Source organism: Equus quagga, chromosome 15 (genome assembly GCF_021613505.1).
Source record: "Equus quagga isolate Etosha38 chromosome 15, UCLA_HA_Equagga_1.0, whole genome shotgun sequence".
NCBI classification, from domain to species: domain Eukaryota; kingdom Metazoa; phylum Chordata; class Mammalia; order Perissodactyla; family Equidae; genus Equus; species Equus quagga.
Genome location: NC_060281.1, coordinates 74,201,895 through 74,340,291, shown reverse-complemented (window position 1 = coordinate 74,340,291; position 138,397 = coordinate 74,201,895). Strand labels below are relative to the sequence as shown.

At 55.4% G+C, this 138,397-nt stretch overlaps 5 protein-coding genes across 12 annotated transcripts in view; 3 read left to right on the top strand and 2 right to left on the bottom strand.

Moving 5' to 3' along the window:
* The first annotated feature begins 20,434 nt into the window (after window positions 1-20,434).
* On the top strand, window positions 20,435-28,929 carry LHX5 (LIM homeobox 5). The gene is made up of 5 exons (XM_046638991.1): window positions 20,435-20,607; window positions 22,625-22,848; window positions 23,518-23,795; window positions 24,499-24,664; window positions 28,562-28,929. The coding sequence occupies exons 1-5, from the start codon at window positions 20,435-20,437 to the stop codon at window positions 28,927-28,929; spliced, it is 1,209 nt and encodes a 402-aa protein (XP_046494947.1).
* Window positions 28,930-46,027: 17,098 nt separating this feature from the next.
* Window positions 46,028-62,413, bottom strand: SDSL (serine dehydratase like). Of its 2 annotated transcripts, XM_046639374.1 has the most exons (9): window positions 59,644-62,413; window positions 58,968-59,080; window positions 54,152-54,344; window positions 53,870-53,909; window positions 53,030-53,169; window positions 50,037-50,125; window positions 49,075-49,302; window positions 47,396-47,520; window positions 46,028-46,407 (listed from the first exon to the last, which is right to left on the bottom strand). In XM_046639374.1, the coding sequence occupies exons 3-9, from the start codon at window positions 54,323-54,325 to the stop codon at window positions 46,214-46,216; spliced, it is 990 nt and encodes a 329-aa protein (XP_046495330.1). In that variant the 5' UTR covers window positions 54,326-54,344; window positions 58,968-59,080; window positions 59,644-62,413; the 3' UTR covers window positions 46,028-46,213. The 2 variants fall into 2 exon arrangements, with proteins under 2 accessions (XP_046495330.1, XP_046495331.1); XM_046639375.1 differs by lacking the exons at window positions 58,968-59,080; window positions 59,644-62,413 and adding an exon at window positions 58,689-58,839.
* Window positions 62,414-68,110: 5,697 nt separating this feature from the next.
* On the top strand, window positions 68,111-84,066 carry SDS (serine dehydratase). Of its 4 annotated transcripts, none has more exons than XM_046639372.1 (8): window positions 68,111-68,340; window positions 71,182-71,336; window positions 71,739-71,778; window positions 72,027-72,166; window positions 72,265-72,356; window positions 73,107-73,334; window positions 75,449-75,573; window positions 82,720-84,066. In XM_046639372.1, exons 1-8 carry the CDS (start codon window positions 68,244-68,246, stop codon window positions 82,902-82,904), a joined length of 1,062 nt encoding a protein of 353 aa, XP_046495328.1. In that variant the 5' UTR covers window positions 68,111-68,243; the 3' UTR covers window positions 82,905-84,066. The 4 variants fall into 4 exon arrangements, with proteins under 4 accessions (XP_046495328.1, XP_046495329.1, XP_046495327.1 ...); XM_046639373.1 differs by lacking the exon at window positions 82,720-84,066 and adding an exon at window positions 77,751-78,217; XM_046639371.1 differs by lacking the exon at window positions 82,720-84,066 and adding an exon at window positions 76,322-77,017.
* On the bottom strand, window positions 78,546-101,479 carry PLBD2 (phospholipase B domain containing 2). 2 transcript variants are annotated; one of them, XM_046639368.1, is made up of 12 exons: window positions 101,151-101,478; window positions 93,948-94,041; window positions 90,838-90,996; window positions 89,421-89,521; window positions 89,004-89,218; window positions 84,513-84,610; window positions 82,234-82,394; window positions 81,526-81,621; window positions 81,226-81,297; window positions 80,413-80,565; window positions 79,665-79,827; window positions 78,546-79,463 (listed from the first exon to the last, which is right to left on the bottom strand). In XM_046639368.1, exons 1-12 carry the CDS (start codon window positions 101,438-101,440, stop codon window positions 79,296-79,298), a joined length of 1,770 nt encoding a protein of 589 aa, XP_046495324.1. In that variant the 5' UTR covers window positions 101,441-101,478; the 3' UTR covers window positions 78,546-79,295. The 2 variants fall into 2 exon arrangements, with proteins under 2 accessions (XP_046495324.1, XP_046495325.1); XM_046639369.1 differs by lacking the exon at window positions 81,526-81,621 and having other exon boundaries at window positions 101,151-101,479.
* A 12,213-nt stretch (window positions 101,480-113,692) lies between these two features.
* Window positions 113,693-138,397, top strand: part of SLC8B1 (solute carrier family 8 member B1) — a 25,107-nt gene continuing 402 nt past the window's right edge. Inside the window, exons 1-19 of one of the 3 annotated variants that reach the window (XM_046639243.1) lie at window positions 113,693-113,709; window positions 114,658-114,798; window positions 115,390-115,472; window positions 116,208-116,576; window positions 117,687-117,935; window positions 122,745-122,897; window positions 122,982-123,034; window positions 123,184-123,241; window positions 123,389-123,494; window positions 123,571-123,738; window positions 124,661-124,768; window positions 126,793-126,852; window positions 127,097-127,227; window positions 129,139-129,280; window positions 131,879-132,000; window positions 133,442-133,595; window positions 134,363-134,443; window positions 135,830-135,894; window positions 137,992-138,397. The exon at window positions 137,992-138,397 is cut by the window's right edge and continues 402 nt beyond it. In XM_046639243.1, the coding sequence (XP_046495199.1) occupies window positions 117,780-117,935; window positions 122,745-122,897; window positions 122,982-123,034; window positions 123,184-123,241; window positions 123,389-123,494; window positions 123,571-123,738; window positions 124,661-124,768; window positions 126,793-126,852; window positions 127,097-127,227; window positions 129,139-129,280; window positions 131,879-132,000; window positions 133,442-133,595; window positions 134,363-134,443; window positions 135,830-135,894; window positions 137,992-138,189 (1,755 nt within the window). In that variant the 5' untranslated portion in view covers window positions 113,693-113,709; window positions 114,658-114,798; window positions 115,390-115,472; window positions 116,208-116,576; window positions 117,687-117,779 and the 3' untranslated portion in view covers window positions 138,190-138,397. Of the gene's footprint in view, window positions 113,710-114,657; window positions 114,799-115,098; window positions 115,473-116,050; window positions 116,577-117,686; window positions 117,936-122,744; window positions 122,898-122,981; window positions 123,035-123,183; window positions 123,242-123,388; window positions 123,495-123,570; window positions 123,739-124,660; window positions 124,769-126,792; window positions 126,853-127,096; window positions 127,228-129,138; window positions 129,281-131,878; window positions 132,001-133,441; window positions 133,596-134,362; window positions 134,444-135,829; window positions 135,895-137,991 lie in introns of those variants that run through there. The other 2 variants (XM_046639242.1, XM_046639244.1) reach the window with 2 other exon arrangements.

Genomic DNA, 138,397 nt, shown 5'->3' with positions numbered 1-138,397 from the left:
ACCCTCGCCCGCAAAGAGCACCACCCGCCCATTTCTGGATTGTGGGAAAGTATTTCCAAAACTCCCGGCCAGAAGGAGCCAGACCCAGGGCGTCTCCACAGGCCTGTCAGTTTCTAATTTCATGACCAGTCTCCTCTTTTCAAAGTCTTCCCCAGAAGAAGAGCAAAGGCAGGAGGGAGGGCGAGAAGACAGCCAGGAAAACCTTCGGATCCCCTCCAGCTCGTCGCAGAGCCTGCGGGCGGCCCTGGGGACAGTGGGGAGAGAGGAAGAGGAGACAACTGGGGAGGGGGCGTCCTCCAAGGTCCTCTTGTCTGGAGAGTCTAAACCGGCTGCATATCAGAATCGCCAGGAAACGCATGGAAAAGCGGATTCTCTGGTTCCAGCACCTCCCGGGGATTCTGATGACTCCACAGCAGGCAGAGAAAATCCAGACCCCCCTCCAGCCCTGCGTCTGTCCGGCCCGTCTTTCCGACCTTGCGTCCTCCCACACCCTCCCCTGCCGTCAACCGCCTGCCTTAGCACTGTGCTCTTCCAGGCTCTTCTATCAGGAACCCTCTCCCTGGATCTTCCGAGGGCTGGCTCCCTGGTCTCAGCCCAAATGCCACCTCCTGAGGCCTAAATCTAAAGCAGGTCCCCGGCCCCCGTCATCGCTGTCCGTCCGTCAGCTGAGTTAGTTAACTTTGGAGCACGGATCACGACGCAAAGGTACCTTATTTGTGTCTTGCTGGCTGTCTCTCGACCAGAATGTGAGCCACGTGGGAGCCAGGACCTCGTCTGTCCCGCCACTACGGAGGCCTCACTGCCTAGCCGGGAGCCTGGTACAGAGTAGGTGCTCAGTAAACGCCAGTCGCATCGTGAATAAGTGAATCTGGGTTTTCAGCAAGTGCCTCGGTGATTTGTGGTGTCCAGGAGCCAGTGGTCTGGTCGGGTCACTGGTGGAATGCCCTCTATATCTTGTCAACCTTTTCTTGCACACCCGCAGAGATGGGGAGGCTCATCCCCTTTACCGGCAACCCTAACCGTTGGCAAGATTACGGTCTATGGGCGCTAAATCGACTTCCCCATACCTTCCACCCACGGGCCCTAATTCCACCCGCACGGCCCCTCTGAACAGAACAGATTCCTCTGTCAAACAGCAGCCTCTCAAAACCTGCAGGTCTTCAAGCCACACCTCCCAGGCCCCTCTACAAGTCCCATTTCTGAGCATCCCTTCTCCTAAGGGAGGGCCGGGTTTAACGGAAGTCAGCCTCTGCTGGATCAGACGCCTCCCATTCATTATCTCTGACGTTCGGCTTCGTTTCCAAAATGTCCCACCTTGAACTTGGATTCCTTCCATAATCGGGGAGAAAAGTACTTCAGAAGCAGCGCTACTCATAGAGAAGGCCATTTCCAGGAGCTCTCCCTCCTCCCCGACAACACCACCCAAAATAAAAGCAAGTTTCATATGGTCCAGAAAGTGATGAAGTCATGAGCAGTGAAAGTCACAGAAAATGCAGAGACGAGGGGACCTTTCTCCAAGATGCTTACAGTCTGGTTCCAAAGAAGAAAAGCAAATATGGTCCTGGATCGTGAGGTGCGCGTGGGGAGGGTCACAGGCCCCGTGGGATCATCTTTGTGACAAACTCAGACTAACCCGACCAAACGCCTAGTTCTATAAATGACAGAGGGACTGCTGCTTTCAGTTCAGGGTTTTTCAGCATATTGATCAAAACAGGATTGAGTATAAGTCCGAGGCGGGGCCAGGGGCTCAGTTCTCGGAAACCTGGAAGACCCCGTTCCTCTGTGGGAGTAGGTTGGGTTAGGAGGTTACAGAAAGGTCCTCCTGGGAGGTCATGAGTATCTAGCGTCATCCAAGGGGGCTCCCAGGATGCTCCCACCCTCAGTGCCCCTACCAAGCGTTCAAGAGGCGAGCATCAGCGTTGGTCAATATGCCCGGAGAAGCCACTGGAATGGTGGCTTGTCAGGCAGTAGAGAGGGTCACTCGCAGGATCTGTGGCTCCAGGGAGGGGGCCAGAGGAACAGCTGCTCGACCTTCCTCCGACCTCCCACCGGGGATCCTCGCTGGCCAAACCCGAGCAGAAGTCGGAGGGAAGAGAGCCCACAGATGCTGTCCATATAAGCCAGCCTTCGGGAACACAGAGTGGGTGGAGAAGGGTGGAGCGTGAACCTGGAGGAGCAAGAAGAGCCCAAGACACATTCTAGCCCCATCCCCAGCACTGCGCCTAGCACATAGTTGAAACTCAACAAATATTTGATGCAGGAACGAGCGAGTGACCTTGATCCAGCCCGGGCCCGTTGCTTTGCATTTTTCTGCCTTGGAACTTTTGTTCTCAGTAGTCTCTTCTCCTTAGAATGCCCTCTGCTTCCTCCCTAAGTCGTACTCCCATTTTTCACAGCACAGCTCAAAACCAATTCCCCTCTAGGAAGAATGAAAGAATCCAGACACAAAAGAATACGTACTGTATGATTCCATTTATATAAAATTTTAGAAAACGCAGACTCATCCGTAGTGACCAAAAGCAGACCAGTGGTTGCCTAAGGAGGGAAGAAGGGATGACAAAGAGACACAAGCTGACTTTTAAGGGTGTTGAGTACGTTCACTCTCTTGATTGTGGTGATGGTTTCACGGGTGTTTGCATAGTCAAAACTCATCAAATTGTCTGCTTCAAATACGTGCCATTTATTACAGGTCAATTGCATTTAAATAAAGCTCGACCAGAAAAAAAAACAATCCCCCACAAAATCTTCAGATTCCCCACATCCTAAAAATGCCTGATCACTGGTTGTGGGCACTCTGGTGTTGTTCATTCAGTAACTATTTGCTGAGCATCTACTGTGAGCCACAGACCGGGCCGGACGCTGCGGACAAGCCCCGGCCCACAACGAGCTCAGAGCCTCGTGGGGAATGAGACAAGGGGTTGTAGCAGCGTGAAGGTTTCCTGAAGGACACGTGTCTCGGGGGAGAGCCGAGAGGCAAGACAGGCAGATGGACGGGGGTGGGGGAGAATAGTCAGAAGAAGAGAGAGAGGAGAGGGCGTGTTGGCAAATCCAGTTGAAGCCCAGGAGAGTCGGACTGTGGGGAGGGAGGAGGCAAGAGATGAAGTAAGAGACGGGGGCAGAGGCCTGCAGAGCAATCAGGGATCAGAGTTTGTCCCGGCGGCGATGGGGGAAGCCCTGGGAGGCCTTAAGCCTGGGAGTGACCTGGGCAGTTTTGTTCTAGAACAAAATCGTCCTGGGTGGGACATGGAGAATGAGTTGGAGTAGGGATGGGAGCAGAGTGTCCCGGAAAGGGATGGCTCCGGCCTGAACTAAGGCTTGGCCGCGGGTGGGTGAGGGGTGGGAAAGAGAGAAAATCGACAGGACTGGGGAGGGATTAGAGGTAGCGCGAGAGAGAAGGAGCCAGCATGGTTTCTGGCTCGGGCAGCTGGGTGGATGGCGGTACCCCGAGAGGCAGCAGGTCAGGGAGGGAGAAAGGTGAGAATTTCATATTGACTTGTGGGCATCCCCCGCCACGGGGAATCTGTTCAGTAGGTAGCCGGGTAGATGGAGCTGACACTCAGGAGCCAGGTCTTGGAGTCCTCTCGTTAACCTACGAGATCCTTGAAGATCTTTGCATCCACAGCAAACTGCACTCAAGGCCTGACACATAGTTTTCTCCTAAGAGATGTTTGTTGATTGACTCACTGCTGAGTCCTCTCTCCAGACTTGTACACATAAGACCAGGCTCAGGGGACATCTGTTTATTTGTTGGTCAGGTTTCCACCTCTCCTGGGGCCAAGCTTCAGGTGAGGACGGTGTTAAAGAAAACCCTAGATTCCCATGAGCCAACTCCACCAAGCCCTCTGCATGAGCCCCTCCTTGGCCCCCATTCCCAGAGAAGAGTGGGTCTCTGGTTGGCTCCCCTCTGCACGATCAATTTGCCTTCAGAAGGAAACAGAACTCTGGGTCTGCCAGACATTAATCATTACACCTTGGATAGTCCAACACAGCTCTCCAGGAAGCTCTGGCCAATGGAAATTAGGCCGGGGACACACAATTCCCAATGCAAAGATCGAGGGGTGCAACAGAGAGGTTCAGTAACTTTCCCAAGGCCACACAGCAAATCTAAAGGCAGAACCAGGCTTCCTGATGCTGAATGTGGCTTGTCCCCAACACCGGCCAATCTTCCCTCCACCTACACTCTCCAAAGTTTGCCTCTGAGGACACTGAGGGTCTCAGACTAGAAAAGCCATGAAGAATATAGAAGGGAGAGTGACTTGCCCACAGCCTCACAGCGAGGAGGAGGCAGGGCGCCTTTTCACTGGAGCAGAAGCTGGACTTCCCATTCACCCCTGCTTCTCAGCTTCTCCAGGGCACACGTCCGATCAGCAGTCACTCTGTTTATCGGCGCTGATGAGGCTGGTGGCCGAAACTCTTCCTTCCCGGGGCATCTCGTGTCTCCTCCTGGTTTCCTACTTAATCTTCTGCACTGAACTCCCGGGGCAAGAGCGGGTCTGGCTCCTCTTGCTGCTCCCCAGCCCTCACAGTGCCTGGACCAGAAGGAAGCACCATGCATGTCTGCGGATGCATCTTGATCCTTCGATAAGGCGGAAAGGAGCTTCCCTGGAGGAGGAGAGAGATGAGCCACGGACTGAATAACGCCCACCGCCCTGGGTCGCCCTTTGGGAACCCACGCTGCTCTCTCTGCGCCCTCTGCCACCACGTGGGACACACCCAGGCAACCATCTGCCAGGCCTCAGATGAACACAAAGTGGGAGTAACGATTGAAGAAAGGGCTTGAGATCTAGGCAGTCAAAATTCATGTGAAAAGAATGCCTCCTCTCATCAACTAAAGGGGGGGACACTCTGTTGCTTTCTCCTCTCTTCTCTCCCAACATTGTTGACATCAGAGCTCGGAAGGGACCACCAGCATCTACAGTGGAGAATGATCAGTTCAAATCAACACACCCAGTCGATCCACGCAGGGTCAGGGTGGCTGATCCATCAGCTCCACTTCACAGACTCATGCCCATAGAGGCAGAGCGATTCCCCCAAGCTCACACAGCAACAGTGGCAGAGTTAGGCAACTTGAGGCTAATCAAATGAAAACACGGCTGTGGGAAGAGTGCATTGGTGAGTTGGCACAGACAGCTCTGCGTTCAGTCTCGGCTTTGCAAGTTTCAGGTTGTAAAGTCCTGGAGAAGTCGCTGAACCTCTCTGTATCTCAGTTCCCTCACCTGTAAAATGGGTGGAATAATAGCCCCTACCCCAAAGATGCACGGGAAGTGCTTTGCACCATTCCCAGCACATGCAATCTCCAGATGTCTTGTTTGTTGTTGCTGCTGTTTATTGGTCAAAGGCCCCTGAGAGGAGGCGCTGATGGTAGAAATGCCTTGCACTGAAACAGACTGAGCAGGAGATCTTTAAGACCGCAGGCCTGCTGGTGCCCCTCAGAGCTCACAAGCTCCCGGTCCCAGACCACCCGCTCACCTCTGCCCTGACCCCTCTCGCAGATTCCACGAGGACATTACTGGCTGAGAGCTGTGTGCCATAGCTGGATCCACTCTCTCCAGAGAGGGACCCCACAGCACATTTTAAAACAAAGTCTTCTCTGGTCTGGTTTCATGAGACTTGAAGGCACTGAAGCTTCCCGGAGAGAGAAGGAGAGAGGCGAAGAGGCTCCGAGAGGTTGTCACAAACACTTGCACACCAGGAGAAGCCCATGTGGCTAGTGGTTCCTGGGCTCTGACCAGCTGGGGTTCAGGAGGCAGCGGGTAGGGCATGGCTGGGTGTGAACAGCAGGACCTTGACCCTGGGCAGTGGGATGGGGGCTTTCTGCCAGCCACGGGATGTAAGGCAAGGTTTCCCCACCTCCCACTCTTGAGATTTTGAGCTGAATAATCCTGGGGTTGGAGGAAACGGTCCTGTGCATTGTAGGACGCTTAACAGCATCCCAGGTCTCTACCCGCTGGATGCCCATAGCATACTCCACCCAGTGTGTCAGCCAAACATGTGTCCAGACACTGGAAATGCCCCTGGGGAGACAGAACCAGCCCCGATTGAGAACCACTGATAGAAGGGGAGCTTCCCAGAGGAGGAAGGAGAAACAGACACCCCAGTTAACAGTGGTGGGTGGAAGGGGCAAGAAAAGGGAGGAAGGGCAGAGATAGCTGCTGGCTTTAGAGGGAAACAAAGGACTCGACCCCAAGCAGATCACATCAGTAGCCCTGGGGGTCCGGCCCAGGTAAGAGAGCTTCCCCTCCTCCGTTCCGAGGGATCGCTCCTTCCTCTTCTTCACGATAAGGGTGTGATTCTGTTCTGTAAATATTTGCTGAGTACTTTTTGTAGACAAGCACTTTCATGCATTCATTCCAAACAATTGCTTGACAAATCTGTACAGTTCTTGTCATCGCTTAGTATCTCATCACTAATAATTTAATTGCAGCCATCACTAACTGGGCACTTACTTGTGCCGGGCACCATGCTAAGCACTTGAGACTTATCCTCTCATTTCATCCTCACACCAACTCCATGTGCTTGTTAGTTTCTTTTGTCATTGTTGCTGTTACTGGTTTGCAAATGAGGAAAGTGAGCCTCAGACAGATTAAGTAACTAAGCCAAAAGCACCTAGCTTGACACACTTTGGGGAGAATGAATGAATGAAGGAATGAATGAATGAAGAGCCCAGCAGGCTCTTCCTCCTCTGATCTTCATAGGAGCTTGTGGATGTTGATGGAAATTTGGGTTGATGGAAATTTGGGAATGTCGTGGGTCTGCCCTGCAGGGCTGGGGGCAGCATGGGGGCAGGGCAAGGGCGCTCCTCCAGGCTGGGAGCTGCAGCGTCTGGCACAGTGCTGGCACACAGTAGGTGGTCCAACACGTGTTTACTGATTGAGCAAGTGAAAGAGGGCACTTTGCGTGTATCTGATTTACCTTTACAGACACCACCCCTGGGACCCAGCACAGGCTCTGTCCCAGAGTAGGGGCTCAGTATGATTGCATTTGTGCCAGGAATAAATGGTAGGTTCTGGAATCCTGGGGGTTCCCCAGGCTTGAGTCAGTCTGGCAGATCTGGCTTGAGATCAGTGGTTCTCAAGTGGGGGTGATTTTGCACCCCAAGGACATTTGGCAACATCTAGAGACCTTCTGGGTTGTCACAATGGGGGGTGGTCCTGGCATCTGGTGGGTGGAGTCTGGGGAAGCTCTAAGCACCCTCCTGTGCACAGGACAGCCCCAACCACAAATAATTATCCAGCCCCAAATGTCAATGTGCCACAGTGGAGAAACCCTGCTGTAGATGGACATATCAGCAGATAAATTACAATCAGGGGACGTTACAGATGGCTGGGGACAAAATGCTAGGGGGTCACCTCACTGTTCATTCACTCATTCAAAACACCTGTATCAAAACCTTCTGATATGAGAAAACTATGAGAAGCAGCGGGTAAGGGAGAGACAGAGATGAATACAGCTCAGCCTCCCACCCCAGCCAAGCTTACCAGCTCTGGGGTTTCCCGTGAGGATGGGCAACGTCAGAGAGCAGGGTGGGACATGGGTGGTGCATGCAGTCAACCAAAGAGAGGAGAAGCCAAGAAGAGGGAGGAGGAAAATCACCTGGAGAGACGGAGACAGTGTCCCACTTCAGCTTCATCGCTCTGTGATCTTCCCAACTACCTGTCAGTGACACCCACCAACATGGGGAACCGTATCAGGAGAAACATGGCTTTCAAGGGCTGGGCTCTGTTTTAAGTATGTCTGCTCTATTCACAACTAACATTTGTGCATCACTTTACAGAAGGCCTTCCTAGACAGCCCATATTATATTGCAAACATCTCTGTCCAAAATCACGAAAGAAAAAAAAAAAGCTGAAATACGTTAGCATCGTGGTCAGGAATTCAGACTAAGTCATCAGATCCAGCTACAAATCTGGATGGGCTCAGATCTGTCCCCGCTGTGTGACCTCCCCTCTCTTAGTTTCTCCATCTGTGAAATGGGTCTGACGACAGTCCCTGCCTCACAGCGCTGTTCTGAGCAGGCAACAAGACCATGCATTTTGCATGAATCATGTCAGGCATCTAAGAAGATGCAATGGCTTTTTTAATGCATGCAGATGAGGGCGTGGTCATTAACTTCACAAAAGGATGCACCAGGAGAATTATCTTCACATCACATTCCACTAATGCGTTCAACACCTGGTGACACTGACCGTCGTGGGGTGGAGACACATCTTGCAGAACACTTCTATTCTGTAAAGGACGGTTCCCCTGAAGAGTGACCGTGTCCTCAGTGACCCAGTTCACACCTCTGGGCACCAGCTCTGCCTGAAGCGGGGCTTGCCCCAGCTCTGGGATCAGATATTAGAAGGCCCTTTAATGACTGCGAGCACGTAGTTGTGACCCCTTTCTCCAGGAAAATAACTTCACCTTCCTACTCTAGCCCAGGGCCTGACAAAGTGGATTCACTCGCCTTCACCAGCTCAAGGAGACACATCTCCTGGGAAAGAGTAAAGAAAGTAGCGCCCCCCCCCCCAGTAAGCCCCAATAAGTAACAGCAGCTGACTATGAAGGCAGGGTGCTTCCAGTTACCCACACATCATCTCCCCAAATGCTTCAGGCCATCCTGTGAGGCAGGCACAATTACTGCCCCGTTCTCCAGATGAAGAGACTGAGGTTCAGAAAGGCTGAGCTGGTGAGAATTGGCACTCTAAGCCAGGCCCTCTGACTTCAGAGCCCTGGTCTACACTGACAGATAGGAGAAGACAGACAGAGAAAATGAGGTCTTAAAAGGTGAGTCCCATCTGTCTCCCTTTGTGTCTAGTCTCCTTGCTCCTTCCCCTCCTCCCCCCACATCCCCGAACAGCCTCTGTCCCCTTTTCCTCTTTCGTACCCAGCTCTGACACCAATGAAACAGACTAAAACAATCCCTCCTGGCCACTCTATGAGGAAGGTATACTGCTTTTATCTCTATTCCACAGATGAGGAAACTGCGGAACAGAGAGGCTAGGTGGCTCGCCCTGTATCACACAGCTGGTAAGTGATGGAGTCAGATTCCCACCCGAGGGAATTGGGCTCCAGAGTCTGAACTGTCAACACTACACTGTATTACTTTCTCCACCAGTGGGACTGGCTAGATTTTTTTTTAAGATTTTGTAATTTGGATGTCTTCATGATTTGCTGTGATTTTCCATTATCACCTTTTTGTTTGCAACCACGTGAAGGTTTCAGACGCAACAAGAACAAATGAAAATCGCTCTCCAAGGCATAGACCCGTTTCTTCACCCCAGTTTGATCCTGGATCTGGTCTTCAGAATCCACCTAAAAACTGCATCCTCTTGGAGTTCCGGGGCAAACTTTTCTTTCTTCCTTTTTCCAAAGTGGGAATCGCCCCCCCCCCCCCCCCCACCGCCAGCTGCTCCATTTGCAGAGCCTGGAAGATGGGCAAATAAAGTTCAGCCCCTTCGCAGCTTCACGCATCCATCTCCATTCACTTCTGCAGCGCTCTCGTCGTCTATGTATTCATTTATTATTCATTCAGTCAACACATACGTATTGAACGGCTATGTCCCAGGAAGTGAGGCAGGCACTGGGGATTCAACAGTGAACAAGACAAACAGTCTCGCCCCTCGTGGATCTGATATTTTATTAAGGAAGACAGACAAGATGCACCTAAACATATAAATAGGATAGTTCTAGATATTGATAAGGGCCACCAAGAAAATAGAGAGGGACGGGGGACAGGGTGCTTAGAGAAGGTGGTCAGAAAGACTTCTTTGAGGAGTTGACATTTAAGCTGAGACCTAAGTGACAAGAGGGAGCCAATCTTGTAAGGATCTGAGGGCAAAGGGGCCAGCTGAGTGCAAAGGTCTTGAGGTGAGAAAAACTAGGTGTGTGTGAGGCACAGCGTGGGGGGCACTGGAGGGGAGTGTGTTATGAGAGGTGGACAAGAGCCAGTCACCGAGGGCCCAGCAGAGGAGGGTGAGGAGTTGAGATTTCATTCTAAGTGCACTGGGGAGTCGTTGGAGGATAAAAAGCAAGAGAATGGCAAGATCTGATTTATGATTTTAAAATATAACTTTAGTTACAGTGTAGAGAATGGATTGCAGAAGAGGGCAAGGATGGAAGAAACAGGGACGCCAGTCAGGAAGCTACTGCTATAAAACAGATGAGCTGATGGTGGCTTAGACTGGGGTAATAATGGAGAAGAAGATGAGAAGTAGATGGGTTGGAATATATTTTGGAGGCAGAGCTGACCGAACTTACTGATGGATTGGATACGAGGCAGGAGAGAAAGGGGAATCAAGGATGACTCCTAGGTGTGGATCCAGGAGACAGTCCAGGGCCCTTTTCACAGTAAACTGGTCCCATGCTGTGAAACAGCCCCCCAACACACATGAAGGGAGAGTCCTCTGTCCTCTCCATTCTTAATTCTTGCTGTCAGATTTAGGACTTAACCAACATCCAAATCCATACCGAAGGCCACGGTGGCTTTGGAATCCAGAGGGATTGTGCGAAAGAAATGAGCAATGCAACCACTGGTGTAACTGTCAGTGTGGCCCCCAGAAAAGCATGGGGTTGTAGAACAAGCCCAGGCTCTATAACCAAAGAGATCTGGGTTAGAATCACTGTATAACCATAAGCAACTTGATGAACATCTCTGAGCCTCAATTTCCTCTTCTGTAAAATGGAGCCACGATAAATATCTACTGCTTTTCAGAGCCGCAGTGAAGATCAAGGAATCAGATGCACAAAATGGTCACTCAATAAGTGGCTTTTTTTTTTTTTTCATTTCTCCTTCACTCACCCCAGGTCAGGGTTTCTCTCCTGCCACAATAAGTTTCTGCATTCTGAGAGGTTGAAAGGTACATGATCCAAAGGCATGACCATTTTGGCCTTAATGAAAGATCTCAGGGTATTTGGTGAGAAAATAACAGTCAGGGTCTGTAGGAAGTAGGATGCGGTCACGCCAACCCAAAGACGCAACCCCTTATTACAAGTCACTCTGGTTTGAGCGTTCTAGTTCTTCTGCCTTTATAGCCAAATTAGCTCTAGTATGTCCAGGCAGGGAACCAGAGTGAGTCTATTCCATTGAATTCACAGGGACCCCTCTCCACATGTATTGGTAATGCTAACAACTGGGCTTTGCTGACACCTCTGTGATGGGGAGGCCTGGAGGGTGCTAAAGACCAAATGAAGAGGTGGCCTGAGGGTGTCTGGGCTTTCTAGAAGGTAGTATGTCTGTGAAGTGGCAGAGGAAACGTGTACAGATCTGTGTGCATGGAAATGGGTGCACTCCTCTCCATGGGAGGGAGGATGTGATTTTTTTTTCCTCCCCTGCACAAACTTCTTTAGACAAGGCTGCACACAGATTTGAGCAGGGGAATCAATGCTGGCTTATACACCGTGCCAGGCGTCTAGATAACACTGTGCACATTTAGAAAATGAAGGCCCAGATTAACCCTTTCATACCCAAACTTTGTGAAGGAATCGTTTCCCTCTTAATAATCCTGAAGATTGTTATCCTTGCAAATCTCATCTCTGCCTCAAAGGGTTAAATCAACTTCATGTCCATCGTTTTCACCCTCACAAGCCATCTATCCACTCATAGGCAAGTGCCTTAGTCTGTTCACCTTCATATTTGACCACCGATTCTCCCCAGCTCTTACATTTTTCCACCCTAGAAGTTAAGATGCCAAGGAGATGATCTTTCTGAAGCCAAAATGTCTAAGCCCCTGGCCTCTTCTTCAGAATAAATGAAAAGGCAGATTCAGGACATTCGTTATTGCTTAGTTTTATTTTTTTCAGTATGAATTTCCACTTCTTTGGGGGTAAGGGTAGCTATCCGTATCTGTTTTAGAGTTCATTTAAGATCAACCTTTCTTGCATCATTTGGGAAGAAAGGAGAAGACACCATTTTTAATCAATCGTTTTGTTCTCTGATATATATACCTGTGTACAGGAGGTGGGTTCTAAGGAAAAAACAAAAGGAGGAAATAAACGCAGGAGAGGGCAAGAAGCACAGCGTGAAGAAGAAGTAGAAGGAGCGGGTGCAGGCGGAGAGGGCAGGTTGCAGGAGCCCATTTGCCCCGCGGCGGCGCGCAGGTTCAGCACCGCGGACAGCTCCCGTCTTTGTCTTGGTCCAAACTCGGGCGCCGGCGCAGAGCCAGGCAGCCACCGCCGGCGCGCCCGCCTCCTTCTCCGCCGGACCTGCTTCGGGAAGAAAGAGAGAGCAGAGCGGGGAGGTAGAGGTTTTCCATCCTCTCCCCGCGTCGTCCGAACTCGGCCCTCATCCCATCCCACTGCGTCCCGGCGGCCGATTTTAGCCTGGTTTCAGGCGGAACCTCGCTTCTGTCTACAAGGTTTTGAGGGCAGGAGAATCGCCGTGGTGAGTTCAGAATAGATTTGGAATTCGTTTCGCTGTCACTGCCCCAGGCCCCAGACGCCCACGATCGGTCCCCAGATAACACCTAGCATTCGACCAAAAAAAATCAAAAAACAAAAAACCCGGCGATGTCGAACGTTTCGCAGGTGCGTACCTGGGGCTGTGGATACTGAAGGACCCCCAGACAAGCTGAGCTTCGCCCCAAGACCCGCAGCATCAAATCCAGGGGAGGAAAACCCGAAGTTCAGAGAGGGAGTCAGAAAGAAGAGAAAGCGTTTCTTCCGATGCAACGGAGGCCCGGCAAAAAGCACTGAATTATGTTACGATCGGAGACCATACATCCTGCCGCACGAATTCCACAGCGGTTTTTTCTCTCTTTCGCCAGGAAAAGCGTCTGGCTCCGAGTTCAACAAGCGTCACCCACAAAGGCTGCTCAAAATATATATTCTTTTCTGGGCCCTTTCGTAGGATCCAGGATGAAAAGAATTTCTTCTCACATTCTCCTCTGCCTGAAACCTTGCTTCCCCGAGGGAGCGGGAAACGCCGCTCGGGGGAAGTTCATTTTCCAAATCCTACACACACACACACACACACCAGGGTCAATAAAGTTATGCGCTTCCGCCAAGCTTCCGAGAAGTCGGCCAGCCAAGCTACGATTTGTTCTCACGGAATTCGTTCCCAAAGTGGAGCTAGGTGGGGACAGACGGAGAAAGTAAGTTTAAGAAGGAGTCTCCCGCGCAAGGAAGGCTGTTCCTCTGGCCGTCTGCGAACACGTCGCAGGAAAGAAAGCGGACTCTCGCAGACCTCCGAAAGCTCAGAGCCCTCACACCCGCGTCCGGGGCGCAGGAATACCGCCACAAACCCTCCAGCCAAAAGACCCGGAGCCCAGCGCAGCCGCTGCGAATTGACCGGTTTTTGCCTGCAAAATAAGACACCTCACCACCCCCCTCAAAAAAAAAAAAAAATCCCTGGAATATTGTTTTCGAAACAGCCTTCTGCCCTTCCCCTCTTCCTCCCCCAAGAAACCTGGAGGAGAAAGGCCACCGCGCACTGTTGGGCAGCTCAAAGGAGTTTTAGAGAAAGCGCGATCCCCGCTGTGGTCCCCGCGGAGCAGGAGGGCGCGCAGCGGGGTAAACATACTCGCCTTGGGAGGAAGGAGCTGGGGGTCGCCTTCCCTGGGCCCCTCCCCCCTCCCGGGGTCCGCGGCGGGGGGCGCCTGGGGCGGTGGGCGGGGCCCCCCTGCCCGCTCCAGCGCGTGGTTCTGCCCGGCTGCGGTATAAACCGCCGCTTTCCGATGCAGAGTTCCCTTTTAACACCTTCTAAACAAAGGCTAATGAGGCCACTGCTTTACTCTATCAACACACAATCATTAGCAGCCTGAGAAATACACACACGCGCGCGCGGGCGCGCACAGACACACTCACACACACACACACACACACACACAGCGCGTGCGGGCTGCCAAAGTCGGGCGAATTCTAAAGGAACCCATATTAGGCTAACAAAAAGGAGGTGGGATATGGAGGGGCGGGGAGAGGAGGTGGGAAAGAACGGGGACAGGAGAGAGAAAAAGAGAGAGAGGGATGCTATCCAGACGGTGGAAACACCAAGAGAAAAGAAAGAGGAAGCAAGACGCAGACTAGCTGGTCGTCGTAGGCAGGGTAATTAGAAGGTCTAGGGAGCCGTAATGTGGAGGCTGGGGTCCCTGGAAAGGTCTCCCCATTTGGGCTCCAGAGTTGGAGCGAGGTTGCAGGCATCTTCTTAGAAACAGCTCCTGGGGTCCTGACGATGGCCTCCGCCATCAAACAGGCTCAGTGGGGCCAGAAGGGTGGTGGGCCCCAGCGCTGCCTGCTTTCCAACTCCAAAAGGCTGGGGCCGGCCTCCAGACCCAACCGCCAAGGTGAGGATGGGGAGGATCCTGTGGTTCTCAGCTCAGACCTTCTGCTTGTCTGGCCTGCTATGATCTGTGTTTCACCAGGCAGTTGGCGGGGCAGCTCAAGCTCAGCAAGAAGTATGGGGTTTTCTCTCCCTGAACAAAAGCGTCAGCATTTCCCTTACAAGTGGGGAGACTGGCTTGTCACCTTTCCCTCTGTCCTCCCCAGGACTCCCTCTGGCCCGCAGGGTTCAGCCCCAGCCTGCGCCCTACCAGCGACTGGAGCCTGAGATCCGTCCTGAGTTGGAGCACCCCACAGCGGAATGTAGCCTGCAGGAGCTGGCAGGACAGCCTGACGGGTGGGGTCTCTGGGAGGTGCATTCCAGGAGGGGGTCTTGCAGGAAGGAGAGAGGGGACCCCGGGTTCCTCCTCACCCTGGCCACGACTAGCCGGGTCTCTAAACAGGCAAGTGCCCACAAGCCCACCCGCTCACCTCCGGGCTGGATCTCCTGGAATCACAAAGCAGAGCTGCTGACCTCCCCACCTGCTTCCTCCCAGAGATGCCCGGCCTGCCCTGGTGGCTCTTAGGGCTACCCACAGATTTCCACCTGCCCACCTCAACACCTGGCCCCTGTGAAGCTGACCACAGCCTTCAGGCCCCTGCGCCTGTCCCCAAGCCACTCAACAGACAGTGCTGCCCAGCTCCTGTCCGCTCGTGCCCTGCAGGCCTCTTAAAGTCCCAACCCAGATATCCAACTGGAGTTGAGTCCAGGCTCAGAGCCCCGCTTCCCAAGGCTGGGAGGGGTACTCAGGGAGGAGGGGAGCCTGGGGAAGGGTGCCATTGTTGAATGGGTGAATAAGGAGAGGAAGGAAGAACGGAAGGAAGGAAGGTAGTAAGGAAGGAAACACAGGACTTCTGCCTTTTTGATTAAATATTCCAGGTCGACGGGCCCAGTGAACGAGACCGTTAATTAAGCCGTGCTCAATTCAACTGACAGGAAGGCCCCGCGCCCGCAGAGATGTTCTGGAAACCAAGCAGTCCCTGGCAGAGGGCGAGGGGGCACACCAGCCTCATCGCCCCTGCCTTCCAGGGTTCCACCTATACCTCGGCCCTCTTGGGGATGCCCAGGCCCAAACACTCTCCCTGCCCGGACTGGGGGCTGCCCCACGGGGATCTTGGAGCCCCCATCCACCCCCAGCCCACCCACATTCCACCCGCCATCCCATCTGCATCCCTGCGCGGGTGCCTGGGCCTGGACCCTCGCCCTGACCCACTCATCGCACACCGCGTCGTCCACCCGGGCCAGCCTGGGCGCACTCCATCCGGAGGTCCTCGGGCAAACCCGAACTCCCGAGGGCGGGGGCTGGGGACCAGGCCTGCCGGCTCGGCTCTCTGGGTCTCGCTGGAGCGCCAAACCAGCCGCTCTTCTCCGGCCTCCGGGCGGCGAGGCGCAGCCCCCCGCGCTGGCTCCTACTCGGGGGCCGATTCCTCGCGGCGGCGGGCAGTGCGCGGCGGCGCGGCGGGACGCTGAGTGTGTGTGCGCGGCGCGGCCTATATTTACACCCCAAACAAAATAATTACACTTTTGTCGGAAGGAGAAAGCCAGTGATTAGGCGCGGGCTCTTTGCGGCAAAACAGTTTCTCAGTGGTACACCAGTATAATTTTTCACGGCTGGCTGAAATCAAAGAGGGGAGGTAATGAATCCGGCGAGCAATTTAAATTTACAATTTGTAACGCCGCCGCCGCCGCCGCGCAGACCCGGCCGAGAGCGCAGCTCCGAGGCGCTCGCTGCGTTTGTTTAATGTTAAAGCCGAGCTGGCTCTTGGGGTGGGGACGGGGAGGATGCTGGGGGTGGGGGGCGGTAATGATGGAAGTCAGGAGAGGACCCGCTGTGCCGCCCAAGACACCACCAGAAGAAGAGGACGAGGGGCGCGCCTCCCGGGTCCCCCCAGCGCGCGCGTTCCCCGTGAAAGCAGGCCACTCTTGGCCACGCTTGGGGGAAGGGGGGTTTGGAAGAGCTAAGGGAGATACTCGGGCCGCCGTGAAAGCCCCCGCCCCGTTTCCACTTGGCTACAGAATCGCCCCAGGCAGGAGAGCTTCCGAGGAGCCTGGGGAGGTGCAACTGAAACGTTCTTTCATCCTCCCGGAAGGTCAGCTCCTAACGTCCGGAGGAGCCCCCATTCCGGCCGCTGCCCGGGGAATCCCCGGCTGGAGAAGTCGAGAGAAAGGCACCCCCCAAGCCTCAGCTCAGCGCACCTCGAAACTCCCACCTCGGGCGGGCGTGTGCCTCCTCGCCGGTAATTAATTACCGAACTCAAGAGGGAATATGCAAACCGCATATTACTAACTCTATGGGGCTTAAGTGATTGGAAACAGATTATTATCCTGTTTGTCTTTTGTCTGTTTTACTTATCCCGCCGCCGTCTGTCGAGTTGTAATGTTGATGGTCTTTACTCTAGGAGGAAGATTTTTATATAGTAAATTCCATCAACATCTTGTATAAGTGACATTGCGTCTCCATGCATTACCCTGTGAAGACACAAGCGGGTTATTAGTTACATATAGGAGGGGATTTCGCTGCCTGGTCGCCATCTGTTAACGCTGTTAGGGCAGGATAATTCCTCTAATAGTTGGGCGGCTGGTGTTTTTAGGATGCTGTGCGTCCTGGAAGGTGGAGAGCCGGCGAAGGCCAAGCCAGCTTGGGCTGAGGCTAAGGGGTTCTGGACTGAAGCTGGGCCGTGCGAAGGCCCCGTGGGTGACTCCAGAGGGGCTGTGACCTGGACAGGATGGCTGAACTCAGCTGCAGGAGGCAGAAGGCCAGGCCAGGGCTTCTGGAAGTGGCGCCCTCATCTCCCGCAAAAGGGCATTCGGTTCCGGGTGACACACCACATCCAGGCTCCGAGAGACCCAGAGCTGCTCTCTGAGACTGCCCCCTACTCCTGTTCCCTCCCTGGTCTGGCACCACAGTGGCTAGGGCCTGGCAGTGCATTGGCATTTAAGCACATTCAGGAAGTAAGGGTGGGTGGATTTATTGGAAATGGACCCCAGCAGCCAACAGGGTGGGCAAAGCCAGGGCTGGGAATACACAGTGGCTGGGCTCTTGAAGTACCCAGTAGGGGGTTGAGGGAGAGTGGGCTCAGTGCACCTAGTCCAGAGCAGGGGAGAAGGCTTTCAGATGGGGGCTTTTAGTGACTGTCTGTGCGTCTTCCCCGGGCACTCCGAAATCAGCGCGGTGCGAGATGAGAATTGCTAATTGCAGTGTTGAGCCGGATGCCGGATTTGGACACCCAGCAGCGAGGCAGAGGGAGGAAAATTAAAATAGAGGGAGAAATCGAGAAAGAAAGCGATGGAGACACAGAGGGAAAGGGAAACAGAAAGAGACAGAGGCTGAACATAAGAAAGAATACGAGACTGAAAGGAAAACAGATGTAGAGAGAAGCCAGTGAAACAAAAGACGGAGGAGGCAGCGCAAATCTCCGTCGCTTCGAGCCCGGACGCCTCTCTCCTCGGGCTTCTTGTATCTCTTGGTCAGTCCCTGCCCTGCCTGCGCTCAAGGACTCTTCCTGCCCCACAAGGGCAGGGCCAGGTGCTGCCAGAAACTGTGGTTTCATTTGGGGCTCCCGATGGTCTCCCAGCTGGGCCTGGGAGACCAGGCGAGATTCATCCTGCTGGTCCTGGCCGAGCCCGGCTCTAACCAGCCGCACCCCCACACTGTGTGGACACTGTCCCTTGGCAAGCTGGAGGATTGAGTAAGAGCATCGTCAGGCAGAAGCTGCCTGATTTGGGGACTGCTCTTCAGAGGCCCAGCTTGTGGGTCAATACCCTCCCCGGAGACCACCATCTGTCAATAAATTCCGTGTCCCCAACCAGATCACCTCCCCTAGAGACTGTGGGGGACAGCACCAGGCCTGGAAAGGAACAAGACGGGGGTGCGAAGGGGGAGCAAATGTCTCTGTGTCCCACCAAATGCCCCGACACAGGCACCCACTAATCTCGCTCTTCAAATCCACACAGGTAAGTGCCACCAGGGGTATACACACAAACACACCCCCTAAAACCTACAGCAGTCGCAGAAGCAAAAATACCACACAATATCGCACAATGCACACACACGTGCAGACACACACATTGTGACTGACACCCAAACACTGATCCACAAAATTCTGCACTCACAAACACACCCAATCCAGCTCAGACACACACACAGGATCTCAAGCACGCACACGCTCATCTACACACAAACACACATTCAGATTTTTTCAAGTCCATTTTCACATCAATGTGATGTGCACACACATACACGAATGATCTTCCACAAACGCACACTCACACGCCTGAACACCCTCACATTCACATGGCTGTAAGTAAGCATGCACACATATACACAGACCAGTAAGAATACGTGTATCCAGACCGACACACAAACATAGCGGAAGTAGACACAGATACAAACACACAAATTGCACAAAATGTACACATACCAAACGGAACTCACATGGTTGATTACTACCTATAAACCGAGGGGAAAATACAATGCTCAAAGAGCAAGTGTACGCTAGCAAACTCAGTAACTGCACCCAAACACACATCCACAGCCAGGTCTTGCAGGAACACGGTCCTCCGGCTCCAGCCCTGGGGCCCGGGGCCTACCTACCCCGTCAGCGACTTTGGCGCAGCGCGGTGGAAAATCCCGCCGTGCCTTCCGGGCCTCCCTAACTTGGAGCCCCCGGGGGGCTGCGTTTACCCCTTGGGAAAGGAGGCCTGGCCCTCCCCTTTCTCCCCCTACACCCCCACCCGGCTCTCCACACACACCTGCCAGCACCTCCCCCGCCCCCACATTCCCCAGACCCTCGGCGCTCGGCCGAGCCGCTCCTCCTGCGCCCTAGGAGGGCACACCCAGCCCGCGCCCTGCGTGTGCAAGCAGCCAGCGGCCACGAAACCCGTGGCGCTCCCTGCCTCGGCAGTGCAACCCGCTCACCGCGGTGCCCCGACCGGCTGACCCGGGATCTGGAAGGTACAGCGAGGAAAAGAGAGACATGGTGAACCTCCCCTCTGAGCCGGCTTCGGGAAGACCCGTGCGCCCTGGACCTCCCCCTCCCCCACTGCTCCCCCAGAGGCCCATGGGCGGCGCGCTCAGGCCTGAAATTCCGGGGTCTCGGACAAGGCCAGATGACACGTCCCCGGCCCCCCAACCTGGGCCTAGGCCTGCGCGAGGAAGGATATCCAAGCCACAAGGCTTTCTCTCTCTCTCTCTCTCTGTCCCTCTCTTTCTTTCCATGAGAAAGGCCTGGCTGGGCCCCAGCCCCGTGTATGACAAAGGGAGCCGACTCTGGGAGTCCGGGGAGCTGCGCTGCTGCAGCTCCAGCGCGGACCCCAGGGACGCGGGCTGAAAGAGTCCAATCTGGACGGGCTGGGCTGGGGAAGAGGAGGCGGACATAGCGCAGCGGACCTCAGGCAACTTCTGCAAGTTCCCAGGATGGCAAAGGCGGCAGGGGTCCCTGCCCCCACTAGGCCCTGGAATCCTGGCCCCCAAATGTTTGTAAGGAGAGAGAGAGGAAGAGAGAAGTTTTCAGATCGCGCGACCCCATCCCCCAGCCCCAAACGGGAAGGTAAATACTTACTTAGCCTCGGAACCAGGTACAAGCTAATACTCAACAATACTGATGCCTTGTTTTTTTTGCTCTGTCCCGACCGCAACGCTGTAGCCAATTTAGATATGCTATAAATTTAAGAGGTTGCCATGGCCACCACGCGCCCATTGGCCGGCGGGCCCCCTACGTGCCGCGCCACGTCACCAAATCTGAATAAGGATGCGCGAATTAGGCGGCGGCCAGACAAAGATGAGGATCGGGACCGCTTGAAAGTGGGGGAAAGTGCCGGCGCCACCGCCACCGGGGAAAGCCGCTCGGCAGCGCCAAGGCTAGCAGCCACCCAAGACACCTGGGGGAGCCCGGAACAAGCACTGGGGAGCGCGGCCCGGGGCATGAGGCTGTGAACGCCACCACTCCCCACCCCACCCCCGGCAGCCCAGCGCCAGGCCAGCGATCACCCAAGGACTTGACCGGCTGAGTCTTGGTCTGGACCGGACTCGCGCAGCGGCAGCCGAGATAACAGGCGGAGCGCAGCGGCGGGGCCTGGGGGCCCGAGGGCCGGGGGCCCAAAGGGAGGGCAAGGCGGCCCGAGCCGCCGGGGCGCGGGGCTATGATGGTGCACTGTGCCGGTTGCGAGCGGCCCATCCTCGACCGCTTTCTGCTGAACGTGCTGGACCGCGCGTGGCACATCAAATGCGTTCAGTGCTGCGAGTGCAAGGCCAACCTCTCTGAGAAGTGCTTCTCACGCGAGGGCAAGCTCTACTGCAAAAATGACTTCTTCAGGTAAGAGGCCGCGCCGCGCTTCTGCCTGCGCGCCCGCCTGCGCGCGCTCCGCTGGGGCTCCGGGGAAGGGGAGACCGCGAAACGCATCCCAGCCTCCGGGGCTCAGAAGCTTAACTAGGGAGCGCGGCAGCCCACTGCTCTCCAGGAAAGGGCCTGAGCGCGGGCGGAGCAAGGACGCTGCTTCGCTACCTCTGGCTACGTCTTGTTCGCTCCTCCAGGCCAGCTTGGAGCGCTGGCAGGGGAGGAATTCCTGACAAACTTGCTCCCCACCTGTCTCTGCCCCTTCCTGGAGGCTGCGACCTGAGAGCGGAAGCTTCAAGCTTCCTCCGAGAGAGGAAGGGTTTTTGCCGAAGTTAGGGGCGGCTGGAGGGTTCTCCCACCAGGCAGAGTGGGCGAGCCCAGAGGCTGCCCTCCAGGCAGGCCAGCTCAGAGCCCTCCTGGACAAACGGAAACTTTCCAGCTCCGGAGGGGGCTGAGCCAGGAAGCTCTCCTCTGGTGATGGGGGAGGAACCCTTCTCCTCACCCGAAACTCCTTAAACATTTTCTCCCAGGTTGAAAAGTACAAACGAATTCAAAGCTGAGAATCAGGACCTCAGGGTCTAGCCTGGGCTGTGTCACCTCCTCTTGCTGCCTACGGGGGCCTTCAGGCGGGCCAGGGCAGATCACTTCTTTGGGCCTCAGTTTCCCCCGCTGGGAAATGCCAAAGGAGGCCTAGAAGGCTGTGGGGTTTTCGGCAGCTCAGCCCTGCCAGCTTCCGCCAAGCGCCCAGAGCCGGCTTTGTGAGCGCAAATTCCAGGGGCGCCGAGGGAAGGAGGGCGTGATTAACGCCTCGGAGAAAGGCAGCTCCGGGCCCAGCAGCTCTGCACTAGGGGATGTGAAAAGGAGAAAATGTCAGCCTCGCCTTTACACGTGTAAACGCCCAGCCCCCCGAGGCCTGAGGCCCCTAATGTGGCAGTGCTTGCAAAGCACCTAATGATTTTTGATAAGGTGCATATGGCCAATTACGCCACCGGATAAGGCCAGAAGTGACTTATGGCTTCTAATGCCCTTACTGCATCAACGTCACCCAAATTCGCCCTGTTTAGAGACATGGGTGTGAGTAGATATGGGGCCCCAAAGTCCCAGGCCCTCACCCTCCCCCCCAACTACACTTCACCCCTCCCAGGTCTGCAGCACCCATTTTGGGGGAGGCCGCCTTCTCCCACTGCTCAAGGAAGAAAGAAAAGGATTTAGACCAGGAACTTGGGAAAAGGGGATTTGAGAGACCCCGTGTTCTGGCCATGCAGGTTTAGGATTGCCTTCTGGTCACACTCTCCCACTGCCTGCCAGGGCCAGAGATTTTGGGGGCTAGAGACTCAGTCTCAGCTTTCCAGAGCCCAGCGTTCTGAGGTCCTGCTGTCCAGAGGCTCCTGGCCGGCTCCAGCGGGTCCTGGAGTGCAGACTAGAAAGCCTCCAGTGCTGATGGCGCTGGGAATCAGCAACGGTTCCCTCCTTCCTGCTCAGGTCCACCTCAGGAGAGGGGCTCCCCACCCCCTTGCTAGGAACCGCCAGCCAGGCCAAGTGCCCCCCTACCTGGGCCCCAGCACACTGGAAACGAGCCAGGGGGCCAAGCCAAGAAGTGGTCCAGATCTGGCCTGCCTGGCTTAAAATGCTCCGTGACCTCGAGAGCCGAGTTTGCCTCGAGCGGCCCAGGCGGACCTGGCAAGGACGTAGGGGGAACATCTTGGGGTGCTCTGGGCCTTCTGCTTGGCTGACGGCTGAGCCCATGGCTGGAAGCCCAGGAGACTGAACAAACCTGAGTGGACAAGACAGGCCCAGCCCCAAGAACAGCCCAGGACATTGGTCTCACCTCCTGCACTCTAGACCAAGAGCACAGGAGGAGGGTCTCATCAGACAGATGTGGCAATGGAGGCTTCTCAGAAGCTAAGGCGGGTGGGGAGAGGTCAGGGGCTCGAGAGGGTGGGACATCGGGCTGCTCCGAGGTGACAAGAGATGACAGGGCGTGTTGTGTCTGCAGGCGTTTTGGCACCAAGTGTGCAGGCTGCGCGCAGGGCATCTCGCCCAGCGACCTGGTGCGCAAGGCCCGCAGCAAAGTCTTCCATCTCAACTGCTTCACCTGCATGGTGTGCAACAAGCAGCTGTCCACGGGCGAGGAGCTCTATGTCATCGACGAGAACAAGTTCGTGTGCAAGGACGACTACCTGAGCTCCTCCAGCCTCAAGGAGGGTAGCCTCAACTCAGGTAGGAGGCCACCTGCCACGCCCAGCCTGGCACTCTCTACTTTGCCCCCTGTGTACATTCTGTCCCGGCTCAGAGCTCTCCACACCTGCTCACCTGCCAGGCAACTCTCAAGGCCAGTGGAGGGGCTGGGGAGGAGAGTCAGCATTTGGACCCCGTCCTCCAGGACACCGGAAAGCCAGCTCTTTCCCCCCAGTCCTCCAGTACAGGAGCTTTTTCCAACTTGCTGCCCTTCCCCAATTTGGAACCACGAAATTCCCCTTTCTGCCTCTTTTCAGCTCCTGGTAATTTCTAGCTGCACTGGGAGGACCTTAATTAGGATCTGGAGGAAGGAGAGAAGGGAGAGGAAGATCTGAGGCCCGCTGGGCATCTGTACCCTCCTCCCGTGCCCTCTTCAAGAAGGCCAGTCTCTCCAGAGGGCGTGCCTCCCCCTTACCCAGGCAATAGCGGAAAGTGCTGAGAGGGCTTGAGAAGGGTCCCTCCAGAGGCCCAGCCCCGCCTGCAGGGAGTGGGCGGGCGCCGGCCCCCTGAGGGAGGGGCTGTCGCGGGGTTTGGGAGGGACCCCGGCGCGGTTGCTGGTGGCCTGGGCCTGCAGGAGCCGACTACCCGATTGAAGAGGCCGCGGGCCGCCGCTGACGCTGCTGTTTCCCTTCCCGCTCCGTCCCCCCGCAGTGTCATCCTGTACGGACCGCAGTTTGTCCCCGGACCTGCAGGACCCACTCCAGGACGACCCCAAGGAGACGGATAACTCGACGTCGTCGGACAAGGAGACGGCCAACAACGAGAACGAGGAGCAGAACTCAGGCACGAAGCGGCGCGGCCCGCGCACCACGATCAAAGCTAAGCAGCTGGAGACGCTCAAGGCCGCCTTCGCCGCCACGCCCAAGCCCACGCGCCACATCCGCGAGCAGCTGGCACAGGAGACTGGCCTGAACATGCGGGTCATCCAGGTGCGGCCCGGCCCGGGTCAGCCCTCTGCAGCCCCGCTGCGTGCGGGAGCCTCCCACCCAGCCTCGATGGCTAAAAGGGCGCAGAGTTCGGGTCCGCCGAGGGGCAGACGGTGCTCCCGAGGTCAGGGTCAGCTGGTCAAACTCCTAGCCAAAAAATTCCGCTTTGCCCTGCCGTCCTTCTGGACGTGTGATCTTGGGCCGGTCACTTCGCCTCTCTGAATTCCTCCCCCGCCCCGTTCAAGGACAGTTTTAAGTCTCGCTGGGGTACCGGATCCCTCCCTTCTTTTCAGCTTCCGAGCAGAGAAAGAGGCGAGGGTCTTCACATTCTCCCCCCCCCCCCCCCCGCCCCCCTGCGCCCATGCGCGGGCAGACAGACAAACGGTCAGAGCCCGGCTGGGGAGCCGAGGGGTCGAGAAGAGAGCCATGCCTGGAGGAAAGCCTTTATAAAGCCGTCAGACCGCGGGCGGGCCGAGGACCAGGAAGCCCAAGTCTTTATGAGTCGCCCCACGGGTCCGCGAAATCCTTCATCCTTGGCTGGTTCGCCGAGGCCCCTCTCCACCCCTCCGGCCTAATCCGGCCCGGCCTCCGCCTCTGGGCAGCCTTGGCGCAGAGGAGGCGCTAGGACCCAGCGGGGGCTGCCCGGGCGGGGAGAGGAAGGGAGGGCACCCCCGAACCGAGCTCACAGCCCCCTCCTCTGTCCCAGGTGTGGTTCCAGAACCGACGGTCCAAAGAACGCCGGATGAAGCAGCTGAGCGCGCTGGGCGCCCGGAGACACGCCTTCTTCCGGAGTCCGCGGCGCATGCGTCCGCTGGGAGGCCGCTTGGACGAGTCTGAGATGTTGGGGTCCACTCCGTATACCTACTACGGAGGTAAGGGCCCCCCGCGGGACGCGCTGCCCGACACCTACGCCCGCCCCGTTCTGGGAGCTGAGGGCGCAGGGCTGATTCCGGACGCTCTGGGTCGCCCAAGGAACCTCCACCTCCGTTTCTACTCACGCAGGAGTTACACAACCAGGGACGCACCTTAACAGACACACATACACACTCACCCATAAATACCTCTTGGACACAAAAGCAGACACGTGAGTTCACTCACCCATACAGTGATACACACAGATAAACACACTCATCCACGCAGGACACGTAGGTGCACTCCTGCACGCTCGAGTTCAGAGACTTCACACACACAAATCTAGACACATGGTCACGCAACCACACACAGGTATACTCCACTGCCCACATACACTCACTGACCAACACACCCGGAGAGATCCACAGCCTCACACAGTCCCAAGCATCACACCAAGGCGGTCATTCACAAATCCGCATGCCCCTTGCCCCAGCCGGACACACAGCCTTCCTGCTGCCCTCGCCGGCGGCCTAGTGCACTTGCACCAGTGGGAACACTGGCCCTGGAGGGCCGCATAGGGATGGAGGGGTCAGGATTCACCCCGGGCTGCCTGCTCACTAGCTTCCGAGTCAGCAACTCCTGTTCCACAGCAACTGTGTGCACAGCGGCTGGCACCCGGCAGCTACTCTGCGCAGGACTTCCACCGACTTCCCAGCTCCAAGCGCGCCAGGATTCCTGCGAGCTGGGGCTCAAGGATTGGGCTAACCCAGTTACCTACTCGCGGTCTTTGATGCTGTAGGGGGCAGGGAGCACGAGTTTGCAAAAAACAATTCCGCCCTTGGGTACCAGGTTCAGGCCTGAGTGAACCCTCCTCTTGGTCACCCCTTCGCTTCTTCCTCTCCCTCTCTTCTCCTCCTTTCCTTCTCCACTGCCCCTCCGTTGCCTTCGCACACTTGCTTGCCAACTGATTCCAACTCCGCCGCTACCATCCCAGCTCCCCACCGCGGTTTTTGAGGTCCTCTGTGCTCTGGGGCACTGAAGCCCTCGCTCCCCATCCTGCACTTCCCAGACCCGTGCAGGCACAGGAAAGGCACCTCCCGCTTCTGTTGCTGAGCCTCTGAATTTAGGGAGCCCCCAGGAGTGCCCATGCCTGAGGGGAATCTTTGCTGTGAGTTGCTCAGTGTCCTGGCCTGGGGTGGGGGGGACTCGTTGCCCAGTTAGAGGAGAGGACACTTTTCTTAGAAAAGTGGGTTTGGCGGCAACGCCGAGGGCGAGGGCGAGGCGCCGGGCGCCCAGGCAAATCCGGGGAGAGAGCTACGGGCTTCTTCCGTACATCCGCAGGCCTGGGAGGTTGGATCTTCAGGTCCGGCGGGGGCCCGCAGAAATTGTGGACAAAATGCGCCGCTGTGCTTTTTGGAGAGAGGCTCTGCGGTGGTAGGGCCCTGGTTGGCGGGCTACAGACACTCGGGACAGCCCAGGTGGTGGCCACGTCTTGGGGTCCCGGCTCAGCGACTCTCTTCACCCATCTCTGCCTCCTTCCGCACAGAATCTCGGCCTGGCGCAGGGAGGCGGTGGGGCGGACCGGTCCGGAATTTCTCCCCGCCTGGGCAATTAAGCAAGGTTTCCCGAGGACAGTGAGCCCCCCAATCCCGCCGACCCTCTCCCCGCGCGTCTGCGGGGTGAGGTGGGGGTCTGCACACGCGGGCCCCTCTGTCAGTGAAATGGGGGAGGGCAGGACCCCCCCAGTCCCAGCGAGGCAGCCCCGCCTAATCCGCGCTGGGAGATCCCGGCGGCGGGGCCGGCAGCGGGCGAGAAAGGGGCCGGGCGGCGGGGCCGGCGGCCCCCGTGGGAGCGCGGACAAAGCCCCAGCTGCGGCTTTTGTGCCCTTTTCAGACGGCGTTTGTTCCAATTACCTCCGGCCCGGCCGCCATATGGGCGGAGGCGGCGCGCTCTGCGCGGGGGCCGCGGCCCTCGTCGGCTTGCCGGCTCACTGCTGGCCGCGGCCGTCCCCCATCCCCGTCCCTTAGGGGCCCCAAACTCGCGGCTTCCAACCTTTCCCTTCACTTTCGGGGAGAATGGAATGAGTGGGTTTTAAAAAGTAACTGGCGACCGCTTGAGCTGTTGTCTACGCCGTCTCCAAGCCGCGCCTCCTGACACCGTCCGTTTAGACAGATTTCTGGGTTTAGAGAGGGACGGGGTGTCCAGAACTCGCCCGGGGTCTGAGTCCCAAAGACGGAGCAGGGAGCTGGGTTTTCGGAGGAGACCTGGCTGCCTGGCGCGCTGGTTTTCCCGCCGTACAAAGCGGGTTGTGGTCACCGGTGCCAGCTGCAAGGTGCTCCTTTCGTGGGGTCCCACACCCCAGTCTTTCAGGGGCCGACCTGGGGGCGGGGAGCAGGCTGTCCAGAAGGGCCTGGCGGAGGGGGTTATGCGAGGAGGTCAGACGGTTGATGCACAATTTGTTGAGAATGGGGGGGGGGCGTGTAACCCAGAGTCCCTGCACCCCCTGATTTTGTGAGTTAAATGCACATCTGTGCATATCACTGGAGAGGGAGTCCATAGCTATTTATCAGATCCTTAAAAGGGCTCAGTGTCCCCAAATGCTTCACAGCCTGAGTGTCCTGGCAGACCCGCCCAGGGGGAGCCTGGAGGACCGAGCCGTTCCCCGAGGCACCCGTGAAACCCTGGGCATGACCGGGCGAGTGCTCACGTCCTCCTCCCCTGCTGTCAAGTTGCTGTGGCCCAGCGTTCTCCGTTCCAGACCAGGCGAGGCCGGGGCAAACGGTCGGACCGCCACGTTTACCGGGACCGACGCAGGGCTATACTTGGCGGGGCAAAGGGCAGCGCCAGGTCGGCGAGGTGCGGGGAGCGATGGAGAGAGCGGGAGGCCGCCTTGCGCGCCTGGCGCCCAGGTTTCCCGGGCCCCAGCCCACCTCGCCAGCCCCTCCGCACTGTGGCCGCTGCCGGGTGCCGGCTTCTCCCCCGCGGGGTCGCCGCTCCGCCTCAACCATTTCGCGCTCTGGTCTCCATCCGGCCCAGCATCCCCGCCTTGCTCCTCTCCCGGACTTGTCAGCCTCTGTGTCTCTAGCGCTCTCTCTAACTCATCTCGGCGGTCTCTGGGCGCGTCTGTCTCTCCTGACCTTCCGTCTCGTTCCTGGGTCTCTCGACGGGTTTTTCACGCGTGTCTCTAACCGCAGCCGTCTCATGTCTTTCTCTTTGCCACTCCTGGCCTATCTCTGTCTTACTCGACCGCGAATCTCTCCCGGTCTCCGTCTCTGCCGTGGGTTTGGCATCTCTGGGTCTCTTTTCTTGTCTTGCCTCGGGTCTCTCTGAGTCTAGGGGCGCCCCTTTCACCCTGTCCTCTGCCGCTCTCTCACTGTCCGTCTCTCACTGTCCCTCTCTGGCTCTTTCCACGTCTCTCGCTCTCTGCGTCTCTCTCTCCAGCTCTAAGACACTGGAATCATTCACCGTCTCTGTGTCTCCCCCACCGCTGTTTCTCTCCGTCTCTGTCAAGGAATCTCCGAGTTTGAAGCCGCGGCCTCTTTCTCTGTCTGAGTTCCTCGCTGCTTCTGAGTCTCTCCCGTCTCCTTTCTGAGTCTCTCACAATCCGAGTCTCTCCTCTTTCCCCGTCTCTCCTTGTCTCTTTCTCCAGCTTGACCCCTGGGCCTGCTCCTCCGCCGCCTCGGGCCTCCCTCTCCCTTGGTCTCTGCAGGCCTCTCTGCGGGTGGCCCTAATCTCGAGCCAGTGTCCGCTGTCCCCCATTCACGTGCCCTCCCGGCGGCCCGAGGCTCTGCGCCCCGACCACGTCCGCCCGTCTCCGGCCTTGGTCTCCCCGCTCCCCTCCCTCCAGGCTCGCGGGTCCCTCCCCGACCCGCCATCTCTCATCTCTGCTGTCTCCCTCCCCGTCCCCTCTCCCGCAGACTACCAAGGCGACTACTACGCGCCCGGAGGCAACTACGACTTCTTCGCGCACGGCCCGCCGTCCCAGGCGCAGTCCCCGGCCGACTCGAGCTTCCTGGCGGCCTCGGGGCCCGGCTCGACGCCGCTGGGCGCGCTGGAGCCGCCGCTCGCCGGCCCGCATGCCGCCGACAACCCCCGCTTCACCGACATGATCTCCCACCCGGACACGCCGAGCCCCGAGCCGGGCCTGCCGGGCGCGCTGCACCCCATGCCCGGCGAGGTGTTCAGCGGGGGGCCCAGCCCGCCCTTCCCCATGAGCGGCACCAGCGGCTACAGCGGACCCCTGTCGCACCCCAACCCCGAGCTCAACGAGGCCGCCGTGTGGTAAGGCCGCCGGGCCGCGCCAGTCCCCCGCGCTCCGCCCCGAGGTGCCCCCCGGCCGGCCCCCCGGACCCCGCCTCCCGAAACCAAAACGGCCGACGCGGACGCGGCCTGGGTCTCCCTCAGGGGTTCTCTCTCGGGTCCGCATTCAACCGGCAGCTGCTCCGCGGCTGGGCGCGGAGGAGGACCGACCCCCATCTCCATCCCGCGGGCTCTCCGGACCCCCCAGCCTGCTGCCAGCGCTCTCCCGGCAGCCACCAACAATTTCTTGGGACCAAAGTCAATCCTTCGGAAGATCAAGAGATTTCAAGCACGCTCTAGACTTGCCCCCGACCCCCCAGCCACCCGCCACCTCTTAGGACCAAGAGAGGGTTGAGGCTAAGGGGCGGAGGCGATGTCCCCCCCACCCCTCTACAATTCGAGTGGCATTTTGTAATCTTATTTCTCACTCTGCTTTCCCCGTCTTTAAAAAGAGGTGATAAGAAAAAGAGAGGGATTGAAAGGAGAGAGAGGCAAGGGAGCAAAATGAGGAGAAGAGAAGATGGAGAAAGCGCCAGCCAGAGGGGGAAGATGGAGAGCGAGCGAGAGAGCAACACGCTCCGACGGGGATGTCACTCGCTGGGCGGAAGACAAATCCGCCTGCGCGCTGGCGCCCCCTGGTGGCCAATCTTGGGGATCAAGGTCAGCTTTTCTAGGAAGGGGGCCGGCCTGGGCATCGCCAGCCCTTGGCCAGACTTCCTGGTAGCTCCCTTCCTTCGACATTTACTTTGAGGCCGGTGGTCCAGGCCAGACTCGAACACGCGCCCACTCTGTCCTCCCCCTGGGCGAGGCGCCAAGATTTCTGGGCTCCACCCCACAGACCACCCTCCCTCCCGGGGCCTGGAGGCTGAGCCGTCAGGATGTACAGCATTACACTTTTTTGGAAGTCGAACGCTTCTAGTTTCCTTATTTTGTATAAAGAAGAAACAAATAAAGTATGTTTTTGTGTTTACTGTTTATTTATTGTACTCTAGTTATCCGGGGTTGGACATTTTTATATTTTTAAGAGGAGGGTGGGCAGAGTGAGGGAGGGGAGGCAGAAAGAGGTTTACCTAAAAAAAACAAAAATCAAAAAATCAACTTTTTTAAAAAGCAGATTAATAAAAAAATTCTTTTTTCCCTCAGTGCTGTGTGGCTTGGTTTTTTTTTTTTTTTTTCGGTCCCTGTCGTCGTAGTCACTCAAAGTGAATGGAACTATTCTTTTCTCTAGTTCTCATCTTGGCCATAAAGTGGACTTGATGGGTGCAAAGACCTCTCCTCGTCTAAGGGGGAGTTCTTTTGGTAACTAGCAGGTAATGACAGTGGCTGCCACTGTTTGACAGCTACCATGGGCCAGGCACAGTATCTCCCCAGGCTTTATGTGATGCCACGATCTAACCCAAGCCTGCCTGGCACATAGTAGGTCTTCAAAATATTTGATGAATGAATGGATATGTGATTTGTTTGTCCCCAGTATGTCAGAAGAATTCTGGCTTCACTCCTAATTATGCCCCATGCATTCCAGGTGGCAAAAACAACGAGCAGGCTGGCGAGCTGGTGCTAGTTGTCTGCAAGGCTGTGCTAGGATAGAAGGGCCCCACAGAGAGGAGAGGAAGGCTGTGCGCGCTCTGTTGTCAGCAGGATGATGGAGAGAGTGGCCGATGAGATTTAGGAGGCCTGAGGCCACTGCCTAAAATGAGTCTCTCCCTCTCTTTGCGTCAGTCTCCCTGCTTACAAAAGGGGAGGTTGGAGGGAGTGCTTCCTATGTTCTCTCCCAACTCAGGCACTTTAGGATTAGAAAAGCAGATGAGGGGGAGAAAAATGGATGGAAGAATGTCCTGCGTTTGGATCCCTTTCACCCAAGCTTGGAGGGGCCAGAGCCTGCCCATTTGGGGGTCAGCAGGAAGAGGAGGGGGCCCAGGGAGATGGGGGTGTGAACCATCAGGGGCTGGGCACGTGCTAAGAGACCTCCTCCTCTGTCCTCATGTTATGTGGACTTCACAAGAATAATGCAAGGGGATTTGGCCTTTTCTTTTCTTTCCTTATAGCTCATGGAAAATTTAGAAATTTCAGGTAAACAGAAGGAAGACAATGTAATCACCCAGAGTCTCAAGCACCGTGGTGACGTAGCTGGTGTGTTTCCTTCCAGACTTTATTTTCGTTTTGAAACTAGAGCCCCTATTCCGCCCACACTGTGGCCCCTGCTCGGGTCCGTGCAGCAGTAGCTCTCAGACTCATAAGCTGATCACGGACAGAGCCACGCCATCCTCTGTACCCACTGCTTAAAGTTTCCTTGGAGTGGGTTTTTAACCAATTCTATTGGACATTTGCATTTGTTTCCAATTTTTTACCACTTTAAGCCAGGCTGGAGTAAATATCCTTGTGGCTAAATCTTGGAACATGTATGAGGGTAAGTTTTATTTGCCCCATTAGGGTGCTCACAGAGGTCAGGGGGCTTGTCCAAAGTCGCACAACTGGGGAGTGGCAGAGCTGGGATTCGAGCCCACGTGTGTATTGGGTTGTGTTTCTACTCCACTGCGTGCCCAGATTGTGATGGATTATAGAGGCCAGGAGAGAATGTATGAGATGGGCATCTCGGCCAGGCCCCCAAATATTTTCTGGGCACATGTGCGTTCTGCAGAAGGGCTCCCTTAGAGCTGCTGCCAGAGCGAGGCCTGGGAAAGTGAGGCTGGGAAGAGAGGGGACTCACCCTTCACTGCTCTGCAGACAGGCTTGTGACAGGGTCACAGAGGCAGGGGAGGGGGAGGAGAAGGGTGGGGAGGAGGGAATGGGGGGGAGAAGGAAAAGTGGAAGGGGGGGAAGGGGAGGGAACGGCAAGGAGAGCAGGAGCGGGAGAAGGGGAGATGAAAGAGATGGGAGGACCCCCCCCCCCCCCCCCACGGAGGCCTACCAGGTCACTACAGCTCTGACCTGCTCTGGCCCCCAGCTGCCCACCCAGGTGGGCAGCTTGAGCCCAGAGGTGTCAGGGAGCTCACCGTGGGGCAGCAGAGTGGGGCTGCAGGATGAGAACTCGCTACAGTGCCAGCCCTCCCAGCCCCTCCTCCCAGGCACAGACACCCACACACCCACACACCAAGCACGTGTGTGCTCACACACACACATTCACACATGCAAGCACATGTGCACAAAGAGAAGGGCCGGCAAGTGCAGGCACAGGGGCACAGGCACACGGACACACACCAGCCATATTTGCACACCTGCAGATGCACGTGCAGGCACATAGACGTACAGACAGGCACGAGGTAATAGACATAGTCTACACACGCGTGCACACATAGGTGGGTGCAAGCACATGCACATTACTATGCATGCAGTTGTGTACTGTGTGTCTTTGCACGGAGAAGCAAGTGCACACAAGCACACACGTGCGTGTCTACACATACATGCCTTGAACCCACATGTCTACCCCTATGGGCACACACACACCCAGACATCGTGGCCCTGGGCACATGCGTGCACATCCACATACACAGGGCATATACCTGCTCTTCACATGTCCACTTCCATCTGGGAGACTGGGAGAGGCTCACCCCTGTGTCAGGGGATACTAAATAACCCTGCGGCGGTCCCACCCAGATCTCCGAGGGGGCTGCAGAAGCCAGAATCCAGGGAGGATGCTGGTCTCTGGGGTCCTGAGCAGTACTGGGGTGACTCCCAGGGCCCTTCCTCTGAGGGCTCATGACTGAGCAGAGGTCACCTGGGAGTTGGATGGGGGCAGAACAGAGCAAGGGCCCTGAGGTCCAGGAGACTATCTGGCTGGTCACTGAGTCACCTTTTTGAGCTTTGGTTTGCTCCGCTGTGAAATGGGCTCCCAATGGCCCTTCATCCACGTTGGCGAGTTGTAACTTAGCCCGTGACCAAGGTTCATGAAACGTTGGCCCAGGTTCAGTCCTCACGTCCACCCTCCCCAGACACACACACGTGTACACACACGCACATGCACACGCCAGCTTCTTTGCAGAATGACAAGGGGAGAGAGGGGAACCCTTGTCAAAACCAGCTCAAACCCACCCCCACTCCTGCAGGCTCATGTCAACTCCCCAGGTGCCTACTGGAACCGGGGCTCTAGGAGAAGTCCGCCCCCACCTCCCCCTGGGCAATGGCCCTGTGGTGTCACAGTCGTGGTATGGGGTGTGCTTAGTGAGGGAGGCGGTTCCTAAGGAAGGCTGGGTGGAAATGGGGAGGATCGAGAAAGGACATTTGTCCCTGGGCACCCACAACTGTTTTCTCAAAGTGTGATCAGAAGGCAGCACTTGCTAAAAATACTTATCCCCAGGCCCCACGGCCCGTGGCTGGAATTGCTCTCTGGCATGGCACCCAAAAGGCTTCACGTTTGTCAAGCTCCCCAACTGATTCCGATGCCCCTGAACTTACAGGACTGCTGCCAGACAAAGTCGTGTCCAGAGCCTAATTCGGTCCTCCCAATGCCCCTTCCGAGTGAGCGGTGTTAGTCCCACTTTGCAGATGAGACTGAGGTGACATGAGCTGCCTGGGGTCACACAGCCCCGGGGCAGCAGAGCCAAGTTTTGAATCAAGAACTTCTGCTTCCAGAGCCCATGCTGCCCCTGGACCTGGGACAGAGCCTGGCACAGCGGAGCCCTCCTTCTGTGCGGAGTACCTGCATGATTGGGTGGATGGATGGAGGAATGAATGAACGCACTTCAGCTGCCACAAGAAGAGATTCTTTAAGAAAGACTGCCATGAATGCTAATTCTTATTGGTAGCAACCTCGCTAGATGTTGTTTAAAACCCCTTCTGGGTTAAACAAAGCTAGCCAGAAGGGCAAAGGGCATAATGAAACTTACCAAGGTCAAAAGACGTAAGGACTTCCGGCTTCTCCTTGCTTGCCCTTGTTTCTTTCTCTCTCCCTCCCCTCCTCGTCCCTTTCCTCCTTTATTAATGTATCTCTTCATCTCCCTCTATCTCATCATCACCTGTATTTATTATCATTTAAAAATAAAAGATTTCAGAGTGGAAAAAAAATACTCCCAGGCGGGCAGGTAGGGAAGCTAGCCAGCCCCTGGCCGTCCCCTCCAGCTCTGGGAAAAGGGGGATGTCACCTCTCCCCCGCTGCCCCGAGGCTGTAATTCTGGCCAACGCTGGACAGTTAAACCACACATATTCCAGCCCCCGTCGTGCCCGCTCCCCCCATCCCCATCCCTGTCCACCTGCCCCGAAACAAACACCCCCCAGAGCCGGAGAGCTGACCCCTCGTGCTTAGGACTAATATTTAAAATGCAGAATGGCTGTGGAGGGCTCCTGCTCCCAAGCCTTGTCGTGCAGTAAAAAGATATAAACAGAATAAATTACCTCTCCAGCTCGGATTATGAGAATACCCATCTCCTGACCGGAATTTTAAGTCCTGCCTCCCTCGTCGCGCCGCACACGGCTGATTTATGGAAACCCGAGCGCTCCTCTGCATATTTCTCCTGTTCAGCCAAGTGACCGGGTTTACCCTTCCTATGCCATTAGCGTTATTAACACCTGGGCAACCGATCATTGCAAATGGGCCATTTCTGTGATGAACGGAGACCTCTCCGCCGCTTCTCTGGGGCCCTGCTGCCTCCGGCCACCTCTCTCTGCATTTGGTGCCAGGACTCAGGAGCAGGTCCACTTCCCCCAGCGCCTGCTGATGGACTCCTGGGGGCTTTGGGAGAGAATCCCTCACCCCAGCAGGTGCCCGTGGCTGTCTGTGACAACACCATTCTTATTTTTTATTCTTCAGAGAATGTTCCAGATGGAGGACAATGTCCCCATGGACCAGGGAAAGAAACTCAGGCTCAGGGAGGGCCAGAGACTGGCCTAAAGTCCCACAGAGAGTTCACAGCAGAGTTGGGGTCAGAATTCAGAGCTTCTAGCCCCTCGATACTCAAAGTGTGGTCCATGGACCAGCAGCAGCAGCATCACTTGGGAACTGGATAGGAATGCAGAGTCTCGGGCCCCCCAGAACTTCAGAATCAGAATGTGCACAATCCCCGGGGATTGGGGTGCACATTTCTTGTTTGAAGCATTGGCTTAGAAAGACAGCCAGATTCTCAGCAATCCCTTTATCACTGGAGGAAAACCTTACGGTGTAGATTTCTGCTCAGAAGGAGCAGGGACCCCAACTCCATGGTCAAACTACGTGAAGATGAAGCAGCCGGCCAAGATCGTGACGCCCACCTGGGCACCTACAGCACTGTCCACTTCTTCCTCCACTATAATATCCCAACCACATCGTGTCTGTGTCCCCATCCCCAGGCTGTGAGCAACCTGAGACCAAGCACTGTGTGACTGATGTTGGACACAACCTCTCTGAGCCTCAGCTTTGCCATCTATAAAATGGGAACAATAAGATCTAACTTCAAGTGTCATTGTGACGGTTAAATAAGGTCACACATGTCATAGTCTAAGCACAGTGCCTGACATGGCACAAGCCACTAAGTAATAAACACTGAATAAAATAATAATAATATAGTAATAATAACAATGGCCATTCATTGGATGCTGCAGCTATTATTATCAGTATTCTATTTTCTTCTTGGAAGAAGTGCTAAAACATTTTTTAAAACAAGGACTAACTTCACAGCCTAGTTGTACAGATATGCAACTTATTACTTTCCAGAACATTCTTTAAGATATCCATGTTGCCAGTTGGATATGACAGGGCCAGTGAAGATAAGAGCAGGTCTGGCATAAAGTGGGAGGTCCAGGCCCGATGAAGAATAATTTGGCAAGCTGTTTAAAAAGAAATGTACCGTCAACGGATGAAAACATGAATGAAGTGTGGTCTGTCCATACAATGGAATATCATTCAGCCGTGAAAAGGAACGAAGTGCTGATACAGGCTAAGACATAGATGAACCTCAAAAACACGATGCTAAGTGGAAGAAGCCGGTCACGAGAAAACCACACATTGCAGGGTTCCATTCATAGGAAATGTCCAGAATGGGTAAATCCATAGGGACGGAAAGCAGACCCATGGGTGCTGGGGGTCGAGGGCAGAGGAATAGGGAGCTACAGCTTAAGGGGTTCAGGGTTTCCTTTCTGGGTGATGCAAATGTCCTGGAACTGGATAGACGTGGTGGTTGCACAACATTGTCAATGTCTTAAACGCCACTGAATTGTTCACTTAAAAACGATTAACTTTATGTTATGTTTCACCTCATTTAAAAATGTATGAAAAAAAAAAGAAATGCAACTTTCTGATATTCGGGACCTGCAGGACACCCAAACATAGCTGGAAAATAAACCCCCGAGGCCTAACGGAGACTCTCTGGAGCCTGTGTGACTGCTGGCTCCTCCTGGCAGATGCTGCTGGAGGAAGAGTTGGCCTCATGTGTGTTTTTGGGGTCCCTAAAATCAAACCATATCGTTGCGTGCTGCGGCCAGGCCGGTATATAACCAGAGCAGGCTTGCCCGCGGTGTGGACGGGGACGTCTGGAGGAAGCAGGCATTTTCACCGGATCCTGACACCTCGTGAAGAAGTCGCTCTCTCCCATTCTTTTTCAGCCCTTTTGCTTGTTTGAGGGAGAGTCTCTGTGTGGTGCTGGCGTGTCTTAAACGCCCCTCTCACACTTGTGTCACGGGCAGGCTTGGAGATCTGGCGCAACTGAAGCTAGCTACAATGTAACGGCGTCATTCCACTTCTCCTTGTAGTTATTGCTACGCTTATTCTCTAACTCTGGGAAGAGATACTGTTTCTTCGTTACAGGTGGTGATAACATTTTCTTTCTAAATCGCGTGTAAGGCTTCAAGAAACGTCGGAATTAGGTTAATAGGAAAGAAGATGCATGGATCTGGCGCAACCCTAGGTGGCAATATGAGTTTGGGGATGATTTTTCTGGAATGTGCACAGAGAGAGCTGGCCCCTACGGGCCCACTCCAAGTCACTGGGGACCTCTCTGTGGCTAACACACAGTCCCAGGGGATTTTTACTTCTGGACCAGCTTTGCTGTGCCTGTGCTGTGTGACTGTGACCCAGTTACCCACCCTCTGGGCCTCAGCATCCTCATCTGAAAAATGGGAGTGAGAGGTAGACCGGAGACCCTGCAGCCAAGTTGTACAGATCTCTGCTTGCCTTCCTGAATCTTCTCTCCACTCCTTCATTCATTGTTATTCAGCAAATGTTTTTTGAAGGCCTACTATGTGTTGGGCACCCTTGTGGGCTCTGGGTTACAGAGGTGAACACAGTGGATTCAACCCCAGTTCTCACACGGCTGGTATTTTACTGGTGGAGACAGACAGTCACCAAGGGAGAAAATGGTGGATAATTTCAAACAGTGATAGAAAAAGAGGGTGATGAGATTGAAGGTGACCGGGTGTTGGGAGAGGCGGTCAGCCGGCCGGGCTGGGGTGAGGCAAGCAGGCTGCTCATCTTGGGTGCAAAATTTAGGGGAAGGAGGCACACCAAAACACGGTAATCCAGATAAATAGTATTTTAATATACTATTTTGAAAAATCAAAATAAATGCAAAAGAATGCATGATGAACAAAATGCAACCTTTTTTTAAAAGACAGGATCTGACAGGTCTGGGGTTCGGGTGAGGTGGGACACACAAGTGCAAGAGGAGATCCTATCTTTATTTGAAGTGTCGCTATTTTATTCCTCATGAATTTCCTTTGCACTAATTTTAATTTTTTTAAAGAAATGTTTTATGGGGCTGGCCCAGTGGCCTAGTGGTTAAGTTCACACATTCTGCTTCAGCAGCCTGGGTTTGTGGGTTCGGATCCAGGGCGCAGACCTACAGCACTCGTCAGCCGTGCTGTGGCAGCATCCCACATAAAATAGAGGAAGATGGTCACAGACGTTAGCTCAGGGCGGATGTTCCTCAGCAAAAAAAGAAACAAAATGTTCCATTACAATATTATTTATCTTGATTTCTGAGTTTTGGGGCCCCCCTTCCATTTTGCTCCCAAGGCGAGTGCCTCATTTGCATCATCCCAGACCTGGCCCTGGGAGGCAGGCTGTGGTCCAGGAGGGCCCTCTGAGGAGGCGACATTTAGCCAAACCCTTTGCTGGGATCTTAGGGAAGAGTGTGTCAGGCTAAGGAAACAGCGCAGACAATGGCCCTGCAGTGAGATCGAGCTTGGTGAACTCTAGGAAGAGAAAGAAGCCAGTGTGGCTTCAATTCGGGGAGTCTGGAGGGGAAAAGGGAGGAGAAGGAGGAGCCGAGGCCTGAAGGATCCGCAGCAGCCAGATGGTACAGGGCCCCGGAGCCAAGGTGAGGGTGTCCTTTACCCCAAGTGCGGCCAGGGGGCGTGGGAGGGTCCAAGCAGAGGGGGCAAGGATCTGCCTTGGGCTTACTTAAGATGACTCTGGGTGCCGGGGTGGAGTCGGGGCGGCCTCAAGACTGGCCACAGGGAGACCAGTGGGGAGGCTGCTGGTCACCCGGGCAGGGGACGTGCCTGGCTTGTGGGTCCTATTTGCTACTGCAGGACTTCTCCCTGGAAGCCGTCCAGGCGTGCTTTTACTCCTCGTCTTGCAGGAGAGGAAACTGGGGCTCAGAGAGGTTAAATCACCTGCTCCGTGGCTAGCTAATAAGAAGAAAAGGTGGGGTTTGAGCCCAAGTCTTTAAAGACCCAGCTTGGCCCACTCTCTGCCCACCTTCGCATCTCAGAAGAAAAAGGACCACGTGACTTCAGGCGAGCCTCAGTTTCCCTCATCTGTAACAGGGGATGAATCATAGCTCGCCCATCCTAGGGTTAAGGGGAACTAAATCTGCCACGCATGGCCTAAGCACTCAGTAATTTTTACCTTAAAAGGAAGAAAAAAGGCCCTTTCCACCCACTTCTCCCTCTACTGCTTCTCCCCGAAAAGGACAAACTTCGCTATTTGTTCTTCAAACATTTATTTTATTCTTTAGGTTTTTTTGGAATGAGGAGGCTTGGCGAAGGGAATCAGTTTTCGGACTTAAGATAAAAAATCGCAGCAAAGGGTCGACTTGACTCCTGATAATTAATGGGGCGGGTTGTAATAGGATTCCCCCGCCTGTGGCACTCCCAGAGAACACCTTTTTACATAAGATATTGCCCACGCTGGAGTGGCAGCGGGGTGATTTATGGGGTTCCTTGCTCCGGAAAACCTCTCCGGGGGTTGCCCAGCCAGTGGAATTTATCAGGGAGTTTGGAAGCAAGGCGAGAACCCTGCCCGTGACATTTTTGGTGGAGTTTAAAAAGCACAAACATTGGGGAAGGGAGAGGCCGATGGGACGGGAGGGCAGGGAGGGGTCTGTTGGGTTGGGTTCTCCACAAGCAGAGCCCGAGATGTGGATGCTGGGCACGAGATTTATCAGGGGAGGGGGCTCGGAGCAGAAGGGGCGTGAGCGGGAGCTGAACCCGTGGCGGTCTGGAGTCCAGCCTCAGCCTCATCCCACTAGGAGCTCTGGGGACTGTGGGTGGCACTGTAGAGACGCCCTGCCTTGAGGTTGCGAGGGGAGCTGCTCTTTATACCCCTTACCAGTCGGTCGTTGGCTGTGCGCCACCCCGAGGAAGGCGTGACCTCCCAGGTGTCCTGGACACAGGGGCTCCCATTGGCAAGCCCCTGGAGCAGGGTGCAGCTGGGGACCATTAGCGGCCAACACACCCAGCAGCTGGACAATGGCTGCACCCACGTGACACAGGGGATTTGAGTAGCAGTGCGGGGCACCAGGAGTGTCCACTGGAGAGGCAAAGGTTTCTCGGGACAGGAAATGGAAATCAAGGCTGGGGACAGGGCTGAGGGATGGGGTGGGGTGTGGCCTCAGACTCCGCTCTCCCGAGCATCTCCTCCACCCTCAGAGGAAAAACCGAAAGTCCCCACCACAGCCTGCAAGGCCCTCCATGATCTGGTGCCCCTTCCCCCATCACACATGCTCTTTACCTCTCTGTCCATCCTCTATCATCTCCTACCATTCTCTCCCTCGCCCCCTGCCCTGCAGCCACACTGGCCTCCTCACACACTCTGATCTCAGGACCTTTGTACATGCTGTTCTCTCTGCTCTTCTCCTTCTTGCTCCCCATGGCTTGTTCCTTCATTTCCTTCAGGCCTCAGCTCAAATTTCACCTTTTCGAAGAGGCCTTCTTTGACCATCCTCTCTCAGCTAACCAATCGATTAAGGGACTTAAGAAACAGACCAACCAATGCAACACAAACACTTTGGATCCTGATTCCAACAAAACAACTCTAACAAGACAATTTTGAGACCATCTGGGAAAAGTTGAGTACAACCTGGATATTAGATAACATTAAGGAGTTATTTGTTAATTGTGATGGATGTGGTGATGGTATTGTGCTTATGATAAAAAGTTTCTTCCTTGTCTGTTAGGGATCCATACTGACATCCTTTGTGAGTAAAACGCTATGGTGCCTAGGATTGCTTTAACAGACACCAACAACACGGACCCCACCCCCTCCCTGACATTCTCTCTCTCTTTATCCTGCCTCGTCCTTCCTTGCAGCATATATCAGTATCTGACATATTATGTTTTTATTTGGGGATGTGCTATTGTCCGTCACTCTCCATTAAAATGTAAGCCCCATGAGGTCAGCACTTTTGCTGTATTCCCGGCACCTGGAAAATGCCCAACACAGAGTAGGCGTTTAATAAATATTTGCTAAATGAGTGAATGGATGGATCCACAGGCTCGTCATGTCCCCCTCCCACATGTTCCCTCCTTTTGGATCTTCCGTCTCAGACATTTACCCAGATGGTCACCAACGCCTGGTGGCCGCCCTCACCACTCCAAATCACTCACCGAGTTGTGTTGATTCCACCTTCTCAATGTTTCTCCAAACTCGTCACCTCTTCTCCATGCAAACCACATGATTTGGTCCAAGCCTCCAGGCCCTGCCCAGGGCCACCCGGCCAAGCAGAGGTGAGTCTGGAGTTGGGCATCTGGGCATCTAACCGCAGCACAGACTTCAGCCCAGCTGGGGCCCCTCCCACCCCTTCACCCACAGCCACTCGCTCCTCCACTCCTTCAGTCCTCATTGTAGTGGAAATTGCTAATTGCCTCCTGTCTCAATTCTCCTCTTTAGAAATCGAACCCTGAGCTTCAGCTAGCTAAATACCTGCCCAGCTAGAGACTACATTTCCCATACTCCTTTGCAGCTAGGCGCATCCTGTGGTTAAGTTTTGGCCAATGGGCTGTGAGCAGAAGGAAAGTGTGCCACATCCAAGTGATACCCTTAAAGAGGAAACTTCTCACCCTCCACTTCCTCTTTCCTCTTACTGCAGCCTTGGTTATTATGAACCAATTTTGACCATGTGGGTGAGGACAATATTTTAAGGGCTGGTGGAACAATAGGATAGAAGGAAACTGGGTCCCCCTATGACCTAGTGGAGCAGAACTGTCTACCTTCCTTGAACTAACACTATGGTTTTGGGTCTTTTCATTATAGCAGCTTAAGCTGTACACTCACACATTTATTCCGGATGCCAAAGACTTCTTGTCAGCCCTTAAGATCTGTTTTATTCTTCTTTCTCTATAACAGAACCTCTGATTGTAGCTGGGCATATGGCTGCCTGTTATAAAGACTATGTTTCCCAGCCGTCCTTGCAGCTGGCTATGACATGTGACTAAGTTCTGACCAATTGGCTATGAGCAGAAGTAGTGTATGTCAGTTACAGGAAGTGTCCTTAAAGAGAAGGGGTGTGTCTTTCCTCATCCCTTCCTCCTTGCTGCTGGCTGGAATGAGGATACAACGGCTGGCCCCTCAGCATCCATCTGGGACCCTAAGGTGACTGTTGGAATGGAATCCATCTACAGCTGAATAACCGGAGCAAAGGAGCCTGGGTCCTTGACACATGGGTCCTATACCAGCCCTGGATCACCTAACTCCAGACTTTTAAGTGAAAGAGAAATAAACTTGTATCTTATTTAAGCCATTTATTTTGTGTTTCCTGAATTGTAAAGCTGAACCTAATCCTAACTGATATATTCACTCACTCATTCATTCATTCATTCTGAAATGAGCCAGGAACACAAAGTAATGGGACCACTATGTGGGTCTGGGGTGGGTCCCCCGTACTCCTCTCTATGGAACACTGAGTGCCTGGTCTGCCCCAAAAAGCCCTGGACGTTGGGGTCCCCAACAAGCGGATTCTACATCCTCGTGAGAACAAAGCGCCACACCGGGGCAGCACGAAGATCCTTGGGCCCTCACCCCAGGTGTTCTGGAGTCAGCAGCTGCCCCTCTCTGGGCCTCAGCACCCCAATGCCATCAGCCAACAGCCCTGCCAAGCCTCCCAGGAAGGGTGGGCATGAGGCTCTAAGGCAAAGCGAGGCCGATGCCACACCCCTAAGAGCGGATGGAAACTTAGGCCACTGCCTTCCTACAGGGCTTGAGTCTCGATGCTGGAACTGTCTCTGGGTTCCGCCAGCCGCAGCCCCCACCACCCCAGTCACTTCCCTATGAGGCTCCTCCCTACTATGATCTGAGACATCCTCCTGGCTTCATAAAATACTGCCCCCACCTTGTCAGCCACACCACCTCGGGTTCTGTCTTGCTCTTCTTGTCAAGGCGGTCCGCATGTGCTCCCAGGCCTGGGAGCAAGAAGAAAAAGTGGATCTGAAGGGAGGCAGAGCAACACGCTGCCCAGATGGCCCTCGTTTTTGCTGAGGGCCAACCCCAGATAAGGCTCAATCCTAGGCAGCTCAAAGCCAGTCGATTTAATTCAAGAGATGTGGATCAAATGCATACATCGTCAGTCAGGATGCTGCCGCCCTCAAATGACAGAAATCCAAGCTTAAGAAGAAGGAACTGTTGGCTTGCACATGTGGACAGTCCACGGGTGCCTCCCAATTTCCAGCTGAAGTCCTGAGAGCTGCTCTGATTGGACAGCTCAGCTCCCGAGCCCACCCAGGAGCTTGGATTGGCTCAGACTGGCAGTCACGTGATTCTCCCCTGGATTCAAGGAAGTAACTTTCTTGCAGGACCTGTTCAGAGCCTTTGTATGAATATGTGGACAAACGGAGCATATGGCAATTCCTAAATTGCTTTGAATTTGAGCTAACACTAAGAAATTGGGAGATCTGTTATGTGGGGCCTGCAGGTGGATGGACTCGAGCAGTGACTGCCTCCTTTAGACAGAGCATGAGCTCTCCAGTTTGCTCCAATCCCCACTACTCCCTAATGTCTAGTCCCCAAGCTGCTTCACGACAGACATCGAAGTTTGATGTCTCGCTAGTGACTGGATTATAAGTCCCAAATGCAAAAATGTGAAGCACCACACAATTTGAGGGACATCAAATAACCCTCAATTAATTGCATGTACTCTCTTGTACATACAAAAGCATGTGTGCGCTCTCCCCCATGCACACGCATGAACACAAACATGCATGCATGCATACAAGTACACGAGTACACAGCTGCACACACAACCACACACGGACCCCCTGAGATACAAAGCCAGCCTGAGCTGTCACATCCCCAGCCTGAGGCTCAGACCCTTCTCTGCAGGTACTGGGGCACGTGCACGCCCTGTACTGGGCTCTTGTCCAGGCTGGGGAGGGGGAATCAGCAGTGGCATGACCCTGGTCCCTGCTCTCCACGCCCCGCCTTGCCTGGGGCCAGCTCTGGGGTAAGGATACCTACCATGCTGGCCAAAGGCTGGGTTCTAAGCTTCCGTGTCACCTTTGGCTTAAGGCTGGAGTGAGGACTAGGTGGAGGTGAGCCTCCGGAGGCAGGGGCATTAGAGTCAGCCATGAGGGGACCAAGGAAGCCTCAGCCGCTAGAACCCACAGGAAACCAAAGGGGCCCCCCACCCCAGGAGAGGGACCCCAGTTGGGGGTGAAGGGGATGCTGGTGTGTCTTGAGCAGGTGCACACTCCTGGCGGCCCTGTTTGTGGTGCTCTCTGTGGGGCCCTGGACCAAGACAGAAGCTTCTGCTCCCAGGACCCACCCTGCAGGCTCCTTGTGTCCCTCAGCAAGCGGTCCGGAGGCCGAGATAGGAAGGCAGGTGTCTCTGCTCCAGGGCCCCTCCTGCGACTTCAGCTCCTAACAACCCCGGCCTCAGCTTCAGGGAGCCACGGCCTCGCTCTCTCCCTGCGCCTCCACCCTGCCCTCGGCGTTCCTCGGGTGTCAACCAGGAAGGACGACACGAAGGCCTGCGACGTGCGTTATCTGGACGGAGTCAACAGGCCCCTCGGCTTCTTATCGCCAGGCTCCCGGGACCAGGAAAGGAGCCAAGAGCAGCTGACAAGTCTCCCAGGAGAGAGGCCATGGGCTGAGGCCCGCCCGGGAGGTAGAGCACCTGGCAGGGAGGTGAGCTCGGCCCCTCACCTGCAGGAGCACAGGGGGAGTGGGGGCGGCATCGCTGGCTGAAGCAATCCCGGGAGGTTCCAGGGAGGAGGCCGCCCTCACACTGGGCTTGGAAGAATGGGTAGGACTTAGAAGCGTGGAGGGCTGCGCAGACAGGGCGCAGAGCTTCAGCAAAGGAAAGGAAGTGCGAGCACAGCAGTGCTCAGAGGCACAAGCCTCAGGTCTTCACATATCAGGCTCCAGTCCAGCTGTGTGACCTGGAGTAAGTGGCTCCATGGCTCTGTGCCTCAGTTTCCTCATTTGTAAAATGAGGAAAATGTGCCGATGGCACAGTGTGGGTTATTACAGGATTCGATGAAATGACTGCTAAGGCCCATAGCACACAGTAGGTACAATGCATACATAAATGCTAGTTCCTCCCCACCCCTCATGGTTGGGGTGGGAACGCTCGGGAGACAGTAAGGGCTCACACTTACTGAAAGACCACACATGCCAGGTCTGTAGCAATAACGCGCAAACAATCCCTTTTAAGATGGGGACACCAAGGCTCTGGAAGGGAGCGTCCCTTGCCTGAGGTCACCAGGCCACTAAGGAGGAACAGAGTTCGGGCTCAGGTGTGGCTGAATCCAGCTCTGGGGCTCTTAGGGTCTCTGCTGTTCTGGGGAACTCACAGCCTGACTCAGGGACATAGGGCTGGGTCCTGGAGGGGGCAACCCTGGCCGTGGAGGGCCGTGTCTGGGCTCAGAGAAGGAGACCAAGGCAGTGGGAGAAGCAGAAAGAGGTCCTTGCTGCTCTCCAACCCTCCTCTTTAGAAGAGGAGGAGGCCCTGGTGGAGGGAACAGCCGGGGCAAAGGAAAGAAGGTAGGAAGCAGCAAGAGGGCCTCCTCCAGCACAGAGGTGCGACCTGAAGCCCAGAGAGGTGAGGGCACCTGCCCAAGGTCACACAGCCCTCAGGAGGCAGCCCCTCAGTAGGGCGCAGCAGCCGCCTTCTGACCCCGGGCGGCCCCACACTCTCTGAGCCTTGTTTCCTGCAGGGCTGTGAGGGGTTGGAGAGGGCCCCCCATGCCAAGACCTTGTGGACCCTAGTCTCCTCTGGGACCCCAGCACCCCCAGCTCGGAGAGGGCGCCACTCAGGGTGGAATCAGGAAGACCCCAGGGCCCAGGCAGGCCTCCCGGCGCTGCGCCCGGCTTCCCATCGGAGACGCTCTGCTGCCCTCTGGTGGCCCCAGGAGATTCTCATTTTCCCTCAGGTTCCTGAGATCCTTCCCGAGGCAGCAGGTGCCAGACTCCAGGACCACCACCCACACTCCCTGTGCCCCACAGGTGTGTCCCGACCGACGTGGGGGTCCAAGAAATACAGAGTCATATTAAAGCCTCAGGTTTGAACCCACCCGGGTCACATTCCAGCGACGCGACTTCAGGCGGGTTAAGTAACACTCCCGTGCCTCAGTTTACCCTTCTGTAGAACAGGGGTGATAATAATGGTTGCTACTTCATGGTGCCCTTGTGAATGTTGAAGAAAATGTGAAGAGAAGATCTTAGAAGTTTATGGCACATAACAAGCTCTTGATAAAAACTGGTGATACTGTCCCCAACCTGCCCCAGCCTGTAAAGTGACAGGACATCCCTCCTCCTTTCTGACCTGGTCCCCAGGTAAGGGAAGCCCTGCTAGAGCTCAGCACGGCTGGATTCCCTCAGAGACCAGGGTTTTGAATCCTTGGCTTTGTTGCCCAAGTCGTGTGACACAGAAAGAGTGGCTTCATCACAGTGCCAGCTTCAGGGCTGCTGTGTGCCTCCCATGAGCTCAAGGAGGTGGGAACCCTGGACCCACCAGAGTCACAGATTCAACTCAGAAAGTGTTTATTGGCCAGGGCTATGGGGCGGGGCAGGGGGTTGCCACAGGGAGCAGTTCAGGAGGCCTTCCTTCAGGAGGCGGCCAGCACAGGGCACAGGGCAGCTTCCACAGCCATCCGCCAGCCTGGGGGCCCCTCAGCTGGCCATAGGGGTTTCCAGCCCAGACCAGGAGCCCTCAGCTCTGACCCAGCTGAGCTTTCAGAGCCTGCAGCTCTCGGCTATCAATGCTGTTGCCTCCACACACGATGACTACGACCGAGGCCAGGGAGGGGCGCAGGCGGCCCTCAGCCTGGAGCCTCTGCAGGAGGCCTGAGTAGATGGCAGCCAAGGCTGCCCCGCAGGCAGGCTCCACCAGCATACGCTCGTCATCTGCCCAGAGCAGGGGGGTGGGGGAGGAGGAGAGCACAGAAGGGAGGGACACTGGTTAGTGCTCCGCAGGCTCTGGGCAGTGCAAATCCGTGAAGCAGCCAGCCAGCCTGCCCTCTGTCCACCCGTCTCACAATCCATTACGTGTCTGACTCTCTCTCCATCCATCCCTCCATCCATCCACCTTTCATCCCTCTATCCATCCATCCATCTCCCTATCCATCATTTGCCTGTCTGTCTGTCCATCCATCAGTGTAACCATCAGTCAACATATCCATCCATCCATCCATCCATCCATCCATTCATCCATCCATCCCCTATCCATCATTTGCCTGTCTGTCCACCCATCAGTGTATCAATCAATCAGTGTATCCATCCATCCATCCATCCCCTATCCATCATTTGCCTGTCTGTCTGTCCATCAATGTGTCCATTAATCAGTGGGCCCATCTCTTATCCATTATCTACCTTTCCACTCACTCATACATTCATCCATTCACTCAACAAATATTTATCGAGTGCCCATTCCCTGCCAGGCCCCATGCTAGCAGGACCCCGGGGACATGAGAGCAAACAAGACACACGAGCTCCCACTCTCATGGAGGTCACAGTCTAGTGATGGAGGTGGGTAAGAACCAGGCCGTTATGGGATTGGTGCATAGGAGTCTCCCACCTATGCAGGGTGGGGGCGGGAGATCAGAAGAGGCTTCCTGGAGGAGGTGCGGTGAGGCTGAGCAGCCTTGAGTCACAACAAGGCCACAGGGAGCAGGGCCGGGGAAGAAGCGCATGCACAGAGTCTGGGGGATGGACACAGCACGGCACGCTCTTCCTCACCCTCACCCCTTCCATCGACTCAACGTGCACTCATTGCGTAAGGACTGCGTGGCCAGCCCTGCCACAGGCGCTGAGGACACAGACAGGGGAGAGCAGGCTCTCGCTACAGGGCGCAGGGACTCGGGCCCGGGGAGGGGCTGGGGCAGCGCTCACTCACCCAGGAACCTCTGCACGGCACTCACAGCCTCCACGTCCTCCACCACCTCGGAGAAGATCTCGAACTCCTTCGTGCACTCCAGGGCCCGCGCGAGCACCGTCTTGGCCCCCAGGGACTTGGCCACACTGGAGAAGGGGCAGGGGGCGGGGAGGGCGGGGATGCGGGGGAAAGCTGGGGAGTCAGGAGGCCCCACGCGGACCCAGCTCTCCCCAGCCCCGGGCCGCCCTCCTGTCCGGTGATGGGCGGGAGCTCACAGAGGACACACTCAAACTCATGTGTCCCATGAATGACAGACCAACGCTCATCACTTTCTGACTGTACGACCCTGACCCTGCCGCTCCTCGCACAGACCCCAGAAAGCCATCATGGAAAAGGATTCTTTTTCATTTGATTCATTAATAACTATTTATCACGTCTGTGCTATAGCGAATATTGATAGAATGTTTACAAGGGGCCAGATGCATGGGTTTCCTGTTTTAATCCTCGCAACCACCTTTTGAGCTGGCAACTTAAGAGTTCCATTCTATAGGTGAGGAAACCTAAGCTCAGAGAGGGTAAGGAACCGGCTCAGAATGAGTCAGAACATGACTTTATTGGGAAATAGGGTCCTTACAGGTGTTATTTATTTAAGGTCCTACTGGATTGGGGTGGACGATGAATCCAATGACTGGTGTCCTTATAAGAGGACAGACACACAGAGAAGAAGGCCAAGTGAAGACAGAGGCAGAGGGATGTAGCTACAAGCCAAGGAAAGCCAAGGATTGCTGATAACCACGAGAAGCCAGGAGAGCAAGGAAGGATTCTCCCCTGGAGCCTCCGAGGGGGCGCGGCTCTACTGACACCCAGATTTCAGATTTAGAGCTTCCAGGACTGGGAAAAAATTAATCTCTGTTGTCGCAAGCCACCTCGTTTGTGGTCATTTCTATGGCAGCCTTAGGAAACTAACACAGCATCTGTGATGATGGTGGTGCTGGCGGCGATGAAGGATACAAGATGAGGCGGGTCTGGAGGCTGGACCACTCTCTGTTCGGTGGTTTGTTTGTAACAACTTTCCCCAGTTGAATTAAGATCAGTTACAAAAAGCAATGAGGAAAATGTTCTCTCACGATGTTGCAGAAAAAATGAAACTATGTTTATGATCTATAATACGAACTAGAAAAATAGAGGTTATAGAACTGTGTGAAGGATATAATCACAACTTTTAAAAATGCATAATCAATTCATTCATCATGTCACAGACATTTATTGAGCACCTACTGTGTGCCAGGCACCTTTCACTTGTATATAACTATGCACGCACGGGGGGAAAAACAAAGACTGGGAACAATGTGACCCATTGCTCATCCTTGGGCGGTGGAATTGAGGGTGCCATTTTGTTTTCTGTTGCTTATTGCTTGCCTACATTTTCTAACTTATCTGCAACACACTCAAATTGCTTTTGTAATGATCCAGACCAATGAAAGTTTGTTTTATTAATTGATGAGGCTCAGATGAACCACATCCTTCATCTACTTTTTGAGCACCGCCTTCTAACTTAGACCCACGTTACTACAGCTGGAGTCCCAGGGGAAGGAGACCCTCTTGGGTGCTCCTCACCCACACTGGTTGGGCCTGGGAGGCCCTCGGGCAGCAACATCCCCACCCTCCAGTCCCCCACAAATGCCCCCAGCCTCACCTACCTGGTGATGTCCGGCAGCGTGACTAGCCTGCCAGCCTCGACGGCGGCATTGAAACAGTGGGCCCCTCGGGTCTCCATGGCAATGACGGGCACGTGCTGCCAGCCCACCTGTGCCAGGCCATCCAACACCCCAACCAGGAGCCCCCCGCCCCCCACCGACAGCACCAGGGCTCCTGGCGGGGTCCCCAGCGCTGCCTTCAGCTCCCGCACCAGGCTGGCATGGCCTTCCCTGGAGAGGAGTGGGAGGAAAGCAGGTGAGGGAAGCCCGGAGTCCCAAAGGCTCCCAGATACACAAACTGCCCTTGTCACCATCCCCGACCCACCCACAGCAAGGGGAGAGTGGGTGGCTGAGCCACACTGGGTTCACTCAGTGTTCATCCATTCCACTTAGTCATTCACCCACTCTCTCCTCCCCCCTCCCCCTCCCAGGGACTTTCTCAGACATTGTCCCATCGAATGTCCTCTGTAACTATGGGAAGAGGCAGCAGTCGTGGGTGTGTGTGGTTCAGAGGGGACCACTGTACCACTCGGAACCAGCCTCACTCAAGTCCTGGGCCTGGGACTTAATGTCTCTGTCACTTACTAGCTGTGTCATCTTGGGCAAGCTGCTTGACCCCTTTGTGCCTCAGTTTCCTCACCTGTAAAAAGGGCATAAAACACCCACCTCTAGGGCCTCGGGAGGGAAGAAATGGATTCAATGTGCCCCAAAGTACACACTCAATAAAGGGGATGTATTATTTGCATTTCCATTTAACATATGTGGAAACTGAGGCACGGGGTGGTGAGATGCTTTGCATGAAATCACGCAACTTGCAAGTGGCGGAAGTGAGGTCTGAACCCAGGTGTATCTGGCTTCAAAGCCTCTTCTCTCTGGCCCTCAGTTTCCCCTTCTGTCTAATGGGAGGACCCTGGCTCCACAAGGTTCTCAGCTCTGAGCTCCATGGGGGAGGGCGCCAGCCTTACCATATCAGAGGGTGGTCAAACGGGGAGACGTTCTCCCAGCCGTCCCTTCTGGCCAACTCTAGTGCCCTCAGATTGGCCTCGTCCCAGACCTAAAGAGAAACCGAGGGCCTCAGAAGACCCCAGAGTCGGCCTGCTTGGAGGCTGGAGCAGAGCCTGCGGTCTCCTGGACGGCTCCAGGGCCCGGTGGGCTGGGAAGGACCCCGAGGGTGAGGCCAGAGCTGGCACGGGCCCCTTGGCCTCAGGGACAAGTGCAGTGGCTTCTGGGTGGACCCAGGGCTGCCGTGTGCTTTCCACAATCCCCACGGGCCGCGCCTGGCTGCCAGGCTGTGTGAGGACGGAGCCCCCCATCCTGAGCTGCTGGGGGAGGGGCGAGGCGTCTTCCACTGCTAACCAAGCGGCAGGGGAGAAGCCCCCTTAAATCACAGCCGCAAATAGCACCTCGACCACTACAGATCCTGTCCATGAAAACCAGCAATGGCCCAGGTGGTGGCCTGCAGTGGGGCTTAGGCAGCCAGAGGGACAGCCCCGATCTCGACAGACCCGACTACTTGAGGGCCTGTCTTCTTTCTCACTGGCTTGGCATCTTGGCAGAGGTCCATGTCCCTGCACCCCACCCCAGGGTCACCTGTGGGGCGTTCTCTGGCTAGGGGACTTGCTGGCCAGTGGGCAAGGCGGACAGCAAGTGTGAAGGAGCTGACCCCCCAGAGTGACCCTTGGGCCCTCCCTGGGCCGTGCTCTCCACGGTAGCACAGAGGGCCCCGGAGGACTGACCAGTGGCCCACGGAGGTGACCTGCTCCTTCACACACCCCTCCTGGGCTCTCTTCCCTTCCCTGACTCATTTCCACCCTCCCCTATTCACATCTCCTGCAGTCACCCCCCCAAAAATGTACACGCACCCCAATTCTTCTCTGAGGGTCTGCTTCATTTCAGAGGGACCCACGCCAGCCCATCTCAGCAGAAGCTGAATGGAAAACAGCAGCCTCCCTTCCCAAGGGTGGGGTGACACCGGGGCCAGAGAGAGCCTTCGCCCGACCTTGGGCAGCCCACAGCGCCCACTCTGCACCCAGGCCTGTGCCGGAGGGACTCAGAGAAGAAAAAGCAGTGGTCCCCGCCCATGAGGAATGCCCCATCCAGCTGAAGAGATGGGCCCCATTCTCACGAGTTATTGAGACAAACGTGAGGTTTGAAGCTGTGCAGCCTTGACTCCCTGGCGCTCCCCTGGAGGTCCCCAGCAGCCCCCACCCAAGATCCCTGCCTCTAACCCCACCTGCCTCCCATCCATTGCAGCCAGAGCCAAAATCCAGCCACATCTCTCGGCTGCCCAAAATCCTTCTCTGGCTCCCCACTGCCCGCAGGTTGGAACCCACGTGGCCTCACCTACCAGCCACCCTGCCTGACTGGGCACTGTGCCCTCCTCGGCCTCCCCTATCCCCACCATCCTGCCAGACGCTGGGCTGCAGCCGGAATGCACCAGGCTCACCCTATCTCCACGCATTTCCCTCTTTCCTCTTCCCACGAGCACTCTCTCCCTTTTCTCCACTGGGAAGACTCATATTTCTCCTTCAAGACCCCACTCAGGGGACACTTCCTTCTCAGGGAGCCTTTCACGGATCCCCTCCCCAAGTCTGGGGTGCAGCCCCGTGGGAGTTTGGACCACCACCCAGCTCTCCCCCTCCCCCAGTTAGAATCCTCCAGCCATACCCTCTGCCCTCTGACTTTGCTGTTCCTCTTACAGAGTAGGGGGGAGGACACTCCACACCCCACTGAGGTTGGTCTTCGCCATGTGACTTGCTTTAGCCAATGGCACATAGAAGAAGTGACAGTGTCACGGTTCTGAGCCAAGACCTTACGAGGCACTGCATGCCTCCTCTCACTTCCCTTGCCAGTCACCTTGAGAAGAACAGGCCCCAGGTGGCCCCTGGGCAAGGAAGATGAGAGAACGTTTCCTAGAAGCCGTTGACATCTGGGGGCTGTTTGTTATGCAGCATTGCCCAGCAGCGCTAGCTGGTGAACACAATACGCCTTCTCTGTTCCCCCTCAGTGCCCTGTGCTTCCTCCATCGCAGCATCTCCGTGCTCTGTTATCAGCATCTGTTACCTGGGTGTCTCCCCAACAAGACTTTGAGCTTCTTGAGAACAGAGACCATGACTTACTTTCTTTGTATTCCTAGCTCTGTCTAACATAGTGCAGGCACATAGGATGTGCTCAGTGAATATCTGTTGGATGGAAGAAAGGAAGGAAGGAAGGAAGGAAGGAAAGAAGGAAGGAAGAGAAGGAGGAAGAAAGGGTACTGGGATGATGGAAGGATGGATAGATGCATGGATGGAAGGAAGGGATAAAGGGTGATGGGTGGGAGGATGGTTGAATGGATGAATAAACAGAGGACAGAAGGAAGGAAGGAGGGAGGGGAGAGGAAACTATACACTAAGTATTAGAGACCAGCTTTCGAGTACCACGGTATGGCTTTTAGTTTTAATTTTGATGGTTTTAAATATCTGTTTTCCAAGGATAACTTTTTTCTTCTTTCCAGGAGCATAGAAGGATTCCATGTTTGTGTCTATGATTCTTTGGTAAGAAAGTGCTATCCTGTCAGTGGGCACCCTTCGTGCTGGGTGGTACCAGAACAAGAAGTGATGCTGCCACCATCTTGCTTTATACTTTTTGTCTTATCGAATGGCAAAAATTTTAGAGGGGAAATACCAAGAGTTAGTGAGGCTGTCGGGAGACACACATGCTCCTGGTAACCACCAGCTCCCCGTTTCTCCCGGGTTCATGCAGAGGCAGCCTTCTCAGCGTGGGGAAAGGCAGGTCGAGAGGCCCCAACCTCAGTACACATCACACTCCACTCCCTCCCCTCAGCTCAGCCGTCTCAGGGGAAGACTGGTCCCAGGCATAGTTCATCCAAAGGAAGAGGGGACAGAATCTCGCAGGGGAGCGGGGGTGAAGGGGGAGCAGCCCACTCCAGCCGGCTTCCCCTTCCCAGGGTCCTTACCTTTCCAGTCAGCTGGACCTCGGCCCCCTGCCCCTCCAGCCTCCTCACGACCTGCAGGGAGGTGCCCTCGGGGAGCACGATGGTGGCGGGGACGCCCAGCTTTCGAGCGGCGTAAGCAGCAGCCATGCCCGCGTTGCCCCCTGTGGAGGAAGTAGAAGGGGGCGCAGTGGGAAGTGCTGCATTAGCCTGTTGACACACTTTCCCCCTCCCTCCAGTGGCCTTTGGGGGCCACTCCTTCCTGTGCTCCTGTGCCCCACCTTTGAATCCCTCCCCTAGCCCAGAGGTGGACACACAATCTAGACTGAGTCAACTGGAGAACTTAATCCCCTGACCCGTGATTGATTCAGGGATCAATACGTGACCCAAGGTGGGCCAAAAAGACCAATTCGTGGATTGAGAAGAGCCATCAGGAAGGGGTGCTCCCTTCTTACTAGGGTTGGTAGGATGGTAGGGGGCAAGCCTGGAACTCCTGATGGCCATCTTGAGGCCTCTACCATGAGGCCTGTATGAGAATAAAGCTAGTATAGAGGAAAGAGAAGCCAAGAGAAGGAGAGATATAGAGGAGAGGTCCTAGATCCAGCTGTGCCTGAAAGCCACTTATCCCAAGAATTTTCAGTTCTTGACATCTATGACTTAAACTTGTATGAATTGGGTTTCTGTCACTTACTACCATGAGTCCTGAATGATGGGAAGAATGCTGGGAGGGGACACACAAAGTGGGCATCTGACCATGACCTTGATGAGGAGGCTGAGCCCTGGACATCTACTGCTGCTCCAGCCAGCTCTTCTTCCCCACACCCAGCCCTGAGGAGCCTCATGAGCAGAAAGGGGTGGGGTCACCTGAGGCGCACACCAGGTGTCTGCATCCCTTCTTGGCCACCTGGGAAAAGAAGGAATGGGTTTGGGGCTAACCCAAGCAGGCGTCGTGGAGGCCTGTGTGGGACACAGTTAGACCCTCCCCATGCCACTGCAACCCTGCTCATCCGACCCCCAGCTCTCCTTTCCCTTCTGTACGTGTTCACTTCTCCCCTCCCACCCTTGCCCCCATCCGCCCCACACCCCTCACGCCTCCCCTCCCTCCTGCACAACCTCGCCTCTCCCCTTCTGATCACACGGCCTCACCTCCTGGCAGAAATGCCCAATGCCCCGGATCTTGAAGGAGCCGGTGGGCTGCACATTCTCACACTTGAGGAAGACGGTCGTGCCCACCACCTGCGACAGCGCCCAGCTCTCCAGCAGAGGCGTGACTGTGTGGAAGTGCTCCTCAGCCGCACGCTCCGCCAGGGAGCCCTCCATGCCAGCAACCACAGGAGCCCTGCAGGAGGACATGGACGTCACAGCCAGGGAACCACTGGTCAAGAGTCCCCTTAACCAGACAGGGTGCTGAGGGGCAGGGTGGAGGGAGAGAAGACCGTCTGCTTGGCTCCCCCTACCCCCTCTACTGCCAAGCTGTGAGACTCCTGGCAAGTGTCTGCCCCTCTCTGGGCCTCAGTTTCCCAACCCGGATACGGAGGTTTGAAGCTGGGGCCCTTTGATTCTGTAACTGTGGCTGCCCACAGTACTGGGGATAGAGAACATGGCTATACGTGGTGGTGAACGAGAGCAAAAGCATTCATTCCTCCATCATTCATTCACTCATAAAAGCATTTCTTGAGCGCCTACTAGGTTCCAGGCATCCAGGTTTTGGGACCCAGGCGTGTACAAGCCAGAGGGCGACCCTGCTTCGTCAGAGCCCACATTCTGGTTGGGAAGACCAAATCACAGAATTTCAAACAGGGGTGACGGGAAGGGGATGCATCTTAGCAAGGGTGGTCACGAGAGACCTCTCCCAGAAAGAAACTTTTTAAAAAACTTTTATTATGGAAAATTTAAACATAGCAAAAATCCTGAGAACAGTAGAAGGAACCTCTTGTGTAGCTGTCACTCAATTTCAGCAAATCAGCTCACCGCCTGGCTTGTTGCATCCATGTCTCCACCCACTCTCCCTTCCTCTGTTATTTTTTCCTCCCTTATTAAATTTTCCTCCTGTATTATTTCATCTGTAAATATTTCAGCACGCACCCCTAAAAGCAAAGAATTTTTTTTTTCCTGGCAAGATTGATTTTATTGGATCTTTTTATTGAGATGTAATTGACATATGACCTTATGCTAGTTTCAAGTGTACAACAATTATTCAGTATTTGTATATTTTGCAAGTGATCACCATCGTAAGTCTAGGAACATCTGTCACCCTACATAGTAACAAAATCTTTTTCTTGTGATGAGAACTTTTAAGATCTACTCTGTTAGTAACTTTCAAATATGCATAACAGTATCATAGTCACCAAGCTGTTCCTTCCACCCCCATGACATTTATTTGATAACTGGAAGTTTGTACATTTTGCCCACAAAGAGCTCTTTTTAGACAATGTAGCCACATGGTTTCACAACTACATACATTTGTCCAAACTCATCGAATTTTCACTGAAAGTGGGCTAATTTTATTTATGTAAATAAATGCTAATTTTTAAAAAATGTAATCACAATACCATCATCACATCTAAAAACATTAATAGTAATTTCTTAATGTCATCAAATATCTGGTAATTGTTCAGGTTTGCAGCCGTCTCATGAAATGTGATCAAGGGTGGTGGGTTGGGGTTTTTAACCGTCTGAATCGGGATGCATATGGGATCCGCGCGTTCTGATTGGCTGAGAGTCTTCTAATTTTCTTTTGATCCGCACGTTCTCAAAGGGGAACTCTGAGATGAATGGCAAGCAGGGAGGGAGGGAACAGCATTCCCGCGGCGGGAACAGCAGGTGGAAGCAGCTTGAGAGAGGGATGAACTCGGGGTGTCGCGGGGGCGGGGAGGAGGGCTGGGCGGCGGACGTGAGGGCCGCGGGCGGGCAGGGGGAGGCCCGGGCCGTCCGGGGGGGGGGGGGGCGTCCCAGCCCCGGGGAGGAACCGAGCCTTGATCCTAATCCCACCTGCAGTGGGAGGTTTCCAGCGAGGCGCGGGGGAGGGAGCGAGCGAGCGAATGAATGCACCCGTGGGTAAGGCGAGGAGAAGAGGAGAGAGGGAGGAAGTGAGAAGGGAGGAGAAGCGGAGAGAGGAAGAAAGGAGCAAATGAAGCCGCTTTCCTTCTCTGCGCAGAGAAGGGTTGGGCCGCCCCCCACAGTTCCACCACTTGACACTAGGGGGAGCGCTGCAGCTCCCCACGCACCACGAGCCGGGTCGTCTGCACCTGCTCAGGGCTGGGTCCCCATCAGAAGGTTCCAGCTCCTGGATTTGACCTGCGTCCTTGTCGGGATGGCCCTTTGAGTCCCCAGGCAGGGCAAAGCCTGAGCCACCTCCACCTGGTGCCATCAAGGGCACTTTTGGAGCTGGTCATGGCATTGGGGGAGCGGCGGGAGGCCCCCCCAACCCCTGTCGCCTGTATCGTGGAGCCCCAGAGTGTGAGCTCCGGGGTCAGCCGGGGACCAAAGCCAGAAACCGGCTCAGAATTCCCGGCTGTGTGACCAAGACAGGTGTCTCAACCTCTCTGTGCCTGTTTGCCTTCCTATAAAATGGGAGTAACGTCCTGGCCTCACAGATTATGGTGCAGATTCTTCATCATCATCATCACCATCATCATCATAATAGCTACTGAAGGGGAGCAGATTTTGCCACCCCAAAACATGTCTGTTTGGCATCCGGGTTAGTTTGAGCTAAAGGCAGTCAGAACCCAGCAGACTCAGGAACGCTCTTTACTCCGTCTCAGCCGCCCAAATGCATGTTGGAAGGGGGCCTGGACCCGGACGAGAGCGGCTGTTGGACTGACCTCTTTAGCCGGGAAACGGATCTGCTGGGCAGGGCAACCTTTGCTTTCCAAGAGTCCCGCCTGCCTGCCTGTGAGGCGCCCTCCTCCCCCCGTGCCCAGAGCCTGCCCCTCTCCCAGCTCAGGACGGGCCCGAGCCTCAGTCGCCAGCCTGCCCTTTGAGTCCGCATGTCTTTATGGGCTCCCGTGTGCACGCAATCAACTCTGCCTCTCTCCTGTTAGTCTGTCAGATCAGCTTAATTACCAGACCAGCCGCAGAGCCCAGAGGGGAGAGGGGAGCATGTTTCCGCCCCTACGCTGCCCCCTGCTGAGTCCCTACTGTGCACCAGACATCAGCCGACCCCTGCAGGTGCTCTGTCACCGGGGCCTTCTAACTGCTGGCGTGCTCCCCTCACTCTGGCAAGTTTGTAGGACACCGAGAGGGGACAGCCCTGGCCTGGGAACTGGGAATGCCACAAGACAGACATCTGCTCTTGGAGCTGGTTTACAGTCTGATGGGGACGTCAGCCTTCAACAAACAACTGTATAGACAGACAAAATAATTGGAAATGGTGAAAACTGCTCAGAAGGAAATACGCATACGGGGAGTCTTGAATAGAACAAGGGGACCCACTTTGGGTAGAGAGGTCAGAAAAGGCCTTTTGGAAGAGGTGACCATTGCAACTGAGACCTGAAAAAGGAGAATGAACCAACCATACAGCAAACTGGGCGAAGAGCTTGCGCATCACAGGCCCGTGCTGAGGATTAAGTGAGGCCATCCAGCAAAGGTGTCAACTCTGGGCCTGGCATTATGATAACAGCTAATAGTTGGGTGGGACTTGCGAGCCAGGCACTGTGCCAATCACCTTATATGTTATCTCATATAATCCTTACAACAATCCTGAGATAGGTTCAATTATTAATTCCATTTTATAGACATGGAACTGAGGCCCAGAGAGGTTAAGGAACTTGTCCAAGGTCACACAGCTGGAAACGGCGCAGCCAGGATCCAAACTCAGGCAGTGTGCTTTGGCATTTGTGCTCTTAACCACCATGCCATACTTCCTCTATTATATTAGCAATATTATTATGATGATGATGATGATTAAAGGTGTGAGCATTTAATACTTAATTGCCAGTTGGCCTGAGGAGCCAAATGCTCCCGGCTCAGTCCCCCGGCTCCCCCAGCCCTCTTGGTTATCCCGACCACCCGCAAGAGGGCGGCAGGTATCAGTTCAATGAAGAAGCCCCAGGTCACCAACAGCCTTCTGGGTCCAGACGCCCATAAGGGCACAGGCCTTCCAGACTGAGGGCTGGGCCAAGCTGAGCCCTCGGCCTGGGGACGTGTAGCTGTCCCCGCATGTGGCAGCCGCTGGGGCCAAGGGGGTGCCCTGGGCCCTGTCTGCTGAGGAGCAGTGCAGCGGGGAGCCCACGGCGTGGTTCAGGGCCCAGCGAGTACAACCGCAGCCGAGCCCCCGTTCCTCACCGGGCTGTACCTGTCGCATCTGTGGACTGGGGTAATCACCTCCACTCGCCCCACCGCCCTGGTCCCTCGGGCTTTTCCAGAGGCCACCTGGCTGACACTCACAGCCAAACCCCTACGCAGAGTTGGGAGACCTTGGCCGGCCCCCCGCTGGCAGCCCCCCAGCCCTGCCGCCCCGGCCAGCAGGACCTGCCCCCCACCCTCGGCCCCTGCACCCGGCGCTCTCCTCGGGGCAGCCTGGGCCGCGGGGCAGCCGGAGCGGAATCGGTCTTCCTGGGAGGGCTCAGGCCACCCTCCCCTCCTCTCATTTTCGCCCACTCAGCCGGGACTTTGCCCTGGAAACTTCCAGACTTCCCCACACTCACAGTCGCACATGCACACAGAGCCCCAGGCCCCTTACCTTCCTGCCCCACTGTCCCCAGACCAGCTTGGCCCCAGCCTGTGGCCACCAGCCACCGGGCTTCCCGTGGCCTCACGGGGCCTCGGCCCCTCCCACTGTGTTAAAGGGGCAGCTCCCGGCTGGAGGAGGGACCCGGGAGCAGCTTTCACTGCCTCACTGCCTCTCCGTGCTCTGTCCACTATCCCATCCCGCCTGACAGATGAAGAAACGGAGGCTCAGAGAGGGGCACTCCCTTGGCTGAGGCCACCCAGCCAGCGAGAGACACTCTTTACCCCTCACCTCGGACCATCTCTTCCGTGACACCAACATCTCCAAGTCTTCTTATTCCAGCCCGCTGCTTGTCCCGAATGCCCAGCCACGTGCCCTGGACCACTGTCAGGGGCGGCTTAGGTCTGAGACGAGAAAAAAAGGACAAGGAAACAGTTGTTATCCGTCACGTGAGAAAGGCCTATTTTCTGAAGCAGCTCCTCATCTCTGATATCTTACACCCAACTTGGGAACCCAAACAGTTATGTACGGTTCACATGCATGACTCTGACCATTCATTCATTCATTCAACGAACGTTTATTGGACAACTACTATGTGTCAAGCCCTGGGGACCTCAGCTTCAAAGAAGACAGCATGTCCCCTGCCTCAGAAAGCCCCAGGGAGCCGTGGAGGAGCAGTTGGAATCCGTGCCGTCAGAGGCTGGCAGCGGAGGCAGGCAGGGCTGTGGGCGGCCAGAGCAGGTAGGAAGGCTTCCCGGAAGAGGGTAAGACTGAGCTGAGCCAGGAACCAGGAACGCGGATGGCGAAGGTCAGGAAGTGAAAAGCGTGGTGTGTGGCAGGACGGGAGTGTCCAGTGGGACTGGAACAGAGGAGGCAGGCTGGGGCAGCAGGTGGGTTCAGGGCTGGCGAGGCGGGCAGGAAGAGAGGCCACAGGGGTGCCTGTGCCAATTCAGAGTCTGGACCTCACCCGGGGGCAGTAGGGAGCCAGGGAAGGCTGTAGGCAGTGGAAAGATGATGTGATCAGATTCATGTCTTGTCTCTGTCACCATATCGCTGGGTGAACCTGAGCTAGTCCCACCCATCACTGGGCCTCAGTTTCCCTGTATGGAGAATGGGAGGTGAGGTCCAGGAAGCATCTGGCAGCCCAGATGGTCTGTGCCCTCCTTGGGCTCTATATGACCTCCCCAAGTTTGATGATTAACTCCCGGCCGCACGGGATCAAGTCGAGCTGTTTGGCCGCGATCCTAGATGAGGACTCTGGCAACTTCATGCCCCTCCTCTCATTGCACGTGCACCCGGCCTTGTCAGCTGTCCTGTCCTGGACTGGCTGCTGGGGACAAGAGGTGGTAAAACCCAATTCGTGCCCCGAGGTGGCCCCGGCCTGGAGGGAAGAGGAAGACACCCAATTCAGCGACAACGCTAACACCGCCTGGGAGGACAGAGAGCAGAAGGTCCTCAAGTGCAGCTGGGGGTGGGAAGGGATCACGGAGGGCTTCCTGGAGGAGTGGGGCCTTAGCGCTTACCTCAGGCTTGGACGAGAAACATGACAGCTGCATTTATTGCGTGCCTACTGCATGCCAGCCCTCTTGTGTTGGTCAGCATACCTTAAAGGTTTTTCCATAGTTGGGCATTTACTTCTGTGTGCATTTGGACATAGGGACAGTCGTGTGCCACGTAGCGACATTTCAGTCAATGACGGACCGCAAATACGACGCTGGTCCCCTAAGATGAGTCCCATATAGCCTGGGTGTGTAGTAGGCCATGCCATCTAGGTCTGTGTGAGTACGCTCTGTGATGTCCACACACGACGAAATCGCCTATCGGAACATTTCTCAGAAAATGTCCCATCGTTAAGGGACACGACTGTATATTATACACATAACATCAAACCCGTAATTTCATGGATATGATTGCTTAGGAGGAAGTTAAGGCAGGTACAGAGGTTTAAAAGTGGAGCCTGTTTTAAAAAAATATTAACTAGTAGCAGTAATTGTGGTTTCCGGTCTGAAAAGGCAGTATGCCCAATAGTTAGAACACAGACCCTGGAGCCAGGCTCCGGTACAAACACCAGCTGTGTCACCGACTGGCTGTGTCACCTTGGGTTAGTTACTTCACCTCTCTGTGCCTTGTTTCTTCAACTGAAGATGGGTATGAAATACCAGCTCCCTACGGGAGTTGATGAAAGGCTCAGATGAGTGAATATATGCAAAATATCTAGAAGAGTACCAAGTGCTGTGTGTTCGCTGCTGCTGCTGTTGTTATCATTACTGTCATAAGAGAGGTGACAAGTTGTACACCTAAAATGAAGACAATGTGATATGTCAATATAGCTCAGTAAAAAAAATATAGGTGACACAACAATATGGCAAAAGTTGCAAAGATGACACGTGAATGTCCAAAGTCTGGGAACATGACGTCGTTATACCACAGAATGTTTACCACACCCCAGGGCAGTGGGAACCCTAGATTGTGGAATCACGTTTGGCTCAGAAAGGCCAAGTCACTTTCCCAAGGTCACACAGCAGTGGCAGAGGCAGGGCTCAGACCCAGAAGAGCCGGGCTCCAGAGCTCCTGGCTAGGAAGAGGATGGGGTAGGGAGGCCCAAGGTGGCTGCATCAGAGAGCGGATGAGGCCGGAGAGGCAGGCCAAGTCACTGACTGTCCCCTCCCACAGCCACCTTCGTCAGCCACCCCCTGTCCCTGACACCTCAGGTCGCCAAACACCCACCTGGCCGGTCCCCAGGGTTACTCATTAAGCTTCGTTTCACCATCCTCGCCCCCAGCTGGCCTTCTTGATCCCGGGGCGACGGAACTGCGTAGAGAGGACGGACAGGGCCCGGGACACGGGCGACTGGCCCTCCGGATTTGCAGGTTTAACCCTGTATTCCGTGTCGCACGCTTTCTAAGCCCCGCAGGCTCAGATCCACTAATCGGTGAAAGGACTGGGGCTCGGCAGTCAGCTCGCGGCCCCGCGGGGGAGTCACCCCCCGGCATCTGGACCCCGGTTTTCTGACACCTGATACCTGCGGCAGCTCAGCTGAGCTCTCAGACTCTTCAACTCCTGCCAAGACGACGGGTCCTCCCAGAGCAGACAGGCTCTCACACTCGGGGGCCGCATTTCTGCTGGCTGGGGCGGAGTCGCTCTGTCCTCTGTAGGGAGGCCTGGCTCTTCATCTGCCACTGCCCCCCACTCCCTGTGGCAGCCCCGACACTCAACAGGCCCCTGCCTGGCCCCTGTAGATATTGGAGCTTGAGACCCTTGCACAGAGGAGCTATCCCTCTCTCCTCTTGTCCCTGAAAAGGAAACGAGTCAGTTCTCAAGGGGGATCTGAGGCACAGAAAGGTTAAGCGACTTGCCGTGGGTTGCCCAGCAAATAGGCCTCAGGGCCAGTCTTCGAGGGACCCCACATCCAACCTGGACGCTCTTGTCCTGAGAGACTTACAAATTCATAGCCATGATGTCTGAGCCGAAAGAATCTGCAAGGGCCATCTAATCCATCCTTTTTGTGGATGGGGAAACTGAGGCCCAGAGGAAAAAAAGGGACAGTTTAGCATCTGTCTTCAAGGCCGAGGAAAATTCTGGTCCAGGTTTTCAGAATTAAGCCAATTCGCTTATGCAGTCAGCAAACATTACCCCAAATTAGGCCCTACGAAAGGAGAGATGGAGACAAATAAGATGCATTGCCGGCCCTCAAGGGGCTTACAATCGAAATGTCAGTAAACAGATGCAACACAGCATTAGAGATGAGCACCAGAAAGTGAAATTAGAGTAACAATAAAATGCCAGTTTTTAAAAACTATTAAGTTTGGCAAAAAAAATTTAAAAGCAAAACATAACATCCAGGGCTGGTGAGCGTGACAAAAAATAGGCGAACTCATCGGTTGCTGGCGTGATCAGGGATGGCTACGGCCTCTGGGGGAACAGATCTGTCAATGTCTATTACAAATGGATCAAAACCCAGACTTCTGAGCAAGAAATCGTAATTTAGGAGATTTATTCTCTTAAAAAAAAAAAAAGCAGAAGGTAGGGATATGGGTGTGAGAGCTGTTACTAGAGTGTTGTTTAGAACAGCAGAAATATATATATTTACAGTGTTATGACTTTTTTTTACAAAGAACAACAGGCGAAAGTGTGCGACGTGGCAGTCTAAGATCGTGTCCAGGCCCGCGGGCTCGTGGAGAGCAGCGCTGACAACACAGGTTATCCCGGAGCATCAGCGGAGGTGAGGACAAGAGGGCAGGGGTCATAATGAAAACGTGACGACGGAGACGTCCCACCGTCTGCTCCGTCCACAGTAGCCGCTCACCACCTGTGGCTCCCTGGAATGTGGCCGTGCGACTGAGGAACGGAATTGCACATTTTATTTAATTTGGATGGATTTAAATTTAAATGGCGGCAGGCGGCCAGGGGCTACTGCACTGGACCGCATGGGTCCGGAGAATCTGTCTAGGAGACAGTGTGGCCCCAACGTGAGAGGGGTCATTGTCATCGGGGACGGTGTCAGTAAACCCTTCGGCTTTGTGTAATCATTTCCCACCCGAGAAGGACAGATCCGAGTGACATGCAGACAGAAGGACAATTACGAAACTGGGACAGTAAGTACCCAAAATCAGCAATGGATCCGTGTCGCATACAGATGGCCGCACCTTAGAAAAACCCCATACCCAGGAAAAAAGAGGAACTTGGCAGTGGAGACAGCTGCACACGCTCCCTGGGCCAGGCGGTCGAGGCCAGCGTCGATGGGGCCAGGTCGTGTTGGTGCCTGATGTGGCCTCGATGTGAGGGGACGAGAACAGCCCTGGGCCCTCATGTCTTCCTTCCCAAGTCCTATAACCCTAGTCTGCCCACGAGGAGAAAACACATACCCACAGCCAGTCCTGTTCAGATCCGCCCAGTCATCGAAAGCAGGGGAGTCTGAGAAACCGTCACAGCCAAGGGGAACCCAAGGGGACAACTAAACGTCATGTGGTGTCCGAGGTGGGATTCTGGAACAGAAAAAGGGCATCAGGGGGGCCAGCCTGATGGCGTAGTGGTTAAGTTCACGTGTTCCACTTGGGTGGCCTGGGGTTCGCAGGTTCAGATCCTGGGCCCGGACCTAGCACCATTGGTCAAGCCATGCTGTGGCAGTGTCCCACACAAAATAGAGAAAGATGGGCACGATGTTAGCTCAGGGCCAATCTTCCTCACAAAAAAAGAGGAAAGAAAGAAAAAGGGCATCAGGGAAAAACTAAGGAAATCTGAAAAAAGTTTGGCCTTCATTAATAACAATGTGTAGATCTCAATTCAATAATTGTGACCAAGGCACCATATTAATGTAAGTTGTTAATCACAGGGGGTCTAGGGGTGGGGGATGTGGGAACTCTCTGGACTCCCTGTGCAGTAGGTTTCCTGGCTGTACATCCAAAACGTTTCTAATATAAGTCGCTGCGCGGAAACCCGCGGAAGTAGTGGGAATAACAGGGCCTCCTGCCAGAGGCCTCCGCTCCGCAGGACGATTGTGCTCAGAGAGCGCTCCAACGATGAGGCCATCTTCATCCTCATTAGAAGCGAGCTCAACTGACGAAAGGCCCATGCTTTGAAAGGGACAGAGAAACAGGCCCCCTTCTTGGACACGGACGCTGAGGAGCGAGCAGGTGACAGAGAGAAAGCTGGAAGAGAAAGTGGGCTGCAGTCATTCGAGAAAGAAGGGGCAGCAAGCACGAGCCGTCCTGGGTTGGTGGTAACAACTTGTCCCCTTTTGCCACAGTTCCTTGCTTCCGTGATCCGGGGAAACGCAGAGGTGAGGCGCGGGGGAGAAGGAAGAACATTTTGAGAATGTGAGCTCGTCACTCCCTGCCCCTCACAGCCTCCCCCCGGGGGGGAGAGACAGAGACACAGAGAGAGACAGAGACACAGAGAGAGACAGAGACAGAGACACAGAGAGAGACAGACACACAGAGAGACAGGGACAGAGACACAAAGACAGAGACAGAGACACAGAGAGAGACAGAGACACAGAGATACAAAGACAGAGACAGAGAGAGACAGAGACAGAAAGCCAGGAGGCCTCACTTCAGACAGCACCGTCAAACAGCCCACGGAGGGTGCCACAAATTCACTACCAAATTGAATGATGAACTGAAGCCGGTGAATGAAAATGAAGAGGGCTAGGCACCAAGTCCTACAGCAAGGGCCACAGAGGTCAAAAGCATTAAATTCAAAACAAAGGAGACCTGATTGCATTGGATTAATTTTACCAAGAAAAAAAATCTTTTAACTTCTCTAGGGGTTGAATGAGTAGCAGCTGGATATAGAACAGTAGCTTTTTGGATAAAGCAACTTTCACCCACATGGGATTAATTAATTTCATCTGGTCATATTAATAGAAGTAGAGAATATAGAACGAGGGAGGTTTTAGTCTCATTCCCTATTACCCTTACGCAGAGTTGCTCCGCCTCAGCACTACTTACTTTTGGGGCCAGATAATTGTTTGTTGTGGAGGGCTGTCCTGTGCACTACAGGTTGTTCAGCGGGTGGAGGGGAGAGCAGGAAATCCAAGGGGGAATGGTCAGTACAGACCTGCCGTCAGGCTGTTCGTGGCCTCCTGGGGAGAGACTCAGGGGCTACCAGGCTGCAGAATCCCAAAGAAGCTCCAGCCCAGACTCGACAAGGAAGAAACATGAACAAGGAGACAGGCCTAGAGGGGAGACTCAGGAAAACGAGACCAGAAGGAAAGTCTCAGTTAATAATAATAATAACAAGACCAAAGATAATCATAATAGCAACTACTATTCTTTGAGCCCTTACTCCGTGCCTGGCACTAGACTGCCATTGTCTCTAAGTCTTGTGACGCCCTGTGAATGTCACCCTTATCGTCCTTATTTCTCAGGGCAGGAAGCAGGCTAAGGGAAGTTAGGCAGCCACCCCACGGTCACACAGCCGGGCGTCAGTCAGTTTCAGCCCAGCTCTAGGGGACTCAGGAGCCAGAGACCTTGACTAATTCAGAGACACCGGGACTGGCTGACCAGCCAGGGAGGACAAGCAGGGGCGAGAGCAGTCCGTGCCTCCCCGAGCTGTGAAAACAACCGTCAGACCCCCGCCTCGCGCAGCCAAGGACACGCTGATCTGGCCGTCATCATGGACGCTCCCGGGAGGCTGTGACCTAACAGAGCCGGAAGGCAGGGCTGAGGGAGGGGACTTGCCCAAGGTTCCCAGCCAGACTCCCGCCCTCCTCCTGGGGGCTGGCTCTGACCCCGCCCTCCTGCACGGGACTGATCCCCCCAAGGTCAACACAGCGACCATGGCCAGCCACACTCCGAGACCCTCCAGCTGCTGACTGGTCAGAACGTCCCCATCACACCGCACTCCACCTGCCTCTGCTCCACTTGTGCCCCAGGGCAACCTGGAGTGAGCCCCCCGCCCTCCTAGGGTCTCGGGTCCCATCCATGTGATGGGACACAGAACCCCATGTGCACCCACACGTGCCCATATTTCTTCTATATTTAGAAATGAAGATATGCCCCGGCAGCAAAGTTCACCAACTTCTGAGTGGATAATAAAAACGCGCTCGGTCCATACACCAGAAGACTATTCAGACACCAAAAGGCAGGCAGCACCCACACCTAAGGTGCTCTCAGACTGGCGCTCTGTAAACGGGTGGACTGCGTGGCCTGGGAATCATGTCTCCATAAAGTGATTATTTAAGAAAAGATGCGCCCAGACAGGATGTCAACAACAGTGATGGATATTTTGTCTTTTTCTCTCTTTTTGGTTCTCGTATGATTGATTTTCTTGATCTGGTGTTTTTCAAATCACAACAGTGATACATTCCTGTTGAAACAAACGGAACCACACAGAGAGGCCTAAAGAAGGAATTGATCACCTGGTTCCCGCCGCTCACGGCTGCCCGTGTCCAGCCGCCGGGGCAGAGGTCCACTCGGCATTGTGAGATGGCTGCCACCCTTCGGCCCCATCGCCCCGACTGCGTGGATAACCTCAGGCAGAGACAGCGCCAAAAGCCTAAATCGGGGACCTCTGAATGTGACCAGGCTGGGCCAGCTGTGCCCCCCCAGCCCCACCTCCGCCCTCTCCATCCGCCCAGTGTCCACAAAGGATTCAGAATCCCGAGTCAGCATCCCACTGCCGCCCCCCGGGCGACCTTGGGCCATCTCACTCCACCTCCGAGCCTGGCCTCGCCTGGGACCTGGGACCCACCATGCCCATCCCCCTGGTTGTGTGAGGGTTAAGGAGAACCCCACAGGGGAAACAGTTGGCTTGGGATCAGGCCAAGCAGATGCTGGGGCACCGTGAGTGCCGGCTGTATACACCCAGATGCACACAGGGAGGCTGGGTCTCCACGTGAGCTGCAGGATGCCCACAGCACTTCGGCTCTGCCATCCTGTATCCTCAGTGCCCACCGCAGACGTCCCACTGGGGAGGGGGCTCGGGAGAGCCTGCAACAGTCAGATGGGGCCTCCAAGAGAGGACAGCTTGTCCCACGGAGAGGGGGCTGTGCAAGCTGTTCGTGCCCTCACTGCCCTCTCTCTCATCAACATTTTCATCCCGGCCAGCCAGACAAGAGGGCTTTGTTGAGGGGACCCCGGGAGAGAGCCGGCCGGGCCTGTGTGTGTATTTGTGTGCCTGTGTCTGTGCGCACCATCCCGGTGGATGTACAGACCCCTGCACACGGCCAGGGACAGACAAGACGCTTGGCATGGGGCCAGGAGTGAGTTCAGGTGCACGACCTTCCGGTTCTGTGATGACAAAGAAGATGGTGATGATGAGGCTGGTGGGGATGGCTGCTGACACTGAGCACTCTCTCAGTTTCCGGTCCCTTACATACATCCATCATTGTGTCACCTAATCCTAGGAGGGAGGGACCATTCCCATTCCCATTTTACAGATGAGCAAAGAGAGGCTCCAGGAGACCATGTGACTTGCCCAGGGCCATAGCTAGTAAATGGCAGAGCGGGGATTTGAACCCTGACCCGCCTAGGTCTTACCCATCTGCCGCTTTATGACAAAAGAGTCCTAAAAGATGACAGGGGAAGGCAATAAGGAACTGCGTTCGGATTGCAGGTTTGGGAGTCCAACTGCTGGACTCAAGTGTCGGCTCATCCCTCTCACTAGCTGTGTGCCTCAGTTTCCCCTTCTGTAAGATGGGGATCATGATAGTACCCACTTCCTCCTGTGGTTTGTTTCTTGGGTGCCTACTATGTGCCATGCTGACGACTTGAAGTGCATTCTCCTGGCCCTCCTCCTGTAAGCTCCTCACAGCCCTTGGGAAGTAGGTATGGGCCCCATTCGCAAGTGAGGAAGCTGAGGACCGGGAAGCGGAAGTGGCCCTGCGGAGAGGAGAGGGAGGGAGAGATGGGAGGAAGCTGCCGGAGGGAAACGCACAGCCAGCCTCCCTGCCCCCTCCTGGAAGCCCGCAGCGGCTTCAGGCCAGGGGGCGGGGCCTGGCGGGGGCGTGGCCAGCCCTGGGGCCCCATTGGCTGCGCGGAGGCACCCGCTGAATAAAGCCCGGATGGGCAGCCCCTGGGACAGTTCAGAAGACAGTCCACCTGTCCACCTAACCCCCATCTGTCCATGGGCCATCTGCCCAGTCTATCCATCTGGACCATCTCCAGTCATCCCTCCTTGGCTTACTCGCTCTACCCAGCGCCCCGCTCCATCGCTTTGCCAGGTGAGCAGCCCCATCCTCAGCGCCACCCCAGGACCGGAGTGCCTGCGCCAGCCGGGGCTTCCCAGGGGAAGAAGGGCAGGTAGAAAGAGTCTGTTGGGCATAAAAACCCATGCTTTGGAGCCAGACTGCCTGGGTTCACATCCAGCTCTGTGCCTCAGTTTCCTCATCTATAAAATGGGGACGGTCATAGGACCTTCCTCATAAGGTTTCTGTGAGGGTGAAATGAGATAGTGCATTTAAAGTGTCCGGTCCAGAAGTCATCATATTTCGTTTTTACTGAGCTCTGACTGTGAGCCGAGTGAGAGGGGGAGTGACTTCTGACGGTGGGGCGCCTGTCTAGCGTCCCTTTCTGAAGTCTCCCCTTCAGGGGCAAGAGTAGCAGGGTGGGAATGGGGTGGGGGCAGTTTACAGGTGCTGGCTTCACACAGGGCGAGGGGTGATGCCCGCGAGGGGTCCCTGTTGCCTCACTGAAGGCATCTGATGCTGCAACAGAGGCAGGTGGTGGGAGGGGCTTCCCAAACCAGCGGTAAGGGGTCTTCGTGGTTGACACTTCCCACCTCCAACCGGGAGAGATCCCTGAGGCCAGGGCTTGGTGACTTCACAAGACCCAGGGCTTTAAGGTCCAGTCCGCCAGAACAGGGGGTGGGGGGGTGGCTGGGGGGGAGGCCATGGCTTGGGGAAAGCCCCCAGGAGCTGAGAGCTATTTAGACCGATGGGGGAAGCCCCTTGTGGAGTGCCTCCAGTCTCTAGCTTTCATTCACAAGATCTAGAGGGGAGGCGGTGTCTGTCTGGGCCCCCTCCCAGGCCCTGAATGTCGGTTAATTTGGACAGACATGGGATGCCCACATTTGGGGGGTTCTAAGGCCGGGGGGTGTCAGGAATCCCATCGCCTACTTTCCTTCTGACCCAGGCATATCTGGCCCAATCTGGGAGAGGCGATGCCTGAGCCAGGAGGGCCGGGGTGGGGGGGGGGGGGGGGGGGGGGGTGGAGCAGGCGGGGTCGGGGGGGGGGGGGGGGGGGCTTGGCCTTCGGGGATGGTACAGGGCGGGGGGGACCAGAGAGGCCGCTCACCCAACTACCCGCTGATCAATTCTGGCTCAGCCCAAGTCGGGGGGCATCAGCCTCCCCCATGATTCTCAGCAGGAGAGAGGGCAAGATGGAAAGGCTGGGCCACCTCAACTTCTCCATCTCCCAGGGGGCCTGAGCCACCCCCACGTGTCCTAGAGAGAGCCTCGGCCCTGGAACCGGACTGCTGGGTTCAGATCCTGCCCCCCCCCGCCAACCCCCGGCTGTGTGATCTTGGGCAAGGCACATTAATGTTCCAGTCCCCATCGCTGGGTGACAAACTACTGCAAGATGTAGCGGCTTCAAATGACAGCCATCATCACGCTGTTACCTGTCGTGGTTCTGGGCTCAGCCAGGCAGCCCCCACTGGGCTCTCATATGGTTGCAGTGTGACGGGGGCTGGGCTGGAGCCATCTCAAAGTGGTGTCCCCTGTCTGGCAGTTGACATTGGCCATCAGCGGTCACTGGGACGCCCATATGTGGCCTCTGCACGTGGCCTGGGCTTACTCCCATCTCGGTGGCTGCGCCTTGAGAGGGAGCTTCCCGGAGAGATGGCCAGGCTGTGTGGCCTCTGTGACCCCGCCTGGGGGCGGCGGGGCCCTGGAGCCGGCTTACACCGGCTCTGGGAGCGGATTGTGCCTGTCCGTGTTCATTGCATCATGTTGGCCTTGGCGAGGGACGTGCGTCACGGAAGGGCATGCCCTGCAGTCGGGGCCTCGCTTTCCTTCAGAGATCCCCTTGTTAACCATTCACCAGCACACCACTGCTCGGACGTCACACCGTCACCTCCATTGCAGCCACAGGCCCCCCGGGGCCAGGGGAGGACACATAGACCCCTCCTCTCGCAGAGAGCTCGTCAGTGGCGCCTCGAAAGCGGTGCCTGTGGGATGGGAGGAGGTTATGTAGCCATCCTGGAAAACATGATGGGAGCCTGTCTCCTGATCAGAAGAATGGGGCGGTATAGTGGCATCTCTAGGGTTGTCCAAAGGATGCAATGAATTAATATCTGCCAAACTGAAAACAGTGCCTGGCACATGGTGATCACTTTATAAGTGATCATTAAGTACTATAGTGATTATTATTAAAACATGATAAGAAGAAGAAGCTGGATAATAATAAATAATAATAAAATAATAAATATAAATAAAATAATTTAAAACAGGGAACAGGGCTTTCCAAAAGTTCGTTTTAAAATACACACATATTTATATAATGAATATGTGCCCGCGGCCAATCGAACAGCACACAAGGGAACTCGGAGCGCCCGCTCTCCCCAGAGGCCCCGCCCGGACTAGTTCCTCGCGTGTGTGTCCTGGGATGCTCCATGCACGTGGAAGCAAGTGAACTGTGTGTGTCCACATTTTTCGCACACATAGCCCAGACCTGATGTCCCGCCCCTGCTTTACCCACTGAGCCATCCTGCCATTCCTTCTGAGTCAGCACCTGCACCGCCCTCCCCCCCACGCCCCTCCAAAGCTGTGGGGTCTGAGTGTTCTTGCTGAGGGTCGAGCCTCCCAGCAGGGTGGGTGTTGGGGGGGTCCTTATCCCCATTTTACAGATGAGGCAGCTGAGGCCCTGGGGAGATGACTTGTCTGATGTCACCCGGTGAGGAGGAGGCCGAGTTGAGATTTGACCCCGTCTCCAGGACATTGTGATCCGGGCCCTGTCCCAGCCTCCTGGGAAGGGAAGGAACAGGGTCACTCACAGCCACACCGAGAGGCTGCGCTGGCACCAGGGCCACCCTCCAACCCTCCGGGTTTCCTTCCTTCCTCCAGCAATGACGTCCACAGAGCCCCTGCACGTGCAGACCCCGGTCCGGGACAGCCCGTCCCTTTCGAAAGTGGCCGGCACCAGGGTCTACCTCAAGATGGACAGCGCCCAGCCGTCCGGCTCCTTCAAGATCCGGGGCATCGGGCACCTCTGCAGGACGGTACAGGACGGGCTCCGTCAGCAGGGCGGGGGCGCCAGGTCCTCTCTCCTCGACAGGGCAGGGCGAGTGCTGCGTGAAGTCTCGGGCTTTCAGGCTGGGCCTCTAACTCCCCACAATGCCTGAGCATCCACCATTAGCACCTCCTCGGGTTGAGGGGTGCCCGTCTGTGAGGTCCCCTCCTGGGCTGACCCCAGAGCCACCAGGTGCCGGCCTCTCCCTCACCCGTCCCTGAACCAGCCTCTTCGGGGAGGGAGGATGTCAGAGGCCAGGGCAGTACAATTCTGTGTGCAGGAAGGAGAGGTCAGCATAAGTTGGAAACAGTAGGAGGTATTCCAGGTGGGAGGGGAAAGCCCTGGGACAGACTTTGAGGTGGGCCTGACCCCTCCCCACTTACCTCCACAGTGGGCTGAGCGAGGCTGTAAACATTTCATCTGCTGCTCGGGTAGGTGGCCTGCATGCCTCTTCCTGTCCTCTGCTGTGTGTCCCGGGGCCAAGTGCTCCACCTCTCTGGGCCCTGGTTTCCCCAGCAATGAGCTGTTGCAAACATCTATAGCAGTCCCAACTTGGATTCCAGGGGGAGGCCGGCGGTCACCCAGGGGAGTTCAGAGCCCTGAGGTTGGGTTGAATGGTCCCAGCCAGGCTCCCGGCTCCTCCCACACTGACGCTCTCTCCACCCCCTACCCCTGGCAGCAGGCAACGCAGGCATGGCAGCTGCCTACGCCGCCAGGAAGCTGGGCGTTCCCGCCACCATCATTGTGCCCAGCACCACCCCTGCCGTCACCATCGAGCGGCTCAAGAATGAGGGTGCCATGGTCAAGGTGGCGGGTGAGGTGAGTGCTGACCGGAGCGGGGGCCACAGAGGGCACCTGGTGGCAGGGCAGGGTCCTCCGGCGCCTCACCCCATGCCACCTCCCCTGTGGTCTTGCAGATGCTGGACGACACCTTCGAGCTGGCCAAGGCCCTGGCGAGGAACAACCCCAGCTGGGTCTACATCTCTCCCTTCGACGACCCCCTCATCTGGTACGCAGAGCCCAGGGCCACCCCTCCACCCCTGGGCACCTACCACAAAGCACACCATCATGTGCGGCAGTTGTACCCGCGTGTGCACGGCATCGTGTAGAAGCACACGCACAAGCAGATAGCAAACGCACACGCACGCGCCCCAACGCCCACTCGCCGTGGCCACACCCAACACTCCCATGAGCCAACACACAAGCTCAGAGACACAGGAATCTGCGACTGGGTCCCCCGGGAAGCAGACCCGAGACAAAGATTTCACAGAAAGCAGTTTGCGTGGGAGGTGATTCGTTAGCGGCGTGGGGAAGGAAGGAAGCCACTAAGGCTCAACTGGGCAGGCGGCTGCTGGGGGCAGCTGGAGCCGAAACCCTCGGGGGGCCCCTGGGAGCCAGTGTGGAACGTGAACCAGAGTTATCCCACCCGTGCGAGAGGATGCTGGAGTTTAGACAGCAACACCCGCAACTCTTCATTCTCATCGTCACTGGCTGGGGGCTATTCTCAGGGGGTGTCCTCGGGGGCTGTCGTCTGCTGGCACCGCCGGTTGTCACATTCATAGGCAGCTGCGGTGGCAGAGAGAGCCCTCGGGGCAGAGGCAGCTGCTGGCAGCTGGAGATCTGGGCGGAGTCGGGGAGGAGGGGACTAGCCCCGAGGCCCGTCAGCTGCCTGGGATGAGGGCAAGTGGCACCGCCAGGAGCCCCGCCTGCTGTCCCCAAGAAGCCCAGCCCTGACCTGCCACCCTCCCACCCCCTGCAGGGAAGGCCACCGTTCCATCGTGAGAGAGCTGAAGGAGACCCTGAGCACAAAACCGGGGGCCATCGCGCTGTCGGTGGGCGGCGGGGGCCTGCTGTGCGGAGTGGTCCAGGGGCTGCAGGAGGTGGGCTGGGGGGATGTGCCCGTCATCGCCATGGAGACCCTCGGAGCCCACAGCTTCCACGCCGCCACCACTGCCGGCAAGCTCGTCTCCCTGCCCCAGATTACCAGGTGAGCAGCCAAGGGAGGGCCCCGTCGGGTGGTCAGCCAGCCTGGGGGCTGCGGGCAGGTCCCGACACCAGTACCATTTCACAGGTGATGACACCAAGGCTTTGGTCACCTGCCCAGAGTCACAGTCCGTGGGTGGTACTGCTGGGACCCAACCCAAGTCTATGTGGCTCAGCACCGTGAACGTCACACTTCTGCACATGAAAAGTCTAACACTAGTCATTCATTCTGATCCTTGGGGGAGGGCTCCACACCTCATTAATTTGCCAGCCATTTACCGAGCCCCTAATCTGTGCAAGACGCTGGCTGATCCTGGGGGACAGTGAGGAATAAACACAGTGCCCGGGCTCATGTCCCAGCCCCACACCTTTGACAGATGGTGTTTCATTAGGATCAGGTTTGGCCACATCATACGGGAGCCCAAAATAACAGTGGCTCAAACAAGATTGAACTTCATTTCCTCTTTTATATTAAAAAAAAAAGTCTGGGGGGCGGGCGATGGGCTAAATGAGTCAAGGGGGTCAAAAGGTACAAACTCCCAGTTAAAAAATAAATAAGCCCTGGGGCTGCAATGTACAGACTGGTGACTATCGTCAATGATACCGTATTGCATATTCGAAAGTTGCTAACAGAATAGATCTTAAAAGTTCTCATCGCAAGAAAAAAATTGTAACTATGTGAGGTGACAGAAGTTACCTAGACGTATTGTGGTGATCATTTCACAATATATACAAATAGTGAATCATTATGTTGTGCACCTGAAACTCCATATAATGTTATATGTCAATTATACCTCAATTAAAAAAAAGTCTAGAGGCAGGCAGGCAGTCCCAGGGCAGCACCCTGAAGGCAGCGGCCCAGATTCCTTGAGTTTGTTGCCCCATCATCCTCATCATGTAGCCTATGGCCCAAAATGGCTGCTTAAGTGTCAACTATCACACCCATACTCCATGTGGCAGGAAGGTGGAAGCAAGGGCAGAAGCTATGCCCCCCCTTTAAAGACAGACACAATACTTCCACTTACCTCTCATTGGCCAGAACTTGGTCACATGGCCACACCTACTGCAGGGGTGGCTGCGAAATGTCTTCCCACCAGGCCTCCATGTGTGCAGCTGGAATAGATATGGGGCCGACATGTCTGCCACAGATAGGGGCCACTGAGTCTGAGTAAGAACAACTTCTGGATTCCCATGCCCGGTGCCCCGGAGCCACCGTGCTGGCCTCTGATCCCACACTGTTGGGACTGAACAAATAATTGTTGAGCACCAACTCTGAGCCACACGCTGGGCTAAGGGCTAAGGTGGTCCAGACCCCGAGATGCACCTGGGCGAGTCGGGGAGATGGGAGCAGCCAGGGATGACTCGGGGAGGCGGGGAATGGAACAGGCTGGTTACGCACACAGGTCCTAGTCACAGGACCCTGCCGGCAGCCACAGCACCACTGCTCCCTCCACGCGGGACCTCGGGCAAGTCACTGCGTGCTCTCTGCCTCAGTTTCTCCTTCTATAAAATCGAACCAACTAACAGCAGGAACTGTTGCGAGAGTTAAATGACACTTGTGAAGTGCTCAGCACCCAGTACTTCTCAAGAAGTCAGCGCTATGCTTGTGTTCAGGGGGAGGACCGTTGGAGAATTCCACGTGGGGCCGCGGGACTGAGTGCTCCCCCTGGAGGACTCCTGGGAGGAGGTGGCCTTAATCCTGAGCCTTGAAGGGCGGGCAGGCCTTGGGCCAGCAGAGCGGTGCTAAGCTCAGTGTGGGTGAAGCAGGTGGCGGTGACAGCCCGGAGCAAAGGCTGGGAGTCCCTCCGGGGGACCGCAAGGGGGCCTTCCAGGCACTTGCTCCTGAGCTGATGTTGAACAGAAAATGACACCGTTTGCCCCACTGAAGCAACCTGTGCCTCATTAGAGGACCCCACTCGCTCCGGGGAGCCCCCGGGACCTCTCAGTGCTTCACGGCTGCGGAGGGTACGCCCCGTGCCCCCGCCTGTGGAGCCCCAGTTGCCTCCTCCCTCTCACACCCATCCCCGTCTCCGTCTCTCCCCCGCCATCCTGACCTCTGCCTCCCTCCTCTCTCTGTTTCCCCCATTCCTGTCCCCTCCTCCATCACTCCCCTGCCAGTGTCGCCAAGGCCCTGGGTGTGAAGACTGTGGCGGCTGAGGCCCTGAAGCTGTTTCGGGAACACCCCGTTTTCTCTGAAGTTGTCTCGGACCAGGAGGCAGTGGCCGCCGTGGAGAAGTTCCTGGGTACGTGCCAGGTCCTTTCAAGACCTGACCCACTGGTCCGGGAACTAATTTGCTGTCCACTTGGGGCCACAGGATTGCATTCACCACAAACTTCCCTCACAGTTCTGTCTCCTGTCCCTTCCTAGAACTTCCCATTAATGAAGAGAATACAGTGCAGTGGTAAAAATAGGAGGGCCAAAGCCACAAATGAAGATGTTTGATAACCATGACAGTAGGGGACAGTAACTGAGTATTTTAAAAAGGTTGCTTCTGAGCTTCATGGTAGCCAGGGTGAAAAAGGAAAGCATGGGCCTCAGCTGTGGGCTCAGGGGTGGGTCTGGAAATACGTGGGACTCTTTCTAGGTTCAGCCTAGGACAGAGATGGCAAACAGACACACGCACACACACACCTGCGTGCACACACATGCACACAGGGTCGCAGATATGCTGCCACCTAATTCTCCGCACTGGCAGTCAGTTTGGCTAATCAACCACGGCTCTCCTACTCAGGCGATGCTTCAGAATCCTTCTCAACACAGTGCTCAGGCGACTATCACCATTTTATCAATGTTAGCATCAGGATGAAACCTAGCCCTGGCTCAGGTTGGGAGGTCCGTCTAGGGTAACGATGGGGCTGGTCCAGGACCTGAGTCTGTGGCCAGGCCAAGAGTGGACTGGCTCATAAACCCCACGCTTTACCCAGGGCCCGACAGTCCCCTTGCACCCTGTGGAACTCGGGCCCCGCCCTCACCTTCCCCTCCTCGGGCAGATGACGAAAAGATCCTGGTGGAGGCCGCCTGCGGGGCAGCCCTGGCCGCCGTCTACAGCCATGTGGTGCAGAAGCTGCAGGGCGAGGGGAAGCTCCGTGCCCCGCTGTCCTCGCTCGTGGTCATCGTCTGTGGGGGCAGCAACATCAGCCTGGCCCAGCTGAGGGAGCAGCTGGGCACGAAGGACGGGCTGCCCCAGTGAGGACGCCTCCCCGTGTGCCGATCCCTGCCCGGGAGACCCCTGCAGGGGCCGGAGTCTCACCAGCTCCCCGCTGCACACCGTATTCTCGTGCCCGCTTGTGGGCCTGTGGCCGGGCCAGCCAGTCACCCTCCTGTCCTCTCTGACGCTGTGCCGAGGGGCCAGCGCTCCTGGAGGCGGGGCCTGGCGGTCAGCAGCCAGTGAAGCTGTGAACTGAAGCTCTTGGCCGTCTGTGTGACCGCTCTGTGACGGTCCTTAACAGAGTGACAACCGCCACACACAATGTACCAGGCCCCAGAGCAGCGTGGGCGGGAGGGACCAGGATGGAAGAGAGGTGTCCCCACCCCAGGCCTTTCCCCCAGGGAAGGTGGACAGGGCTGTGGTCCAGGGTTGAGGAACCACCTCGTCCTTCCTCCCCGGAAGCCCGAAACCCCATCCTTCCTCATTTTTCTACCGTACAAACTTTTTCATTGACAAAGAGAAATATTTATGAAACGAAGATCCTCCGGATTCTCCATCATTGCTGTCTTCCTCCCTCCCCTCCTTCACCCCCACACCTGCTCTCGGCCCAGCTCTCAACAGCAAGTGCCCCCCGTCCTCTCCTCGGGAGCCCACAGGGAGGCCGGGACCCCGACCCCAGCTGGGCTGGTATGCTGGGACGGGGCATCCTGGCCTGGCGGGGAGCAGGGCAGGGAAGTGGCGCTGCACGAGAGGGCTCGGGGTGGGACAAGGGCTGTCTCCATGGGAGGAAGAGCCAGCTGAGGAGGCAGAAGAGGCAGACCGTCCTTCCCAATAACAGTCAGACCCATGGGAGCAGAGTAGTGAGCCCCCCATCCCTGGGGGTGTGTACACTGACGACGCCCATCTCCGGGACAGGGAAAGAGTGGACTTGAAGTCAGTGTCGTGCAAACTCTCCAGAAACAGGAAACCCTCTCTTCCGAGGAGAGTGTGTGCTAAAGCCAGCATACAAAACAGACAGAGGAGCTGCCGGGCGGCCTGGAGGCCTGCGAGTAGGCGAGGGACCCCACTCAGGACGTCCCCACACCACCCACAGCAGCCCCAGCGCACTTTTTTGGATCCCCAAGTTCAGAGTGAAGTCTGAGAGCCATGCCAGCCGTGGGGACGCCGCTGTGCACTTTCTCCAGAGCGTCCACGGGCACCTTACACACTCTAGGTTCCTTCACCTTGTTAACTGTCTCCAGAGCAGGGCCTTTTGTTCCTTTTGTCACAAGGTATCTCCACGACCTGACAACAGTGCCCGGTGTGCAGGACACGGTCCACAAATACTTGCTAAGGAACGAGCGCTGAGTGCCGCCCCGCGGGGCTGCGTGCGTCACGGCCGCCATCACAGCAAGCCCTCGCCACCCGCCAGGGAGGTGCTGCTCACAGCGCCGCCCCATTTTACAGAAGAGGCAACAGAGCCTCAGAGAGGGCGAGTCCCACAGCTCGGGTGGAGGCAGGATTCGAGCCCAGGTCTCTGACTGCAGGGCTGTGTGCTTTCCTCTCCCCAGGCACACAGCACTGGGCAAGTCTTGTCTCCTGTGGCGGCTCTGGGGAACATCGGATGCAGAGGGACGCTGTTTTGCGTTGATCTGTACCCTACAGTAGGACCTGGGAAGGTCCTGGTGGTTAACAGGGCCCTAGAACAGGACCTATAAACACATGGATGGATGGACGGACGGATATGGACAAATGGATGAGAGATGAATAGACAGATGGGTGTAAAATGGATGGGTGGGCAATGTGTGGGTGGATGGATAGGTGATGTGTGGGTGGATGCGTGGGTGACGTGTGGGTGGATGCATGGGTGATGTGTGGGTGGATGGGTGATGTGTGGGTGGATGGGTGATGTGGGTGGATGCATGGGTGACTGTGCAGATGGACAATGTGGGGATAGGCTGGCAGATGAATGAATGGATAGATGGACAGACAGGAGGATGCAGGGATAGATGGCGCAGAACCCACACCTGAGAGGGGAAAGGCGCCGCTCCAGCCCTCCCACTGCCCCAAGAAGCACACACAGGGGCCACAGGCTCTCTTGTTTAATGGTGGCACAGCCTGCAATCTGGTTCCTACATCAGGGAAGCTGGGGACCCTGCCTGAGGCCAGGGGCAGGCCCTGGGTAGGGGCAGGGGCACAAGGCTGCAGCACGGCGGCTGTCACCCCTGCCCACCCTGGGAGAGAGGACACTCGGGCCCCTCTAGCCACAAGTCACCAGAAACTTTGGTTTTTGTTTGTTTTCAAGTTTCTGTCCCAAGGAAGCTGCCCAGGAGAAACAAGGGGGCTGTTTCCCGAGGGAGCAGTGGGGCTGGGGATGGGAGGAGCGACGCCAACCGCTGGCAATGCCCAGATCTCGGGGGCAAAGACCCCACACGCTCCAGAGTGATAGGCAGGAATGACGCTGGAAGTAGGGACCAGAACAGGCCCCTCCTGCCCTACTGGGGGTCCCATAACCTGATCCAGGACCCCTCCCAAGCCCTCAGGAGGGGGCCGCATGAGGAAGAGGCCCCAGGGTAGAAGAGACAGAAACACAGAGAAAGAGAGGCAGAGGGAGGCGAGGGGTGGCGCTCACCCACGTAGCGGGCGAGAGAGTCAGTCCTGGGCCCACCGGGATCCACGCCCCCCAGGAGATGGCCCAGAGACAGTGAACCTGGCAGGCCCAGGTCCCAGATCTGGGCACAGTGGGGCGGAGCCCACGGAGGGGCGGGAGGAGGTCAGGGCGCAGCCGATGCGGGCGGCCCTGCGGGGTGGGCAGGGGCAGCAGAGCAGACGCAGCCTCAGTCCCACCAGACCTCAATGGGCAAGAACTTCCAGAGGTCGGGCTGGCCCATGTGCAGCAGTCCACTGAAGGGCGAGGCGCTCCACTGGAACGGGGGCACCTGGTCCCACGTGGGGCCACTGGCCGCCAGAAAGCGGAAGGCCTTGGCCAGCGCCATGCTGGTCACCTGGGGGCGGGGGCAGAGCAGGCTGCTGAGCCTGGGCTGGGCTCCGACCTGCCCCAACCCAGGGGGCCCTGGCCCAACCACAGCCCAACTGTGACCCTGACTGCTGCCCCGCCCTCTGCTTTGACCCCAGCCTTCACGCCCCATCCCTGTGATGATGGTGACCGAGCCCACCCCAGCCCCCTCGCCTGGGCGGGTCAGCACCTTCACATCGATGCCCCCGTGGGAGCGCTGGCGCAGGGCCGGGAAGGGGTAGGAGCCGTTGGCCGGGTTGAGGTCGGAGCGGGCTGAGATGGCATTCTCTCCGTTGGGCTGGGGGCTGCACTCTTTGCACAGGGACAGGGGGTCGTGCAGGAAGTCATTGTACCTGATGGGGAAAGGGGGAAGGGAAGGAAGGTCAGCTGTGCTGGGAAGGGGAGGCCAAGGAAGGAGCCACACTGCCCACGGCCGCGGCCCCCAACACAGCCCCGGCTCTCAAGGCGCCTGCTGCCTCCACCCCCTTCACCTGCTCACTCCACACACCCTCAGATCACACACACACTCAGGCAGCCCTGCCTGTGGGAACCCTCTGGGCTCCCATCCCAAGCCCACCTAGAGACCCCGTGTCGTCCCTTTATAGCATCTCTTGGGACTCAGACGGTCCTCGTTACACGTGCACATCAGCGTGAGCCCCTGATGGATCTCTGATCTCGCCCGAGGCAGGGTGCTCCCTGAGGACAGCGGGCACGTGCTCGGTGCCTGTTGCTCTGGCCCAAGCACCCTGCCCAGTGAAGGGTGGTCATTCAACAGTGGCTGGGCATCCTCCCCGTCACGTGAGGATGGCAACAGGACACGTGCCGAGTGCCCCGCGGTGGGCCCTGCAGCACCGGGTGCTGTGGACACGTCGCCCCGGCCGAGCCCCAGCTTCTGGGAGGTTTACATGAGCGACACAAGCACAGAGAGCTCCCCGCACCTCATAAGCTGGATCATGGAGTCCAGGTCATGCACCAGCGACTGGTTCCGCCGGAAGATCTGGGCCCGGGGGCTCCCATTGTAGGAGAACCAGTCCCCATACTGGGCCACCAGGGCCTGCAGCCCACTGGTGTTGAACACAGTCTCAAAGGACCTGCGGGGACAAGGATGGTCACTCACAACCCCCAGTGACCTCAGCTGGCCACGGCCGTGCCAGGGAGGTGGAGGGGCTGCCATGCCAGAACACGATCACTAACAACCACGACCGTCGGGACAACAACAGCGATGTCTTTTGTTTGGGCGGGGGGTGGCTCGGTAGGGTGACCACACTTGGGCTTTGGAGTCCAAGAGAAGTGGCTTCAGATCCTGACTTCACCAGTGACCAGCTGTGGGACCTCGAGAAGGTCAGGTATTCTACTCTCTCGGAGCCTCGGTTTCCTCATCTGTGGAGTGGGAACAGAGCCACCACCACCACCCACCATGATTGTAAGCATCGAGTGAGAACCCAGGAAAAGCACAGGGAGCGGCGAGAGGTGACGGCTATGCGGCCCCCTTAAGGCAGATCCAGCTGGGGAGCCATGGCCAGGTCAGCTCCTGAGCCTGGCCATCCTGTGCCCCGCTGTGGGTGCAGACCAGGAGGCCACACGGATGCCGACCTCAGCCCACAAGTGCACCCCCAAATGGCCAGGGCTCTCCTGGCGAGGAAGGGAGTGGGTGGGTTTCTTTGCTCCATGGGTGTCAAGAGTCGCCTGGGGAAGGACCCCCGCCAGGAAGGAGAGCTGAGCGAGGGCCAGGGCAGAGACGGGGGACGTACGGTATGTTGTAGCTGGCCCAGTAGGTCTTCTGGTAGAGTTCCGAGGTCTTGTCAGCCACCACCACCATACCCCTGGGATGGAGAAGAGAGACGGGGCAGGAGTGGGGAGAAAAGGGACTCCCGTGGGCACCGCCCTGCTCAAGGACCCCGAAGTCCCCACCACCTGGGGGTGGATCACGTCCTGAATCTTTAGCCCAAGTTGGTGCTGCCTTCCCGCTCGCCCTCGTTCAGCAGGCCTCCGAGCGCTTGCTGAGGCAGCCCCCCGGCCGTGGCGCCAGTCCTCCTCCCCAGGGCACTCACGGGAGCTGCTCCAGGATGGTGAGCACCCTGCTCCCAGGGCTGGGCCCACCGGGGACGAACGCCTTGTAGTCCACAATCATCCACTGGTTGTTGTAGCTGCCGGGCCAAGGACAGAGGACTGAACACACCCTGGGGCCACTGCCAGAGCCTCCCTCTGCCCCCAGGGCCCCGCACAGCCAGGGATCATGGGGCAGGGGTGGCCTGGGGGCGACCAGACACCCCACTGTCATTCTGATACTGTGGCTTGACCAGGTGTCCTCGAACCCCGCTCCAGAGTCGTCTCTGGCTCCCTGGCGCTTACTGGAACCGACTCTGCCTGACGTTCCAAGACCCGCACTAGCCAGTTCCAGGGTCTCTGGTTCATGGCCCCATTCACCCATGTCCCACCTTATCAGAAGCCCTCCCCACCGTCCCCAGGGCTCTCAGCTTCCAAGGTCTCTTCCTGTCCCTCTGGAGACCTTTCCTGGGTGGAGGAGCCTGCAGGACAGAGGCAAGTCCTTTGCTTCCCTGAGCCTCAGTTTCCCCATGTATAGACAAGGGAGGGACTCTAGGATTCTTCCAGCTCCAATGAGAATCTGTGAGAGGGCTCTGCAGAGAGGTGGGGCGTGGGGCCCTGGCGCCATGTCAGGTCCCCTGGGGTCTCAGTATTAGTGGGGAGACTGGCCCACCTCTTGGATGGGGAGACCACAGTGCGAGGAGCCCACTCACGTGCCACTGTTGAACCTCTTGAAGGTGTCTGCCCAGGAAGCCCCATCCACAGCCAGGCGGTTGGCCACAATATTGCGCACCCACTCCAGCACGCAGTGCTTGGGCTGCACGTACTTCCACAGGGCCGGGTTCCTGTTGCCGATGGTGGTCTCCAGGGTCACCTGTGGGAGAGCCGCGGAGGCAGTGCACTGAAGGGCCACCTGCCTTACAACCAGGGCACGCTGCCACCAAGTGGCAGTGCTGCATCAGTCAGGGTTCATATGTTGACTGACTTACAGTCGCTTAAAACATCAGGTCCTGGTTTCACTGTTCCTCACTGCTTCCTTAGATGAGCACTGAGGGGGATTCATGATCATGCATCCAGCTTTGCCCCGGGGAGCAGCCCCTGAGAGCCCCCAGTGCTGCTCCTATGGACCCAGTCCCCCTACCTAGCGGGCCAGCTCTTTCCCTGAGAAACAGCATCCCATTTCTTCCTCTTTCCTGCAGGTTCACAGGGGAAGGTGGGCGGCTGGAGGCCGTCAGCCCGGCAGACTACCACACTCTCAATGAACTCACAGCCCCCCCGGGAAAACGCAGCCCGGCTATTAACGCCCCTTCTTACTGAAGGTAAACTGAGGCCTGGAGACGCTTGCCAAAGGGCACAGCTGGCAAGGGGACAGGCCAGGATTTGATCCCCAAACTTGCAACTCTTAAACCAGCGCTCGTTCCCCTATGGCAGGATGTGAGTGTGCTTCTGCCTTTTTTCCACAAAACTAGAAAACAGCTCAAAGACGGCAGTAGTCATAAATGTGACGTTTAAGAGAGGACTCCGCAAAGCGAGTCCCTCACTGGCAACGCCCAGGTAGAGACGGCGTCCTCCACTCCCTCCACTCCGTTCCCTCCTCGTTCCTCCGCCAGTGGCTCTTAGCATCAACAGCGCCAGGACTCAGGCGAGCGGCCTCAAAGCCCCGGAGGGCAGCTTCCTCTCTCTCTGGGCCGGCACTCAGGGAGTCTGCAGACTCAGAGAGGAAGCACGGCATCTTCATTTTCCTAACGACAAACTGAAATTCAGCATCTCCTTCCACTGCTAACAGGTGACACAGCACAGTGGTATCGGTGGTACCCGAGACTGCCACCAACAGAAACCACAGATGTTTTCCCACCATGTGACAGGGTTGCACGAATCTCAAAATATCACTTATGCTCCTCGTTACTTCTGAATTATGGCAGGTGGCACACCCACTACCAAATCTTATTTAACGTGCTAATAAAGCACGACGTATATTATATTTAAAGTTTACCTATATAATATTTCGATAAGCGCATTTCAGTATAATTGGTTTCCTTTATGAGCCCATATATTTTGGTTTATGCATCTGCAAACATTATTCTGGGAAGGGCTCCACAGCTCCCCAGACTGCCAAAGGGGTCGTGGCACAAAGACAGTTAAGGACGTGGATGGAAGGAAAATTTCCTGCCCTGTCACTTTCCAGGCACCTGTATTAAAGCCATCTCAATTGTCCCTGCCCGGCTTCACTCTCCCGACCCCAGGCTGCAGCAAGGGGTCCCCCACCCACGGCCTGGCCCTCTCAGGCTTCTTTCCACATGGGGGGGGCACTAAATCCCACACTGCTCTCAAAAACCAACGGAAAAGGAGTGCCCCCACCGGCCCCGGGGATGGGCGGCCCCCGCGTCCGGGCCTTTGGTGAAGCCAGGGCTCGGCTCCTCTGCAGCGTTGCCCCAGCGACCGCGGGGCCCGCCGCCTCGGCCCGGGCGCCAGGAACAGACTTCTAAACGGGTCTGGACCCCAGCCAGGAGAGCCGATCAAAACAACGCATTGTGAACAACCTTTATTCAGAAAACCGGGCCAGGTTAGAGGGCGTCGTGGACAACGAGAGGGAAGGCAGCGTGAGAAAGAGCAAGGTCGTGCGGGGAGAGGAACGGCTTAGCCTAAATACATAAAGACAAAACGAGGCCACTGAGGTCAGGGATGTTTCAAAAGGCCCAAACCAGCGATTTCTGAGGAGCTGGGTTACAATGCAGAGTCCCAGGCCGGCTGCGGTTTTGGGAGGCCCTGGCGGGGCCTGGGAATCCACGTTTAACAAGCCCCCGGTGGTCCAAGTACCCCGGCAGGAGAACAGCCTGAGCCCTGGGTGGGGTGGGGGCTGCGTCCACCTCATTGTCACTGTGCCCCGGCTCCTATGGTCACCAGAACACCCAGTCCCCGCCGGCCGACCAGATGCATCCTGCTGGTCCAGGGCTGCAGGGGAGGAGCAGCCCGGGGAGAGAGGGGCACTCACCAGCCCGCTGGCCAGGATGTAGAAGTCGTCACAGGAGAAGATGGTGCCGGGGTAGGACGAGAAGACCAGCCTGTTGCCAGGAGCCGGCGGGGCGTCCTCTGTGCGGGGAGAGCGAGGCGGAGTGCTGGTCAGACAGGCCACGCGGGGACCCCGCACTCCCAATGGGGAGTGGGAGTGTCCGGGGGGAGGCAGGCCTCAGAGGAAGCCCCCACTCACCCCGACTCCATCCTTTCTGAGATTCAGCAAACCAGGCATTTGACATATATGAGTGTGTGTGCGCACACGCGTGTGTGTGTACAAAGGAAAGCTAGGAGCAAAAAAATTAAAATAAAAAAATGTATATACGTGTTTTTATATAGCTATATATATTTAGTTTACTAGTATCTTTTTTGGCTTTCTTTTTTTGTTTTAATTGCAAAGACATTGTAAAAAAGACAGGTTTTGTTTTGGGTTTTTTTTTTTTTCCAGCTTTATTGAGGTATAACTGACAAATAAAAATGGTCTGTATTTAAGGTGTACATGTGATTTGATATACACACACATTGTGAAATGACCACAATCAAGCTAATTAACTCATCCATCACCTCACACGGTACCATTTTCGTGTGTGGCAACAACACTTAAGATCCATTCTCCTAGCAAATTTCAAGTATACAAGACACTGTTATTAACTGGGACGCCGTGCATCAGATCCCCAGAACTTACTCATCTTATAAGGGAAACTCCGTGCCCTTTGGCCACGTCCCCCCGTGTCCCCTCCCCGCGGCCCCGTAAGCACCGTTCTACTCTCTGCTTCCATGAGTTCGACTCTCTCAGATCCCGCACCTGAGAAGGGACCGTGCAGTATTTCTCTTTCTCTGTCTGGCTTATCTCACTTAGTATAACACCCTCTGGGTTCGTCCATGTTGTCAAAAATGGCAAGATTTCCTTCTTTTTTAAAGCTGAATAATATTCCACTGTACACGTGTCCCACTTTCTTCATCCCTTCGTCCATCGATGGACACTCGGGTTGCTTCTGTACCTGGCTATCGTGAATGATGCTGCAATGAACGTGAGCATGCAGACACCTCTCTGAAATCCTGTTTTCACCTCCTTTGGACAAATACCTGGAAGTGGCATTGCTGGAGATGCGAGCACCGACTCTGGAGGGAGGACACCTGGGGAGAAGCCCAGCTCAGCCCCTAGGAACTGTTTGGTCTATGGAAGCCACTTCGTCTTTCTGAGCCTCAGTTTCCTTATCTGCCAAGTGGGACCAACCATCCCTCCCCTACACAGGGCAGGGGTAAGGATTTGGTTTACAGGGTCACAGTGGTGAAGAGCTCCTAGCACAAGAGCGGGTGCTCAAGGGTTAGCACCACCTAACAGACCAGCCTTGTCCAGACGGGCTTCAGGTACAGGGCGTTCTGGGGTAGCAGCCAGGGCCCCTGCGGGGATGGACCGAAGGAGCCGTTTCTGTATAACTCACGTATAAATAAAAATAAAAAGGGCAAAGTCATGACCAAACAGCTAAAACTGCAAGGGAAAACCACCAACATTAACGGTGCTTCTTTGGGGACAGGGGGATTACAGGTGACTTTTATTCCTTCTTTGTGCTCTTCAGTATTTTCCACAGTGAACATATATTACTTAAGGAATTTGTTTTAACTAGTAAAAATTAGTGTGGGAGTCAAAAGGTGAAAACAGCCCAAACATCCACCAATAGATGAGTGGAGACAGGAATTGGAGCCTAGCCATCCCACGGAATATTATTCAGCCATAAAAAGGAAGGAAATCCTGACACCTGCTACAACACGGATGAGCCTTGAAAGCCTGATGCTCAGGGAAAGAAGGCAGTCACAGAAAACCAGGACTGTACGATTCCATTTATGTGAAGTGCCCAGAACAGGCAAATGTGCAGAGACAGACAGCAGACTGCTGGGGCCCAGGGCTGGAGGGCGTGGGACGGAGAAGGGTTACTTTACAGTTACAGGTTCCTCTCGGGGTGATGAAAATGTTTTGGAACTAGACAGAAGTGGTAAATACACAACACTGCGAATGCAGTAAAGGCCACTGAACTGTCCACTTTAAAACGGTTAGTTTTATGTCACGTGAATTTCACCTCAATAAAATAAATAAATAAAACTACAACTAGAAAATTTTTAAAAATTAGTGCAGGTTTTTATGAAGTTCTAGAACAGGCAAAACTAATCCAATGGGAAAGACATCAGAAGGGTGGCTGCCTGGGGAGGGGGTGGAGATTAACTGCAAGGGGCGCAGGGGGCTTGCTGGGGTGATTGAAATGTTCTCTGTCATCACTGAATGGCAGTTACATGACTGCATATGTTTCTCCAAACCCATCAAATTATACACGCTATGTAATTAAGCTATCCATCAACAAAGTTAATACCCCCAAAAACCCCAAACTTCGTCTGGGAGGTCATTTATCACCCATCAGAATGGCAAAAATTGAAATGAACCATAATACTCAGTGCTGGCAAAGTTGAGGGGAAAGTCAATGGGCCCATACTGCTGGTGGAAGTGTAAACTGGCCCAACCATTTCTGGAGCCCGCTTGGCTGTAGCCATGTAGAGACTGACATTTTAATCACGCCCCTCTTTCGACCTAGCGTTTCCACTAGGAAACACCTCTGGGGTTCCCATTTACTTGCCACAGCACGGTCCAACACGGCACAGAGCTGGAAATGGCCCAAATCCTCAGCTGGGGACTACTGAAGGTTTAACAGCCAGCTGTTAAAAGGTGGCCCGATCATGGCAATGTCGAAACTTCTCCAAGGCTGGCTGTCGAACAAAAGGGGCAAGCTGCCCACGATCCGTAGGCTATGGGCTCATTCATGTTTAAAAGAACAGAAAGCAAACTTTCTAGGGCAGTGAAACCATTCTGCATCATGCTGTCATGGTGGATTCGTGTCGTTGTGCATCTGTCAAAACCCATAAAACTATCCTAGACTCAGAGTGACCTCGCATGGAAACGAGGGACTGCAGCTGATAATAAGGGATCAGTGTTGGCTCATCGGCTGGAACAGAGGTACAACACTAACGCAACACGTTACTACTGGGGGCAAGTGGGGATGCTGTACTATCGACCCAATTTACCTGTAAACCTAAAACTTCTCTACAAATAAAGTCTATTAGGTAAAATAAAGATCCATATAAACACATACAAATGCATGCAAACCAAAATGGCAACAGCGGTTTCCTCTTGGGAGGGTTCTGGAGTTTGCGGGGAGCGCATCAAGAAGGAGAGGGCCTGGACAGAGGCAGGAGAGAAGCTTCTGGGGGCTGGGAAGATTCTGTTTCTCGAGCCGGGCGCTACACACAGGTGTGTCAGTGTGCAAAAGTTCCAGCTTACACTTACACTTACGATGTACACGCTTTTCTGTAAAAAGGTCAACTTCGAAGTTTACTTAAGTTTAAATGAACGGGCGTTTGGTTGTCTCCAAACTGTGACCGCAGGTGACATCCTCGCACTCCGGCTCCAGGCGGAAGTGGAATGTTCCCCTAGGGCCAGATCTGAGCCGAGAACGGCGGGACGGCGGGAGTGACAGATTTGGAAATTTATTAGCCGCCGGCTGGGCGCCTCTTCCAAGTGGCCAAGCCAACCCCCACTCTCCTCCGCGGAGGTGGGGTACACAGCCCCCAGGCTCCTGCCACCTTCCGGCGACGCTAAGTTTTTAAGTTTGGTAAGAAGGAGGCACTCAAACACTGGGCAGCGGCCACCTCTGGGGTGGACACTGGGGCCAGGGCTTGGGGGGAGGGGGCCCTTGGGGTAGCGGGGCCTGAGCTGCAGTTTCCACATTCGACAGGAAGAAGGTGTTCCTGCATTCCTCGTGTAGCTGATTGTTTGCAAAAATGGCTGCAATTCTTCCCAAGCAGCTACGCCATCTGTGACGTGACCCTGGTGTTCCTTCCATCAAAAGGTGGGGCCTGCTCCCCACCTCTCAAATCTGAGCTGGTCACCTGACTTGCTCGGAGCAACAGAATGCTGTGCCCGTCCCAACCAGCTCTCAAGAGGCTCCCACGCTCCCTGTCCAGGCATCCCGTGAACAAGCCTGAGCCAGGCTGTGGGAGGATGACAGACCAGCTGCCCTATCACCCAGCAGGTAGCCACCCCCAGACACATGAATGAGGCCACTCTGGGTCAGCCAGGTGGCCTCAGCTGACAGCAGGAGCACCCGCGAGCCCAGCCAACATCAGCCAGGCCTGGTCTGGGCTCCCCAAACAACCAGCTGATGCACAGACATGTGAGTAGAAATAAACTGTTGTGTTCTAAGCTTTTGCTGTTTTAAATTTGGGGGTGATTTGTTACACAGCAATAGCTAACTGATATACCTTATGAAGTAAACATTAAAAGGAAATAAACATGATAAAAATAAGATGAGCTCTTAGAATGGCCCAACAGTGCCCCCCGTGTGTACGGGGCCAAGGCCCCCAGCTCCCAGGACCACCCCCGCCCTGTGCACCCACAGATGTGCTCACACCCTCATCCACCCACCTTGGGGGCCTTCGTGGAACTGGAACCAGTACTTCTTGATGACGCGCAGCATGCTCTGGTAGGAGTTCCAGGTGTTGTGGGCAACAAGGAGGTCCCTGTGGCCGGGCAGCAGCTTGACGAGGGCGGAGCAGGCGCCCGCGCCCAGAGTGCGCCTGGCCTCGGTCTTGTTCAGGGCTGGCTCCAAGTCCCCCAGGTCCCCGGAGATCTGCAGCAGGCTGAGCGGAGCCGGGGGCCAGGGGTCACCGGGCCGGCCGCGGCTGCCAGCACGTGCCCAGTCCACAGGGGAGGAAGCCGAGGCTCTAGGGGGTCAGGCGACGGGTCTGAGACCGCAGAGGCAGGATGTGGCAGAGGCGGCGTTGGAAGCCAGGTCCATCTGGCCCTTCCCCCCGCCCTGCCCACTCTGGGGGCGGCACTTACAGGAACCCCAAGGGTTTGATGGTGAACCTCCCAGTGGGAAAGGCCACACTGCCTTCATAGCTGTCCTCTAGGCCTTTCAGCTGCAGGAGGGTCAGCCGCACCTGGTGGGGGCAGGGGGGCAAAGGGCAGAGAGAGGTGAGGCCTCTCCCCCAGGCTCACACCTCCTCCTGCAGGGGGAAGGGCTGCGGCCTGGGGACCCACACAGATCAGGAGAGGCTCAGGTGCACCCTCCAGGCTCCAACCAGCCCTGACGCCCCCTTAACCACCACCCACCCCTCTATGCCAAGCACCCTCCTGCCTTCAATTAATTAACTGTACGTCCCCGCTCTGTGCCAACCCCAAATCACCCCACTCAAGAGCCCAGCTCAACGCCACCGCCTCCAGGAAGCCTCCCAGCCTGCCCTGGTCCACTGTCCATGGCTCCCTGTTGTGAGTTTAGCTACAGTTTAGCTGAGCTGCTGCCTCAGGCACCAGTCTCAGGAGGCTGACTTCTCCCCGTTGTCATTGCCATTGTTCTGCAACCATGGAGCCTCATCACCATGGAATGCAGCCCACAGAGCCCTGGCCAGTGCTAGGCGCACACCAGGACTCAGTAAGCATCTGCAAGATGGAGGCACAGACAGGCAGGACTGAGAGATGGGTGGGGGGGGGGGGGGGGCGGTGAATGAACGGGAGGCAGGAAAGGCTTTTCTCGTAAGGGCGTGAGTAGGAGGGGGAGGGTAGTGAGCAATTCTACTGAGGCACAGGGTGCAGACGTGGCCCAGGCTGGAGGTGCTGAGACCGCCGTCTCCCAGAGACTGCCCGTGGCGCATGCTCACAGTGAGCCTCCCGAGGTGACTCGGGATCCACAAACAGGCAGCTGCCCTGGAGCCCTGGCAGCGGTGCAGCAGAAGGACACCTGCCAGTCTCTGTCAGCTGCCGGTGGGTCAGCAGCTCCCCCAGGAAAGGAAAGCAAACTCACTGTGACCAGACTCGCCGGGCTTTTTCGCTCTCCTCGGGCCCTCTTTCTCTTCTGTAAACATTTTGCACCTGCACCTGATGAACCACCAGACCAGCCCCTCCCCGTACCAACGAGACGGCATGCGGACAGTCAGCTGCACGTCTCCAGCCACCCTTCGACACTAGGTGGGCGGAATGGGCTGCGTGATAGACAGGCTGGGGCGGATGGCTGGGGTTCCACCAAGGGGAAGGATGGAAGGACGGACAGCTGGGGACCAGACAGATGGAGGAACGGCAGGTCGGCCGGGAGGGATGGAGATGATGACGGGCATAAGGGTGGCTGGGCAGCTGGACACACCAAAAGGCTGGCCGAGAGGGGCAGGAGACAGGCGGGTCGGCCAGCTGGAAGGGCAGCAGCCGCCACGGTGGCAGGTCCCCAAAGCCGCCCCATCCCACTGCGTGTGGCGGCCGCGCCCACCTGGTGCCAGTAGGCAGAGTCCTTGTTGGACTCCATCTCCTCCTGCATCCACTCCAGGTTGGCGTCCAGGAAGCCCTTGAGCCTCTCGCAGTAGCCGACTTCATACTCGAAGGGGCCGCAGTAGTTTACCACCGTGTTCATCCAGTGCATGTAGATGAGCTGTGGAGCAGGGGCAGCCGGGCCGCTGTCTTCCCCGCGGATCCCCGGGCTCAGAGTCCTCACCCCCACCCAGGTCTCTGAAGAGCCAGGCTCCCTGGGGAGGCCACCTCTGCTCGCGCCGGCTCCTGTCGCCAAAGGCCCTCCTCGCCGACCCAGCTCGTACCCCCGTCAGGGCCCAACGCCTCTGGACATGTCCCTCTGAAAGCCTTTAGCATTCAGTCTGTCCCAGATTACACCTCCTCTATTACTGGGGGCCCTGATCAGTACACGCATCCAGTCAGTCAGTCAACTACCATTTTTCTGAGCATCTACTATGTCCTGCCGCAGGCACTGAGGACACGCAGGGAAGGCACTGCCGACTCAATTGGTCAAGAGGAGGCTGTGCCGGTTTCAGCCAGGCTCAGGAGGACTTCCGCGCCGCCCCGCCCCATGTCACGTGAGCCAGCCTGGGCGAGCCCGCTGGGGGTGAAAGAGCACGGGAGCCCACTCGTCCCCGTCAGTCCCCGTCACCCCAGCTGACGGAGAGCCAACCCCAGACACGGGACTGAGGCCATCCTGGGCCAGCGGCCCACCCAGCAGAACTGGCAGATCACGGCAGAAGCACCGAGAGCCCAGCCAAGATGAGCCAGGCCTGGCCAGGAGCACAACCCACCAGCCGGCGTCCCGGCGGAGGAGGAACGCCTGCCGACCCCGGCACGCCCCAGAGAAGGGTCGGATGCCCATGGCTAACGCTAAGGTCACTCCACACGAAACCCCAGGACAACCCTGTCGGGGAACTGCCATTATCCCCACTTCACAGCAGAGGAAACTGAGGCACAGGCAGGTGAGTAACTCACCCAAGGTCGCCCAGGTAGTGAGCCAAAGAGCCAAGATTTGAACCCATGGAAAGATGGGGACTTGTAATTTCCCAAAGCACAGACCTCACTGGGCAGGGGCTCAGGGGAAACGTGCGGCCATCCCCGCCACACTGGACATATTCCTAGCAGCACCCAGTGCCCCGAGATTGACGGCTTAGGGACCCCCGCTCCGTCGCCATCTCCCTGAAGCACATCCAAATTCCACTCGTTGCTCGAGACCCCAGTAATACGCCACCTCCTCCATGCAGCCTTCTTCTCCCCCCAGAAGCATTTCCCACGTGCCTGTCCTACTCCAGGCGCTGGGCCAGGTACAGGGGACACAGCTGGGACAGAACTCAGTTACTGTCCACAAGAAGCCCCGGGGCCAGTGCGGGAGGCTGCAAGGCACACTGGTTAGAAGCAGAGACTCTGGTCAGACAGAGCTGAGTTTGAATGTCAATTGGCTGTGTGACCTTGGGTAAGTAACTTCACCTCTCTGAGCTTTAGCATCATGCGTTCAGTGGGGGGTGGTCATGCGTCCCTCGAAGGGCTGGTGTGTGGCTTATGAGACAACATGGGCAAGGCACCGGGTATGTGTGTGGGGGATTCCTCACATGAGAGCCACTTCTGGCCTTGCCTCAGTGTCCCTGGCAGGCTATGTGTCCCTGGAGTGAATCACGTCTCACTCACCAACAAGCACCCAAAACAGTAGGGGCCCGGACCAGCGTCCGACCACCTCCCCCATCGTCCAGGTCCCGGGAGGGCATCCAAAACTACAACTGGGTGTCCGAACAAGGAGTGTGACTTTCATCAAAGCTGCCACGCTGTGTGCTGTCATCTGTCACGTGCTCTCTCCCCCCCAGCGTCAGGCATCTCAGACTCATCCATGCGGCTCATCCCTCCCCACACTCCGTCTGATGGCATCGTGTGATGGTACCCGATGGGGTCACCCTGCACCACTGGGGGCAGCTCAGGGCTCCTGCCTTTGGGCTGTCGGGGTCACCTAATGCCTGTCCCTGGGTCACCTCCAGGTGCACGCCTAGGGAGCGGGCCGCTGGGTCCCAGGGCTTGGATGTGGTCAACTCTACAAACTACTGTTCAAAGTGGGCGTCACGTCTCCACCCACGGCTGGGAGAGCGGCCGTCACAGCGCGGCCGCACCCACTTCTGACACTGTCTGACTTCTGAGAGTTAGGATGGTGCCTGTTATGAAGCCCAAATCACGTAAAGCAAAACAACACATAGTGTGTTGTTTAAAGATGCATCACGTGTGGTAAAGCTAGTTTAACAAAAGTGAGAGGGTGGAGACACCTCCAGGTCCACCCACGGACGATGGATAAATAAAACGGCCCGTCCGTCCAAAGCAACATCATCCAGCCATAAACAGGAACGTGTCCCTGACCCCATCAGCACATGGATGAATCCTGAAAACATGACGCTAAGCAAAGGAAGCCAGTCCCTAAAGGCCAGACTGTGCGATTCCACATACACAACACGTCCGGAATAAGCAAATCCATAGAGACGGGAAGGACGTGAATGGTTCCTGGGGCTGAGGGGAGGCGCAAAAAGAGACGGGGCTGCTAACAGGCAGGGGGTTTCTTTCTGAGGTAGTGAGAATGTTCTGGCATTGGATAGTGGTGATGGTTGCACAACCTTATGAATATATTAAAAAATCACTGAATTGTACATTTTAAAATGGAGAATTTCATGGCATGTGAATTACATCTCAATATAAAGGAAGGAATGAATGAATGAAAGTAAGGGAATGACAGCCACCACATTCAGGGTGGTGGGTGCCTCCGGGGGTCGGGGAGGCAGGGGGCTTCAGTGTTATCAGTAGCATTCTAGTTTTAGTGCAGGCATTCATTTTAGCATGAAGCTTCGGAACATGGAATATGTCATGTACCTTTTCTATGCATCAAGCGGTTCCCAGTGGTACCCATTCGTTAGAAGTAAACTTCTAAGGAATGCATGTGAGCCTTTTCTCCCAAACTAGATGGGGGGCCAGGGGCCGGGGGCACCCACTGTGCACCTACCTCCGAACCCTCCAGCTCCCTGGGGAACACATTCCGGGGGTGGGGGAGGTGGGAGCCCGGGTCCCCCATCAGGCCCTTACCTGCTCGGACACGGCGGCCTCCACCACGCCCGCCGCGTAGGCCTGCAGGCTGTCATTGTAGTTGCCAGAGGTGCGCAGCTCCAGGAAGGCCCACCTGGAGCGGGGACAGGGGACCCAGGGTCAGCACAGGGCCGGGGCAGAGCTGGCCTCAGCTCGCACACAGTGGGCTCACGTGTTAAATCATAAAAAACGACACAGTGATGAACTGCCATTCACGCAAACGTCTGCCTGTCTGTCTGCCTGCGTGCACTTGTCAGAATAAATCCCCAAAAGAGGACCGGCTGGGTCAAAGGGCACGTGTATTTTTAATTTGAATAGATACAGACAAACGGCCTCCCCAGAAAGTTGCAGTAACCTTCATTCCCACCTCCCACAATAATACCACATCTACTGAACGGTTCCTCTGGGCCAGGCACTGTTCTGGTCACTTCCATCGCTATGAGCTCACTTAGTCCTCGTGACGAGCCCATGGTCCTACCGAGAGGCACCATGATGGTCTCCAACGTCCAGAAGAGGAGGAAATGAAAGCACAGAGTGACATAACTGCTGTGGTCAATGGGTGCGGCCCCTCCTCCACATCTGAGTCCTGTGTTGTGCGTGTGTCTCTGCAGTCCCTCCCACCACTGGCCAAGTGTGCTTCCCCACCCCTTGGTTTGGGCTTGGACATACCACGTGACTTGCTCTGGCCAAAGGGCCGTGGGTGGCTGTGGGCGGTTATAAGATCAGCCTCCAGAGGCCTCCCATGCTGGCTCTCGCCCACTCGCGCCTCTGCCATCACCTGAGAGAACACGCCCCAGCCAGCCAGGGCCAGGAGGACAAGAGACACAGAGCAGACCAGGTCTGCAGACCCACAGCATGGAGTAGAGCTGCCCTGGCTGCCCACGGATCTGAGGACAAGGGTTGTTGCTTTAAGCCATGGGCCTGGGGGCAGTTTGTTACACAGCACTGGTGCCTGACACTAGCTGATACACTTGCCAAAGGTCACAGAGCCGGCAAAGGGCAGAGCCAGGATTCCATTCCAGACGGGCCAGCTCCCACCCCACCTGTCAATCAGCTCTTCTCAAACTCTGACGTGCATCCAGGCACAGGCCCTGTGGGGACCCAGATTCCCATCGGGGGTCTGGGCTTGGCCCAAGAGCCTGTGTCTCTCACCAGTCCCGGGTGACGTCCACGCTGCCAGTCCCGGAACCACGCTAGGTATACACTGCCTTTCTCCAACGCACACACTCCTCCCTGCCCACTCCCTTCTTCAAATGACTCCCTTCAACCACTCACATCTTTGCGCAGGTGACACTTGAGGAATTCCATCACATGGTTTGAATCAGAATCCTTTAATTCGTTAAGTTACATATATTTTCTTACTTTTTTTGCTTGTTTATAGTTCCTTGGCTCATAGCCTTTACCCTTTTTTCTGTATTGTGTTTCTGTTCATCTTTCCTTATTGATTGGTGAAATTCTCTATATACACATTAGCCCTTGGCTTGTCACTAATATTGAAAATATGTTGGTACTTTAATTGATTTTTGCTTTTGTTTTTGTCAAACTGAGGTTTTCATTTCCGTGCAGCCAAATCTATCCATCTTTTGCTTTATGGTTCTGGATTTCATCCTTGCTCCAAGGACACAAAGATATCTACCCTGGTGACTTCCAGAACGAGGAGGAAAACATTTGTTACGGCAATTTCTATTAAGAAAATGAGGGCAACAGGGAAACATTAAAGAGACCTTGAGGAGGCTACAGACGAGGGGGGCGGCTCAGCCAGGACTGTCTCGTGGGAAGTTGGCTAAAAAGCCACGGAAGAACTCGAGAACAGCAATAGCTCTGCCCTAGAGAAGGCTCTGGAGGGGACGACTGCCAGAACACCCACACCCGACACTCTCGGTGAGCAAGGCTCCTTGCACGCCGACTGGCCAACCACTGAAGGTGTGCAAGGATGAAGGACATCCAGTCCTGGCCTTCGGAAAGCTAATGGTGGACGGGGGCTGACATGTAACAGATAATGAGTAACAGGGCAGCTGCTGTGATGAGAAAGGAATGAAGTGCCAAGAGGGTGCCAGAGGAGGAACGCTCCTGCTGCTACGGAGTAAAACCTAGGAAGGTTTCACAGAAGAGGTGCAGCAGCTTAGGGTTTTGAAGTTTAAGTAGGAGCTTATCTGGGAGAGAGAAGAAGTCAAAGAAGAAAGCCTGAGCTCTGAACATTCCAAAGCAAAGAAGGCTGAACCGACAAGAGCGCGGGGACTGGTATTGAGGCCTGCCACAGCAGATAACAACAGCCCCCAGGCACTGTGCGAAACATATCACATGTCTACCTCTCTCTCTAAATTCTCTCAAAGACCCTAAGACACGAGGTTTATTCTCCTGACTTTACAGATGTGGAAACCCAGGCTCAGAGAGGTGAAGCCACTTGCCCAAGGTCACAGAGCAAGTAAGTGGCAGAGCTGAGACCGAGACTCCAGAGCATGTGCTCTGAACTTAACTGGGTTTTGTGGAGGGTCTTTTTTGGTGGCAGAGGGGTTCTTATCAAAGGAAGATGAGAGCCATGAGCTTTGGGCTACTGACTCACATATAATCACAGACAAGGACAGAAAACCCAAGAGATTGGAATGAAGATTTTAAATTTCAAGGAGAGTGGAGGACAAAGAGAGTCTGGGCTTGTGGGGCCCCCAGATTTCATTTGAATCCCCAGGTCTCTTACACGCTGTGTACCTTTGGGCAAACTGCTCCACCTCTCTGGGCCTCAGTTTCCTCATCTATAAAATGGGCACAGGGACTCCCACTTCACTGGGTTGGGCCAGGAGGTGACACACGTTTTACACTCACTGAATATTTGTCTCATTGCAAACGGAGAGGGGAGTTTGGGGAGACCCAGTGGGTTTGGCGATGGGAGGAAGATTATAACAGATCCCCTGTTGTAACACATACATAACATATCCTAGAATACAGATAATATGCAGATCCCCTCACGATAAGACTGCAGGGGCTCGAGGCAGGCTGTACACAAACTAAAACAACAAAAGCTGTTCAGACATGAGGCCCGGTTACAACCAGAGGCCAGCAGCCTTCCTGCAGGGGGCTCCTGGTACCAAGCTGCCCCTCCGGGAGGCAGTGGGCTTGGTCAAGGCCACGGCGCTGAGGCCCTGGAGACAGGCAGCGGTCAGAGCTCAACCTGTGACCAGGTGCTCCCTGTGCCCCGAGAGACGGCTATGAGGGTCCTCGCGCACAGCAGCATTTTCCACCAGAGCCCAGGAAAACTGGAACCTCCTAAGCCGTCCGCCACCGGTGGCCTGATACCACAGTCTAGCCACCTGCGCAGTGGGTTCTGGAACCACGCGGCCGGATGCCACGTGCTGACAAGATGTCAGGGACAAGGTTTAAAACCAAAAGATTAGAGGAGGACAAATGGTAGACACAGGATAACCCCACGGATAAGCATTAATTACACACACACACAGCTATACACGTACATATGTATGTATGTATGTTTAGGACTGTGCATATGCATAGAAAATCCTGGAAGAAAGAGCTACCAGTGGTCATATATGGAAAGAGAACGAGGGGTTACCTCCCACATCCCATCTCACCTTTGTCAACTGCCAGAATTTTTACCATGAAAAGTCAATTACCTTTATAACACAGAAACTTCAAAGAGAAGTCAGTGTGGCTTCTTTCAAGCTGGGCAGAAAGGAGAAGACTGGAAGGTGACAGTGCCACCGCCAGCCCCACCAGGCCGCAGTCCACAAACATGGAGCTAGCCACTGCCCTTGCTCAGGAGGACGCCTCCGCACCCTTCCTGTGCCTCCTGAGTCCCAAGGGCACCGGGCCGACTCATTTGGATGGGTTTGACTTGGAAAAGCCAGAGAGGTGCTGTCCGCCTGTCTTTCCAGAACACCTGGGGTGGGGGACATTCCCACTCAGGAGGTTTGAGCCCTGTGTTGCCTCAGGCCTTAAGCCCTAATCAAATGACAATGACGTTTCCCATGACCCTGCAAGGTTGTCACCATCCTCAGAGGGAGATAAGGCAGCCGCCCAGGACCACCTGTAATAAGTGTCGCTGAAACCTGAGCTGAGATCTGAGAGGAAACCCGAAACTCTGCTTCCTACCTCCCTTCCTCGCCCTCCCAGCCTCGGCCTCCCCACCTATAAAATGGGGAGGCTTCGACCTCAGCAACCGGCCCCTAGGAGCCCAGGCCACTGTGCTGCCTGACAGCTTTGAGAAATTCTACCCCAGTCCCCGGCCAAAGGAACGCCGCTGGCCGCTGACGAGGGAGCGTTTCTAAAGCGCCATGTGGCCGTGAGTCTGCTCTGTATTCAGAGATGTCCTTTCAGCTTGTCTGGTAGCTGATCTTTTCTGAGATAAAATGGACAGAGGTCAATAAATATTGTTCTGCTTTGTTTTTAATGCACTTGCTTGACAAAAATAAAAAGTTGGCAGCACTGGATCTGTTTCCCCAATCTTTTTTGTTGTTTGTTTTCTGGAAAAGTCTATGGGTCACGCTGTGATTTTATGTCACAGGCGGCTAATGCCCCTGATCCAGCCCCCTCCAGGGTCTATGAAGAGGCCACATTTGGGGAAAGCCAGACCGTTGATGAGCTGGGCAGGGGTCACACACACACACCCACCCCCATCAGTGCACAGAGGGCCCTGGATGCCCTCCACTGTGAGGGATGTCCCCACCTTATCTGTGGCTGTCACTCTTTCTCATTTTTGAAGGTGTATGTTTCTCTTTTGTGACTTTTCAAAGAAACAGCTGGGTCATATTTACCCGTTTCACTGGGCTGGGTTTCTGCTTGTGGGCTGGTGGATTGGGGTGGTTTCCCGGCTTCCTAATAGGTTAATTCCCTCTTAATGGTATTCACTTCCTCTCCCAACTCCAGGGGGATGTAGGGCAAACAGCTGCCTCGGGGGATCAGCTCAGGCAAGGAGCAAAAGGTAAGGCAGGAGGGCCCGGCTTCCTCAGGACCAAGGCCAGAGCCGGGGCTGGCACGGCCGGCCTCAGAGTATCTCTGATCCCCAAGCGCCGAATCCTAAATGTTTCAGGCGACGTCGGGAGTGTCGGTGCAAAGTCAGACGCAGCACAACTGAAAGAGGAGGGATTATGGGGCAAGGGATGTGGACTTGACCCTGACAATCCCAGGACGCCCAGCGGTGAAATCTGAGGGACAGAAATGAGGAGAGATCCCAAGTTTATGTGAGCAGAAGAGTCGCATCCCCACCTCCGGCCTTCAATGAAGGAGACAGTCACCCCGAGCTCAGAGCTTCTGCTGGTCGGGGTCGGGACGCCCCAGATGTCTTTCTTTCATCTTAGTGGTTCCCTACATCCCGGCCCCAAGTGCCGTCAAACTCAGAGGGAAAGGCACATGTGAGTACAAGGGGAATGAGAGACTGGACAGAACAGATGCCAGAGGATGAGGTGAGAAGTGTGGAGGGGACCTGGACTCACTTCTCGGGCCTCAGTTTCCCCAACTGTAAAATGGGGGCAGAGGACACCTGCTCCTTTCTCTCACTCATTCCTTTCTTCAGTAAATAAACAGAGAGAGGTGCTTTCTGCCATCCCACTGAATTTCCCTTCGAGCCCCACATTCAGGTGAAAAACAGGCTCAGAGAGGTGAAGTGAGTTGCCCAATGTCACCCAGCAGTGACGCTGGACCTGGAAGAACTTTCCATCCGGCACAATCAAGGAAGCCCTCTCTCCACTTCTCTGTTTTCCATAATGGAATTGAGAGCAATGAAGCCCAGTGGAGGCCTCCTGGGGCCAAAGCCCCTACCCCACGCTGGGCCTCCCCTCTGTGCCTCCTCCCCTAGCTGGCACCCAGGCAGGGATTTGTCATGGCCTCTTAGCTCCGATAAGCAGGGCCCAAATCATGTGAGTCAGCAGAGAATGGGTTACCAGATTTCAGAGTCATGTTGCCACAGAGCTCTGGTTCCCTATAGACACCAGGCCACCTTGTGGCCTCCTCTCCCCAGGAGCCGTCCCAGATTAGCCCCTCCCAGCTCCCGTGTCTGCAGCAAATCCTCTCTCCACAGTCTCCCACCTCTCTGACACCCTCCCAAGCGCCACAAAGCACCAGAATGGAGGTGTCCTCAGTGTCCTGTGTCTCCCCAACACCATCGAGAACGAATGCATGCCAGGAAATTGGATGGGGGCAACAGTGGGAGACCATACCTGCTGGAGGGGCAGCACAGTCCAAGCCCTGGGATGAGCCCAGCATGGGACGTGGGACGGGGAAACTTGGGGTCCCCTAAGATCCCCGCACAGCCCGGATGCGGGGCCTGGGCCCTGCTGACAAGGCTCAAGGCAGACTGTCCCCACGCCCACTCATGCATGTTTCCCATCAGGCATTGAACGCAGACCCCGACCTTGCTCAGCTCTGCGTCCCAGTGTCAAGTGCACCCGGCGAGTGAAGGAAGGAAGGAAGGAACGGGCACAGGCCCCATTGCAAGGCCTGAGAGGGGCACCAGCCACCCTCCCAGCCAGAGCACGTCCTCAAGATCCGAGTCACAGACAGGGAAGCGCGAGCCCAGACGGCAGCGGAGTCAGACGAGAGTCACACACCAGAGCGACAGTCTGGGTCCCAGCAACAAGGACGGAGTGCTTGGCTCCTTACTAAGCATGTGGCCAAGCGACGTTACCCTGGACCAGGAGAGAAGCAGGCAGGAGCAGAGCCCAGGGATACTACCCGGATCTTCGTGAATTCAGGGACCCTGTTTTCGGACTGACCAGGAATCCAGACTCAGTTCTGCTGCCCTGGTTCTCGAACAGAGAGGCAGGGGGCTGGCACCCATGGGGTGAGCTACAAATCAGGAAACGAGAACTGGTCTCCTGGAGACCTACCAGCACCTCCCTGGTCCCTGCCGGGACTGGCCTCCGCGGGGATAGGAGTTACTGTACCAGCCACCAGCCATGGACCTGATCTAGATGGAGGCACTGTGCCCTGGGTGGCGGTCTCTAGGGGAACAGAGGTACTGTCACCCCTCGCTGAAGGCAAGGGACTTGTCCCCATTTGCTGAGGGATGCTACATTAGCCTCTACCCAAGGGGCACCTGGTCCAGACGGTGGTGCCGCAGCCTCAGAGGCGGGAAACTGACCCCCCGGGAAACACGGTGCTGTCACCCGCAAGAGAGTGGTCCCAGGGGCAGACGCGGTCCGGGCCCACGCAAGCCCTCCCGCGGCTGGCCCCGCGCGGGGTCGGGCCAACCCTTACCCGGTCTCGTGGATGGCGTTGGTGAGGTTGGCCCAGGCCACGGCGTCGGGGTGGCGGCCCTCCACCAGGCGGAGCTGGCCCGTCTTGGCGTCCAGGAGCACCGAGCGGCTGCGGGAGGCGGGCGGCACGGGCTCGTAGTGGACCCCGCGGCCCCCTGGGGCCGGGAGCGCGCCCGTGAGGCCGCTCAGGAACAGCCCGACCAGCAGGGCCAGCACCAGGGCCAGCGCCAGCGCCCGCGTCAGCGCCCGGGCCAGGCGGCCGCCGGGGGAGCCGTACATCAGGGCCACCATGACGGCGCGGAGCTGGCGCCGCAGCCCGCTCACGTGACCGCGCTCCGCCGCGGGGCGGGGCCGGGGGCGGGGCGGGGGGGGGGGGGGGCGGGGGGCGGGGCCTGGGCGCGTGGGCGGGGAGGGGGCTGGGCTTGGTCTTAACCCTTCCGGGGTGGGCGGGGCCGGGCGCGGGTCAGGGGCGGGGTCCACCTTAAAGGGCCCGGGCGCCCCGCCCGCCTACGCAAAACCGACTTGATACTGTCTACTCTCAGCTTTTTGTTTTTCAAGTTTTCCAACCTCGAGAAAAGTTGCAACAATAATAGAGTAAATACCCATATGCCTGCCGTGAATTGCTAATATTTTGTCATATTTAATTAATCTCTCTATAAAAAATTTTGCTCAACCGTTTGAGTTAAGTCATCGTGACGTGTCAGCTCTGAATACTGCAGATGTATCTTAAAAGACATTATCTTGCATAACCACAATACCATTATAACACTCGGGAAATTTACCGTCTGTTTAATACTGTTATCTAATACGAGGTCCTTATTCAAATTTCTCCTGATCTCTCAAAAATGTCCCCTCTGTTTTTCTTTTCTTTCGATCCAGGATCCACTCCTCACACCACACACAGGAATAAACTCCTAAATGATGAGGATCTAAATGTGAAAAATGAAACTGCAAGTGTTAGAAGAAAGTACAGGTGAATTCCTCTGTAACTGCTGGTTGGAAAGAAGGCCTTCCAACCGTGCCTCAAAATCCAGGCGCAAGAAAAGATGAATACATTTGATGACATAAAATTTTCTTTAACTTTTGTGTGTTGAAAACACCATAAGCAAAGTCAAAAGACAGTTGGGCAAACTGGGAGACAATATTTACAATATATTTTGTAGTTAAAGGGCTAATATTGCTAATATATGAATAACTTTAAATTTGAGAGGAAAGTGTGAAAATCAGATAGAAAATGGGCAAAAAATGTGGACAGTTTACGAAAAAATATGTAAAAAATGATCCTTAAACTTATGGAAAATACTCACTTTATTCACCATAAGAGAAAGGCAAATTATTGCTACATTGAGGATAAAATTTCACAGAAATATACACTGAAAACAAGTGCATGTAAAAACTGGTGAGATCTGAATAAAGTCTGAAATTTAGTTAAAAGCATTGTACTAATGCCAACTTCACAATTTGAATCATTGTCCTCTGGTTATGTAGTGTGTTATCCTTGGGAGAAGCTGAGTAGAGACTGCACAGAAACCCTACTACTTTAAAAAAAAAAAAAATGCGTCTCACCTATAAGATTAGAAAAAATTGGAGGGGCTGGCCCAGTGGCGCAGAGGTTAAGTTCACACGTTCCGCTTCTTGGCGGCCTGGGGTTCGCCGGTTCAGATCCCAGGTGGCACTGCTTGGCAAGCCATGCTGTGGTAGGCGTCCCACATATAAAGTAGAGGAAGATGGGCACGGATGTTAGCTCGGGGCTAGTCTTCCTCAGCAAAAAGAGGAGGATTGGCAGCAGATGTTAGCTCAGGGCTAATCTTAAAAGAAAAGAAAAAATTTGGAAGTTTGACAACATACTCTCTTGAAGAGCCTGGGGAAACAGGCATATACCTACATCACTGGGAGGTATGCTAAATGGAGGAGAAATTAGTAATGGCTAAAAAAATTCATATGCTTTTATCTTCTGACCCAGCAATTCCACTTCTAAATATTTATGCATAAGGTTATTCACAGCAACATTGTTTGTAATTTTAAGATATTAGAAACACTCCAGTGCCCACACATAGGAGATGCATTAAATGACTGTGGAACAGCCACTCAATGGAGTACTATGCAGCTGTAAAAAAGAATGAGGAAGTTTTCTATAAACAGAATTGGAGTGGTTACTAACACAGAGTGTTAACTGGAAAAAACAAAGTACAAAAAAGTATATATAGTATGCCATCTTCTGTGCAAGAAAGAAGGGGAAATAAAATTTACTTGAATCCTCTATTTTTTGCAAAAGAAACAGGTGCTAATGAAATTGGTTCCACAAGGAGCTACTGAGAACGAGGTGGAAGGGTTAGGAGAGAGAATGACACGTCTCTGAGTATGTATATCTTTGTGTGGAGTTTTGACTTTGGGAATGTGTTGCCATTTTTATACTTAAAAAAACTCAAATCAACAGGATGGGGAAAATCCATAAAAATGAATACAAACAGAAATAAACCTGACTTATTTTAAATCAATACTATAACCACATTGAATGAATCTTAAACTCTATATCATAGATTTATTTTTTCAAAGTGGTATGTTTCAAAGTTTCGATTCTGAAACCATTCTCTGTGTTTTGTAGGATTGAGCAGATGAATAAATACAATGCGGATTTGGGATCCAGGTTTGTCACTTTAGGAAAAAGGAAATACAATTATGAAAAGCTAAAAGCCTCAGAAGATGATTGTGGTATTGGACTGGAATTGGAGATATCAATAAACTCATGGTTTTTCATATTTATACACAGAAGTCTGGAAACATATCTACATACATGTTTCCTAGCTCTGCCCACTTAAGAGGTCCCAGGGCAGTGACACCCCAGTGACGGTGAGCACACTTACTACCCAGATCTTCGTTTCCACTGAAGGGAGCCGGGGCTCCCAGGAGAAATGGCTGACTCCAGGCTGCGCCAGGCAGAGTACAAGACGAGCTGGAACATCTCGTGCCCAAGAGCAGGAAGGTACCCAGAGAAGGATGGAGACACGTCAAGAGAGCCAGGAGCTGGCCTGAAGGGGCTCCACTGGCTAAAACTGGAGCAATTGGAGCATAAAAATAATGACAGCAATGTACTTGGAAACACTGAATTAAACAAAAACCCATGAGGCCGTACTGAGGATGTGGGCACCTTGGGCTTGGACCACCCAGCCTCCCAAATCGTGAGAAACAAACGTGTGTTGTCCCAGCAGCCCAGCCTGTGGCATTTGGAAATGGCAGCCTGAGGTGACTAATACACTGGGTCACATGGTAATACTTTATTTAGCATTTTGAGGAACTGCCAGACTGTTTTTCAAAGTGGCTGCCCCGTTTTGCATTCTCAGCCCTGTAGGAGGGGTCGTTTTTCTCCACATCCTCCCCACACCTGTCATGACCTGACGCCATCCTAACAGATCGTGAAGGGGCATCCAGGAGGCTGGATTCGCATTTCCCTAATGACTAATGATGTGGGGCATCTTTCCATAAGCTTATTGATGCTTTGTATCTCTCTTTGGAGAAATGGCAATTCAGATCTTTTGCCTACTTTTTTAATGGATTCTCTCTCTTTTTATTATTGAGTCGTAGGAGATTTTTACATATGCTGGATACGAGTTCCTATCAGATAAATGACTCACAGAAGGTTTCTCAGAGGGGAGTTTTGAGTGGCATAGGACGTGATCTGATCCAGCATTTTGACAGGGTCCCTCTGGCAGCCGTGGGCGATGGGACAGCAGCAAGAAGCTGATGGGCAGTGTCCTGCAGCCTGGGCGCTCAGACCAGGGGGGCCGTGGAGGAGGAGAAAAGCAGTCAGACCGGGACATGCAGTTTTCGTCATTCTCAGGGAAGGACTTGCCAAGGGGCGAGAGAAAGAAGCCAGGGTGGCTCCATTCTCACCTGGAGGATGGCGTGGCCGTTGAGATGGGGACGGTTGTAGGGGGAGCAGGATGGGGAGGAGGGGAGGTCACTGTGAGAATCCAGAGTTCTCATGTGTCTGCGTGTCCTTCGGATGTTTTCTAAGCCTATGGAAGTGCGTCTCCATCGACATCATTGCTTCCCCATCCTGCCCCCACGCACCCTCACAAAGGAGAGCTGGTGAAGCGCAGGGAGCTCTGGGGCTCCGGGGGCCTGGGAGACGCTGTCTCTTTCTCCTCTGAGGCCTGAAGAGGTAACTGACAGCCAAGCAAGGTCAGGGCGAAGTGTAGGGCTAGTTTGGGGCAAGGTCTGCACCCCCAGGGGTTGGGTAACGAGGGGAGGGAGGAGGGAGAGAGGAGAGAAGAGGTCTGCTCTTGGGGAGGGGTCAGCAGGAGGCCACTGGAGTTGGAGAGGGACGCTGAGGGGGTCACAGAGCCTGGGCTGTGGTCTGAGGGCCATCAAGGCAAATCCAAGCAGAACCAGCAGGTGGCAGTGGCCAGCCTGATGTCCCCAGAACCCTGGGATGTCCCTCAGAAAACACGCTTTCCAGAAATGCTAATGAAAACCACAAGACATCACCTGGAGCCTGTGAGCATGGCTATTATCAAAAAAGCAAAAGAGAACAAGTGGTGGCTGGGACGTGAAGAAAGTGGAACCCTTGTGCACTGTTGGTGGGAAAGTAACTTGGTATGGCCACGATCGAAGTGTAACTGGGTACCACATTATCGGGGTAAGTGGTCACGATTTTCACATTAAAGATAGAACGACCATGGGATCCAGCAACCCCACTTCTGGGTGTATAACCAAAGGAACTGAAATCAGGATCTCGAAGGGACTTCTGCCCCCATGTTCATTCCCAATAGCCAAGATGTGGAAGCAACCTAAGTGCCCATCGGTGGAGGAAGGGAAAAAGAAAATGTGGCATGTACAACACATTTTGGAATGGAATACACACAATGGAATATTATTCAGCCTTAAAAAAGAAAGAAATGCCACCACTTGCAGGAACATGGATGGACCTGGAGGACGTGACGCTGAGTGAAACAAGTCAGACGCAGAAAGACGAATATCGTATGACCTCGGTTATATGTGGAATCTAAAAAAGCCAAACTAGTAGAAGCAGAGCATAGAATGATGATTCCCAGGGGCTGGGGAAAGGGGAACCGGGGAGAGGTGGGCCAGAGAGCACGAAGTTTCAGTTAGGCAGGAGCAATAAGTTCTGGGGATCGAATGCACAGCATGGTGACTATAGTTAATAATACTGTATTGTATACTTGAAAGTTGCTGAGAGAGTAGATCTTAAGTGTTCTCACCACACATACACAAAAAAAGAAAGGTAACTGTGTGAGGTGATGGTTATATTAATTAGCTTGATTGAGGCAATCTTTTCACAATGTATAAATATATCAAAACGTCATGTTGTACATCTTAATATGTACATTTTGTGTGTGTGTGAGGAAGACTAGCCCTGAGCTAACATCTGCCAATCCTCCTCTTTCTGCTGAGGAAGACTGGCCCTGAACTGACATCCGTGCCCATCTTCCTCTACTTTATGCATGGGATGTATACCACAGCATGGCGTGCCAAGTGGTGCCATGTCTGCACCCGGGATCCGAACCAGCAAACCCTGGGCCACCCAAGCAGAACATGTGCACTTAACTGCTGCACCACCAGGCCGGCCCCAATATGTACAATTTTTATTTGTCAAATATACTTCAATAGAGCTGGGGGAGAAAAAGAAAAAAAATGCAAACACCCCTTCCACTGCTCTTGGAGGGAGAAAGGGACCAGATTCTCCCAGACAAGAGACCCACAGGGGTCCTTGGCCCTGCTGGTGGCAGGATCAGCACTGTCCCCGAGGGTGACAATCGAGACTTAAATTATATTTTTATTGGATTCTAAATTTTCTTGGGACAAATTTTTCAGAGCTGGCCCTTAAAGAAAACTCTTGGGGCTGGTTATCGTGTAGAAACAGAACTGTCTATGACGTCATCATAACACCAGAACACTCGGGCCTCCCAAGTCCTGTCCTATCGTCTGTTCTGCGGTCATCCTCCCTCTGATATTAAAATAAAAGGTCTCGCGGTCTATGTAAGTGTATATGCCTATATGTCTATGCACATGTCTATTTATATGTCAAAAAGTACAGCCGTTTGTCTATCCGTGTTTTTCTCTGTCTATATATGCACATGGCTGTCTATACCCCTGTATCTAGCCATATGTCAGTATCTGTATCTCTAGCTCTAAGCAGTGGTAGGTTAGATGGATCAAACTCTGGTTTCCTGCAGCTGGTTACTGCTGTTTCTAACCTTGGAAAGAGAGGGGAGGACATTCTCAGCAGTGGTGCTGCCAGGGCAGAGGCCCAGAGGAGGGCCCCCCAAGGCTGATTCGGGGGCAGTGAGGAAACCGGCTTGGCTGGATCCGATGACAAGCCCCGTTGTCAGCATTCTGCCTGCCCAGAGCCCGGCACAGGGCTTGGCACCTGCAAAGTGTGTGTCTGTGGAGGACAAAGGTCAGAGGCAGTCCAGAAGGGCAGGTTGAAGGCAGATGGTGAGCTGGGGGAGCCATAGGGAGCCATGGGTGGTTTTTGAGCTGGGGAAAGAAAGGCGTGAGAAAGGCAGGGTCTGGGGGAGATTAGCCAAGAGGTAGGAAGTGTGACAGTCACGATGTAGGCGGCAGACAGGGCGCTGGAGCCTCTGCTCTGACGCTTCCTGGCCGTCTGGCCTTGGAAGAACAGAAAGGAAGCCAGTGAAGGAGAGTGTGGCGTGAGATAATGAGAAGGCCCTTGATTTGCCCCAAAGTAACTTTCTAAAGCTTCGAGGGTGCCCTCCCTCCACTCCCCATGCCCATGGTGAGCTGGACCCGAGGGGGCGCTCCCCGGCCGGGAACCACTCACTCCCTTGGCGATCACATCCACCATCGCTACCATTTGTGAATCACAGCCTGTGAACACTTTCTATGACAGAATCCTTGCAGCCACCCAAGAAGGCCCCACTGTTCCTACCCCCATTTTACAGACGGGGAAACTGAGGCTCAAGCAGCGAAGTGACTTGCCCAGGCCACACAAGGAGGAAGGGTCAGAACAGGGAGTTGAACTTGGTCCCGCAGTGCTGTGGACGCTGCCCCTGGTGAGAGGCGCGCTCCACCGAGCCCCAACCACGTCCCCATTTCATTTCATTTCCCGCCTCCCTCAGAAAGGTGGTGCGGGGCGCTGGCAAGAGACGGCTCCCAGCCTGCGTCTCCGCTCCAAACCTCAGTCCTTGGGGGTCCTCCGTCAAAGTGATGTCATCATTCAGTGTCTCTGTTTATTTGTCTCTAAAAAGGGGCTGCCAGGAGGAATAAATAAGACACTCGGACAGCACCTGACACTTAGTGACAATAAGTAATGTCACTCACCAGCACTGATACCTTCTATGCATATTGTACTTGTCTAAGGCCACTCCATCAAGAATTCCGGGTGACACTGCCTTTGGCATTCGGTCCCGGTGCCCCCTATGGACTGACCCACCAGAAGCAAGGGCAACTACCGTTCTCATTAGCAGGACAGTGTGGGGTAAGGGTCAGCAGCATGGATTTGAGGATTCAGACAGACTTGGGTTCAAATCCCAGCTCCGTCATTGCCAGCTGTGTGATCTTGGGAAAGTGACCTCACCTCTCTGGGCCCCAGTAAAAAGGAGATAATAATCATTTGACCTATATGGACTTGTCCAGAGGATTTGTGTGCAGTTCTAAATGGCAGCCTCTCCCACCCTGTCCCCTGATGCCACCTCCTTGGGCCCCTCAGCTTGCTCGGGGCCCCAGACAAAGGAGTAGACCTCATGGCTCAGGATCCTGGGATAGCCCAGGGATGGCCCAGTCAGCATGAGACACCATGCCCCAGTGCACGGCCTTTGACCCTCCCTGTGGGTCATGTGGCCCCCTGTGGCCATAGCTGTGGTTCAGACGTGACCAGTCACGCTGGGTGTGCTACGTGTGACCGCCAAGCAACTCTGTGTTCCTGTGGACTCGCCCCCTGATAACCACATCCGACATCCATGTGCTGACCACTTACGAGTCCCAGTCCATGCACCGGACGCGCATTTCCTCCTTTCATCTTCCCAACAAGCCTAAGAGACCCGGGAAACCCTTCACCCCCTCTTAAAGATGGAAAACCAGAGCTGGAGAAGAGAGGTGGCATTCCCCCAGGGACAAACGCAAGTGAGTCGGGGACCTGGGTCTCGCTGATCCAGCCCGAGTTCTTATCCACTGCGTGTGGGGCACCCAAATGGGCAGCACTCTGCTGAGCAGTCTTACTGAAAGTGATTTAACAATTTCCCAATGGCCCGGGCCCCGTAGAAAATACTCAAAGAATGTGAGTCAGCAGTTCACGGAAGAGAAAATGCAAACAGCTACTCAGCCGGGGAAAACTTGTCAGCCTCGCCAACAGGGAAAAAAATGCAAGTGAAAGCAGTGGCAAGAAAATATTTTTTTACCCACCTAGTTGGCAAGAGTTAACAAAATGGTTAGAACCAGTGCTAGGGAGAATGCAGAGAATGGATACCCAGACACCCGGAACGACATCCACTTGGTTGGTGGGAGTGTGGATTGCGACAGCTAAATTTTTAAGGAAGGGACCTGCTAGAGCCTGTTGACGTTTGCAATACACACGCCTGTGACCTGCCTTCCGCTTTGGGGATTCTGTCCCACAGAAAGGAAAGCACCCTCACCAAAGGAAATTTCTACCACGACGTCTGTGGAGCATCGGCTGTGGGAGGCAATGCACCAGAGACCAAGCAAGTGCCCTCCATGTGGGGGTGTTTGCGCAGCCATGGCGCCGTCCTTCATCCGCCAGAATACTAAGCGACTCTTATAAGGAGTGGTTTGAGACTCAAATGTACTGGCACGACAGACGCCAGTGAAACATTATTTTAAAAAATGCAAGTTACGGAATAGCATGCATCCTGTGAGTCCATTTTTTATAAAAGTTAAATTAAAGTTGGAATTCCTCTAGGCATGCGTTTGCACACCAGCTCTGAACTTTGGTATCTGGGTCAGGGCAGGGCCAGGGTGAAGGTGCTCGGGGGTAGGGGGGGGGGGGTCCTCAGAAAGGGCCGGAGGGCAGCATTCATTTCATTACTTACTTTATTGGTTTTCAGACTTTAACTTTTCTTTCTGTCCTTCTGAGACCAAAAGACACTCTTGTTGTGACCAATGAAATGACATGACGTATAACGCGCACACCTGTGACTCCTTTCCCGCCTTGCTCCCAGCTCTTGCATGAGCAGCCCCACTCCCTGGTTTTGACTGTCGAGGTCAGCGCTGCGTGTGACCTGGGCTGGGCGACGGCCCCGCTTACTCCGCCAGGCCCTAAGCTAGGTGCTGCTGCAAAGGGAGCTTGCAGGTGTGATTAAGGCTCATAATCAGTGGGCGTTCAGTAAGGGCCACTGTCCCATAGAATCTGCTGGGCCCGAGCCACTGCGCTGAGCACAGCCCTGAAAATGCATGAAGAACCACATGGGGCAACAAGGATGAAGGCCACAAACAGGATGGAGAAAGAAAGAAGCGGGTCAGAGAAGAAGGTATAAAATACTGTTCAACTTATATAATAAAGTTCAAAGACAGGCAAAACAAAGCAAGGCATTGCTTAGGAATATGTGTATAGTGGTAAGACGATATCTATATATAACCTTTGGCATACCTAATTATATAACATACATTATAATATATTTATATATTATACATTACACTGTATAATATGTTTATGTTGTAATATGTATTATATATAAAATGCATGTATTATATATAATACATGCATTGTATATATTATAAATACACATATTATATATACATAAAATGAAAGAAAGTTTTATGCATATAGTGAGAGGATGATTTACATAATCATCAGGTTGATGTTGACTTCAGGGACTCCTAAGGTACTCACAAAGTTTTGTTTCTTTACCTGAATGGAGGGTATTTGTGTGTTCATTTTATGGTTTTTTTCTTTCTTTCTTTTTTTTTTTTTTGAGGAAGATTAGCCCTGAGCTAACATCTGCTGCCAATCCTCCTCTTTCTGCTGAGGAAGACTGGCCCTGAGCTAACATCCATGCCCATCTTCCTCTACTTTATATGTGGGACGCCTACCACAGCGTGGTGTGCCAAGTGGTGCCATGTCCACACCCAGGATCCAAACCAGCGAACCCCAGGCCACCAAAGCAGAATGTGCGCACTTAACCGCTGTGCCACCGGGCCAGCCCCTCATTTTACTATTTTTAACTGCAAATAACTACTTTTGCCCCATTTTGCATATAAAATACAGTCTACCATAAAACTTTTTTTGTGTGTGAGGAAGATTAGCCCTGAACTAACATCTGTGTCAATCTCTCTCTTTTTGCTTAAGGAAGATTGTCGCTAACATCTGTGCCCATCTTCCTCTGTTTTAGGTGGGATGCTGCCACAGCATGGCCTGACGAGTGGTGCTAGGTCCGTACCAGGGATTCGAACCCTGGAACCCCAGGCTGCTGAAACAGAGCGCCCGAATTCAACCAAAATGCCACCCACCAGCCAGTCCCACAAAGCATTTTTTTAAAACTAAGGAAGCAAGCAAATCAACAAGAAGGCTCTGTCAGGAGACAAAGCCGAGGGTGTCTGGAACACCTTGCGGGAGATTCAGCGGCTGTTCTCCGAGAACGGGAGGTGTCCTACAGCACATCGCGAGGGAGAAACCTGGAGGAGGATGCAGGCGCTGGGTGGCCTGGTCTCTGGCCTCGTCGCTTCTTCCCTCAATTAGTTCAGAGTTCTGCCTCCTGCACACACACCTGTTAGGAGTATGGCCTGACTGCTCCCAGGAGGCAGTCTGGACTGAGGGGCATACCTTCCAGAAAAGCAGATTTGATCTCTCTGAAGAAGGAGCAGGAGGAGGAGGAAAAAAAAGAGAACTAAGAAAAACAGGGTGTCAAATGACTACCCAGCAATCCTTCATAGGCGATCCCATCGGCTATTTACCCAGTCCCATGTTGCTGGACGTTTAGGATGTTTTCATGTGTCGCACAGTCGTGAAGACTGCTGTAGGAAAAATTCTTGTGCTTAGAACATTATCTAAGTCTCTTCTTGACTTCAGAGAAGCCCCAGGAGCAACGTTGGGGGGCAAAAGGCACACGTGTTTTTGAGGCTCTTAAGATTGACATTCATCAGTTGCCAAGTCGCTGTCTAGAAGGATTATTCCCATGGAGACTCCTCCTGGCAATGCCAATGAAAACGCTTCCTCACAATTGGTACTGTCTGCTGGTAATTGGGCTGCCACGGGAGGTAATGAGCACCCCGTCCGTGGGGGAGTTTAAGTAGATGGAATGTGACTATTTGCCCAGGGCTGCTCGGATCACGAGGGAACTTGCCTTGGTTGCAGGGGAGACTCAGACACCCTTAAGGAACTTTCCAGTCTCTGGGCCTCTTTGGCTGAGACTGAAAGTTCTGATTCTCTTTAAACTACCCTCAAGCCTCACCACTTCTGTTCACTTTCCACAGGTACTTGCATTGTTCCCGGAGCTGCCGCCCACGCCCCGGGCCTCCTGAACGGGGTTGCTGAGTGTCGGGGGATCCGGCCTTACCTCTGAGTGAGGCAGGACGCTCAGGCGTGGTGGTGAAGGGGACTCCCCTGAGGTCACACAGACCTGGGTGCAAATTCCCTCCCCGCCACTTCCCAGTGAGTGCCGTGGGGACAGCTCGCTTCACCTCCCTGAACCTCGATTTCCCTCCTCTGTGAAGCGGGGATCATTGCAGCCCTCAGCCCATAGGGCAGTTCAAGCAGACGAGCAAGTGAACACCCACCGTAGACGTAAGTCTTCAATAAATGGTCGTTATTTATCTTTCTCGGTTTGGGGTTTGTACATAAGATGCGAAGGACAGCCCGTAGGTGATACTGTAGGCAGCCATCCACCGAATGGGACTTGAGGGTCCTTTCTCCTCCTAGCTCCAATATATAGCTCCCCTCTGCTGCTCATCAGGCCCCCTAAGTATCCACCATTGGTCACCTCTATGGATATAGGCATGGTGACAGATTGTATTTTCCAAACGCAGTCACATCGGGAGCTCACGTATTGCACGCTCTTATGATGCGACTTCGGCATTCCTCCCATGGAAGGGAAGGTCTCTGCGTCTTCTTGAATCTGGGCAGACATGTGACTAGGATGGATGTGACACTATGTGACACAGTGTCACTTCCACTTCCACAACAAAGTCATGAGAGGCAGCACGGCTTCCGCCTTGTTCCCTGGGTCCCTTGCACGGATACCCTGGGCTGCCTCAGGCCCTCGCTTTGCCGTCTGAGCCATCCATCTGCCTGAGGCAGACACGCTCTCAGGATGCTCGGAGACCAGCTCACGCAGAGAGGTCACATGAGGTGCCGTGAGACTCCACGAGGAAAGAGAAACGTCCAGGCAGCTCCCAGCCGCTCCAACCCAGCCACCACTTCACTGCAACCACGGGACAGACCTGTGCTAGGACTGCCCCGCTGAGCCCTCCCCAGTTCTCGGCCCACAGAACCCCTGAGAGATGATCAGCTGTTGTGGCCTCCGAGTTTGGGGATGGCTTGTTACGCAGCCATAGGTCACTGATACAAGCACAAAATCCTTCTCTTCAAGGAAGAGGAATCAACCTTTTCACTTGCTGTGTGCCAGGTATTGTATCCTTTTATCCTCAGTAATAACAATAAGGATGACGATAATAATAGCAGCTTCCATTTATTCAGCTTTACAAGTACCAGGCAGCGGGCTATGGTTTTTACATATAAAATCGCTATGAATTTTGCACCCTATAGGTGCTGTTATTATCCTCATTTTCCAGATGAGGAAACCGAGGCACCGAAAGATGAGATGACGCATCCAAGGTCAAGTGGCCGGTCAATGGCAGAGTGAGGGTTCGAATCTGGGTCTGAGTGGCTTTTGAGGCTGCTCCTGGGATGTGAGATGGCCTTTCCCAGCCTGGGAAACAGGCCCCAACGCAGACCACCATCCACCAGGGCAGCATCCCAGGCCCTATTTGTCCCCCCTCTGTGCATTTTTCTCCTCCCTTGGATCTTTCTGGGGATCTCCCCACAGACACTCCTAGACGCCCTAACACCCCCATACCCCCGCTCCAGTCCCTGGGAGACAGGGAGGTAGTAACCTGTATGCTCAGGTGACCTAGGATGGTGACATTGAGTTCTCACTCCAGCTGGGCCCCCGAGGACCAGAGTCAGGGCCCCTGAGGGAAGGACTTTGGTTCCAAACTCAGCAATTCTGGAGCTTCTGCCCCAAGAGCGGGTGACCCGGGGAGCAGCTGACCCCAGAGCCGGCTCAGTCATTCCCATACACAGACACTAGCTGTGGGAGCCCCTGTGCTGGCTGCCTGGACGTGGGGACGAGCTGGGCCTGGTCCCCGCTGTGAGGGCTCCCAGCCGGTGGGGGACCCCAGCATGTAAGTGGCTACGTTGTAGGATTGATGGAATAGTAGTGGCAACAATGCCTTCCATGGAGGGGGTTATTTACTCTGCGCCAGGCTTGGGGCCTGCAGCTGTACACACAGTGCTGTGTTTCATCTTGCAAGGGCTCCATCAGGTAGGTACTATTATCATCCCCATTTTACAGGGAAGGAAACTGAGGCTCAGAGAGTCTAAGTGTTTCCCGAAGGTCACACAGAAACCTGAGGCTCTGAGATTCCAAAGTTATCACACTCTGGACCACAATGTCATCCATCCCAGAGTAGGGACCTAGAAGCATGCTCTGGAGGTAAGGAACCTGGGGGGGATGGAGTAGGGGCGGGCGTGGGGGTGGGCATGGAGGTGCAGGGAGGAGGGTGGAGGACAACCCAGAGGTGGTGGCCTGTGAGCTGGGCCTGGCGCGTGAGTCAGAGTTTGTCAGGTGGAAAAGGGAAGGGCTGGCAGCCCTGGCAGGGAGCTCAGAGGAGCCGAGGTGTGGTCGTGTGTAAGTAACAGGGTGTGCCTGAGCTGGAGGGGGTGGAGTGGGGGTAAAAGATGAAGTCAGAAAGGTGCGCTAGGGCCGGCCATGACGGGCCTGGAACTCCAGGCTCAGGGTTGGGTCTGTCCTGCGGGTGAAGAGGAAGCGGAGCCGACATAGGGACCAGACGTGCGCCAATTGTGGGGGCGGGGGCGGCGCTGGAGCAATGTTCTGGGAAGACACGTCCTCCAGCCTCATCACCCTGAGTTCCAGCCCCAGTGTCCTCCCCATCTCAGCGGAAGGAAAGACGGAGGAGGCCAGAACTTCTCCAGGAGGCTGGGAAACTGGGGAGGGGGGACGTCAGGACGAGCAGATCACTAACTCCCTTGTCTTGACCTATTTGCCAAATTCTTCTCTTAAAAGCGATGCTGCTCCAAGGAAATTCTGAACTCGATCAGGAGTCTCTCAGACAGGCATTTCAGGCAGGACCGCCGGAGTACCTGCGGGTAAGGCGGGACCTCCCCCACCTGGGACCTTCGCAAATACTCCCTGTCACCATTGATGACTGGAAGCATTTCACGCCGTGTCGCCCACCCCTCCCCCCGGGAACAGAACCCCCTAGTTTCACCCTCGAACAGCCCCTCTCCGGCCTCCTGCTGTGTTCACCATCAGGTTTCATCTCAGCTTCTGCTTTAGCGGCGAAAGCAGAACCCACAGGCAGGGAACTGAGAGGAGGGCGGCGAGAGGGGAAGACCCTCGGGACCGCCCCGGAGCCTGGGCCTTTAAGGGCAGGGGCGGGGCGAGCCCTCGGGGGCGTGTCCTCTGGGGGCGGGGCTGTGGCGTGTCTCGGGGCGGGGCCCTGGGCCCTGGGGGCGGGGCCGGGGGCGGGGCCGGCCGGGCCTGGGAAGAGCCCGGGACGGTGCAGCGGGCGGGGCGCCCGGGGGGCGGCTCCGGGGCCCGGAAGGTCGGGCGGCGCGGGCCGGCGGGCGGGGATCGGGAAGGCTGCGAGGCCCCGCTGGGTTGAGGTTCGCAGTGTGCGGTCCGAGGCCCGGCCCGAGGTAAGAGGAGCCTCCCCGCCCGCCAGAGCGTCGCCGGAGAACCGAGCAACCGGATTCAACTTCGCAACATCCGTCCAGATTGGGGAACTGAGCACATTGACGTTCCCGGGGTCTCGCGCCCAGAAAGTGCAGCCACAAACGGGATTGCAGCCCCAGTTTCCTGCCCTTCCTCCTTCCTATCAGATCTACACATCTTGCCGTAACGTCTGAGGGCCTGGCACCGGATGGGCGCGCAGGAGGAGCTCAGTTAATGCGCCCTTGCGAATGAGTGCAAGAAATCGGCGGCCAATAGAGATGAGACACGTGCCGATCCTCAAGTTGGGGACCGCAGAGGGGCGAGCATTTATTGAGCCTTTACTGCATGCTCCGACGGGCCAGCATTTATCTCCATTTTACAGTTGAGGAATCAGAGGCTCAGAGAGGTGAAGTGACCACCCCAAGGCCACACAGCTCCTAAGTGGCTGAAACTCAGTTGGAAACCTGGAGTGCCCGGTTCCCACTCCACACCAAGTGAAGTTCCAGAGAACGGAAGAGGGAAGAGTCGGTCAGCAGGTGAGGAAAGAGTGCTAGGACACGGGTCCTCTGCCCTCTTCCCCTCTCCTCCCCCAGGACCTCCTCCTGCCCCTGCCAGGACGTTGAGAAACGTCTGTGCAAAGAATTACCAAAAAATCGTTGTTTTCTGGGCTTCGTTTTTCTAGACGGCAAAAATAAAACATGCTCATGTACAACGTGTGGAAGAGGCAAAAGAAGAAAATTAGTGTGCCAGTGACTTTTTTCCCCAGTTTAATTTCTTTGGAAGAAAAATGAAGCTATTTTTGCCCTGGCGTTGAGGGAAAAGGCAGATGCTAGACTAGAGTGCAGCCCGCTCGCCTGCTAACAGACTGTGATTTTGAGCAATTCTCTTCCCTCTGGGCCTCCATTTCCCCATCCGAGGAGCTGGTGGCTTAGTGGCCTCCTTGTCCTGTGAACTTGGACAATTTATGGGACTCCTCTGAGCCCAGCTGCCCCCTGGGTGAAAGGGATGCAGACAGTAACATCTCCAGAATTATCCCGAGGACCAGATGAGAGAGGCAAGGGGCAGCGGCTGAGGGTCAGGAGCAGGCCTGGCTTCCCCTCTCTGTGCCGCAGTTTGCTCATCTGTAAAGTGGGAATAATAGTAGCCGCCCTCCTGGCAGGTTGTGGGGATTCAGTGAGGTCATCTGTTAAGTGCTTGGCTCATGGAGAGACCGAGAACAACACTGCTTAGTCGTTTCAGACTAGTGGCACGGAGGCCAGGTCCACACGCAGAAGTCTGTGTTCGTTGTTTTGAGGGCTGGCCCAGTCCCCACCACTGCCCACTTCCCATATTCATCCCCCTACCTGGCCCCTGGGGGCAGCTGTCTCTGGATTCTGAGCCTGGGGGTTGTCCCTTCCAGCCTCCGTATTCTGGTCTCGGGCTCGGGGCGGGCAGGCAGGTGGGGCCTAGGTTTCCATGGCGACACTCTTGGGGGCTTGGGAAGCGGGGGTATCTGACCTGCATGCTGGCTGAGCTGGACCCTGGGGCCCTCCATCCAACCTCTACATGGGCTTTCCCTGGGGGGCACAGATCCTCAGCTGAAAAAGTTGTCGGGCCCCTCCTGCTGGGGTCCTAGGGTCTTCCCTGACACCGTCCCTCCTTCTCAGCCCACCCTGCAGGCCGCTTTTGCTGCTGGCCGTGTGGACCTGCACCGCTGCAGAAGGAGAAGTGTGGAGCGTGAGGGCCGGCCCGTGGGGCTGATGGCTGGCAGGCGGCTGCACTTGCCCTGGGTGCCAAGCTTGCTCGGGGTGCTGCTGATGGTGGAGACAGCGTTGGGGGCCAGGGGCCCGTCTACAGGGGCCCACCTTAGCCCCCAGTTTCCAGCCTCAGGTGTGAACCAGACCGCCGTGGTAGACGTGAGTACCTAGACAGGACGCTGGCATCAGGTGGGGGTGTATTCGTCCAATTGACAAATTTTTATTGCACGTGTACTGTGTGCCAGCGGCTGGGCTGACCCCTGGGGTCTACTAGGGGACGATATAGACAAGAATCCCTGCCCTCGCGCAGCTGGTCTCCTGGGAGGACACTAAAGAAGTGAGCTTCTACATTTCAGGTGGTGAGATGCCAAGTGCCCTGCAAATAATAGGATAAAGTGGTATTGGAGAGTAGGGGCTGTCAGGGGAGGGAGTATTTCTAACTATTTCAGACTGGGTGGTCACCGATGGCTTCTGTGAGAAAGTGACGTTCAAGCCAAGTCCTGAATGGAGAAAGGAAGCTGCTTATACAGATATCTGGAGGATGAGCATTCTAGGGAGAGAGAACAGCGAGTGCAAAGGCCCTGAGGCAGGTACAAGCTTAGCGTGTTCCCGGAGCAGTGAGCAGGCCAGAATGGCAGAGTGAGGGGAAAAGTGTTAAGAGTTAAGGATGGAGAGGTAGTGGTGGCCAGATTACAAAAGGCCTTATAGGCTGAGGCTAGGAGGTAAGATTTGTTTTACAACAGTGGGGAGCCAAGGGAGGGTTTAAGCAGAGGGATGTCAAAATCTGGTTGGTTTCTTCAAGGGATCTGTCCGGCTTCTCTGGGGAGATTGGATTGAGAAGGGCGAGGGTGGCAGCAGGGAGCGCAGGCTCCCAGAGCTCCAGGTCAGTGATGCTGGTTGTGGAAGATGGGAAAGAAGTGGCGGGATTTCTTCCCAATGTTGAAGGCACCCCGAGATTGCTTAGAGGGAGAGGTACAGTGGGAGAAGGAGAGGAGTCCAGGATGGCTCCAGATTTCTGGCCTTAGTGACTGCGGGGATGGCAGTGCCGCTGACTTGGATGGGAGCACTGAGGCAAGAGCCATGGGGACACTTGGGTGAGGGGCAGGGAGGGCCCGGGCCGTTGAGACGGACTGCAGGGAACTTGTGTCGTTCCATTCTGATGTCTGTGAGGGGAGGAGAGGTCAGAGAGATCTGATGAGAGACTGGAGGCGGGGGACTGCTCCAGATGACTCCCGGAGTCCCCACCACCCGCGGGGGCAGTTCTCTCCGGGTATCTTCTCTGGGGAGAATGGAATAGCAGCCTCCTCCCCTCGTGAGCCGATGGGCGATGGGCTGAGTCTTAGCACCCACGCCCACTTTATGGGGCTGCAAAGAGCCTGCATGCCCGCCCTCCGAGGCAGGCCGACAGGTAATTACACCCATTTTACAGATGGGAAAGTGGTTTGTGGTTATTGTGGTCATCAACTTGACTGCCGCCTCTTGGGGTGTGCTCCTTGCGGGCAGGAAAACTGGGGTGATCTGTGGCTCGTGCCAGGTGATGTCTCTGAGCTGTTGAGCACCTGCGCCAGCACTGTGCCGAGCCCAGCGAATCCGCCCCCGGCCCCCTGAGATGGGCAGGATTGTCTCTGTGCTGTGGATGAGGACCCTGAGGTTCAGGGAAGTGACCGAGCCAGGAGAGTTGCTGATATTTTCCTGGGTGTCCTTAGTGACTCAGGGAAGAGGATGAGAAGGGAATGGAATGGGTGGAGAATGAAAAGTCACCCACCCCGGGCCCAGAGCAATAGCACCCTACCTCTGCCGCCCCAGGGCAGAGAGCTGGGGACTCATCTCGATGGCCCTGGAGGAGGGGTGGCCAGCTGGGGTGGGGGCAGCGGGCTGCACAGGACTGTGGTTCTGGAGCCAGAACTGGGGGATGCGCCTGCTGACTCACTCGCCGTCAGGGCGACGGAGGTGAGCTGCCACGGGAACTCTCGCTGCGTCCTCCCTGGCTGACCCTGAGCCCGGGGAGGACGGAAGTGAGGGGGAGGGCAGGCAGAGGAGGCTGTCCCTGCCCAGTGGGGCAGTTGCCCCAGGAGCTTCAGCTGGTAACTTCCAGGCAGAGCTGGGTTTGAAACCACCTCTCAGTGTTGGGCTGTGTGCCCTTAGGCAATTCACTTTGCCTCTCTGTGCCTCCCTTTTCTTAACTTTAAAGTGGAAATAATTGTACCAACCTCCTAGGTCTGTTACAAAGACTGAGTGAGATGGTGCCCAGCACACTGTGTGGCAAAACAGTTATGAGGGCCTACTGTGTGCCAGGCAGTGTGCAAGACTTTGGTGGGAGAGGCAGACGTTAAACCTGTCTGTGCTCCAAAGTCCCGGGCGATGAGAGCTTATAACTGATCTGACCTAGGCTGGGGGTGGTCAGGGAAGGCTTCCTGGAAGAAGTGTCTTGGGAACTAAGAATTGAAGGATAAATGTGGATTAACTGGGGGGAAAGAAGGAGAGGGGTGCCAGGCAGCAGGAACAGCACAGAGAATGGTACAGGGGGCTCAGTGTTGCATCAGTGAAGGGCCGGTGGGCCGGGCTGGGGAGGTGGCCAGAGGGCTCAGAGGTGAGAAATCTCCCCTCCCGTGTGGTGTTGGCGGGAGTTCAGGGCGGGGGGGGGGGGGGGGGTGGAACTGTGATTTGACAAAGCTTATTTTTCTTATATTATGGCAAAATAGACATAACCTGAAATTCACCGTCTTCGGCCTCTCTAAGTGTGCAGTCCAGAGGCATTCAGTCCGTTCACACTCATGTGCGACCATCACCGCCACCCATCACCAGAACTTTTCCATCTTGCAAAACGGACACTCTGTCCCCATTAGACAGCTCCCCCCCAGCCCCCACCCACCTTCTACTTTCTGTCTCGGTGACTTTGCTCCGGGTACCTCAGATAAATACATTCTATAGTAGTTGTCTTTTTGTGACCAGCTTACTTCACTGAGCATGACATTCTCCAGGTTCATCCGTCTTATAGAGTGTCAGCAGGTTTTCCTTTTTAAGGCCGGATAATATTCCATTGTGTGGACCTGCCACACTTTGGTCATCCATTCATCCATCGATGGCCGCTCAGGTTGTCCAGAAAGGCCTTCTGGCTACTGTGAACATTGCTGCTCTGCCCAGGGATGTACGAATCTCTCTTTAAGACCCTCTTTCTGTTCTTTGGGGTCTATAGCCAGAAGTGGGAGTGCTGGACCAAACGGTAATTCAATTTTTGATGTTTTTGAACCGCCATGCTGTATTGCACGGCGGCTGCACCATCGTACATTCCCGCCAACAGCGCACACGGTTCCAATTTCTCCACGTCCTCTCCAACGCTTATCTTCTTCTTTAATAGTCGCCATCCTGATAGGTGTGAGATGGTATTGACAAAGCTTTTGAATGGAAAAAATTGACAAGGGGGACCTTACAGGCCGAGGGCATTCCCTCAACAGGTGCACACGTGACGTGACAAAGGGCAAATATCCGTTGTCTGGCGAGCTATTCCCAGTCAATAAGAAAAAGCCAACATTCTCATTGGAAAAGCTGACAGTTCAGAGAAGGATGCGAATGGCCGTTAACCCATGGCCAGCGCTCAGGACCTGCAGTTTAACAGGGAGACGCCTCCCACACTGGCCTGGACGGGACTCGTGGCACCCGTGTGGGTGCAGGCGTGGAACCGCACCTTTCCCGTTGCTGGTGGAGTGTGTGTAAGCAGTGTGGGGAGGGTATTTTGGCAAAAGATCCATCAACGTTTAAGACGCTTATGCCTCTGCCACAGACACATGGGCCCTGCCCACATCCTTTGGACCCTCCTATTTCAGTGGGCTTCTGTGGACTTCAAGTTGCCAGTACCTTTTCCAGAACCTTCCATGAGCATGGTGGGCGGAAGTGCTGGGGAACTGGCACCTCCCTCCCCAGCAGGCTCCTCGTGACTGATGGAGTCGGTGTATAAATACCCAGCTCCCCAGCCCAAGGTGGGACGTGTCTCAACGCAGCCTTCACCGCCTGCCTTCCCTCCCCAACCCACGTCCTCATTTCGGAGCCTGCGTTCCATACACGTCCCAGACAGACTGCTCACACATAAATCCTTGTCTCTGGGTCGATTCTGGAGGAAGCCAGACCAGGATATGCTCTGACTCAGCACTTTCACTTCTGGAATCCTCGCTGACATAATACTCTCATGTGTGCTCAGAGTTGCATGCAAGGAAGTTGGTTGTTGGTACTCTTGACGAATTAGACACTCCAAATGCCACCAGGAGGGAAGTGTTACCTCCGCTGCGTGTCATCCATAGTAATGGGTTCCAACTCTGACTCTGCCACTGAGCAGAACCTGGGTCATCGCCTGACTCTCCTCATCTGTAAAACGGGCGTGATAACAGTACCTTCCTCACGAGATGGTTCTACAGATTAATCGAGATACATTTTAAGCTCCTGGCTCTGTCCCTGGCATAGAGAAATCACTCAGAGTGTTTTGACTTCTATCGCTTTCTTCATTGTTACGTGTATTAATATAGGGCATATATGTGAAGTGGGAAAAGCAAGTTGCAAGAACCTGAGATCTAGGATGGAGCCATTTCTATAAAACAAAACAAACGTGTAATAGGATGGATATACAAGTGTCATTGAACTGAGAAATGTCTATAAGGGTACGCTCCAAACTGATCATGGTGGGACCTCTGAGAGCGAGGTGGGATTATGGAGGACGGGGATGAGAAGGATAGATTTAGAAATCTTTATGCGTCGTTTCTTTTTGTTTTGTTTTGTTTTTTAAACCAACGTATTCATAAATTACTCATGTTAATTTCAAATGCAAGTTTATTTTTATAGATTAAAGCGTGCTGTTGGCATGTGGAGGGGTTGGGGGCTTAGAGAACCAGAGTGAAGGAGCTTATCTTCAGCTGCTTGGGTGGGCCTGGTCCAGGCTCCCGTGGGGTGTCAGCCCCTGATGTCCCCCGTTTCCTGCAGTGTCGAGATGTGTGTGGCCTGAACGCCTCTGACCGCTGTGCCTTCATCCGGACCAACCCTGACTGCCACAGCGACGGGGGGTACCTGGACTACCTCGACGGCATCTTCTGCCACTTCCCCGCTGACCTCCTCCCTCTGGCCATCGCCCTCTACGTGAGGCCCTGCCCCGGGGAGCCCGTGAGAGGGGCGGGTGGCCCGGGCTGGACTTAACGCCCCCTCCCCTCGCCGGCCCCCCAGGCTCTCTGGCTGCTGTACCTGTTTCTGATTCTAGGAGTCACTGCCGAGAAGTTGTGAGTTTGCCCTTGGCCTCAGGTCCAGCCTATAGATGGGAAAAGGGAGTCCCAGGAGGTTGACATTTGGGTGACCCCGAGTTTGGGGGAAGGATGGGGACAGGGGCCACCGACCGTGGAAGCACTGACCGTTTGCTTTTCCTCCGTAGTTTCTGCCCTAATTTGTCTGCCATTTCCACCACGCTCAGGCTTTCCCACAACGTGGCAGTATCCTTTTGTCGACCTGGACCCTGGAGGGAGGGAGGGAGGGCAGGGAGGGGGGCGGCTGGGAGGCGGGGTGGGGGGCTCATGGCCCAGGAAAGGCCTGGGCAGGCTGGGGCCCCTGCACCGAGCCCCCTTGACACGCTCCCCCATGGCGTCACCTTCCTGGCATTTGGGAACGGCGCGCCGGATATCTTCAGTGCCATAGTGGCCTTCTCGGATCCGCGCACGGCCGGCCTGGCCTTGGGGGCCCTGTTTGGTAGGAGCGGCCCGGCTGGGGGTGGCGGGGCAGCAGGAGCGGCGCAGGGGGCTGAGCTGGGTGTCCTCTCCTCTAGGCGCGGGCGTGCTGGTCACCACCGTGGTGGCCGGCGGCATCGCCATCCTGCGCCCCTTCACGGCCGCCTCCAGGCCCTTCCTCAGAGACATTATTTTCTACATGGTGGCCGTGTTCCTGACCTTCACTGCACTCTACCGCGGCCGAGTGCCCCTGGCGTGGGCGCTGGGTGAGCAGACACGGGGCCAACGGGGTTATCCCGGCGCTGAGGGCTGGGAGGCACAGGACAGGCAGGGGTGGCCAGCAGGGCGCAGAGTCAGCTTTGGTTCTAAGTGATGGAAACCCTACTCCAGCCGGCTTGAGAAAAAGGGGAGCGTGTGGTTCAGATAACCAAAGGGGGCGGGGCAGAGCCAGGGGCGATGTTCAGAATTTTCACAGTTTCAAATTTGAACAAGCCGTGGAGCCGGGATGCTGACTGTGGCCATCAGGGGCCTGGCAGCGTCCACGTCCCATCCAGAAGGCTCGAGGGACACGGACAGGGGGGCGTTTTGCAGAGGGTTAAGGAGACCGACGAGGGACACTGAGATGCGGAGACCCCCAGGGACCAGCAACAGTGGGAGCCCCTGAAGGGGCAAGGAATGGGTGACTGGAGCCTAGTGAGGCTGGAGGGCCGGACCTGGTGCCGCCCAGCGTGCGCAACAGTCACGGGGGCTCACGGGCCCTGCCAGGGACAGAGCACCACAGCAGGGAGGGGCGGAGAAGATGTAGACAGACTCTCTCCCGCTGCCTCTGATTTGCGGCCGGGTCTCCCACCGGCCGAACCCAACACAGCCAGAGCTCAGGACACAGAGCAGGACGCCGACCCTTAGCACTTGAGTGGGGTCCTGGAGGCCACTGTCTGTGCCAGGCGTTACCTCCTTGATTGCTGGATTGTAGGGGGACAGGGGGAGGGGTGGGAGGGGAACATGGGCCAAGGAAGGTAGGGGAGCAAGGTGGGGGCAGGACATGGCCATTTCCCTACTGGTACTGGGCGGGGCTGACACGCAAAGCCACCAGTGACAGCCACCAGCAGCAGCACTGCCGCTCTTGTAGTCTGGGCCCTGTGCGCGGCCAGGCTGCCACTTGGTGACGGCCTGCGCCTTTGTCTGCAGGTTACCTAGGCCTGTATGCGTTCTATGTGGTCACTGTGGTTCTCTGCACCTGGATCTACCGATGGCAGCGGAGGAGGTCCCTGGTCTACTCCATGCCGGGGACGCCAGGTGAGGGTCTGAAGTGAGCCCCCAAGAGAGGCCATGGGGCTGGCCTGCCTGTGCCTCGCTGTTCCTCCGTCTCTTGAGCCCTTCACTGCTGCCCGGCTCCTCCTGGTTCCTCTACTCCTTCCGCCCACGTCCCACCTCCGCGCTTTCACTGCTGCCGTCAGCCTCCTCATTGTCTCTTGTCCAGGCCCCGCACTTCTGCCTCCTCCGTGCTGTCGCCAGGACCGTCTTTCTAAGAGCTCCCACTACCCCCGGGGTCAAATCCAGACGCTTCTGTGTGTACAAATGCAAACACAACACACAAGCACAGATACATGCACAGCACACATGCACAACCACAAACACGTATGCAAACAGATGCCACACACGTATACAACACACATGTGTACGTAAATACATGCACACACACAAATATATACACACAACACACAAATACAAAATACATGCACAGCGTGCACACATGTGTAATTTATCGAGTGCTCACTGCCTGCTAGGCACGTGTATCATTTTGCTCCTTCTTCCCGGCGAGGCTGTCAGGTGACACTATTAGTGTCCCTTTTGCGGATGAGGAAAGACTCGGGGAGGTCAAATCCTTGCCAGGCCAGAGAGCTAGAGAGAGGCAAGCTGGGACTCGAACCCTGGGCACTCAGACCCCAAAGGCCGTCGCCTGCCCGCAGTGCCAGAGGCCACAACTGGAAACCTAGAGGCCACCTCTTACGTACAGCAGTGTTGTGTTTCATGGTGTGACCAGTAAGTTCTTTTAGAAAATTCGGCCAAGGTTGAAAATGAAGAGATTTGATGTGAAAATCCTAAAGTTTGGCTTCTCTTGAAACCGGAGAAGACGTGGCCCGGCGCTCCACCCCTACCTGGCACAACGGGTGGAGCTGAGTGTCCCTCTTAGGACGAGGCATGTGCTCCAGTTTTCCCCAGTCCCCACCGCTCTCTGTCGTCTCCCCGCACGTGGAGGCGGGTGGGTTGCAGCCCTGGTTAGGTTGGGGAATTGGCCTGTTTCCCTCTGTCTGTGCTTGGCGCCTTTCGGCCTTGGAGCCTGAGAACCTTGCACTGGATCTTCTGCCATTTGTGCCGGGCCTCAGCCTTCTTCTCCAGACTCATTTCTTAGCCTGAACTCTGCACCCGAGCTGTGTGGAGCCGCCCCCACAGCCCTGAACATGCTGTGCTCCCTCTGGCTTTCTCTGGGCCTTTGCATGTGCTGTCCCCTCTCCCTGGTGTGCCCTCCTTCTGAAAAACTTAAGAACTCAGCACAAAGTGCGTTCTATGGGGACCCCCAGGTGTCCCCTCTGGGCTTGCACAGCTTTCTGACTCACCCCAGCACAGCCTTTGTCCCTCCATTCTGTTATTAACTTACTTATATGTCTGTCCATTGGACTGTGAGCTTCTGGAGGGCAGCACTGTGTCTCATTTCCTCTTATGCCCCTCCTACAGGAAGTCTGCCACGATTTTTCCTCTCCTCCCCTCTTTGTCCGCTGAGCCTTCAGAGTTCGGCTGACATCACCCCCATGCTGTCTTCTAGACCCATCATGGCCCATCAGGCTGGAACAAACAGGGATGGAGGCCTGGAGAGGGACCCAGAGTCCCCTAGAGATAGGATTAGGGGAGCACCCACTCCTCACTCGAGGGGGCCGTTTCCTTTCAGGCCTCTCTGTGCTGGGCCCAGGTCTGTCAGCCTTCCAGAGGCCTCCTGTGCAAAGTCACATGGGAAAGGAAAAATAGGGTGGGTTCCAGATTCTGAAAGGTACAAAACTGAAGTAGGAAAAGGTTTGAGCTACGTCTTACTCAGTTTAGCGTTATAGCTACATCATCCCACTTGAAAGTGTCTTGTGTTAGACTTTTTCACTCTGTGAGAATCCCTGAGCATGCGTGGTGATTGCTGAGATGTCCAAAACACAGAGGGCCTGGGCAACTGCCCCTGAAAGCTGCCGTGTCCCGGAGGTGCCCTCCCTTGGCAGGGCGGTGGGCAGGGTCTGGGCTCCCTGGCTGGCTCATGTGAAACGCCCTCCCTCCTACAGAGATGCTCTCAGAGTCTGAGGAGGACCGAGTGTCTTCCAATACCAACAGCTACGACTACGGTGAGTTGGGGACGCTGTGCCCAGCGGGGGTTGGGGCACGGGGCAGGGCCGGGCGTGGAGAGACGGGGAGAGGGGGCTGTCCAGGCGCCAGGAGTGAGGCTGCACACCAGCCTCACCTGCCCCCTGCCAGGCACTGGGTGTTCCTCCTTCAAGGGTTGGAAAGTCTGGTGGGAGGTGGGGAGAGGGTTTCCTGGAGGCTGAGCTAGCCCCGGACCCCCCGCCCCTCCCCGCCTTGTGCACACAGGGGAGGAGTACCGGCCGCTGCTCTTCTCCCAGGAGACCACGGTTCAGATCCTGATCCACGGCCTCAACCCCCTGGATTACAGGAAGTGGAGGAGCAAGTCAGCATCCTGGAGGGCCCTCAAGGTGCTCAAGGTAGGAAGGAGGGACCCTGGAGCCGTCTCCTGGCTTCATGACAGCGGCAGGACAGTGGCCACACAACCTTCTCCAGCGCAATGAGAGGGGAGGGGCTGGGGTCTGCTGAGACTCTCCTGGAATCGATGACCTGCGACTTGATGGGGAAACTGAGTCATAGAGCTTGGCCGAGGGCCTGACCTGGGGCTCTGCCCACCACGGAGTAAGGAGAGCATCTTCCCAGGGACAGAGAGGAAGGACCGGGTGAGGGCAGGGACCTGGGGCTGGGGAAGGAGTGGGTCAAGGTGAGGTCCCAGGAGATGAAGATGGCGTTTTCTGATCACCTGCTGCTTCCGGGGCCAAGTGTCTCCTGGAGCCTAGATCTGAGCGGGGTCCCCAGGCTGATACACACAAGGACCACTGCGGCCGCTGCCACCACCTGTATCATGAAAGTCAGGACTCTCACCCCCGCCCACACCTCCTCCTGGCGACAGCCCAGAAAGCCTGTGCACAGTGACGCCCTCCTCAGTCCCAGAGGGCAAGGAACGAATGTATTTGCACCCCACGGTGGCTCTGGCTGCGTCGTGACCTGGGGCAAGTCCCTTCACCTCTCCGAGCCTCCGTTTCCTCCACTGCAAAATGGGGATGAGGATGGTGCCTTCCTTCCGGGTTGTTTGTGTTAGTAAGTTATTGCTGCAGCAATGCTGCATAACAAACAACCCCCAGAGTGCCACTGACTTACGGTGACAACGTATCTTCTCATTCAAGGGCGTCTGGGTCATCTGGGCTGCGGCCGGTGACTCAGGTCTGCCCCACATCTCACTCCGGGGCCGGTGGGTCCTTGGGAGCGAGCTCTTTTCTTGGCGGAAGAGACGGAGGCAAACTTCACAAGCGCATTTTAAGCCTCTGTTCACGTCACGTTCACCAACAGCCCACTGGCCAAAGCAAGTGACATGGCCAAGTTCAAGTTCAATGGGACGGGGAGATCTATTCTGCAGACTCTAGTCATTTGACAAAGCGTGTGGGTGTTTAATTCCCTTATAGGAGGGACTGGAGTATTGGGAACAATATCCAGCCTACCACAGTGGGCGTGACAATTTCGTAAACTACTGTGAAGGGCTGGGTACAGGGCCTGGCAGATAGTAAACGCCCCCTAAGTGTTATTACTAATTTAGTTATTGGTTAGAACACAAGGTGTGGGGCCACTCAGAGCTGGCCCTGCATCCAGCTGCATTTGCCCTTCTGTGTGGCTTTGGAGAAGTTCCTTAACCTCTCTGAGCCTCAGTTTCTTCAACTGGAAGGTAGGAAAATAATAGTTCCTGTGCCCAGGGTTGTTGTCAGGATTAGCGGATAAGATGCTGTGGCTGAAGAAGAGCTCCCCAGAGATGTCCACGACCTGATCCCCGGAACCTGTGAATGTGTTCCTGATATGGCAGAATGGGCTTTGCAGATGTGATGAAGGCTCTTGAGATGCGGAGGGTATCCTGGCTTATCCAGGTGGGCCCAGTGTCATCACAGGGTCCGCACAGGGAGAGAGGGAGGCAGGAGGGTCAGAGTCAGAGGAGGAGATGTGACAACAGAAGCCCAGCTTGAAGCGACTGAGGGCCACGAGCCAGGGAATGCAGGCGCCCCCTGGAAGCTGGAAAGGGCAAAGACGCGCATTGCCCCATTGATCCTCCAGAGGGAGCACAGCCCTGCCGAGCCCTTCATCTTGGGACTGTGTCCCCAGCACTGAGAGGGGACCGTGTGTGTTGTGTGAAGGCCCTCGGTGTGTGGCCCTTGGTCACAGCATCAGGAGACCGATCCAGGTGCTTCGGGGCCTGCACACGGTCGGTGTTCCAGCACCAGCAGCCTTGTTGTGAGTGGCTGAGCCCGGGGGGCGGCCAGCCAGCACAGGCCCCCCGCCACATCCTGCCTTCGCGCCCCCGATAGCTGCCCGTGGAGTTCCTGCTCCTCCTCACCGTCCCCGTCATGGACCCCGACAAGGACGATGGCAACTGGAAGCGGCCCCTCAACTGCCTGCACCTGGTGGTCAGCCCCCTGGTCTTGGTCCTGACCCTGCAGTCGGGGGCCTGTGAGTATCCCCTCCCCCAGGCTGCCCACCTTCTGCCTCCCCATATTCCAGAGTTTTCTTCTCAGCCACACGGGGGCCCCTGGGCCAGCGGCAGAATCCTGGACATGCAGCAGGCACTTAATATGTGCTTATGCCATAAGGGATGCCAGCCTCCTGCAGTTAATTGATCCAATCCTGCTGGTTCCAGACGGAGGCTGCGAACGAGTGGCCCTTGGACCAGGTCCAGCCCTCTGGCTGTTTGCCTGCATTAAAAAATTTGGAGATTTCACTTCAAAATCCAGGTCTGGGCTTCTCAAGAAGATCTGGGCCGTATTCCTGGAGGCAGAATTGGCTGGAGCTGAGCAGGGGCGTTCCCCGATGCGGGTGCCTGCTGTCTGAAGCATCACAGGCCCCCCATTGCTTCTTGGGTGACCTGGGTGGGTTACCTCACTCATATATGTAAGCTAGCTGGTCCCCACTGGCATGTCACTTTTCTCTGTCCCAGGCTGTGCTTTCCTTTTCTGACCTGCTCTGGCGGAAGAAATACCCCGTCTTGTCAGGTAGTTTCTAACTCCCACGGGTCAGGTTCTTCCTGTTGTCTAACTTTAGTATCTCATGCTGCCCATTCTTCTCTCTGTCATCCTCCCCCTGAGCCCAGGGGCACCACCTGAAGGTGGAGGTGTGGCTCTGGTGGCAAATGAGTGGTCCGGTGTGGCGTTATTTGCTCTAACTGTGTCAGTGTGAAAGGGCTGTGAAATTCCTGTGAGTTTCTCCCGTGACTTATGGGGGACACAGGCACCGAGGGAAGGTGAGGCGGAGGGGAGGGGAGAGACAATCAGGGCACAGGGCCACCCCGGAGCTGAGGAGGGCACGCCCTGGGGGTGCCAGCTGTCTGGTCGGTCACAGCCCTCCGTTCCCTACGGAGCCAGGACGCCCAGCCTCTCGGCCCAGGGACTTGCTTTCACAGTCCGTGTGGCTGCTTAAAAGAGTGGTTCTCAAGCGTCAGTCACTCACGAACCATCTTCTTGATGTTTCTCCCATTCTACACTCTTGTATATGATATTTTTCTTCAATCAGCTCTCTGCTTTTAAACCTAAATTTATTGAAAAGGAAACTTATTACCTGCATCAATGGGAAAGTGACGTCATTTCCAATAAATCAAGGTAACGGCGGAAGTAAATGCCGTGGGGTTGCGGCCTCCGAGCGGGAGCCTGTCAGCTGGGCGTCTGGCAGGTGGCAGGGATGCTGCAGGCGGTCAGCGCCCATGGAGGCCTTCTCCTGGGTGCAGGGGGAGCTGCAGACGGAGCGCCTCCCTGAGATGTGCTCCTGTGGTAGGCAGCGTCTCGTCCACATTCCCAACACCATCTAGTGGCATTTGTGACCCCCTTCTGGGCTGAGCACTGCATAGAGAGAACCCCCAGACTCGGCTCCCTGCCCGGGGTGGGTGTTGTGTCTGCCGGCAGAGCCCCCAGTCTCACTGCAGCCTCCAGCCTCCTGCGTCACCAGGCCGCCCCCAATGCCATCTTTCCAAAGTGCCACTTTTGCAGGCTGTGGTCACATCTCCACTCAGAGGCCTCCTGGGAGAAGCCCATGTCCCCCGGCAGTCATTCGGGCCAGCGTGTCCCCAGCCTTTCTCTGCGATTGCCGGCACGGACCTGCTCCCCTCTGCCATGGTGCCCCCGCCCCCTCAGGGCCCCCCGGAGCTCTCTGGCTCCCCACGTCCCCCCTCCTAGAGCCTCTCTACTTCAGGCTTGGCGCATCCAGAGAAGGGTCTCTGAGCAGGTGCCAGGTTCCAAAGCCAGTGTTTTAGTGAAACGCGTTTGTCACAATTACTGAGAATCACCCATGATGTCTCATATACACAATGTTGTGCATTTGGCCCCCACTGACGTTTGAGGGCCAACGAGCTGGACTAAGAGAAGGACAAAAGCAAAGTCTGGGTGCGTGGTATGGGCCCTCAAGCTCTCCGCTGCCTGTAAGAGGAGGACCGCCTCCCCAGGGTGCAGAGGGTGGTGTGCGGAGAATTCTGCCGTGTGCTGCCGGCTGCAGGGTTTCCTCCTTTCAGTGTTTCACTATGAAGCCTCTGGCACCTTCATAACTTTAGGGCGGATTGGTTTGGGGCGTGGACTTATCAGGAGAGCAGGTGCCGGGCTCCAGAGTCAGTGGGAGGGTTGGGTTGGACTGTACGGTTCATCGCGTGGAGCGATGCCCAGCCATGGGAACGCCTGGCTGGAAGCTCGGCTGGACAGAGCATCGTGGTTGATTAGTAATGTCTGCCATGGGCACGGGAGAGGGTATGGTAATGAGGAGGCTTGGCCATCCCCATCCTGGTTCCAGGAGAAAAGGCCAGAGAAGTCTGTTTTTCATGTGTCTATCTTTCTTTCCTATGTGACTCACTTGAGGGCAGGGGCTGTGTCTTTCATTTCTCTGTCCCCCTGAAGTGCCTGGGACAGGACTGGGCACACAGGAGGTGTCTACCTTACATCCAAGCAATTGAGCGTCGTGGGTTTTATCTGTGGTTCTCCCCGAAGCCCTCACAGTCATTCTGGGGGCCCTCCAGGAGGAGGTGGCGAGCTGAAGCTGCGGAGGGCACCAGCTCCCTTTCTTGTCCCTCTGCAGATGGCGTCTATGAGATAGGTGGCCTCGTTCCCGTGTGGGCCGTGGTGGTCATCGCGGGCACGCCTGTGGCTGCAGTGACCTTTTTTGCCACATCCAACAGGCAGCCCCCCAGGCTTCACTGGGTAAGCATCCTTCGCTCTCTGAGCTGGGACGGGGACGCTGAGGGCTCCCAGGAGGACGTCCTGGGGCAGTTAGGCCAGTAAATGACACATCTTTAAAGCCACTTTTGAGGGGTTTGGTAGCTGTTCAAGGTCCTGTTTGGGGTGGTAACAGCTTTATTTTATTGAGATGTAATTCACATAGCATGTAATTCACCCATTTGAAGGGTACAATGCAGTAGTTTTTAATATAGTCACAGAGTTCTGCAGCCATCGCCACAATCAATTTTAGAGCACTGTCGTTGCCCCAAAAAGAACTCCAAACACTTCTCTGCCCCCCTGCCCTGCTCACTGCCGGTGCGCCTTCTGTCTCTGTAGATGAGCCTGTTCTGGACACTGCATATAAAAATGGACTCACACAGCGTGTGGTCTTTTGTGACTGGCTCCCTTCACTCAGCAGAATGTTCTCAAAGTTCATCCGTATGGTAGCAGGTGTTAGTAAATCGTGCCTTTTCATGGCTAACATGCCATAGTGGGATACAGCACATTCTGCTTGTCCATTCATCCACTGATGGACATTTGGTTGTTTCCACTTTTTGGATATTACGGATAAGGCTCTATGAACATTGGCATAAACGTTTTTGTCTGGAAATATGCTGTCCTTTCTCCTGGGCGTCTTCCTAGGAGTGAAACTGCGGGACCGAACGTTATGTGAATGCTCCACTTTGGGAGGAACCGCCAGACTCGCTTCCGCTTTGTTAACGAGGCGACACCGCATTCCCGTGATGGACGGTTTGGTCTCGGCGGGTGTCTTTCCACCCTCTCCGCTGGGCAGCGCGCAACGGAATTTTTAGGCAGTTCCTCCGGAGACTTTTTCTTAAAGTTTACTTAAACATTTTACTTAAAGTTTACTTAAAATTATAATTTGTTACTATTTATTGCTTTAAAAAAGGGTAGTTTTTATCTTGAGAAACTCTGAATTGATGTACCAACGCAAAGGGCATTGACTTTTCAGCACATTGATGAGTTAGAGGAATGGTTTGCAGCCGGAGTTTCTTGCTAGTCTTGGAAGTACTGACACCTGCTCCAATGTGGACGCTCCTTGAAACCATGGCGCTAAGTCAGAGTCACAAAGGACTGCGTGTTGGGTGCGGCCATTTGTATGTCATGAGTAGGCAAATCCACAGAGACAGAAAGGAGGGGCTGGGAGGAAGGCTGGGTGGCAGGCATGACTGCGGTGGGTATGGAGTTTCTTTTTGTGCGATGGGGTGGCACTTGGTCCACAGACTGGAAATCTGATGAAAGCTACGGTGAACCCTTTCTTGACAAAGTAGTCATAGTGAGCCAACATTTTATCGAGCACGCACTGTGTGCTGTTGCTGTCGCATTTTACAGATGAGGACCTGAGGCTGTGTCCCTGTTGAGGGCCGGCCTCGGTCCCATCAACACACTGTTCCCTCCCCAGCTCTTTGCTTTCCTGGGCTTCCTGACCAGCGCCCTGTGGATCAACGCAGCCGCCACCGAGGTGGTGAACATCTTGCGGTCCCTGGGCGTGGTCTTCCGGCTGAGCAACACTGTCCTGGGGCTCACGCTGCTGGCCTGGGGGAACAGCATCGGAGGTGACTCGGGCTGGGTGGGATTCTGGGAGGAGCACGGCCTAATCACAGTGCTCTTGGCTACCCCAGCCAGAATGGCGTGTGGGCAGGGGCAGCCAGGGCATCTGCCTTCGGCATGTGCTCAGTGCCACTGTCGTTTTGGAGTGACCATCACTGGGCATTGGGGTGAGATGGCCTGGACTTCACCCGGGCCTGGAGACTATGTAGAAGCCCCAGCCTCTTCCCCACTCTCTGATGTGTGGACACCCAGCGGCTCCCCAGAGTTCAGGCAGGACATGGAGCCCATTGCAGCCAACGATGCTAATGTGTCCATGGGTGTGTGACATGTGTAGGCATTCACACATACAAACAAATATCCTTTAGCTACAGCTGCCAAGTAGCGTTGACCAGGTTGTGCACTGCATGAGAGCATCCAGACAAGGGGTCAGGGGAGCCCAAATCTAGCTCTCTTTCCACTTACTTTTTTGATACCTTTTTCTAATTTGCATGGAGATACTGTGTGTGCCAGCAGCAAATGGGACTGGGGTGAAAACTTGGTGGTGGCTTGTCACACCCACAGAGTTGCCCCCGGTGGGAAAGAGAGGAGTAAAAAGAATTAAGGAGGGAATCGTGTCTTCTAGGACACTGTGGCCATAGCACCCAGCCAGCTGGTGCAAGGCCCATTAATGTTTGTTGACTGAATGGCTGTGAGTAAGAATGAAGGAGCAAACGACCAAGGAGGGAAGGAGGGAGCTACTCACCACTCAAGGCCTCTTCTCGTCTCCCCGCAGATGTCTTCTCAGATTTCACGCTGGCCCGCCAGGGCTACCCGCGGATGGCGTACTCGGCCTGTTTCGGTGGCATCATCTTCAGTATCCTTCATGGGGCTGTCGTCGCCTCAGCACTGGTGGTGCGGGCTCTGGGGGCCGTGCTCCGAGCCCCACTCAGGATTGGCTCTTGCTGAACACCTGGGGCAGGTGACGGCTGCTTGGGCCTCAGTTTCTGCATCTGCAAAGTGGGGATGTCGAGAGGACCGACCTGGTAGGGTTGTTGTAAGGACCGATTGAGGTGGCAGAAATGCTGGCGCCTGGCCAGCGCTCGGTGCTGGCAGATGCTCTCATTGTTAGCGCGGTGGTGTTAGCAGGAGCGTGCCCTCTGAAGACCCCCTCCCTCTTGACCCCCTCCCTCTTGCGTATAGCTGTCGTGGTCTGCAGATGTCAGGGGTTGGCAGACGTTTTCTTAAAAGGCCACAGCGTAACATTTTAGACTTCGCGGGGCACGATCTGTTTTGCAACTACTCAGCTCTGCTGTCGTCATGTCAAACAGCCATAGGCAGAATGTAAAGGAACGGACGTGACTCTGTGCCGATAAAACTTTATTTATAAAAGCAAGCAGTGGGCCAGATTGGCCGGCAGGCTGTGATTTGCCACCCGCTGGTCTATATAGAAACACAAGGTCAGGCAGCCTGGGGCTGTGAAACAGAAAGGGCTTAGAAACCAGACAGTCTTGGGTTCCAGTTCTAGTGTCACGACGTGCCAGCTGTGTGACCTCAGAGCTCGTCCTATTCGGCGGTCTCCTCTGTAAATTCAGAGGGGGTTGGGGTGAAGACGGATGATGAGGTCAAGCACCAAGGTGAGTGCCCAGCACGTGGCAGTTACTCAACGAGCAGTAGATGTTGGTTGTGAAATAAAGTGCTATTTAAAAGCGCTTCAAGTGCAGCTCTCCCCGGGTTCCACGAGGCAGGGGCCTGCCGGGTGAGCTGCACGGCAGGCAGCTGGCTGGGGAAACACAGACTCGCCGGGCCGATGCAGGCCTCCCCGCCATTTGTGATCCCCAGGCTGAGACCTGCTCCTGGCTTCCGGGCTGTGGCCTGTCCTGACTCTCAGGGTGGGTGGGAAGGAGGGAGCCCTGCTTGCAGCAGTGTCGCCTGAACACCTGCTCGAGGTGGCCCTGACCCGGGCTCCATCACCAGTCCCCAGTGGGCCACGGTAGTCACCTCACCTCACCCAGCCTTGGTTTCTCCAGCTACCTAGGGCTCACCGGGTGCCAAGCATTTCTGTCACCTCATTCGATCCTTACAGGCTGAGTGCAGAGTGTACACTGGACACTCATCTTGGAGATGCTAAAACCGGAGCAGATCTCCTCAGTTGTTTTGTGGGGGGCGAGGGGTGGAGTGCAGACCGTAAAGAAAGCCGACAGAGTGTGTGGCCAGGGTTACGGGGCGATTGTTCCAGCAAACTTCCTGAGCCCGGCTGCAGATATCCTGGTGGGGGTGGGGCTGGGCTGCCTGCTCCAGATCTCCAGGGGCCACACGGAGGTGAAGGTGAGTGGCCAGAGGCGTCTGCCAGCGACCTCCTTGTAATGTTGTCTCCTTGTCCTCCCCAGTCGGACGGGAGATGATCCACGCCTCGCAAGTTTACACTTTGTGGGGAGAGGACTTGTCTGAATTTGTGACAGGTCTGATTTGTAGACTATCTTAGAAATATTTTGCATATAAGGTTGGAAAGATGTATTCCTTCCATTTCACAGGGTCACTAGGATGTAGCTTTGGGGGAAGGGCAGGAAGGCCCTGAGTTGGGTCCTGATCCTCTCACTTAAGTCTGTGACTTTGAGGGAGTGAGGACATCTCTGAGCCTCGGTTTCCTCACCTGTGAAATGGGGTCAGTCAGTGACCTTCTCACAGCTTCCTGGATAAGTGTGCATGAGGGAAGGCCAGGCTGAACGCTGTCCTAACACTGCCGCCAGGGGACGGGCTGGGCTCAGAGAGAATAAAGACGCCATCTGTTGAAGACAGCTGCAGACAACGGGGGCCAACAGATTTGGAGAAGGGTCTCACATCGACTATGAGAGGTTCTCCCGCTTCAAGGGTGCCCGAGAACTTCCTGGGGGCGCATGAGGCCTCCTGACCCCGGCATCCATCCCAGGGGGTGGGGGCTGGAAATCTTCATTTCCAGTCAGCTCCCTGGGGTCCCTGAAGGTAGGACACTTGAGAAACACTGTTCCAACAAGGTTGAAAACTCAAATACCTGGCGGGCCCGGCAGGTAACCGAAATGTGTGGGTGATGCTGGTGGGCCTCCTGGCCAGATATTCCAGACTTTCTAGAGAAGAATTCAAGACTCCTAGGTGACCTTTTTTATTGTAAAACATTGCATATGGCAAATGGCACCCCGTGCAGAGCAGATTCGACCCGCGGGTGCAACATCAGGCATCTCTGTTCTGAAGGAGGTGGACTCAGAGACCAAACAAGGGAGAAGTTAAGACGAGGAGGGGATGTGGCCCAGTCCTGTGGTTTTAGGGCTCCCCACGTGAAAGCACTTGGAATGTCGTGCGGATGAAAGATGGCGTCATCCATGGGCACAGTCGCCCACCTCCTTCTCCAGTAGCATCCCGTTCTTGAATAGACTCTTGTGGCTAACTTGTAATTAGCTGGCACCAGGGCCAGCCTTTCACAGGGGCCATGCCCGTAAGCAAATAGCTGCTTACCGCCTGAAAAGTTTGCTTTGCTAAAAGATAAACACCCTCTGCAAATTGTGTTTGCCCTCTTCCCGGGCTTAATAGGTCCCTTTCATGATCGATTCTCGGGCAGTTCCAGATAATGAGGCTGGAGGCTGGCTCCCTGAGGGGCCTGTTTCTTTTCTCTTATTCCTTGTGGGGTGTGTGTGTGTGTGGGGCCCCCGCCCCCCCCCCCCCCCCCCGCCCACGCCCGCATTCCACCGCCTTTGTGCTGAGCTTGGGAAATGCTCCAGCTGGTAATTGCCTAAGACAGAAGGCCTCCTGGAAGGTCACCGTGGAAGGATGTCTGTCCACGGAGTGCTGTTGGGTGCAAAGCACAGGCCGCTCTTCAATACGTGTTGTGTGAGCCCATTGGTGGCTTCAGCTGTGACGTACAGGTCTGTGTGTATGTGCATCCACACATATGTGCACGTACATGTCACCGTATGGGGAGGCAGGAGAGGGTATCGATTAAGAGCTGGGACTGTCACTTATTAGTGACTCAGTTTCCTCATCTGCGGAGAGGTGACAATCATAATGCTCCCCTTACGTGTTGGGAAGGTGTGAAACGCCTGGCCTGGTACCCGGTGTTGTCCTTGACAAAGGCTAGATAAATGCTAAGTCTGCAAGGAGGGGAAGTGGGGAGGGGACAGTTCCCCTGCCTTTTCTGTATCGCTTGAGAACTTTTCAACAACTGCATGAAAATATGTATGTAACGTATATCATATTAGTTTCCTGGGGCGCCATCCCCAATTACCACACACTAGGTGGCTTCAGACGTGGAAATTCTGGGTGGGGTGCCCGCCCACAGGCAGGCCCCGCAGCTGCAGGCTGAAGTCCCTCCCTGGCCCCCCGTGAGGGGCCCTCGACCATCACTTTGCCGGTCGGCTCCAGTGACGCGCAGCCTCTCGCCCGTTGTCCCCGCAGCTGGAGCCGGACGGACTGTTGGTGTGGGTGCTGGCCGGCGCCCTGGGCCTCAGCCTCGTCTGCTCCCTGGTCTCGGTCCCGCTGCAGTGCTTCCAGCTGAGCAAAGCCTACGGCCTCTGCCTGCTCCTCTTCTACGTGAGCTTCCTCATTGTGGCCCTGCTCACTGAATTTGGAGTGATTCACTTGAAAAGTGTGTGAGCGAAGCTGTGTCCGCCTGGCGGCGGGGAGGTGTCACCGCAGGCGGTGCGACGGAGGATGGACGACGGAGGGCGGAAGCATCTGCAGTGGAGCCGCCCAGCAGGCGTGGCGGGGCAGGGGCTGTGGCCCAGTTGGGGGGCTCCCTGCTAGATGCTCCCAGTGGCTGCAGTGAGCCGGGAGCACAGCTCAGCCTTATTTCTGGGACTTT

What these genes read in the sequence shown, in the direction of transcription:
- LHX5 (XM_046638991.1), top strand. Translation starts at nt 20,435, where the DNA reads ATGATGGTGCACTGTGCCGGTTGCGAGCGGCCCATCCTCGACCGCTTT. An exon ending in TGCAAAAATGACTTCTTCAG is followed by an intron (nt 20,608 to 22,624) that starts GTAAGAGGCCGC and finishes TTGTGTCTGCAG; the next exon opens with GCGTTTTGGCACCAAGTGTG. An exon ending in TGAACATGCGGGTCATCCAG is followed by an intron (nt 23,796 to 24,498) that starts GTGCGGCCCGGC and finishes CCTCTGTCCCAG; the next exon opens with GTGTGGTTCCAGAACCGACG.
- SDSL (XM_046639374.1), bottom strand. Translation starts at nt 54,325, where the DNA reads ATGGAGGGCTCCCTGGCGGAGCGTGCGGCTGAGGAGCACTTCCACACA. An exon ending in TTTGACCACCCTCTGATATG is followed by an intron (nt 49,303 to 50,036) that starts GTAAGGCTGGCG and finishes ACTCCTCTCCAG; the next exon opens with GGAAGGCCATGCCAGCCTGG. An exon ending in TGCCGTGCAGAGGTTCCTGG is followed by an intron (nt 46,408 to 47,395) that starts GTGAGTGAGCGC and finishes TGCTCTGGGCAG; the next exon opens with ATGACGAGCGTATGCTGGTG.
- SDS (XM_046639370.1), top strand. Translation starts at nt 68,244, where the DNA reads ATGGGCCATCTGCCCAGTCTATCCATCTGGACCATCTCCAGTCATCCC. An exon ending in TCGGGCACCTCTGCAGGACG is followed by an intron (nt 71,337 to 71,738) that starts GTACAGGACGGG and finishes TTACCTCCACAG; the next exon opens with TGGGCTGAGCGAGGCTGTAA. An exon ending in CGCCGTGGAGAAGTTCCTGG is followed by an intron (nt 75,574 to 76,255) that starts GTACGTGCCAGG and finishes CGCTTTACCCAG; the next exon opens with GGCCCGACAGTCCCCTTGCA.
- PLBD2 (XM_046639368.1), bottom strand. Translation starts at nt 101,440, where the DNA reads ATGGTGGCCCTGATGTACGGCTCCCCCGGCGGCCGCCTGGCCCGGGCG. An exon ending in ACTCTGCCTACTGGCACCAG is followed by an intron (nt 89,522 to 90,837) that starts GTGGGCGCGGCC and finishes TGCCCCCACCAG; the next exon opens with GTGCGGCTGACCCTCCTGCA. An exon ending in ACGGGGGCATCGATGTGAAG is followed by an intron (nt 79,464 to 79,664) that starts GTGCTGACCCGC and finishes CCCCGCCCCCAG; the next exon opens with GTGACCAGCATGGCGCTGGC.